At 45.3% G+C, this 106,584-nt stretch overlaps 1 protein-coding gene and 1 long non-coding RNA gene across 3 annotated transcripts; one reads left to right on the top strand and one right to left on the bottom strand.

The window, feature by feature from the left end:
* Positions 1-23,771: 23,771 nt before the first annotated feature.
* On the bottom strand, positions 23,772-80,524 carry SLC1A3 (solute carrier family 1 member 3). Of its 2 annotated transcripts, XR_013233014.1 has the most exons (11): positions 80,328-80,524; positions 77,916-78,197; positions 62,817-62,954; positions 42,396-42,600; positions 39,049-39,091; positions 37,366-37,661; positions 36,127-36,360; positions 35,012-35,206; positions 33,163-33,297; positions 25,857-31,564; positions 23,772-25,739 (listed from the first exon to the last, which is right to left on the bottom strand). XR_013233014.1 is itself a non-coding variant. In XM_077346986.1 (10 exons), the coding sequence occupies exons 2-10, from the start codon at positions 78,094-78,096 to the stop codon at positions 31,360-31,362; spliced, it is 1,632 nt and encodes a 543-aa protein (XP_077203101.1). In that variant the 5' UTR covers positions 78,097-78,197; positions 80,328-80,524; the 3' UTR covers positions 23,772-31,359. The 2 variants fall into 2 exon arrangements, 1 of the variants encoding a protein (XP_077203101.1); XM_077346986.1 differs by having other exon boundaries at positions 23,772-31,564.
* Positions 79,516-106,223, top strand: LOC143842171 (uncharacterized). Its single transcript, XR_013233015.1, has 3 exons — positions 79,516-79,653; positions 104,826-105,095; positions 105,235-106,223. It is a non-coding gene; the product is annotated as an uncharacterized LOC143842171 (long non-coding RNA).
* Positions 106,224-106,584: the final 361 nt, after the last annotated feature.

Genomic DNA, 106,584 nt, shown 5'->3' with positions numbered 1-106,584 from the left:
CAAGAAGGACGTGGGTAAAATTGAAAGGGTACAGAGGAGAGCGACAAGGATGATCTGGGGCCAAGGGACCAAGCCCTATGAAGATAGGTTGAGGGACTTGGGAATGTTCAGCCTGGAGAAAAGGAAGTTGAGAGGGGACACGATAGCCCTCTTTAAGTATTAGAAAGGTTGTCACTTGGAGGAGGGCAGGATGCTGTTTCCGTTGGCTGCAGAGGAGAGGACACGCGGTAATGGGTTTAAACTACAAGTACAACGATATAGGCTAGATATCAGGAAAAAATTTCACAGTCAGAGTAGTTCAGCAGTGGAATAGGCTGCCTAAGGAGGTGGTGAGCTCCCCCTCACTGGCAGTCTTCAAGCAAAGGCTGGATACACACTTTTCTTGGATGCTTTAGGATGCTTTGGGCTGATCCTGCGTTGAGTAGGGGGTTGGACTAGATGGCCTGTATGGCCCCTTCCAACTCTATGATTCTAGATTTCCATGGACTACAATTACCATACGCAAGGGGCTCTTAGTAATTTTAGTCCATAGACATCTGGAGAGCCACATTTTGGCCACCCTTAAAGAAAAAGAGTTAGTTTTTATACCCCACCTTTAACTACCTGAAGGAGTCTCAAAGCAGTTTACAATCGCCTTCCCTTCCTCTCTTCCTTCCTCTCCCCGCAACAGGCATCTTGTAAGGTAGGTGGGGCTGAGAGACCACTGTTGTTACTTTGAAAGCAGAACAATCAGGGCTGCGAGGAGCCCAAGGTCACCCAGCTGTCTGCATGTGGAGGAGCAGGGAACCACCCCAGATTAGAAATTCCACTCCTAACCACTACACCAAGCTGGCTCCCTGTCATACATTCTGCCTTCCAAAGTGGCCATTTTCTTCAGGGGAACTGACCTCTGGCACCTGGACTAATTAGTTGTAATCCTAGGAGATCCAGCACATTAGGTTAAGAACTCCAGCTGGGACACCTGCCCAAACAGACCTTGCAATGGCCTATTGGAGCTCAATTTTCTTCCAGCATCACCTGAAACCAGAGTACTGTTTTTATTCTCTCTACCCACTCCCCTTTCCTGGTTATTTTTTTAAAATAAAAATTCTTCTTCCCTGCAAACTGGGCTTCCTCTGTGTGCGTATTTCTGCCTTCTCCATTGGCCATTTTGCAGTCACATCCCCCACCCTGTGTCTAACCAATTTTATTCCTTGACGACCAACCATCTTTATTCCTGCATACGTTTTTATGGTGCAAGTCCTTGAAAACATAAGCCGGAATAATATTCGGGAGTCTAAGGTGCCTCTTATGGCGCAAGAGCCTCTTGTGGCGCAGAGTGGTAAGGCAGCAGACATGCAGCCTGAAAGCTCTGCCCATGAGGCTGGGAGTTCAATCCCAGCAGCCGGCTCAAGGTTGACTCAGCCTTCCATCCTTCCAAGGTCGGTCAAATGAGTACCCAGGTTGCTGGGTGGTAAACGGTAATGACTGGAGAAGGCACTGGCAAACCACCGCATATTGAGTGTGCCATGAAAACGCTGGAGGGCGTCACCCCAAGGGTCAGACATGACTCGGTGCTTGCACAGGGGATACCTCTACCTTTACCTAAGGTGCCAGCAGGCTCCAGTTTGTTTTTGTGCAACAAACGAACAAGACCGCCCTTCTAGAACGAGTGACTCACCGTAGGGGCGTGTGTCTGTGAACAGGAGTGAGTTCAGCCAAGCTAAATTAGCCTGCCAAACCAGTCTCCTTTTGTTGTTGTTGTTGTTCTGGAATGGTTTTGTCTACACTGAACATGCAGCCTACCCATTTTTATCACACCCTTCCTGCAAAGAGTTCAGAGCAGCACTTCTCGACCTTCAGATCTTCACAACAGCCCTGTGAGGTAGCTTAGTCCAATTGTCCTGGGGTTGCCCAGGACTAGACTTGGGTCCCGCCCCCCCTCGTCATAATCCAGGACTGTAACCAGTGCAAAATTGTCTCTTGAGTGTAAACCAAGTGGCATTTCCAGAGCTGGCCCAAGAATTTTGGGCGCCCTACATGAAAGCGCCCAAGATGTCCCCCTTTTTTAAACAGCCCCTCACCCTTCTTGTCCCCCTCCACAATAAGAATCTGTTGTCTGGTCTTCTTGTCCCTCAGTGGGGGCATCTAGCCCAGCAACAGGGTACAGCAGTGCTTGCTTTCCTCAGCCCACACAGAATGGCCACTGCCCTCCTCCTCATACCCCAGTGGGTCAGGAAATATGCAGTTCAGGGAAGGAGGAAAAGAGCCAAGCCCACCAAGTCCTCACAGTGGAGGGAAGGAACAGGAGTTGGGGGCACTTTCTGGGTGATACCCAGGATCAGCCTTTCTCAACTTCTTTATGGTTGAGAAACCCCTAAAATGATCTTCAGGCTTAGAGAAACCCCAGAAGTGGCGCAATCGTGCAGAATAGGGTTAGGAAGCAGAGCTGTGGACACGCCCACTCAGGGCCCCTCCCCTTCCCACCCCCTCCAGGCCCATCAGTGGCCATTTGTGGAAGGGGGAGCAGGTCAACATGACCATGTATGGTCATATCACGATAAATGTTTAACATATATTACAAATTAATTAACTCCCATCCATAGAATATGTTTAGTTTAGTTTATTTAAACAGTGTCAGTCCAGAACAGTAAAAACATAGGTAAATATAAGTAAAATAAAAGCAAGAGGGGAAAAGGAAAAAAAACCCATCTGTAAACTGAAACACTAAAAAATTTGCACAATCACCCTATAAGGCATGGGATTCTACAGGCGTTGGCACAAAACTTTGCTACAGCAGCCGACAACCCTGAGTTCTCGTCTTTCAATAACATTTTTACCAAAAGTGAGTCAGAACCACCAGGAAACCTTTTAAAACACGGGGCTTATGAGCTGGAGGCAGGTATCATTATAAAAGGAGCAATGGAGTAGGACATGGTCTGTGCTGAGAAAAAGGACCATTTTGGTAACTCCCACCTGTTTAGGAAACCCTTCCGGGACTGTCAAGAAGCCCCAGGGTTCCACAAACCTGAGAAAACCTGCTCTGGAATGTATCTCTCCAGCTCTGGCACCTCAGGTGATTGCCTAAAGGTAAAGGTCTCCCCTGTGCAAGCACCAGGTCATGTCTCACCCTTGGGGTGACGCCCTCCAGCGTTTTCATGGCAGACTCAATACGGGGTGGTTTGCCAGTGCCTTCCCCAGTCATTACCATTTACCCCCCAGCAGCAAGCTGGGTACTCATTTTACCAACTTCGGAAGGATGGAAGGCTGAGTCAACCTTGAGCCGGCTGCTGGGATTGAACTCCCAGCCTCATGGGCAGACAGCTTCAGACAGCATTTCTGCTGCCTTACCACCCTGCGCCACAAGAGGCTCTAGGTGATTGCCTAGTGCAGTCCTTTTCAATGTTTTGTCCTTGGAGAATCCCTTGAAACATTTTCAGGATTCAAGGAGCCACAGAGCAGGGCTGGAAGTGCTGTCGGCTGGCCATGCCTCCCTGCCACGAGAGAATGTCAATGGAAGCGGCCAATTCCCTGTTTTCCCAGCAGTGCCTGTGGCCAAGTTCATTAAGGCTGGCTACAGGACAGGGGTGGCAAACTGTGCCTCTCCGGATGCCCATGGACTACAGTTCCCATGAGCCCCTTCTATAGGGGGAAGGACGGGGAGCTCTCAGGGAGGAGCTCTAGACTTCCAGGGTTTTCTTTGTTTACTTGCCAAACTGAAACGAATGCAGGCATACTGGCTAGAGCTTTGCTCCCGAAAGATGGAACAGGAACCTGCTGTGCAGATGTGACCTTTGACTTGTCCTGAAATTCCAAAGCAATCATGCAAGTGATTCTGGCGTGACTCTGGGGCTCCTTTTGATGCCGCGGGTTTCTATTAGGGCGGCCTCCCCTCTCCCAGACCCTGGGCTTGTTCTCGTGCTTTGAGCAGCCATCTGAGCGCAAGAAGCTTTGAGCAGCCAAACACAGTGCAAGAAGCAAATGCCCAGCGGGCAGAGTTTCTTCCACCACGTTTTGGTGTCTCCGGCTGCTGTTCAACACGGGAGCACAGGAGCCATGCCAAGAGAAAGGCAGCTGTTGCAATACTGTGGTGTGCTTTTGGCAACTGTTCCGGTCTCCTGCTAATGGGACACTTCTGTGCTTGATTATAAAGATAGATTCAAGTGGGCTGCCATGGTGGTCCGAAGTAGCCTGACAAAATTTGTGTCCAATGGCACCTTTAAGGCCAACAAAGCTCACGCCTTGAATAAATCTCTGTTGGTCTTAAAGGTGCCACTGGGCTCAAATTTTGTTGACTATAAAAGAGTTATGAATTACAAAACAGTAAGGTACAGGAAAAACTTAGAACACAGAGAGAGAAACAAACACTTGTGGTTTTCATTGATTCAGGAGCCCAGGATGTTCCTGAGTGCAGCTGAGGAGGAAGTGTGCCCTATAGAGTACTCCAAGCTGTGACACTGTTCCTACCAACTTCTGGATCAAAAAAAGGAAACCGGAATATCTGGAATTGAATGTACACAATTGGGTACACTGGATTCCAGATATCCAAGGCTCATTCCACATGTGTATGATAATTCACTTCCAATGTCCTTTTGCAGCTGGATTTTCCTGTGCAGAACAGCAAAATCTGCTTCTAAAGTGCATTGAAAGTGCATTAACTAATGTGTGCGGAATGGGCCCTGGTTTCCTCGTTTGATGTAGGCTTTCTATTGTACACTCCCCTCTTTTGGTTTTTGCCTCCCAGTTTCTGGGCTGCTTGTCGCTATGGCAGAATGAGTTTTTTACAGCCTGGAGTAGAAGCAGAGGAAAGCCAATGGCCTCATTTCCTGTATGGGATTACTCTTCTGATGCTAATATCACAGCACTGTGTAAACAGACATTATATGGGGGATGGGGTACCGTAATTGCTGGGAAACGAGAGTGTTGCTTTTCATTCATTCATTTGCTCCTGGAATTTAGGAGTGATGCTTCCTTTCTGGAGAATATCTCTGTTTGTAAGGGGGGGGGGTCATAGAATCTGCTGAGGGCTGCTAGGACCCCGCTGGGGGCACAGACGCCTTCACCCCCAGCAGGTTCACCATTGCCGCTGCTCAGTTGGCTGGCAGGAGGGAATGGTGCCAAAAGGGTAGGGGTCTAGTATCCTGGCATGCTGCTGTGACTTTGGTTGAATCAGAGTTTTCCCCAAATGCCAGCATTGCGCTGACATCACTTCTGGTGGACACAGGAAGTGATGTCACTGCATCATTGATGACATCAGTGCATTGCTGCCGAGTGCCCTCCCCCATGAGTTAAGTCCTCCTGCCATCACCAGGGGGACCTACCAATCTGAATTCTGCTAACCATGAAGAAAAGCACAGCTTTTCAAGGGCCAGGAAAAGTTTCACCCACCAGATTTCTGTGATTCCACCATTAATGGCGCCCCGTGCGCCAATTTGTTAACAAAAGATGACAGAAGGTCACCGAAAGTGCCTTTTGCATCCAGAAGAACCGGCATCAAAGCAGGCTCAGCCAGAAACCCCCAGGCATCGAGGCAATGAGTCTGCCCAGTCAGCCACTAAGGGCCCGAGGCCGGCCTTGCATCAGCCGCACTGTCTCTTTCATCACGTTGTTCTGTCAATAAGAGCACCGACTAAGCTTCTACCGTGATGCAACAGCGCTCAAAAAGCTGGTAGCAGGGGATTGTGTTACCCCTCTGGGAGAGAATGGGCCAGGAGGGGAAGCTTAATAAACAAGGCATCCTTTAGGCACTGAAATAATGAGGGGGGGGGTGGGGGATGGAGAGAGAACTATGGCACAAGAGGAAGGAAGCAGGCAAAGCACAGGGGGGTCTGTAAAAATATGGATATTGCTGCCTAGGATACCTTGTGGCTTTAGGTTTGGTAAGATCTGACCGTGAGAGCAAGGAATGGGCAGCCCACGTGAGCCTCATTGTATTCTTTGGGGTGGGAAGGGGGTGAAGAAACTCAAAACCCTATTGTAGAATCATAGATCTGGAAGGAGTTATACAGGCTGTCTAGTCCAATCACCTGCTCAGTGCAGGATCTGCCCAAAATAGCAGCCATGAGAAGTATTTGCCCAGCTGCTGTTTGAAGACTGCCAGTGAGGGGGAGCTCCCCACTTCCTTAGGCAGCCCATTCCACTGCTGAAGTACTGTGAAATTTTCCCCTTGATATCTAGCTGGTGCCGTTCTTCATGTAGTTTAAACCTGTTTCCGCGGGTCCTAGCCTCTCCTGCCAACAGGAACTGCTCCCTGCCCTCCTCCAAGTGACAACCTTTCAAATACTTCAAGAGAGCCATCATGTCTCTTCTCAACTTCCTTTTCTCCAGGCTGGACATTCCCAAGTCCCCCAGCCTTTCCACATAAGCTTGGTCCCCAAGCCCTGGATCATCCTCATTGCTCTCCTCTGCCCACTTTCTGTCTTGAGTATTAGAGACAGAACTTTATGCTTGCAAATGCCTTGTGAATAGAAATTAGTGGCAATTTATTATTATTATTATTATTATTATTATTATTATTATTATTATTATTATTATTATTATTATTATTATTATTATTATTTATATCCCACCCATCACTCACAGGGTGGTGAACAAATATAGTTAAAATACAGCATAACATACATGAAGAACATTATAAAATCAAAGACTGATATAAAGCATAAACAGTTCCAAAACTAGGATGAGTAAACCTGCAATTACCGAATGGCCACAATCGTAATCAGCTCAGTACTTCTCAGAGGGATTCCCGGTGGGGAGGCCCATGACCTAATTACTTATTTAATTCATTCTGTATCTTGCCTATCACTCTCATGGGGAGCCAAAGCTACTGCTTACATCAGTCTCCTCTACTCCAATTTCTCCTCACAACAACCTTGTGAGGTAGGTTAGGTCAAGAGAATGTGACGTATCCAAGGTCATCCAGCAAACCTCCATGGCCTGGCTCCCCCAGACACTAGTCTGACACGCTTAACCACTACTCATCACTGGCTTTCTTATATACTTTAATGTACAACAGTTGTACAGGACTTTACCAAGTCAAATCTAGTGTGGTACGTATCATGTATATAGTGGGGCTCAATGCACTTATGATATTTGCTGTTGACATACTATTGCGAAAATGGAGCGATGGGCCTACATATTAATTAATTAATTAATTAACAACGTATTCTTCCTAAGCTCCATTCTGTTATGATATTCCAAACCTGTTCCAAATCTCTTGTTGTTTGTGTTGGGAACCTTTTCCAGGGCCTTTGAGGTGGCCAGTTGTCACTGTAGTCCTGAGCTGGCAGGACATCTGCCCTTTTGGTGGGGGGAAAGGGTAAGCAGTCAAACTCTTTGTTTATACACGTCCCTCCAGAGCCAGTTTGGTGTAATGGTTAGGAGTGTGGACTTCTAATCTGGCATGCCGGGTTCGATTCTGCACTCGCCCACATGCAACCAGCTGGGTGACCTTGGGCTCGCCACGGCACTGATAAAGCAGTTCTGACTGAGCAGTAATATCAGGGCTCTCTCAGCCTCACCCACCTCACAGGGTGTCTGTTGTGGGGAGAGGAATGGGAAGGCGACTGTAAGCCGCTTTGAGCCTTCTTCGGTTAGGAAAAAGCGGCATATAAGAACCAACTCTTCTTCTTCCACCAATTACAGGAAAACATTCTTACTGTCTGAGCATCTTTTTCCCAACTGTGCTTGACAGACAGTACACTGGGGCCTGGGGACATCTTGAATTAGGGGTGAAGGGGGCATGTAATGAAATCTGTAAACCCTACTCTTTCTCTGACTGACCTACCTCACAGGGTTGCTGTGAGGCTACGGTGGAGTATGGTTGATCCCTGTATGCTGCCCTGAGCATTCTGTAAGGAGGGTGGGAGGAAATCACATGACAGAAGCATCTTCTAGAAAGGAGGATACCAACTGCCTGAAACTTGGGTGTTGGAGACAACCCCTGAAAGATTTGGTCTTCTGAGGTGGTGGAAAGCAGAAAGTTAGAGATGGAAACAGATTGTCTCTTGAATGGACATGATTACCAAGCTAATGACCTGATGATGAGCTGTTACAATATTAAAGAATCCGCCCCAAAATGTAACTAACAACGTCAGCCAATATAACTAAATGCATCTAAATATGTGAAAATAAGGAAAGTGTAGAAGTTCTGTTTAATGCCACTAGAGGCCGATATATGTATGTAAATAGCATCTTACCCTTTTCGCATGGAGAACAAAGTTTGAGTTCAACGGAACCTTTATGTTTAATTTTGGGTATAAGCTTCTATTGTTTCAGATCAGACCAACATGGTTACCCACCTGAATCTACCTTTTGTAAACATTTCAGCTGTCAGCAAAATGTACCCTCCCCATGTAAAGAACTATTGTGACGGGGATGGGTGGGTGGGTAAACTTTGGCTCTCCAGATGCCCATGGACTACAATCCCCATGAGCCTCTACTAGTGTTGGCAGGGGATCATGGGAATGGTAGTCCATGGAGCCATACTTCAGATCCCACTGTTGTATGTTATGGTATATGGTACCTTTCTTGATCACATTATGATCACATTATGACAATGGTTAGCGTAAGAGGTTTGTAATCATTTTCTCCTGCTGAAGGCAGCTTTCCAGCCCTGAAATTTGTTCTCAGTTTTACAGCCTAGCTATGATATCTGAAAGCTCTCTCTATGATATCTGAAAGTTCTTTTCCCCTTTGCAATGCAGAATTTAAGCTCTTTCCACTGTAATGCAGACATTAAAAAGTATTGCTTCTCCTCTTGTCCAGGCTCATCCTACGCACATTTGATAATGCTCTTTCAATGTGCTTTTGCAGCTGAATTTTCCTGTGTGAAACAGGAAAATCTACTTGTAACGTGCATTGAAAGTGCATTATCTGGCCTGTGAGGAATAAGCACTGAAGGGGAGGGAAGAGCTTGTTCTTGAAATATCACTGTTTTGTTCAGGGGGCATGGTGGATAAGAACCACCATCTGATTCCGATCCCCCCCCCCATCAGTTGGTTTCTGTCCAACAGGTAGGCACAAAGGTATAATTTGGTAGCTGTTTAAATTGCTGAATGCAATCTGAATGTATCCCTGATTGGCTCATAGACTGAATGTCAAACAAGGTAAGCTCATGTGCAGAACAGGTTCTCTGAGAAATCTGTGGCATCCCTAATGTTGTCTTATACCAGGGGTAGTCAAACATTCAAGCATTCGCTGGCATTGGCTCATGGGAATTGTAGTTCATGGACATCTGGAGGGCCGCCGTTTGACTACCCCTGTCTTATACTTTGGTACTGCTCAAAAATCTAAAGCAGGCCATTCTTTGAACATTAAGGTAAAGGTAAAGGTATCCCCTGTGCAAGCACCGAGTCATGTCTGACCCTTGAGGTGACGCCCTCTAGCGTTTTCATGGCAGACTCAATACGGGGTGGTTTGCCAGTGCCTTCCCCAGTCATTACCATTTACCCCCCAGCAAGCTGGGTACTCATTTTACTGACCTCGGAAGGATGGAAGGCTGAGTCAACCTTGAGCCGGCTGCTGGGATTGAATTCCCAGCCTCATGGGCAGAGCTTTCAGACAACATTTCTGCTGCCTTACCACTCTGCGCCACAAGAGGCTTTTGAAGAATAAAGGCTTGTAGGAAAGCTCAGAAACCCTGCCAACTTTAAACCGAGCTGTCTGGTTCGCAGTTTCTATCACATTGGGATCACAGGTGTAAAACTGTCTTCTCTGTGGGACGTTTGTTCTCTTTATTAGAAGCTGAATTATAAAGTTGTTCTAAAAAAATAGTTGGGAATCATGATTTAAAAAAACAATAATTGGGGATTCAAACCAGCTCTGTGTTTCCATGCTGACGTAGGTCACTCTCTTTTCTGCCCTTACCTAATAATTCTTATCAGCGATGCACAACGAAGTCCTGATTTCTAGGGACTGCACAGTGACCATACCGTCACAACATAAGGAGAGTGGGACAATGCAAAGTGTTGTGTATGCAGACTGTCTGCTGGAGAACTGCAGTATGCAAATAAAGGATTCTAATGTGACCAATGAGAGACTTGTATTAGGACTCAGTTATGGACCAATCAGACGGCTCTGTTAGGGCCAATCAGGTTCCTTGGCGGGCCAGCTCAAATGCATATAAATTCCATGAGTTCCTATGTTTGCTGTTTGGTGATCTAGTTGGTGTTTGGTGTCGAATAAAGAGCTGTTGGACGGAAGAAATTGCATCTGTGTCTTGCCAAACTACAAACTGTATTAACACTAGAAGATGCTATTCCAGACATAGTAATGAGAAATCCTGTGTATCTGTGAAAAGATCACATGGCCACAAGACCAGGATAAAAGCAACTTGAATATATTTTCTTTTGAGAGGCAAAAAGCAGGCCAGAACCGCTTGGGTCATTTACAACTTTACTGGAGCACCCCCTGCCTCCAGACAAGTATTTGGAGACAGAAGTCTTCCCTAACAACATAGAAGGATATTCACCCTCCAGGTTACTATGCAGAGTCACTCCAGTCTACCTCTATTGATTTCATCCTACTGAGAGCCAACATGGTACAGTGGTTAAGAGCTGTGAGCTCTAAGAGGGAGAATCAAGTTTGATTCCCACCTCCTCCACTGCCTGAAGCCTGCTGGGTGACCTTGGAACAGTCACAATTTCTCTCTGAGCTCTCTCAGCCTCACCTACCTCACAGGGTGTCCGTTGTGGGAAGAGGAAGTGGAGGAGACTGTAAACCACTTTGAGACGCATGAGGCGACTGGGTGACTTTGGGCCACTTACAGTTTCTCTCAGAGTTCCCTCAGCCCCACCTACCTTACAAGGTGCCTGTCATGGGGAGAGGAAGGGAAGGAGACTCCTTAAAGCAGAACCATTTTGAGACCCCTTAAGATAGAGAAAAGCAAGGTATAAAAACAACTCTTCCTCTTCTAACAAAGGAAACTTTGGCTCTCATAATCTTATACCCTGAGACCCTTTAAGTTTAAGGTGCCCCTAGATTTTACTCGAATAGTTTGACTGCCGACCACCATGGCTACCTGTTGAAGCTACCTGCACAGGATGGCCTTTGGAATTATTTTGCATTGCCATTGCACATTTTGCCACATGGTGGCAGCATATGCCAACGTGCTGGGAAACGGGCCTGGGAAGAGAGGTATGGCTGGGAGCTGCTCTTTATTATAAAGCTCAATCTATATAACAAAATTGGAGGCTTGGCAGAAGCTGAATGGTTCTTCCCTTCCCTTTGCAGGAACTACAGGGGTTTGATGTCAGAAGTCTTTTTCTTCCGGAGTTCTGATTTTACATCCTGGCTTTCGCTCATAAATGGAAACGTAATGGGTGGTCTCTCTCTCTCTGCTAGGCTCCATTCATGCCTTTCACGAAACAACTACACAGCTTGGCAGGGGCAGGATTGGAAGAGACCAGAAGGCCAGAGTTGAGGATAAGTGTGAATTGGCACAGGCGGGTACAGGAATCGTGCAAAGCACCCATTCTTCCCAAGCCAGGGAGCGTCACTGTCCTCCGTAGCATCTTTTGTTCCATAGAACTTGAGTTATGTCCTCTTGGAGATGTTTCATTTTCATCTGGGTGAACTACAAGACCTCTTGATAATTCATTTATATGGTGTGTTTTGGTGCAACAGCATTTTACTATTTAAAAATTCCCTCTTATCGAATCACAGACTCATAGAGTTGGAAGGGGCCATCCATGCAATCTAGTCCAACCCCCTGTTCAATGCAGGATCAGCCCAAAGCATCCAGGATAAGTCTCTGTTCAGCTGCTGCTTGAAGACTGTCAGTGAGGGGAAGCTCACCACATCTTTAGGCAGTCGATGCCAGTTGATTCCATTGCACACCGGGGATTTTCTCAGTGGTCCCCAACCTTTTTATCACCGGGGGCCAGTCAACGCTTGACAATTTTACTAAGGCCTGGGGAGGGGGGAGTCTTTTGCCAAGGGACATCGCCGCCACCTGAGCCCGTCCTCCACTTGCTTTCCCACCGGCGCCCCTGACTTCCCGCCGCCCACTGGGGGGCACTGCCAGCAGCAGCTGCGCAGTGCCATGCTGAGGGGGAACCCCAGGCATGGCGGCTGCTAGAGAGCACCAAAGGTGAGCCAGCGGCATATGGCAGGGCAGCCCCCGAGGCAGCAGCCGGGGAGGAGGACGAGAAGGAGTCATGGCCCAGTACCGACTGATCCACGGACTGGTACGAGTCCCTGGACCGGGGGTTGGGGACCGCTGTTCTAGAACATGATCAATAGATTCCATAGAGCTTTAAGGGAGTTCATTTTTCAGGCTCACTTCAGTTCATTCATTTACTTAACAAACCATTCCCCTTTACGTAACAAACCATCCCTCGATGATATACATAACCCTAACTTTATTCTCTGTTGTTGGATTCGACCAGCTACCAGAAGCACAGCCGCATTCACCATTTTAAAGAGTCCTTGGTGTGTTTGTGTGGGTAATGAGGTCCAGGGGAAGTACTATTCATCCGCTGCTAATGAATCTCCTTGCCAGGACTATTTCAGTTTTAAAGTGGTTAGAACTCATAAAAGCTGGACCTCTGGGAACGAGGACTGAGGTTCACATCCCTGACCCTGCCTAGGTATTATGAAAGGAGCAGGTTGAAGCCAGTTTCTCTCCCCATAATGGATACTCGATTTCCTTTGCGTTCTGTGGCTTCCGGAGATGAATGAACATTCTCCGTTGGATTTCTTCTTTTTATTTGGTATCGTGGGCAGAGTCTCGTGGGAAGAAGTGGGCAGAGTCTCGTGAAAGCTCACAACCTGCCGCATTTTTTGTTAGTCTTTAAGAGCCTCTTGTGGCGCAGAGTGGTAAGGCAGCAGACATGCAGTCTGAAAACTCTGACCATGAGGCTGGGAGTTCAATCCCAGCAGCCGGCTCAAGGTTGACTCAGCCTTCCATTCTTCCGAGGTCAGTAAAATGAGTACCCAGCTTGCTGCTGGGGGGTAAACGGTAATGACTGGGGAAGGCACTGGCAAACCACCCCATATTGAGTCTGCCATGAAAACGCTAGAGAGCATCACCCCAAGGGTCAGACATGACTCGGTGCTTGCACAGGGGATACCTTTACTTTTACCTTTAAGGTGCTCCTGGACTCTTGCTCTTTCCTTTTCATTGGTCTGTCTAGGTATTTATTTATTGTACAGCTTGTATGCCATGTAGCCAGGAGATCCTAAGAGATGTTCAGAGGTGGTTGGCCAGTGCCTGCCCCTGCATTGCAACCCTGGTATTCCTTGGAGGTTACCTTCCAAGTGCTAGCTAGGTTGGGTCCTATCCGGGTCTAGCTTCTTGGAGAAAACAGGGGTGGTTTGAGTGATTCTAGGGCCCTGGGCGAAAATCCAGGATGGTGTCCCAGAATAACTGCCCTCAGCCCATCCTGTGCCTCCCCCTGTCGTGATAGAATTATAATTTCAAGACATTCCCTTATATTAGTCTAGTGTGTGAATTTGAAGACCTCCCCTAAGGTCACATGTTCAAGTAGCTGGTTCAGCTACCAGGGGAGAGTGCTTGCATCAACCTGTTGGGATCGCTCTGTAGAGTCAAACCGTTTGAACTATTCCGCGTTCTTCTGGTTTCTATACCGGAATCCAGAAGTATTACAACCCCCTGCCAAGGATAGGGTGGCCCTCAGCCCATGGAAGGTGTGCAGGAGCCACTGCTGCTACCGAATCTGGCTACCTGAGACTCGGATGGAGGTTGGCGTGAACAATTGGATATCCAAGTTGGATATCCCTCTTCATCATGGATGGGGAGATTGCTGGACTATGTCAGATCTGTAGTGTGCATGATTCAAAAGGATATGAAGAATACCCTGCAGGGGGCATTGGAGGAGATGTATATTCAGCATAGCTAGATTGGGACATTCCTGATATTCTTCAAATTGTCTTCTCCTATATCCTTATTGGCTCTTTGGAGACTTCCTGCTCCTTAGAGCAGGGGTAGTCAACCTGTGGTCCTCCAGATGTCCATGGACTACAATTCCATGAGCCCCTGCCAGCATACTTCTTCCCAACTGGCTTCCACAACAGAGTGATTGATGAAGAACAACAGTTAGACAGCTAGCCAGGTCTCTCTTTCTCCTCTTTCTATACAAAGTTTATTTCTCTGATTAATAAAAATATTTTATTATTTTACGCAGCCTGGTGCTTTGCCACTACCTTGTAAATTTAGACTCTGCCAATAAAGATGGGGCAGTACGGTAATCCTGGGATGGGGACCAGGACAGTTGCCCCTGTAGCCTGTTGGCTAAGACTGTCTTGGGAGGAAAAAACGTTTTCTTGTCCCTGTAGCAGAGGCTGTTATTTACTAGGTGATGGGATCTATATATATGTCATGTAAACTCTGTTGCCCTTTCTAAGGAAGCGACAGGATATTTTTCTCTGGTCCAGCTGGCAACTCAATATCTTGATGTAGCGTTTAACAGCAGCAGCTTCTAACCTCGCTCCTTCACATGCAGCCAGCTGAGCGACCTTGGGCTAATCACAGCCCTGATAGTGCTGTTCTCACAGAGCAGTTTCTCTCAGAGCTCTCTTAGCCCCACTTACCTCAAACAGTGTCTGTTGTGGGGAGAGGAAGGGAAGGTGAATGTAAGCTGCTTTGAGACTCCTTCTGGTAGCGAGAAGTGGGGTAAAAAAGAACAACTCTTCTTATTTTATCTCATTTTACTCTGCAGTTTCTCAGAAGTTACTCTGCAGTTTCTCAGTTTCTCTTTCGTTTTATCGTCACAATAACCTCCTCCACAGGCAGCCAGCTGGGTGACCCTGGGCTGGTCATAGTTCTCTTAGAACTGTTCTTGCAGAGCAGTTCTTTTAGAGCTGTCTCAACCCCTACCCCATGGGGTTTCTGTTGTGGGGAAAGGAAGGGCAAGATGTCTGAAAGCTGCTTTGGGTAGTGAAAAGTGGGATATAGAAAAACAGCTGTGAAGGTTAAAACAACTTTGTTCCAGTAGCTGCAGTCTTTTATCTCTTTTATCTCTCTCACCATGGTTTTCCTGCGTATTTTCTAATTACCCTCCTTCTGCCCTGCCCTTGGACTTCCTCTGTGTGGGCTCCTCCATCTCCTCTGGCAGCCATTTAGTGGTTGGCTCTGAATTCCTGCAGCGGCTGTTTTGCGGTTGTGCCTGCCAGAGAGGCAGCTTGGTGCGGTGGTTAAGAGCGGTGTCTTCTAATCTGGTGAGCTGGACTTGATTCCCTGCTCCTCCCCATGCAGCCAGCTAGGTGACCTTTGGCTAGTCACAGCCCTGCCAGGGCTCTCAGCCTCACCTACCTCTCAGGGGGTCTGGTGTAAGGAGAGGAAGGGAGGGTGATTGTAAGTCACTTTGAGACTCCTTCTGGCAGAGGAAAGCATGGTAAAAAAACCAACTTTCTTCTTCTTCTTCTTCTTCTTCTTCTTCTTCTTCTTCTTCTTCTTCTTCTTCTTCTTCTTCTTCTTCTTCTTCTTCTTCTTCTTCTTCTTCTTCTTCTGTCCTGTGTCAGATAAGTATGCAAGGTCCATCTCTTCGCCACGGACTTTTAGTGACCCCAGCCTGGGGCATTCGAGACAAGTGACACGTGGAGATGGTTTGCCCGTGAGGACTCATCTCTGGTGGCCTCTCTTCCCAGTGTCAGTGACTCTGCTTTGCCTCCAAGACCTGACAAGACCAGGTTGAGACCAGGCTACACCATGGCGTCTTCCCTCTTGTAGGTCTCTTCACACTGACTTAAAAAAGAAGAAGAAGTCGCACAGCAAAAGTTCTGTAAACATCCCCATTTCTCCTCTTTTGCTCTCCCATCAGTCCAAAGAGTTCTTTAGGGGGCCTTGCTGAATAGTTTAGAAACAGGACAGCTGGCCCAGCCTGCTTGTTCACATGAAAAGTAAAGGGTTTGCTGAATAAATGCTTGGCAGAAGCCAACTGTACTTCCCTGTGGCGTTGAGACGTGTGGTGCAAGAAGAATAAAAACGGGATTTCTCAGCTAGGGCAGAGCCCAAACTTTACTCTGGAAGATTTTTGGGGGAGGGCAGCCCAACAAGCCGAGGAACAGAAGCACTTTGCAGGGCCCATAATTGATTTTTCCACATGAATGGGCCCTCTCCTTTATCCTGCCCCCATGCTGTTACACAGACACAAACTCTTGTTTCTGAATAGGGCGCTCATTAAGTGCCCCGTTCCCCTGTATAAAAGCGCTATTGAAACACTGCAGAATTGCTCAGCCTTTTTCTTCCATGAAGGGGACACTGTTTATGAATTTAACTGTTTATCAGGTAGCGGGACTATATCAGAAAGCCTTGTAAAACTCCTGCGTGGTAACCTCCCGTTTGCTTAGCTGGCCCAGTCACAGGGTTACCAATCCTCAGGTGGAAATTCTTGGGAATCCCCTGGAATTACAGCTCATCTCCAGACTAAAAAGACCATTTCCCCAGGAGAAACTAGCTGCTTTGGACAGGGGACTCCATAGCATTGTACTCCACTGAGGTCCTGCCCCAGTCCAAATCCCACCCACTCCTGGCTCCACCCCCAAAATCTCCAGGTATTTCCCAACCCTTAGGCTGCAGTCCCACAAAACTGAGTGCCCCCTAGCCTAAGGCTTTTAGAAGTGGGTTAGCATCTTGCCTGGGCCACCAGAGCAGCTGGATAAATGGCAGCACATTTCAGAAGAGCCTGGGAAGGGAGCCCTGCAGAAATGTCAGGCTTTTTGTGGGGCTGCTGCTGCTGCTGAGTCCCTGCTTGTGCCTCTCTTCTGAAGTCTGCACACATGCCCTTCCGAGGCTTGCTTGTGTGTGCTTTGTCACCTGTGTTCCCAGCTGCACGGGGATGCCAGCCTCCTAGACTTGCCAGCTCTGGGTTGGGAAATACCTGGAGACTTTGGGGCTGGGAGGAATCTGGGGCAAGGAAGGACCTCAGTGGAATATAATGCTGTGAAGTCCCCCCTCCAAAACTGCCATTTCCTCCAGGGGAATTGATTTCTGTCACCTGGAGATACTGTGATTCCAGGGGATCAGGTCCCATGTGGCATCACTACAGCCTCCAGGGTCGAGTCTGCACTTTGCTTTTTATCCACTCCCAGTTCAAATAAATCCCTCCCATCTGCACTGACAGCTTGACCCCCAGAATGACAGCTCCTCTCCAGGTTACAGAGCTCAGTTCCCCTGGAGAAAATGGATGCTTTGGAGGGTGGACTCTCTGGCATCATCCCTCCCTGAAGTCCCTGTCCTCCCCAGGCTCCACCCTCAAATCTCCCAGAGTTCCCCTACCTGGAACTGGCAACCCTACAGATGCCTCTGCTGCCAAGAGCTGTGGGTGGTGCACAAGACATCATTATCCCTGGTAGCCATAGCTACGGCAGTCCTGACTGCACCCACTGGGGAAGGGTGTGTAGGCATGTGGGCAGCAGTGACTAAAGATGGCTGCACTGCTGGCCAGAGGACAGAGAGGGGATGCCTAGAGGGCACTTGGGTGGACAAGAAGGGGTATTAGGCTGGGGAGGGGAACTGGGCTCTCATACAGAAAGGATCTGGATTTAATAACTGAACATTGTCAGTAGCAACATGGATAGCTATGTCTGTGGTTCAGAGATGGAGCATCTGCTTTGCATGCGGAAGGTCCCAGGTTCAATCCCCGGCAACTCCTGTGAGTGACGTGAAAGACCTGAGAGGCTGGAGAGCCAATGCCAGTCAGAGTAGACAATCTTAATCTTGAGATACCAATATGGTGAGGTGTAGTATAAGGTGTGTGTGTTGGAAGGAGTCATGGTTCAATGGCAGAACAGCTGAGATCCCAGGTCCATTACCTGATATCTCCAGTTATTCCGCACACATAGGATAATGCACTTTCAATGCACTTTAGCAGATTTTCCTGTTCTATACAGGAAAATCCAGCTGCCAAAGCACATTGAAAGTGTATTATCCTATGTGTGTGGAATGGGCCCTGGTGACATGAAAGAATTAGACCTGAAACCCTGGAAAGCTGCTGCCACCCCAATGGACCTTGCTAGACCACCAGTCTAACTGATCAGAAGGCAGCTTCATGTGTGACTTACCTTTTTGTCTTCCCTCTAGATCCTGCAAACTCGCAGAGCAACTAAAGCTGGATCCGATCCAATGCACGTCAACTGTCTTTCAAAGCTTCATCTAATTTCTGTGTACATTTGCACGGATGCTCATTTCAGGAGGAATGCTCTTTTTCATGAGTAGACACTGGGATGTTTCTACTTCAAACACCCCCAGGAAATTAAACTGGGGCTGTCTTCATAGGCCCCCTGCAGAAAGTTTTTGAAGAACTTTGAATGACAGAATGGATTAGACTCTTGCTGGCGTTCCCTGAACGATGCTACTGATTTTATAGTGGTTTCCCATATATATTTTGAGTTATAGTATGGATACCGAACAAGGAAGAAAGGTGATGTATATATTAGCAGATTAAATAAGTTTACCGCTTCCCAAGTGGTAGGAATGTAACAGCACAAACCAACAAACCTGTCTGAGGCTGTACATAGGATCAGTAGCAGATCAAAACTGGTATATTTAAATGCCAGATTTTCTCTTGTTGTATTCAGATGCCTGATTTTTCTCCTTTACTGTTTCATGGCAGTGTACAGTTGCCAAATGTGGGTGATTCAATCTGTGCGGAACTAGACAGCTTGAAACCGTAGAATATGTTTTATTGCATTGTTCTTTTTACAATGATATCCGTTTTAAATTGATAACTCTTGTGTTAAAAAGGTTTCCTGGCCGCCCGTGCTGGTAAAAATGTTATTGAAGGACGAGAACCCTGAGTTGTCAGCTGTTACAGCAAAGTTTTGTGCTGCTGCCTGTAAACTTTGTTGCCTTATGGTAGGGTGGCTTTTCTGTACCTACAGTACTGGGATTGTCCTATTTTATTCTAGTTTTAAGGATAAGAGATTGTCTCCCCCCCTCCCCCTGTTTTATTTTGTTTGTTTCTATATTTGTATTTTATTTGTATATGTACAGAGGAGAGCGACGAAGATGATCTGGGGCCAAGGGACCAAGCCCTATGAAGATAGGTTGAGGGACTTGGGAATGTTCAGCCTGGGGAAAAGGAGGTTGAGAGGGGACATGATAGCCCTCTTTAAGTATTTGAAAGGTTGTCACTTGGAGGAGGGCAGGATGCTGTTTCTGTTGGCTGCAGAGGAGAGGACACGCAGTAATGGGTTTAAACTTCAAGTACAACGATATAGGCTAGATATCAGGAAAAAAATTTTTCACAGTGAAAGGAATTCAGCAGTGGAATAGACTGCCTAAGGAGGTGGTGAGCTCCCCCTCACTGGCAGTCTTCAAGCAAAGGTTGGATACACACTTTTCTTGGATGCTTTAGGATGCTTAGGGCTGATCCTGCGTTGAGCAGGGGGTTGGACTAGATGGCCTGTATGGCCCCTTCCAACTCTATGATTCTATGGTTCTATGATTCTATTTTACTATTGCTGTGGCCTCGTCAGTTTAAATACAATAAGATAAAAATAAAAACCTGGCGTGGGAAATTCTTGGCGATTTGGGTGCTGAGCCTTTAGCGGTGTGTTGTAGCATTCTAGGACGTCTGTTTCTCCTAGCCTCTATGATTTATACCATAGAGTCCATCCTCTGCAGCTTACAGGGAAACTGATCTCTGAAGCCTGGAGATGAGTTGTCACTCTAGGAGATCTCCAGGCCCCACCTGTAGGATGGCAACCCTTTGAGCAGTGGCACAGTTGGGAATGCTGGTTTCAAGTTTGTGTCTTGAAGGAGGGGAAAGGCCAACTTCATGGTCTCAAGCAAGAGGAAGGCAATAACTTTTTGAAAGGGAAAGGAATGATGTTCAACCGCCTGTCTTTCATAGACATGCGGAAGAGGGAACGCCCTCCTGTCTTTCAGAACTGCCTTGCAGGATGGGTGTGACTTCCGAACGTGCTCAGTGCTTTTTCATGTTCACTTTTTAGGTTGTTATTAAATAGCCCCCAGCATTAACGATGCTGTGCGTGTGCCCTGAGAATAAATACTCTACCTATGATGTCACTTTTTTCCTTTTAACAGTCGAAGTGTGCCCCAATTGGCATTCATGCCAGGGCACTCTTAGGGCCTCTTTCTTACAGTGACCATCTGGATACCTCTGGGGAGCCCACAAAGTTGGGGAGCCCCCATTTGACACTGGTTGCTGCTCCATATCGCAGAGGAGAGTTCGGTAAGCATTTTCCCCAAATTGTCCAGCTTGCCTGTTAAGATCTGCCTCTAAAGGTCTGTTCTCTGTGCACCCCCCCTCCCAAACACACACCTGTGGAGGAGAAGCACAAGGTAACTAGTTGCAGGGCATTTTCTGTGGTTTGGAATGCTCGTCTGTTGATGTTACCTTATTATCTTATAGATGCCAGGCCAAAGTGTTTATTTTGACATTGGCTTTTAACTACAGTTTGTCAAGTGTTTAATATTCTGTTTCCAGCCTGGACTTCTTAATAGATTTGTTGAGTCTGCCCGGTGTTTGTTTTATGTTTGTTTTAAGCCCTGATTTGTTTATAATATTGATAATGCATGTTGCTGTTTGATGATTTGATTTATTTATTTGATTTATTACTTGCCAATCCTGGACTAGCCGGATAAAGTGCTTCAGGGTAAGGTACTTATTTTATTTGCAAGTTTTTTTGAGCAGGTCTCTGGAGAGGTAGCATATGCATTCTCTAAGTAAACAAAAAGGTCTCTCTAATTTTACAAACTTCTTCATGTTCTCCTTATTCATCTAAGAAAGAATAGAGCCCTGCTGGATCAGACCAGTAGTCCATCTAGACCAGTATCCTGTCTAACACAGTGGCCAACCAGTTCTTCTGGAGGGCCAACAACAGGGCAAAGAGGCTGAGGTCTCACAAGAACATTAGGAGAGCTATGCTGGATCAGATCAGTGGTCCATTTATTCCAGCATCCTGTCTCTCACAGGGGCCAATCAGTTCCTCTGGAGGGCCAACAATAAGGCATACAGAGGCCTTCTCCTGATATTGCCTCCTGGTTCTAGGACTCAAGAGGTTTAGTGCCTTTGAATGTGGAAGTTCTCCTCAGTCACCATGGCTAATAGCCATTGATAGACTTGTCCTCCATGCATATCTATAAGGTGACTGATGGGAACTATAAATCTGATCTTTAAATGCTTGCCAGCCGCTTCAGGCCAGTTTGGTGTAGTGGTTAGGAGTGTGCCTTCTAATCTGGCATGCCAGGTTCGATTCTGCGCCCCCCCACATGCAGCCAGCTGGGTGACCTTGGGCTCGCCACAGCACTGATAAAACTGTTCTGACCAGGCAGTGATATCAGGGCTCTCTCAGCCTCACCCACCCCACAGGGTGTCTGTTGTGGGGAGAGGAATGGGAAGGCGACTGTAAGCCGCTTTGAGCCTCCTTTGGGTAGGGAAAAGCGGCATATAAGAACCAACTCTTCTTCTTCTTCTATTTGTTATAGCTTATGACATTATAATAATGGATAACATTGCTAGTGGAAAACACAAATATCTGCAGCACAGCATTTCTGTGAATGCAAGAATGTCCACCTGGTTAAATATACAGTTGTGGCTCAGTTTTAATGTGTGTGTGTGTGAATATGTTGTCACTTGTTTGTTGCCTCAGTTAGCATTCCAGCACCTGAGTTTGAGATCCTTTCTTGAAACCTCTCCAATATCCTTAGAAGGCAGCCAGGGGATTTCCATCTGCCACAAAATGATTTAAACGTTATACAGTTTAATGGTGCTCACCCTTCCATGCGGTGCAGAGGAACCAGTTAACAAAATAATTTAACGACAGCAAATACAATTTCATACAACAGGTTTAGAGGATAATTTAGACCAGCCAATCTCAATGGGGGGGGGGCATATGTCCCCTTGGAGGGGCCCTGGTACATTTGAAGGCAGCCACAGATTAAAAATGGGAGAAGAGGAGCCCAAAGGGCTTATGAGGGCCCTGGTGATTGAACTGATGAGATACTGTTTTCGTCACATATTATGTCATTCCTAGAAAGTTCAACTTTCATCAAGGGTAAGAAAAAGAAATAATGTAATCCGTACCTTTGTGTATGCTTGAATCAATGTGTTAAAGGGAGAAAAATGAGCATGCATGTTTTTCTTGGTGGAATGTTCTAGAAATCTTGTCTTAAATATAAGACAAGGTATGTCGAGCATAGCTATTTCACCCTTACCTTAGGCCTTTTTAAGCCTAGCTCACTACACAAGCAGCCAGCCTCCTGCAGGGGTCCTGAGAAGAGCTCTAGTACTGCTGTGATTCATTTAAAGAACTGTTAACATAACGGAACAGCTAGATCTGAGTGCAGGAGCATCTTAGATCCCAACAAAAGTTTTGGGGTAAAGCCTTTTGAGAGTCTAAGCTCCCATTGCCAGACGCCCTGAAAATCTTGCTGGTGCTACCAGATTTGAACCTAGTTCTTTGGTGTCAGGGCAACACTGACACTGTTCAGACACTTTGAACCTGTTTGGGCCATTTGAAACTGTAACATGGTTGTATTTTTAATGGTCATGGGTGTAAGGCAGCTGAGTGAGCTGGAAGCGCACCTGAAAACAAAAATGGAGTACATGGTTCCTTTGTCAGAAGAGCCGACATCTACGCCTACCAAACTCCACCAATGAGAGATGGCTTTGAGGCTTGAAGGCGAACCGTAGTGAGAAAAATATGAAAGTTGAAATGCTGGCGTGACATGTGCTCCTTGGCTTCCAATTTGATATGGGAATCCATTGATCTCCATCTTATCTGCCTAGCCCCACCTGCTAAAAAAGTGGCACCATATTTGGGTAGCAATGGCTATGGTGATTGGCAGTCTGAACAGTCCCGTTTGGCTCATACTTTTGGGGGCTTGGAAGCTATGAAGGGTTGGCCATAGTTAGCATTTGAGTGAGAGATCCCCCAAGGAAGAATGGAGTTGCTACATGGGGGAAGGCAATGACCAGCCAACTCTCTCATCGCTTACCTCCAAAGCTCCATGTAGCATGGCTGGGGTTGGGTTCATCATGGTTGGGGGTGCCATGAGTTGGTTGCAGCTTGACAGCACTTCCTTGTTTTTCAGCTATGGTTTTTGGCGATGTCCACTGTCAACGTGATGGTACAAGGGCACAGTCGTGTACTATTGATGGTACGGCTACTTATTTGGCAATTGCTACAAATCATCAATAACACTGACTCCTGAGTAAATACACTTGGGATTAAGTCTCTCAAACACATTTTCATCCTGCGCTTTCTAAAAGGACTTCAGAGAGGTATACGTGACTCTCCCTCCCTCACGTTCTACTTACAAGAATCCTGCAAGGTGGGGTAGGCTGAGGGAGAATGGCTGGCCCAAGGTCGTCCAGTGAACCTCATGGCAGAGTAAAGAATGATAAAACCCAGATCTCCTCAGTCACAGAGCCAGTTTGGTGTAGTGGTTAAGAGTGGCAGCTCTAATCTAGAGCAGGGGTAGTCAACCTGTGGTCCTCCAGATGTCCATGGGCTACAATTCTCATGGGAATTGTAGTCCATGAACATCTGGAGGACCACAGGTTGACTACCCCTGATCTAGAGAACCGGATTTGATTCCCCGCTCTTCCACATGAGGCCTGCTGGGTGTCGTTGGATCAATCTCAGTTTCCTCAGAGCTCTCTTAGGCTTACCTACATCACAAGGTGTCTGTTATGAAAAGAGAAAAGGAAGGCTCTGAGATTCCTTCAGACAATGAAAGGCAGTGTACAGCCCTCAGTACTCTAACAATTACCGCACACTATTTCCCTTGGGTGTTGAGGTATGAGCTAGTGTGCCGTTCCATTATCTTCTGAGGGAAAAACACACAGTTAAAAAAATAATAATGTAAAACTAATTTTTATTGGAAAATACATCTACAAAGTAATGCTTCTTGAGCCACACTGGGTGTACCCAGCCGCCACCCCGAAGTGGGCAGGGAAAAGAGATAGTTCTATGGTACCTGTTTCCCCATACAAAACAGAGTTAGTGTCAAAATAATGATAATACGTTGATAGACTTGGTAATGCAGTTCTTCCCCTCCTCCCAGTTGATGTCAGAGAAGATCAGTCATTGACACGAAGGCTTTGCAGCTTATTTCCAAACACAGTCCCCAATCAAAAGCGAAACACAATTAAAAAGTTACTCTGTATAACCTAGAATTAACATTTGTACCAACATACTGAATACAGCATCTATATAAAAATATCTCTAGTTACATATCAGGAGGTGCCTGTCTGTAAACCAGGGTTCCTGTCTGTTAGCAAAAATAAGAGACAAACAAAGGGTGGGTGGGAAAGATTGCCTATTACTGAATTCAGTCAGTAATAACTCAATAGCTCTGCATTGGTTAAGGCACTCAAATCCTGGACCGTTTCTGCACTGGAGGCTTTGTGCCAGGCTACAGGCTGGAACTGAGCCGGGGCTGGTTGCCCCGCCTCTTCCTGCTCCTGCATAGGGGAGCATTTGCCCTGATACACCTCATCTGCTCGGGATTTTTCCTCCTGCATGGCAGCCGGGGCACCGAAGTTCCCAGTGCGGAAACGGTCCTGAATGTGCAGGGTTAAGTCCTATTCAGTTTCTAGATGAGGTACTCTAGAGAAGGCTAAGTGAGTGGGATATGCTACTCCGGGAATAAGGAGCCTGCCTCATTGCTCCAAAGAAGAGATCTGCCTATGACCAGCATTCTGACGCTTCCAAAATATCTTTTGCAGTTCACAGTTTGCAGTGTCTGTGTCTCCGGGGGTAACTCATAGGTCATACTTTGGAACAGGTGTTTCAGAAAACTCATGTGGGTGAAGACAGAGGTTCAGGTCCTCTTTTTACCACTCTGAAAAGGTAGCCACAGAGATCTTGGCCCACTGAAGAAGAATCGACCATGTGGGTCCTCCTGAGACCAGTGTCACTCCTCCTTGGGAAAGTGGGCATTGGCAGTATGAATGGGAGCCACATCTTGAGTCCCTTTCTCATTCTCTGGCTTCCCATGCAGTGAAGGTGATGTGGCAGAGGAAGCCCTCAGTGATGTAAGAGGTAGGTAGAGAGATGTTACAGAGCAAGACGTCACACAGATTCTGTTGGCTTCCATCAGGGCAGGATAGAAAAGAGAGATTAACCAAGACTTGCACAGCAAGGAGAAGACTCCTCTCCTCCTAGTCATGAGACACGGATGCCCAAAAGCTGGAATGGGGGGGGGAACCATTTCATCCCCCAAACAAGGCAATATACATACACCGGATCATTTGTGCAGGAGGGCTGTTGGGGAGGGGCCATGGCTCCATGCATGAGGCCCACCAATGTCTTTTGGAATGTCTTCTGTTTGAACAAGGGAGTGCCACTGGAAGATTAAAGGATGCTTTTCCTACTGGAGCAAAGAATACCTCCAAGGTGTTTACATTGGGGAGAGAGGGGAGGGGAGTTATCTTGATACCCACCCAACACCAGGACCCTGCACCTGCTTTTTAAAAAAATTTGGATCTCCTGGCAACTTTAATCGCGACTCTCTTGCCTAGTCTACCCAACCTCGGCCACACCAAACTTTTAGTGATGGGAAGTGACATTCCCAGAAATCTAATTCTACTGTGTGTCAAGAATGAGCAGAGATAAAACACCCCAGTTCTGGCATCTTTCAGGATTCTCCAGATTCCAAATCTGTGATCAAATGAAGGAACTCCCAGAGACAACAGTCAACAAGCGTTAACCTTGAAATGTTTGCCCGGCAGTTTTGATAGAAGGGGGGGTATATCGTGCCTGTCTCCGAAATACAACTTTGCAAACACGTAAATGTCCGGTGGTCTACGCCACGGGTAGTCAACCTGTGGTCCTCCAGATGTCCATGGACTACAATTCCCATGAGCCCCTGCCAGCATTTGCTGGCAGGGGCTCATGGGAACTGTAGTCCATGAACATCTGGAGGACCGCAGGTTGACCACCTCTGGTCTACGCCACCGATTGTGTGTGTTCCTGTGAGCTGATCTCTAGCTGTTCTGGTTTCATAAACCTTTCCTGACTCTCATGACAATACATGTACATATATATATATAAAGCATTCTTTCTCTCTCTTTTTAAAAATAAATGGGCATCCTCAAGGAGTAAGCTTGGCATTTGCAAACTTTTAAAAAAGAAATCCACCATGTTTGAATGGTAGCTCAGCTTTTAAAAAATGCTTTTGCCCATACTCCCTGACGAAAGCCAACCATATTGCTCTCTTTAAATCCTCCTTTAAATTTTCAATAGTTATTTCAATATTTATTAAAAAGCCTTTTATCCCCCTATTCTGCTGCTTACATATTTTTTTCCTAGTCCAAAATAAATAATAATTATAAAAGAATGGAGCAGAGTGTTGATTTTCCTTGCAGCCGATTTACTTCCTAGGTTGGAGCCGCCGACAATATGAAGACCTCAGCAACAGACTGGGGGAAACTTCCTTGCCCTGAAACATACACCTGCCAGGCAGTTTCCATTCATTATCAGAGGCAATAAACGCAGAACAAATTCACTGGAAGATCTGCCTTTTTGGAAGGACTCTCCTGTCCTTTGCAGTTTCGATACGATGAGGGAACGGTTGCTGACTCCTGCTCGATGTCTCCAGCGTTCTTGTGACAACAGTTTTGTCTGTGAGCTCTTCTTTATATTATGGCAGGATTTTTCAAGGATGCCTCTTGGTTGATGTTTAAGAGGAAGGAAGACAGCTCCTGCTTTGAGATGTGGCAGGCTGGGACATTAAAAGAAGCCCGGAGCCAGCTTAGCTAAGTGGTCCCAGTTGTGTTTGGGGCCAGGTTTTGCGATGGCACCAACACAAGCCCACATAATTGCCATTGCCTGATGCCAAGCCTCACAATCTATGAAATCCCTTGAGCATCGAAGGGCCGCTTGCCCCAGGTTGCTTCAAGCTGCTAGTGGCCTTCCAGGGCACGGGCCCATCAGAAATGTTCCCCAGAAGTTCTAGGGCCAGTCCGACGGTGCATGCAAGCATTGCAATAAATCAGGATTAGTGCAACAAACTCTGGTCACGGCACCAGTGGGAAGTACCAAATCCAAGTCCATGCAAAAAACAAAACAAAAAAACCCTTCAGTTTGTCTGTTCCATGCCTCTCCCTAGTCTCACAGAAAGGGAGGAGTGTTTCCTAGATGGCTGACATTGAGTACCGGCAGCTGAGAAGGGCAGCTCTGCTCAACAAACTGGTTTGTGAATCACGGCCGCTATGATTAGTTCAAAAGGTGGTTCAACGAACGGTGCGTAGAGATCCCAGTTGGGTGACAGCCAACAGATTGCCGTGGGTAGAATTGTCACCATTCAGCTGCCATCACTAACCAGGGTTTGATCAAACCATGCTTTATACTCTACAGCAGTGGTCCCCAACTTTTTTATCACCAGGGACCGGTCAACGCTCGACAATCTTACTGAGGCCCGAGGGGGGGGTAGTCTTTTGCTGAGGGACGTCGCCACCACCGCCTGAGCCCCTGCTCCGCTTGCTTTCCCTGACTTCCCGCCACCCGCTGGGGGGCGCTGCTAGCAGCGGCTGCACAGTGCCACGCCGAGGGGGAGCCCCAGCCATGGCGGCCACCAGAGAGCACCAAAGGTGAGCCGGCGGCAGAGTGGCAGGGCAGCCCCCGAGGAGGAGCCACGGCCCAGTAGCAACTGATCTACGGACCGATCCCGGTCTCCGGACCCAGGGTTGGGACAGCTGCTCTACAGTATTGAATCTAGTACTTATGCCAATGTAGGTATATTGATCACTGAAGTCTCTTGTGACGTCTGAATGGAGGCATACGGTGGAAATGGTTTGAACACATTTTCCAGAAACGAAAGGCTCAGAATGCAGCAAATGTATGTGCAAGCCATTTCCTCTGCTTTTGAGACTGTCTGCATTCAACCAACTTCCAAAAAATTATACTGCCGTTAGAGAAGAAATATTGAATACTTAAGGTGTATTTGTGCCACAAATTTAAACTCATTTGTTACTCTCTCTCCCCCTACACTACAGTTCCCGGGATTCACCTGGAAGCCCATGGCAATTCAACTGATAGGAAGTGGCTATGTTTTTAGTGGAGCTAACAGGTCAGCTACGTTCCCAATTCTGATGGGAAAAGATCTGTCAAATTCACTCCGTAAGTGGCAAACGATCGTGTTTTTGCGGTGGGTCAGGTTGGGATTCCCCAGGCAAAAGGCAACTGCAAGGAAAGACATTTTAAAATTCCCCAAGGGACCGATTCTGTTCAGAATTGTAGTGTGGGAAGAGGAGAGTATCCTGCTTTCCCCTCCACAATGTTTTCCCGAATCGAAACAACCCCCTGCAGGCTTATTTGCATAATTCTGCAGTTGCGGTGCAGACCATTCTAAGCAGGCTCCACTCCGAAGTTATACAAATCACTTCCTGCTGGGAGGGTTTCAACCTCAAGAAGCAGCCTGGAGAAAGCACCTCCCCCTTGGCAGACTTAGGGCTGATCCTGCGTTGAGCAGGGGGTTGGACTAGATGGCCTGTATGGGCCCTTCCAACTCTATGATTCTAAAAGCAGAATTGGACTCCTGGGGACTTCAAAATGGTCTTTCCCTGTGGCTGCTGTGTAATTGCATGGAATATGAGCCGGGCCTGGGGAACCCCATCCCAACTGGCCAAACAATGTAATGTGTAGTTTGTCCCTAGTTCTCGTCTATGCAACTGGTGACCTATGGAGCCAAGCCAAATGTATTGCTTCGTCTATGAGTAGTGTAACTAGCCTGATATTTGACATGGCTCCCTGATTTTGCCATGTTGGCCAGACAGTGAAGGCAGGAAGCTTCTCAGTGTCTTGCTTAGCCCCCCCCCCCCCCCAGTGGCCAGTTGGGCTCCATTTATGTCGGTGAGTCATGGCTTGAGCAGAGCAGTGGAACATTAATTTCATGGTTCGATAAGGATGTCCAAAGGAAGCCTAGCAGCCATTTCAAAACTCTCAAGTGCTTCTGACGGTGTAAAATTTCCGACAGTAACGACAGGGTGAAGACACAGTTCCTCTTCCAAAGTGCATGTGTGTGTGTGTAGGTATGTATGTATATATACATATATAGGAGATCACTGATCCTGAAAAGTCAGTGTGCACAGGTAGTATTACTTACGGTAAGTAGTATCACTGTAGCTCAAAGAAGAGCAGCTACGTTACTCAATAGACAGAGATATTTACAGGTTCATGATCTAGGAAGTCAATGGGACGCCAAGGTGCACAGTACCAGGAAGCCATCGGCTTCTTCCTGATCCAAAAATATCCCACTGATTAGAAAGGACAACATGATATGTACTTTTCCCTTAGCTGGTGTGACAGCAAAAGTGAAACGTGGGGGATATTAATCCATACCTTTCTTCCGCTAAGAAAACCTCAGCCTCCCTACTTGCATTGTTCCGACAGAAATACAATAAAGGAGATAATACAAAGAGAAACTCCAAACCCTGATACTTACTTCTCTGGGGGTGTGGGGAGGGGGGAAGCATCACGTGTAAAAAGCAGCTTACTGGCATTACGAATGTTGTAACAGTTGTTTTACAAAATAAAACCCCTTCTCGGGATTTCTTGTCTACTTTGACTTTTCAGCTTATATAAAGCGAGATCACATTAACAGGACAGAGCAACATGTACACTTAGATACTCTTGGCAATTTGATTACAATTCCCCGACCCCATTGCACGTTGCATCCCAGAGTTGTTATCCAAGCTTTTTTTCTTTCTTTTTTTTTTAAAGGAATGCAACCATATACCATAAGGCTCTATAGAACTGAAATTTTATTTCACTAAGAGTTTAACTCAGGGGTCCCCAACCTTTTTTGAACCCGGGGGCACCTTTGGAATTCTGACACAAGGTGGTGGGTGCAATCCCAGCATGGCAGAGAGCCAAACAGAGGAAGCCCAAGTGCAGTGGGGGGAAGCGATGATTTTAAACATAGAAAGTGGAGACAGAATAAAACAAAGGCTGTGGATGCAACAGCCTCCGAAAATCTCCATAGCCCAATCTTCTGTGACCAGCCAGAAGCCCCACCTGGCCCTCCCCACCTTCAAAAAACGCCTGGTGGGTGCTGAGAAATGTGTTGATGGGTGCCATGTTGGGGACCCCTGGTTTAATTAGACATTGCAAGAGACATGAGCTGCTATCAGATTCCCTTCCCCTCCTTCTTCCCTGTAATGTCTAGGTCAGCCTTTCTTGACTTTTTTACCATTGAGAAACCCCTGAAACGTTCTTCAGGCTTTGAGAAACCCCAGAAGTGGCACGATTTTGCAGGATCTGGTTGGGAAGCATAGCCGTGTACATACCCTCTCTCTCCAGGCCCATCATTGGCCATTTTTTTTTTGGGGGGGGGTTTCGACATGACCATATATGATCATATCACCCAATAAATGTTTAACATTTTAAATATATATATATATATATATATATATATATATATATACAAATAAAATCCCACCCATTTGGGAAATCCTTCCAGGGCCATCAAGAAACCCCAGGGTTTCACGAAACTCTAGGTAAACACAATGTGTATATCACCGTGCTGTTTGTTTTCCTCATCCTGCTTTACAATACTGACCATGTGAGTGGGAAAATACACACTGCATTAGGCTGGGTTGTGACTCAGCAGAAGAGTCACAATTTGTATAATGTTAAAGATTGTTATAATGTTCCATGTAAATTTATACAATGTTCCATGTAAACTGCTCCGAGCCGTAAAGAATGGGTGGTATAACCCCCCCCCCAAAAAAGCTTCTGCTTTGCATGCAGAATGTTCTACATTCATTCCCTGGAGTATTTTTTTTAAAGGATCATCAAGTAGATGATGTAAAAAGCCTTTGTCTGAGAGCTTCTGCCAGTCGCAGTATTGACCAGAAGAGATGAAGAGTCTGAGTCAATAAAAGGCAGCTGTATGTGTTCATATATGAAGCCATGTCACTCTTTTAATGAACCTGTTGAGCAACTCCTGAAACATTCTTCAGGCTTCAAGAAACCCCAGAAGTGGCATGATTGTGCAGAATATGGTTGGGAAGCATAGATTTGTACCCGGCCACCTGGAGCCCATCCCCTTCCCACCTCTCCAGCCCCATCACTGGCCATTGGGGGGGGGTGGTCCATATATGATCAAATCACCCGATAAATGTTTAACAAATTAAAAATGTATATACAAATTAATTAATTCCCCCCTCCCTTTGGGAAATCCTTCCAGGGCTGTCAAGAAACCCTGGGGTTGCACAAAACCCTGGCTGAGAAAGCTTGACCTAGACAATGCAAGGAAGAGGGGGGGAAAGATAAATTTGGTGATGGCAGCTCGGTATTTCTCATAGCATCCAATTAACTCCTAAGTATTACCCCAACCCCGCAGTGCTCTGTTTGAACAGAGATGATCATAGGATATGGAAAGGACGGGAGATAGTGTACACTTCCCACATATCTAGTGCTTTGTATCGAACTGTCTATACCTCACATCTTGGTTTCACTGTCTAAGGGCTTTTCATTCTCATTCTCTTGGGAAATCAGCTGGTACGGCTTCTTCATTTCATTCTCCTCGATCACAGAATTGCCCATCTCAGCATCCTTGTTCCTCAACTCGAACCGTGATAAGTGTTCTACAATCCCTGCGCCGATGGAATCTCCCAGAACATTAGTCGTGGTACGTAGGCGATCCCTGTGGAATAGGTTGCAATTTTAATAAATCAGCTCACTATTTCAAAAGCAGTTGTTGAAAATTGTGTTCTAGAAGGGTGATATACGTATCGCTTAACTGGAATTAGGAAGGGCAATTAAAGCTGTTTTTGTGGATAACCCAATAACAAGGAATGTATAGGAAAAGATAAAACTGTGAATCCTACTAAGGGGCAAACTATATAGTGCAGAGGTGATATGAAATTGGCTCTCATGTCATTTGCTTTAGCCTGTGAAGCAGCCATGAGGGGCTCTGAGTTTTTTCACAACATCATCATCATTTTGTAACTATAAGGGCCAATTCACACATTACAAAGTCACCATGAACACTACAAAGGGCTTGGGTCACATGTGTCCTAGAAATTTCATGTTGAACAACATGGAGGATTAGTAGATACAGGATGAATACCTCCTGCAGTTGCTCAAGAATTGAGATACAAGCCACTGTGGGCCAGGTTACACTGAGAGCTTATGTCCTGACATCTTGCTAATGCTGCTGAAGAATGTAATACAATTAATAGAATCATAGAGTTTGAAGGAACCGAGTCACCTAGTCCAACCCTCTGCAGAATGCAAGAAAAGCACAATTGGGCATTGTTAGCCAGGAGAAGAAAAGACAGAATCGTATCTGAAGGACTGGCATACAGAAGCTGAAGCAGACCAAATATGTCTTCTCTTGCTCCAGAATTTACTTGGGTGAGTGAAGATATCATCTAAATATTTGGAGGAACTTCTAAACTGTAAGAGCTAGTAAAAGTAGAATAGACTGCTATAAGAGGTGGTGGAATCTCCTCAACTGGTGGTCTTTAAGTAAATGCTGGAGGGCCATCTGCCAGGGATACTGTACTTGAAGGTACAGTACACTGAGAAGAGGGCTGGACTAGGTGGTCTCCAAGATTTCTTCCAATTCTAACAGTCTATGACTCTCTAATCACTACATTGCACTGAGGTCTTCTGATGGTTGAACATCAACAATCCAAAATTCTATGGAACACGGCTACATATTGGTGATGGGAAGTACCCTTGTGTCACAGCCAACTTTTAGTTAGAGGCTTTTCTAACTATTTGTTTTTTGTTTACCAATAAGAAACCCCTGAAACATTCTTCAGGCTTCAAGAAACCCCAGACGTGGCATGATCATGCGGAATATTGTTGGGAAGCATAGCTGTGCACATGCCCATCTGGGGCCCCTCCCCTCTCTAACCCCTCCAGGTCCATCATTGGCCATTTTGGGAAGGGGGGGGCAGGTTGAAATGACCATACATGGTCATATCACCCATTTAATATATATATAAACAATTGACTCCTACCCATTCAGAAAACCCTACAAGGGTCGTCATGAAACCAGAGGGTTTCATGAAACCCTGGTTGAGAAAGCCTGATATAGGGTTTTTCAGGAAAGAGATAAACAAAAGGGTTTTTGGCTATAACTATTATTTTAAAAGAAAGCAACACACGTGGTTTTTCCACTGAGGACTGAAACAAAATAACTGGCAAGTTCAATTTTTTTTCAACAAGGATAAAATCTACCCTGTGACGCTTTATAGTCCACCTTACACTACCCTGATGGGAAATACTCACAAAAACCAATCCACTGCGATGATCAGGGTAATATCGTCTGTTGGCAAGCCGACAGATGTCAATACAATCACCATGGTGACCAGGCCAGCCTGAGGAATTCCTGCTGCACCGATGCTGGCAGCTGTAGCAGTGATGCTGTGCAGAGAGAGGAAACGTGCTTTGTTGGTTTTTACAATGGAAATGACCCCAAGAATCACTTTTTGAGCAAATTCAGCAATTTGGATCAGAATGTTGTGGCTTGAATCCATGGCTTGTTTTCAGGGCCAGAAATGCTGTTTGGCGCCTAAGCTTGATCAGGCATCAACACTGCCAGACTCCTCCGTCAATCAGACGACTCAGTATTAATAAACGAGATAAAACACTCATCAACCCTATTCATGTGCATATACAGTATGAATATAGTATTCATCAGCAAACCAAACCACCCACGGAGCAATTCATTCACGTCCACACAGCAAATGTATCCCTCAATGCATGTGAACCTGAAATTTCGCATTGCATTGAATGAAGTGCAGTTGACATATACAATCCTATTGTGTTGACCGAATGTCAACCAATTAAAGAATTTTTTAGTTGATGAGTCACCTGGCTTTTAACCAACTAAGCAATTACATTTGTGTGGGTTACCATTATTTGAGCATACAGGGTTTGGTTTTGTTTTTTTTGAAGACTTGACAGTCACATGATCACATGACCTGGTTCCCTGGATCTACACCATAGTAACTGAGAACAGACTATGGTGGAATCATAGAATCATAGAGTTGGAAGGGACCTCCAGGGTCATCTACTCCAAGCCTGCATAATGCAGAATGCAGGAAATTCACAAATTGGCAAAATCAACAGCTGCCTGTACATGAGTTTTCTCTGTTGTGGTTCCTGGCCTGCCCAAGGAGGTCAAGAAAGCTCCCACTCTCCTGGGACAAAGTGGGGCAATAAATACACAAAGCTAAAGAAGTTGATGAAATGTTGTCATAAAGAGAAATCCACAGAGATGGAAAGAAGTAGTCAAAGTTCCCCAAGGGCACACCTTTGAACTGACTTTCTTGAACCATGTGGTGGGCATTTCCCCTCTTCTTTTTTATATTATAATCTGTCTTCTTCATGATCCATTATTATTATTGTTATCACTATCATTATTATTGCTAATTAGGTTTATTGGTCATCCCACCCTGACAACAGGCTCGGATAGCTAACAACTGTAAAAACAAGTACAGAGTAAATACAAAAATGTTTACATACAATTATTTTTTTTTAAACTAAGAAGCCTATTGAGTGCTTTGACTCTGGCCACATGGGTCAGAGTAAGTTCTGGCATTGATTTTATGTTCAGATTTCAGATGGAGGGGAAAGTAGGGAAAGGGGGGGGAGGGTTTCTAATTTGATGCCATGCTTATATTGGCCTCAACCATATGCCTGGTGGAAGGCTGCCATCTTGCAGGCCCTTATAGTACCTATCTCTATTTAATAATCCACTACTAGGATATTCCATGAGCCAATGAGAACATCATTAAGGAGTTACTTGTCTTTTCATGCTCCTTGTTTTTTTGGGGAAATATGTAAACCGTGTAAGCTTGCAATGATCTTCAATCCAACACTTGCCAATCCCTATCCATTAAACTTTCCTTTAAATTTGTCCTGATTCTGTCTATATTAGCTATTTATTGTAGACAACAAATGAGTTTCTTCGTTAATTTGGAAGGTGGACTCCATAACATTATACTCCACTGAGGTCCCGCTTCAAATCCCGCCCACTCCTGACTCCATCCCCAAATCCTGCAGGTATTTCCTAGCCTAGCAGCAAGTAAAATAAAAAAGACGGTTCAAACAAGTACCTCGCAGTTTCCCATACCTGATGGTGATAATCTGTCCGAAGTTTAGCTCCATGTTATTAACTTGGGCAATGAATATCGCAGCCAGTGCCTCATAGAGAGCTGTGCCGTCCATGTTAATCGTCGCACCCACAGGGAGCACAAATCTTGTAATACGTTTGTCCACTCCGTTATTTTCTTCCAAACACTTAAACGTGATGGGTAAGGTGGCGGAACTAAGGCCCAAGTGGGGGGGGGGGAAGCAGAGAGATAGCACTACCACACTGCAAAAGCCAGGAAATTGTGATGCAACTGGATACCATAAAAAAACAATAATTTTCAGATTGAAGAAGAGTTGGTTCTTATATGTCACTTTTCTCCACCTGAAGGAGTCTCAAAGCGGTTTACAGTCGCCTTCCCATTACTCTCCCCACAACAGACACCCTGTGAGGTGGGTGAGGCTGAGAGAGCCCAGATATTCCTGCTTGGTCAGAACAGCTTTATCAGTGCTGTGGCGAGCCCAAGGTCACCCAGCTGGTTGCTTGTGGGGGAGGAGTGGGGAATCAAACCCGCTTTCCAGATTAGATGTCCACACACTACACCAAACTGGCAAAGACTGCATGCATGAAATAGCAAAGCTGAACAAATACTACAGGGACAGATACCCCATCACCACAGAAGTGCTCCTTGAATGCAACATTTTATTTATTTATTAGATTTTTATTTTAATTTTCAGGGAAATTATTTATTAATATAGTCAATTGGGAGTCAGCACTCTTGGCATAGTTCAGGACACTGGTGCACCTCAGTATGCTTTTGGGCATATATCAAATTGCTGGACCAAAGAGCACAGGCATATAATGTTGCCTACTGTTGACAATACTGATAGCCATTGGACTAGTTGCACTAATTTGCACATTTGAATAGAACCCCATGGATACTTTGCTACCAATTCATGGATAAACTTGTCAAAGCATGACTAGAGCTGGATAACACACACAAACACAAACACATACAAACATCCTTCTAAGCCCACTAAATTCTATTGATTTAGAATGGTGCAACTCTGTCTAGGATTCAGTGATTACACTGTCAACTCATCTCAAGTAAAATTCCATGTGAAGCCAAACTAGGCTTGGGTCATGAATGTACCCACCTTGATGACGTTCCCAAGGCTGTGATGAGAGCTTGCAGCAGCCCCCCAATGAAGACCCACGGGTTCTTTCGAGTGATTAGGAAGTAGAGCAGCGGGAGAACAACAATAGCGTGGATGAGCAAGCCAATGATGACGGTGATGGTATACATGGCAAGCTGCCCTCCAATCACACCCATGTCTTCCATCTCAACAATTTTCCCAGCGATCAAGAACATGATACCAAGAGGGGCATACCTACAAAGAAGACAGAAGCATAGTACTATGCTACGCAGCAACAAGTCCACAGATGAACTCAATGTGCCTTACTATCTACCTCTCACTTGGAACTTCTCTGCCCCATTCTAAAAACATGCAATGCCCAATCTATGCATTTCCACCCCCCAATTCAGTATGTCCATTCCCAAGAAGGACTGCTCAGGGGAATGAATGTAGAACATTGGCACATTGCATATCATTAGCATTCTTGTGAGCTCCATTTATCCTTATACTGGTTGTCATGCCTTCCTTTTGGGGTATGGAGTAATCAATGTTTATTCTTAATTAGCCTTCACCTGGATGGCCCAGGCTAGCCCGACCTTGTCAAGTTTTGGAAGCTAAGCAGGGTCAGTCCTGGTCTGTATTTGGATGGGAGACCACCAAGGAAGTCCAGGGTCACAACCCAGAGACAGGCAATGACAAATTATCTCTGAATGTCTCTTACCTTGAAATCCATAACAGAGGTTGTCATAAATCAGCTGTGACTAAATGGCAAAAAACCCAAACTCCCTCCTCCCTCCAAACCTTTATTGATGTTGATGTCTTCTTTGCCAATTTGTTTAGAAAAATAACTCTGCCACCTATCCAGAGAACCTGCTTGAAGCAACTCTCCAAGAAAACCCCCACAAATTAATAAATCAGCATAAAAATCATTACAATCAATGTGTTATAAAAATCCACAGAGTATAACAAATATAGCACTAAACGTTTAGCAGCATAAAAACAACCTTATAAAACTGTCCTCAACCTCAAAACAGACTATTAAATTGCATTTAAAAGATCGGGCCCCTTCATTAATCAATTTGGGTTGATTAAAACAATCAAATAGGTTTGAGGAGGATCTCAGTACCCAGTTATAAACTCTTATACTCGTCCTTGGAGTGGCCCATTTGGAAGAGTGTTTGCACTTAAAGGTGCTACTGGACGCAGATTTTATTGTACCACTTTTTAACTGTGCCTGTTAATGTCCCGTTTAACACTTACCACATGATTAGCGCTACCAGTCTCATGATAGCCTCATTAAGACTATCAAAAAAGTCTCTTAATGCCCGTCCTTGTTCCTTCATATTCCCAATCACCAGTCCAAAGCTGAGTGAGAACACCACCAGTCCAAGGGCGTTTACACCATTTACAGCTCCTGGCACAGGGATCACCTCCTTTTTCAACTGGGTGAGATTCTCCACGGCTTCTGTCACGTTGTTTATAATAGCAGCAAGGACCGATGATTCGTTCAGTACAACTGGTGCTTTGAATGTTCTTTCCTCATAGTTTGTTTTAAACTGTGAGTGGTGAAATGAAAGAGTAGACGTTTTACATCTATGTCTGGTTCCTGAACCCAAGAGAGATTCCTTCTCTTCTCCTCCATTTCATCCTTGCTACTTAAAAAAAGTATTCCTTCCTTCCTTCCTTCCTTCCTTCCTTCCTTCCTTCCTTCCTTCCTTCCTTCCTTCCTTCCTTCCTTCCTTCCTTCCTTCCTTCCTGTCCAGCTGGCTTATGGTGGCTTACAACATTTGATAAAACACAATAATAAAAACACAATTAAAATTCCCCTCCCCCCAGTTCTGATACCCCCATCCAAGCTCCAACTAACATCTGCCAGTGGCTGGTTGATGTCCATACTAGGGAGAAGGGAAGGAGGGGACTGATCTTCCTCTAATCTATTTAAAATACAGAATATGACATGTTTTCTCTGTAGTGTAAGATACCAGTTCAATGTTTTGATTTGTTTCTTTAAAAAAACAATAGTTCTTTATTATGTAGTGCACAAGATGTAATTGGACCATAAAAATGTATATGTATTATTCAAGTCTTTCATAGTCTTGGCCTACCTAGGGTTGCCAGGCAACCAGAGGGAGATGGGGAAGGGAAGGACATGGAGGGCAGATGTCAGTGAAGGCATGGCATCAGTTTTGGAAGACAGGAGTGACATTAAGCCCCTCTAGGAATAACTGGAAATACTATGGCAAAATATAGAGTTTGCAAGTTATTTCTAGAGAGGACTGATGAGGTGAGCTTTCACTCTTGAAAGCTGATACTCCGAAAATCTTGTTGGTTTCTAAAGATCTACTGGACTCAAATCTAGCTGGTCTGCTGCAGAGGAAGAGTGCATGCACTCATAGAATCATAGAATCATGGAGTTGGAAGGGACCTCCATGGTCATCTAGTCCAATCCTCTGCACAATGCAGGACACTCACAACTATCTGCCCACCCACAGTGACCCCAATTTCATGCCCAAGTGCTCCCACCACCAAAAATATCTAGAATCCAGCCTGTCCCGGAGGAAATTCACCTACCAACCCACGATGGCAATCAGCAATTCCCTGGGTCTGCAAGGAAGGGGCACAAGAGACAAACACTGGCACATCCCTTCCTGCCCATCCACTCACAATCTGCCTAAGTTCATAAAATCAGCATTTTTGTCAGATTACTATCTGGTCGCTGCTTAAAAACTTCCAAAGAAGGAGCTTGAAAGCTCACACTTTCAATAAATCTTTGTTGGTCTTAAAGGTGCTATTGGCCTCATATTTTGTTGTGTTGCTTCAGACCAACATGGTTATCCACTGGAACTAAGTTATTAAACTCTGTAGTATCAGGTAGGAAAACTGTGCACTTCCAAAGAAGGTCTACCAAATTTCTTTATGAAAATAAAAAAAAACCAATGTTACCTGTTTAAAGCAGGCTTCAACGAGATTTGGAGGAAACATGTTTCTGCAGGGAGGAAAAGAAATCTATTTGAGACATACCAGCCATCTTGTCAAGTAGAAACTTAGGAGGAAACAACTTTTATGGAGTTGTAAAATAAAACTGGCACACATTTTGTGTAGTTTATAGAGCAGAGATACAGAAACAGTTTATCACCTTTCAGAGACAGGCTTCAATCCTATGCACACTTACTAGGGAGTAAGCCCACTCAATAGGACATGCATGCAAGGAGACATGCATAGGATTAGGCTCCACAGTCACATTCTGAGTCCACTCATAGAATCATAGAGTTGGTCGTACAGGCCATCTAGTCCAACCCCCCGCTCAGCGCAGGATCAGCCCAAAGCTCAGTTAAATTAAAAGTTTTATCAAGTATGGCAATGCTCCAAGATATGCAAGTGAGAATGGTGGATTCCCTGAGACTCCTGCCCTGAGACTGCTGCTAGAGAGGGGCAGCCTAAAAGTATAAACAAACGAATGAATGAACAAATGAATGAATATGTCTTTGGTAGTCACAATATTATCTCAGTGTCTATGCCATATACATATGTCACATCCACATATACTAAGAAGTTAGCAACAGTGTACAGATCCTTCTGATAGAAGCATGTTCCATGTTTGAATGCGATCCAAGCATGTATTTTCAGCTTCAGTAAATATTATACCAAATCTGGATTTTTCAGATTTCAGGCTCAGAATACTGAAGATGTATTTGTATGCAAATTATTGGTGTTGGCCCTCTTCAATGAACATTGCAACCACACATATGATAAAGTGACCAGATTTGGAGGGAGGGAAGGCAGGACGCGCCACTGCCACAGTGGTGGCGCTGCCCCCCCTCCCCGGCTCACCATCGTCTCTCGACGCCTTCTCCTGTGCTGGAGAAGAAGCGTTGTGGAGCAGAAACTCGCAGCGGTGGTGCTCTTTGGAGGGGCAGGCAGCTGTGCCGGTGCTCAGACTCGCAGTCCACTGGAGGGGAGGGGAGGGTGGCTGAGGAAGCTGCCACAAGGACTGCCAGGCTTTGGGTGGGCTGGGACCCAGACCTAAGATGGCGACGGAGCTGGTGGGGGGGAGGATGTGGCGAAGGTGGCAGAGGGGGTAGCGGCTCCTGTGGCTGTTGCGAAGCTCTGGCTGTGGAGGTGGCAGGCGGCTGTGATGGCACTCAGGTTCGCAGGGGGGATAGAGGGAGTGGGGCAGGGAGTAGTCGGCTGTGGAGGACCTGGTTCGGGCCAGGCCACCGTGGGACACCGTGGGACATTCTGCCAATGGCCCAGGGTTGCGGGACATTGGGAGAAAACCAGAGACTGTCCCGCTGTTTTCAGGACATATGGTCACATTAACATATGATGAACCTTGTGCGTCACATGTGCTTCCAACGTGGGGTTGCAGCAAAATTGGGCCAGCCATAAACAAGGCTAAAATCTCTACATATGTAGAGGCCTTCTCAGGTCCCCTCCCCCATATTATTTTGTAAATTGATCAAAAGAAGTCACAGCAAAATGATCTGATGAGGACTGAACATGAAACTCTTCCACATTTTCTTCATTTATATCACTTGTGTGTCCCTCTTGCAATATTCCCCCACCTCTTTTCAGCATGTGTTTTACTTCCCCTAGTGGTCAATTCATTATGACATATCTCCCTGCAGAACTAAAGAGCAGGAAAATATGACAGACATACATTGATGTAATATTGAACCGGCCAGTAGAGGGAGCAAAGCACAAGTGGAAAGGGGGGAAATGAAGCAACCGGGACACACAAGTGATTAACAGAACAGCCCAAGATCCAGGAGAATCTCTGAGAGTTAGAGTGGAAAAGTGTGTGCAAAGGGAAATTGGTCTGCTGAAGTCCCAGGGAGTTTACAGAATCTTAGTTGGGGAAACTTGGGCAGGGACGTTTACAAAGTCCCCTCCTGATACGTGTTCCTGGCTTGTAGGGATTAATTTTTCAGGTCAAGGGGAGGTTTCTCAGATGATGCAATAGACAGAGAGGCATCCCTTGACGAAAAATTATCATAGTTTCTTCATATATAATTATTCATATTCTCATCCAGTGACAATCCCATACTTATCCAATTATTCCATGCTCTTGATTGACTGTCAGGATGATATTCCTTAGTTCTTTGGAGCAGATTATTATTTTACTTTTTGCCCTTGTGAACTAGGGTTGTCAGGTTGGGAAATCCCTGGAGATTTGGAGAAGGAACTGGGGGAAGCAGGAGTTTAGGAAAGGGAGAGATCTCAGCAGATATAGGATCCTACGTAGTCCACCTTCTGAAGCTGCCATTTTTTCCAGGCAAACTGATGTCAGGAGATCAGCTATAAATCCAGGAGAACTTGAGGGTGCCCTAATGAGAATGCATATGACATGCCCAACATATATCCATCCTTGATCAAGTAGGAAAGGCATGATCAAGAATGATCTCTACATATACCCCCTGAAGAATACTCCATTCTTAGAATACCAATCGGTTGGTGGTCCCTGGCCCCAAGGAGGTATGTCTGGCCTCAACCAGGGCCTGAATATTTTCTAACCTGACCCCTACCTGGTGGAATGAGCTCCCGGAGCACATCAGGGTTCTGCAAGACATAGAGCACAATTCTGCAGGGCCTGTAAAATGAAGCTCTTCCACCAGGTTTTTGGTTGGGGCCAAAGTTAACGCCTACCTATTTATGGCCCCACCCACCCATAGATGCTCTGTGGATTTATCACTGCTGTTTTAAACTGCTGTTACTTTAAAACTTCATTTCATCTGTTTTAACTTCGTATTTTACATAATCTTGTACACTGCCTGAGCTGGCTTGATGGGAGGGCAATCTAAAAAACTAATAATATAAATAAATAAATATAATAAATAAATTGATGTAAGACCAACAAAGGTGCTATTGGACTCAATTTTTGTTGTGCTGTTTCAAACCAACACAGCTACCCACTTGTATGAATAAATGTTAGAATTAGTCCTTCCTTGTCTCTTTCAACATCTTTAACCACTGAGGAAGAAAGCAACTTTGAATACGAGCTATTGAATTTTTTATTTATTTATCTGGAACACATTTTGATTCATGTTTGCATATTACAGACATGAAGATAGTATCTACTGAGTATTAATTATTGGAGTTATTCATTTCTTTCAGTAAATGGGAACAATTACAAACAAAAATAGATTACATCTTTTTGATAGCCAACCGGTCGAATTTTTCTAGCTTGGATAATTCCATTCGACCAGCCTTCTTTTGCGCACACAGTCACCTGTGGCAGGTGTGAAAGAACACCATTGTCTTTACCAACAGTGTAGAAAAGGCTGCCTTACCTGATTAAGTCCAAAAAGGCATCTGCGGCCGTCACCCGTACAATTTTGCCTTCTCGGTGCATCTTTTCCTTTGACCCTTTCCCAGGATGGATGATGACCACCATGATTATTCCAATCAGGACGGCAATGATGGTGGTACTCATGTAGTAGACAACTGCTCTGAGCCCCATTTTCCCTGATGCTTTGCTGTCCAGGGCAGCCACTCCTAAAAAATGCAAGCACTACAGTTAGGCCGGAGTCTTCATATTTCTAGAAAATGGATTCAACATGCCTAGCAAATACAGCTCTTTTTGGAGAAAAAGTTTATTGTGATCATCATCATCATCATCATGGTGGGTTACAAAGTAACACAATGCAATCCCCTAAAACAAAGGTGTTTTTTTTTGGGTGGGGGGGAATCAATTTGAAGTCTCTAGAAGCCTAACATTAAAATGGCAGCTGAGGCACATGAACCTTCTGCAAACTGTCAAACATAAGAACCACTCAATCCATTTGGAGGACAGAATGAAATCTCCACAGCACAGGCTCTAAAATACTGCCACGATCACAAACAGAGTGCAGGATCAAATTAGAGAACCACAAAGAGAAAACGACAAAATTTGCAAGGAAAGGCAGGAAATTAGTATTACTATGCAGATAGTCTAGGACATCAGCAAAAATGCCCTCCCCTTTCACTTTTATGGCAAAAGACCCAAAAAAGCTGCCCATAGCTTTTGCCAGAGGACTCCTCCCCCCGTATAAATTGTGACCTTGTGCAAAGCATGGAGGAGTTATAGCTGACTTTGCCCAGGCAAACGCACACACACACCTTGCCAACCATCACAGTTTGCAATGCCAGTGCTGGTGGGTTCTCCTATAAATTCTGTACACTCAGCGTCCTCCTATATTATGAGATCATGTGACTCTTACATTTTTCACAGCGGCCAATAACACAGCAGAGAATTGTCCAGTGCAGGGGTAGTCAAATGGTGGCCCTCCAGATGTCCTACAATTCCCATGAGCCCCTGCCAGCATTCGCTGGCAGAGGCTCATGGGAATTGTAGGACATCTGGAGGGCCGCCATTTGACTACCCCTGGTCTAGTGCGCAGTGATATGGAATATGGCTTCTCAGTTGCTTGCCAGTTTCAAAAACGTCTTGTTCATCTCAGTATTGTCTTTCCTCCATTGTCTGCCTTCCCTTCTGTTCCCTTTCCTTCAGTAAACTAATGCTAAAATGCCTGTGCAAGACTTGAACTAGGTGGATTTAAATGGAAGAGATTTGCTGGATGCTAGTGCAACTGCATTATTTTCTTTTTTTTTTAACTTTGGATGCTCCCCTGTATGTCACAAGTGACAACCCATTCCAATGTATAAAAGTGTGATTTTGCTGAAGCTGCAGAATAAATACACTGGAGGGGAAAGAATGGTGTGTAAGGCAGGCACAGAATCTGAAGTCTGAGCTGAACATCTGCAGTAGGACGAGTGTGCATAATGGACTATATTTATAAAATATGCCTCAAATTGTATTGATTTGCATGCACTGAATTTATTCCATGCTGTAAATTATTTTTTCTACAATATGTAGAAAATTCAAAAAATAGTTATTGATGCCAGTATCCTAAATGCTCATCGATCTAGGTAGATTTCTCTGTTATTTCTATTCAAGCAGAGACCTTCTGTTCTCCACCATCTACCCCATCTATCAACACAGTGTGCTAAAATTAGCATTTAATGATTTTCAAACTGGCGATGGCAAATAACAGTTTAAGGTAAAGGTAAAGGTATCCCCTGTGCAAGCACCGGGTCAGGGGTGACACCCTCTAGCGTTTTCATGTCAGACTCAATACGGGGTTGTTTGCCATTCCCTTCCCCAGTCATTACTGTTTACCCCCCAGCAAGCAAGCTGGGTACTCATTTTACGAACCTTGGAAGGATGGAAGGCTGAAACAACCTTGAGCCGGCTGCTGGGATTGAACTCCCAGCCTCATGGGCAGAGCTTCAGACAGCATGTCTACTGCCTTAACACTCTGGGGCACAAGAGGCTCAATAACAGTTTATTCCACTGTAAAACAATTTCTTAGACTTTCAAATCATCAAAACTAACTCGTAGGTATTTTTTCGTTTTTCGTATCCTCGTAATTGATATAAGAAAGTCTTTAATATAAGAAAGTCCTCTTTAAATGAGTTCTTATCAATGATGAACATATATCAGAAGAATATAAACTTAATCCTACGGTGATATGTATATGGTTCACTCTCCAAATAGTTCTATAGAATCCAATATACAGAGGTCTACAAGTGTTAGCATTGCACAGTATAAATGCTCTTTAGTAGGGACCCAACAAAATTAGCATTAAAATTAGCATTAAGAAAAATTAAGAAAAGCATTAAGTAACAACTGGGCCAGAACCCTTGAATTCCATGGCAAATCTCTAAAAACTTTGCCTAAATGCTCTATTAGGAAACTGAAGATGTCCTCCATAAAAGCTTAAAGATGCAAGCAATAAATGCATGTTCTAGCTTGTGTAATATGTGCATCCTCTGTACAGATGGGGGCTGGGATTTAGTGGGAGGGAATTCCATGCATGGAAGTAGCAGATATAAGAAAGGGAAAGGACTGTGCCACATTTATGCCAAATTTGCCCTTAAACTAACACTGCTTGACAGACTGAAGGAGCAAGCAAAAGCACTCTTGAGTTGCAATCAAAATCAGCTGACTAATTATGACAACAATTATGGCATAGATTCCAGTCCATCCATCCATCCATCCATCCATCCATCCATCCATCCATCATTTATAACTCGCCACTCCCATGAACCTAACAATAATGGTGGCCAACAATAATATCAACCAACAACCCAGACCTTTTTGTTCCTTTAGTTAAAACTTTGGAGGTTTTCACCTGTTTCCTCCCTGGCTCTTTGGAACTCCGTCCTAGGAGTGAGCTGCCATTTCTTTAAGACCGTTGTCAAAGCAAAGCAAACATAAAAGGATGATAGCGTTGTAACGCCTGGTAGCTTTTGACCAAACCTTGGCTATTTCCAGTGGGTTGCTTTGATGATCAAAACAAATTCCCTTATAGTTCAGGATGCAAGTGAAAATAACTGTGTGCACGTGCTGAAGATCATTGCTTCTTACAATTGCACCCCATCCCATCCTCAGACTAGCCAACAACACCAGTTCCTCCAGCCCATTTACACAACAACCATATGTGGTAAGGTAGGCCGTGAGATGGTGGCTGCTTCCACATGGTGAGGATTCTCTGTGTAGCGTTCATTGCTTCTGCAAATACAGAGACGTTTGCAGTCACAATGGAACGTCCACACAGTAGTTTCGCAAGCATTTCTCTTTCCTCTGCCCTGATACAGCTCCCATTCTTCCCCTGCACTAGAATCATAGAGTTGGAAGGGATCTCCAGGGTCATCTAGTCCAACCCCCTGCACTATGCAGGAAACTCACAACTTCCCACCCAGAGTGACCCCAAATCCATGCCCAGATTAGTCCCCCCCCCCCCCAAAAAAAATCCCTGGCCAGTCTGGCCTGGAGGAAATTCATCTCCCGACCACAAAGTGGTGATCGGCATTTTATTTATTTATTTATTTAGGATTTTTATACCGCCCATTTTTTGCAGCCCTGGGCAGTTCCCTGGGCATGCAAGAAAGGGCCACAAGAGCCAAGCACCGACACAATCCCTTCTGCCCACCCACTCACAATCTGCCTAAATTCACAGAATCAGCATTTCTTCTGGATGTTTAGCTGAAAATTCTTTTGAATTCGTTTCATCCCATTGGTTCTGGTGAGCAAATAACAACCAATGTGCCTGTGAGAGGAAATTATGAATTAACAGACCTGGGATTTCTAAATCCCATAGCACTTTGCAAAAAAACCACCATCTGCCCTTTGAGATTCCCTCAGCCTTCAAAGACTAAAGACGGAATCATTAAGTGCGTGTCTTTCCAGGCTCCTGCGTAGGGTTGCCAGCTCAGGGTTGGGAAATATCTGGAGACTTTGGATGCAAAGCTGGGAGTGGGTGGGATTTGGACCAGGGAGGGACTTAATGGCATACAATGCTATGGAGTCCAAACTCTAAAGCAGCTATTTTCTCCAGGGGAACTGATCTCTGTTGCCTGGAGATGAGCAGTGAAACCGGAGGATCTCCAGGTCCTACCTGGAGACTGGCATCCCTACTCCTACCTTTTACCAGTCTGCTTACACTGAAATGAGAATCTGAGAGACATTGTCTCCTGAGACCACGGTTTCCCTAGCCTGCCTCATTGGTAGCTAAAAATTACATGAAGAGAAAAACAGCATTTTAATTGCTTTTTGTCTTCAATCCTCTATCCCAGGTTTTCTCAACCAGGGTTTCATGAAACCCTGGGGTTTCTTGATGGCCCTGGAAGGGTTGCCCCAATTGGGGGAGTTAATTTTTAATATATTTATTGCATGGTATGTACATATATGGTCATGTCAACCCATCCATCCCTTTTTCGAATGGCCAATGAGGGGCCTGGAGGGGGTGGGAAGGGGAGGGGCCCCAGGTGGGCGTGTCCACAGCTCTGCTTTTCAACCATATTCTGCACAATTGCACCACTTCTGGGGTTTCTGAAAGCCTGAAGAATATTTCAGGCATATCTCAGCGGTGAAAAAGTTGAAAAAGGCTGCTCTATCCCATCTACTCTGTCAAGGGGCTTTTCTACATGGTCCCCCTTTCACACATTGGTTCTGCCCCATACTGCCCCATACTGCTCTAGTTTATATCCTGATTTCAGCACACATTTTTGTTCCTTTAGTTAAAACTTTGGAGGTTTTCACCTGTTTCCCCCCTGGCTCTTTGGAACTCCATCCATCCATCCATCCATCCATCCATCCATCCATCCATCCATCCATCCATCCATCCATCCATCCATCCATCCATCCATCCATCATTTATAACTCGCCACTCCCATGAACCTAACAATAATGGTGGCCAACAATAATATCAACCCACAATAAAACTCCCGTAAAACATAAAAACATATATAATCCCATACAGCATATTGGTGGCAAACTAAAAACCCCATCCCCTCCCTGTTCAGAGAGGAGACATAACACTTTGAGGGGTTAATAGGAAATAGCATAGATCTCATTCACTCAAGGGGGAGCCATTTGGAGTCAGCTTTTCTCTTGTGTGGAATGTTTCTATTGGTTTTCTTTGTCCTGACTACTCCCACCCACCTCCAGACCACTTTCCAACGACTGGACTGTCATCATCGTCAAACCTTAATGCAGGCTGGGAATTCATGGGACCTGCTTAAACTATTCATACAAGACTACAGCATTATGACGATATTCAAGAACCACTGTGGTGCCACTGATAACCACACCAACTACGACGGTGCTCTCGCTTGAAAATCCCAATTATTTGTGACTTGTGGAAGTAAATAAACAGACTCCAAAACTATAAAAATGCACAGGGAGGGCAGATGTCTGGAAAAACCAAGCCCAAACCGATTCCAATGCTTGTGGATTTACTCCCAAGAAAATCAGGAGTAACCTTAGTGTGAAAGGACAAAGTCCCAAGGTCCTGATTATCTGTTACTGAATCAGTAAACACTCCAACTAGATTTAAAGAGGATGGGTAACTTTCAAGAAAAAGGTGGGTCTTTAACCCATCTGCTACCGTGGTCCATTAGAACAGGGGTAGTCAACCTGTGGTCCTCCAGATGTCCATGGACTACAATTCCCAGGAGCCCCTGCCAGCGAATGCTGGCAGGGGCTCCTGGAAATTGTAGTCCATGGACATCTGGAGGACCACAGGTTGACTACCCCTGCATTAGAAGATGATGTAATATGGTTGTACCAGATTGTGTGGATGCTAAACATGAGCAAAACTTCTATATGGAGGCATCCAGTGACTGACCCAAAGCTACTGAATGCCCTTCAAGGCTGAAGGGAGTTTGCGCTTGCTTCTCTGTGGTTCATGCTCAATATAAAGGAATATTCTGTTTAGTGGCCATTCAGTGTTTGGAAACATGTAGGGAAGGAGGAGGAAACTCTTATCAAATTGCTCTTGAACGAAATGAGAGCCGCACTTTGGAGAATGGAATTGACAGCTCCATTGTGCATAAATGGGCTAGGAGAGGACAAAAGTCTCATTCGGCAGTAAGTGGAAACCTCTTGACTGAAGCTAGTTGATTTGTATACTGGAGTTCCTTTGCATTATGGCTAACGTAGATACAAATCAACAGGTTTATAACAGAAGCCAGCTCATCTATTGTGGGGGAAAGCTGTAACAGGAACAGATAGATTCCCGTCAAGTAGCACCTTAGAGAGCAACAAAATTTGGGAGGTAAACACTTTTGAGAGTCAACACTCTCTTTATCAGGGGAGTTTGAGTCTCAAAAGCTTATATCCATAAAGAGGGCTTTTCTTTGCAGGCAATAGACTTTGACTGTACTATATGATTCACAAAGTTACTTAGGAAAACTATGAGGGACTGTGGTCTATATCAGTGGTCCCCAACCTTTTTATCACCGGGGACCGGTCAACGCTTGACAATTTTACTGAGGCCTGGGGGGGGGGGAATAATCTTTTGCTGAGGGACGTCGCTGCCGCCTTAGCACCTGCTCTGCTTGCTTTCCCGCCGGTACCCCTGATGCCCGCTGGGGGCGCTGCCAGCAGCAGCTGTGCATTGCCATGCCAAGGGGGAGCCCCAGCCATGGCGGCCGCTGGAAAGCACCAAAGGTGAGCCGGTGGCAGAGTGGCAGGGCAGCTCCCAAGGCAGCAGCCAGGGAGGAGGAGGAGCCATGGCCCAGTACTGACTGTTCAACGGACCAGTCCCTGGGGGTTGGGGACCACTGGTCTATATTATTGTGTATAGCTTGTTCAAATGAAGATCCAGTTGTGTAATTTTGCATCATTTCAGTGCTGTTTTTAGACTTCTGGTTGGTTATTAGAGATGGGCACAAATTGGCCGACAAACTAAAGTACATGATGAATTTTGGTCAGATTGTGGCTCAAAAACTGAAGTTTGCGGCAGGTCAACCACCATGAACTTTCCATGAACTTTCAAGCAATTTATGGCAGCTCATGAATGGATAAATTTCCAGATGGTCTTCATTGAACCTAGATGTTTGCAAAACTTCAAAGCAAAAGAAAGGCATAACTTGGAGGACATGTAGAGGAACAAATGTAGAAGGAGGTCCCCTGTGACTTTGATGTCTCTGACTTGCACAGGATCCATTCAGTACATTCCTGAACTGCCTGAATCTCTGCCCGGGGACACCTTTTTCAGTGGCCTGTAATCCAAACCCCGTAAATCCAATCCTCACTAAACCTGGAGGGCAGGAAGAGGAGTCAGCTGGAGATCTTAGAGAAAAAGATGGACACAAGCAAACCTCAAATGGGAGGGCAGTCTGAAATCTCTCCGAAAACATACAGATTGTTGATCTCCAACAAAATGGATAAAGAAATACATTGATTTGGGACACATTCCAGTGCTTCCTAGAATGATGATAAAAAGCACAAGTCAAGACCCCAAAGACCCCTTTGACCCTAAGATCCTTTCCTCAACCCCAGATTCTGAGAGCGAATCATGTTTGTTTGACAGTCTACGTAACATGCTTTCTTCTTTATTTGACTTCTGCGACCTCTGGTACGGAGACCAAATCCTGCAGCTAAGCCCTGGTGAGTCTTGACTTGGAGTCAACTCTAGACTCCTTGTCCTTCAGACTACAACTGATCTGTAGTCTCAGATTTGGCAAGTGCAAATCAACAAAGGCTTTCTGGATGCCCGGCACAGCGGTCCATTTCCTGTTCCTTGCATCTGCCAGGGCAGGATCCCGCGGCGGAGACTGTTTAGATACCAATTTTAACTCTTCACGTGATTCCATCTTTTGCTCAGAGTATTGGAATGTGCCAGACAATCTGCTTTTTTTTTTCCTTTTTGAAGGGAAACTAAGGGAGTAATTTATCTTCTTTATGTGTGCTAACCAGAGCAGGAGGTAGGGAGTTGCAGAGATTCACAGCAAGCCATAGAACAGTGATTAGTAACAGCTGACGGCCCCAGACCAAGGCTCTTTCTCTTGGGTTGCCTCATTGTGATGCCGGAGCACAAAGGCCTTACTGTCCCAGCGCCAAGAATCAGAAACACAGGAGCACAGAGAATAGCAGCGCAAAAGTGGTCTGTAACAAAACACAGCTGATACCTGCTTCAACAGAGACATAAAAAGGCCATCCTTTTATGTCTGAGATATTTAAATTAGCATCCTCTTTTATGAGAGCCACCCCCCTTCCCTTCTCGGTTTAAAGTTGCCCATTCACAAAAATTGGTGTCTGGGAGGGGCGGGTGGGAAGCACCCATGATCAGAGGCCCCGGCTTCCCCCAAAAAGGACAGTGCAGCTGATGGCTCTCCTAACATTAAAGAAAGCTATGTCACACGGTTAATGACTCCCATTTCATATGAAGCAAGTTCATCGTAGTGACTTCTCAAGTCACCTGTGCCACCCAGTTGTTCCGGAAAAAGGTAAAGGTAAAGGTATCCCCCGTGCAAGCACCGGGTCATGTCTGACCCTTGGGGTGATGCCCTCCAGCGTTTTCATGGCAGACTCAATACGGGGTGGTTTGCCAGTGCCTTCCCCAGTCGTTACCGTTTTACCCCCCAGCAGCAAGCTGGGTACTCATTTTACCGACCTCGGAAGGATGGAAGGCTGAGTCAACCTTGAGCCGGCTGCTGGGATTGAACTCCCAGCCTCATGGGCAGGGCTTTCAGACTGCATGTCAGCTGCCTTACCACTCTGCACCACAAAAGGCTCTTAGTTGTTCCGGATCCAGGGCTGCAAATATACCCTAGTAAATATCTGAATAAAACTAACACAAGTAGAGGAATAAAACCAGAGTCCAGTGGCACCTTTAAGACCAACAAAGATTTATTCAAGGCGTGAGCTTTCTAGTGCAAGCACTCTTAGTCAGACTAAGAACTGACCATCATGACAGTGGGAATACAATATATTGGCCTCCGAGAGAGTTAGGATCACTTCTCCAGGTTTATTATCCTCCCCCTCAACAAGAAGGAAAAATTAGTTAACATCTCTTTTAGCATCAGATTGCCCTTCCTCCTCTACCGCCATCCTGCACCCAAGGTTTTGGCTTACAGTTCTGGGTGAAATTCTAGAATTCTTTTAGAATGGTTTCATTGAGGCTAGATTGTATCATTGTGACCATGTTGTCCTCTGCTCCGGCGGAGGGGGCAGTTTACAAATTTAAATAAAGAAATACACAATCCCTGCCCTGCCCTGGGTGGCCCAAGACTAGCCTAGTCTTGTTAGATTTGGGAAGCTAAATAGGGTTGACCCTCATTAGCACCACCACACTACCACCGAAATACCTAGCCAGAATGCACAAGGCCTGAGCATGCATTTGTATCCTGACATTTAAAAAAACAATGTTGGTATACTAATGTCTCATTCTAGCTCTTTGTGTGGCATGAGCCACACGCGATCTCACTAATCTTTACAACAATCCTGAAAGGTAGGACATTTTTTGTTGGTGCCTGATGCTGAATGGATTGGTGAAGGCCACCTGAGACGTTCTAGGCTGAGACAAGGTATAAACCTGTCACTCTCAGCTATGCATTGGTAGCTCATTAATCCTGCAGCCATGTCCCCAAGGACAGTTACTGCTCCCCAAAACTAGGACCGAATCATTGGTGGCTGATTATATTTGTAGATGGAAACCCGTGAGGCTGCATTCTTTTGAAAATACACTGTCGCTTAGGGCAGAGGTCACCCCATAGTGTTGTAAGCCAGGTTTCCAGCAATCAGCCCTTGCATTCTGACCCCTGGAAAGGTGGGTCAGAGTTCATGGTTTTGTTGAAAGCACTGTCACGGGTAGCTGCCGCATTCTTCACATTCAACCCCAGAATACAGTCAGTGATTATATCAAGAAGTTTATCGATGGGGAAATCCTTCAGGCAGAGAGAGTAAGGCCATACTGAATCTGGGTTTTTTTTAAGTCACTGTTAGGATACTAATCGCATGCTCTCAGACATGGATCATGAGACTGGAGGATGGGACACTTCATGAAGAGTGCCATGAACTGAGCACCAGAAATGATACTTGGTCTGCCTTTCCCAGGAAGGAGAAGAAGTGTTGGTTCTCATATGCCACTTTTCTCTACCTGAAGGAATCATAGAATCACAGAATCATAGAGTTGGAAGGGGCCATACAGGCCATCTAGTCCAACCCCCTGCTCTACGCAGGATTAGCCCTAAGCATCCTAAAGCATCCAAGAAAAGTGTGTATCCAACCTTTGCTTGAAGACTTCCAGTGAGGGGGAGCTCACCACCTCCTTAGGCAGCCTATTCCACTGCTGAACTACTCTGACTGTGAAAAACTTTTTCCTGATATCTAGCCTATATCGTTGTACTTGAAGTTTAAACCCATTACTGCGTGTCCTCTCCTCTGCAGCCAGCAGAAACAGCATCCTGCCCTCCTCCAAGTGACAACCTTTCAAATACTTAAAGAGGGCTATCATGTCCCCTCTCAACCTCCTTTTCTCCAGGCTGAACATTCCCAAGTCCCTCAACCTATCTTCATAGGGCTTGGTCCGTTGGCCCCAGATCATCTTTGTCGCTCTCCTCTGTACCCTTTCAATTTTATCGACGTCCTTCTTGAAGTGAGGCCTCCAAAACTGCACACAATACTCCAGGTGTGGTCTGACCAGTGCCGTATACAATGGGACTATGACATCTTGTGATTTTGATGTGATGCCTCTGTTGATACAGCCCAAAATGGCATTTGCCTTTTTTTACCGCTGCATCACACTGCCTGCTCATGTTTAGTTTACAATCCACAAGTATCCCAAGGTCTCGTTCACACACAGTGCTACCTAGAAGCGTATCCCCCATCCAGTAGGAATGCTTTTCATTTTTCTGACCCAGATGCAGAACTTTACACTTATCTTTATTAAATTGCATCTTGTTCTCATTTGCCCATTTTTCCATTGTGTTCAGATCTCGTTGAACTCTGTCTCAAAGCGGTTTACATTCTCCTTCCCTTTCCTCTCCCCACAACAGACACCCTGTGAGGTGGGTGAGGCTGACCCTGATATTACTGAAGAAGAATAGTTGGTATTTATATGCTGCTTTTCTCTACCTGAAGGAGTCTCAAAGTGGCTTACAGTTGCCTTCCCTTCCTCTCCCCACAACAGACCCCCTGTCAGGGAGGTGAGGTTGAGAGAGCCCGGTTATTACTGCTCAGTCAAAACAGCTTTATTAGTGCTGTGACAAACCCAGGGTCACCCAACTGGCTGCTTGTGGGGGAACAGGGAATCAAACCTGGCTCGCCAGATTAGAAGTCTGCACTCCTAACCACTACACCAAGCTGGCTCTCTTGCAATATTCAGAGCCCCTGAACATTCTGGATTGGAAAGAGGTAGTCCACGGTAGGCTTGTGCGATTCGGCCGCCGAAGTGGCTGTTCCCTCCGGGCACAGCCAGCGCCGCACCACAGGGGGGGAGGCGGTGCCGGCAGCAGTGTGACAGCGGGCGCAACCACGCAGGCAGCCGAATCGCACAACCCTAGTCCATGGTGATCATCTGTCTGCCCAAACAAGGGCCAACATTGGTCAGACCATACCTGGAGTACTATGTGCAGTTCTGGAGGCCTCACTTCAAAAGAAAAAGAAAAATTGGTTTTTATACCCCGCGTTTCACTAATGTCTCTAAGTGGCTTACAATTGCCTTCCCTTCCTCTCCCCAGTGAGTGTCCACATGAGCACCATTTTCTGTGCCTCGGTCTCCCGTGGCTCGCGTTACCCCCTCAGCACACCACTGGAGGCGTTTGGCATATTTCCACTAAACTATCGGGATGTATCCACTACCAGTTTTAAGAACCAGGGATATATCAATCACCAGTTTTGATTCTAAACTCTGAGGGCTCTGATGGAACTATCTAGATTCCGCAGGGCCTGCAAAATGGAGCTCTTCCACCAGGCATTTAGTTGAGGCCGGGGGGAAGTGACCGGAGTTACAAGCTGTGGGTCCCGCCCTGTGCTAAGCACTTCCTGCTAAGCGTATACTATCAAAGCCCTTGAGTTATACCATCGGGCCAGAACACCTGAGTTGGGTTAGATGTATTAGGCAAGTTTTTTTCCGCCATCTTTTCGATACTGTTTTTGAAACTGTTTTGATATTGTTGATAATGTTTTAATGGGAGTTTTATGGTGTATATTGTGTACTAGGGGCCAAGCCCGTTTCATTCAGGAATAGAAGGGGCGCTAGATTATAGGGATGGAGTAGAAGAACTTTGTGGATGGCCCCTCCCTCCTCCCAGAACCTGGAAAGGTTGCAGGCCGTTGTTAGGGAACTCACTGGCAGGGGCAGCTCTCAAAGATTGAGATTAAAAGCCTGTGGACCTGCTGGGTTTTTTAGTGGGGTTGTAATCTACCCAAATCTGGTCACTCTTATCTCATTAAATAATAACATGCATGATACACTAGAGTTTAAATTGCACAGACAGAGTCTAACATCTAGGGCAGAGTTACTTTAGAGCGTATACTGCAAAGAATTGGCCTCTAAGTAAAGGGACGTCCTGCTGCAGTTCTGAAAATCCATAGGGTGATTAAGACCTAGTTCTCACAAAAAAGCAGACCAAGTGATAAACCATATATCAAATGGGTAAAATACTTATGTAGGGCATTCAACTGCAATGCAGGTATGACCTAAGGTAATAGTGTGCTTCTAAAACTTGAAAAACAGATTTGGCATTGTAGATTCTGAGCTATTCTTCCTTTTTATAGTCTATTTGCAAAACTCTACATCAGATATCTTGCAACTGTTATGTAGTAAAATGTATTTTAAGTAACACAGAAGATCTGTAAACACTATCATGGTATAGATGTTCTCCAACCTGCATTAAGGGTCAAGGTTTGCAAATTCCACTTTCAAAAGCACTTGGTATTTAATTTTGTAATACAGCTCTGGTATTACTTTATTTATTTATTTATAGCCTGCATTTCCATCTTTGAACAAGACCCTGTTGCAACTGTCTTCACATTCCATAAAGTTTAAAACAAGTCAGTTCCTAAAATAGTTTGCAAAGTGATTTATGAAGTACTAACTAGTAGGGATGTGTGATTCAAGTTGAATCAGCCAAAAGGCACCCAAATAACTCAAAAGGTATCCGAAACACTATTCTCGAATAAGTTTCAATGGCCAAATCAACCTTGTTTGAATTGCCAAATCACGATTCGTTGCAATTCGTCAATTCAGGCCATCAGCCGTTTAAACTTTAAAGGGAAAGAGAAAGGGGAGGTGGAGGTTTGAGGTAGAGGCACCAAACTTGCAGTGTGGCTGCAGGAGGCTCTCCTCAAAAGAACCCCAAGTTGCAAAAAGATTGGACCAGGGGGTGTCTTCATTTGACCTCCATTATTTCCCATGATGAGAATTTATGAACAGACCAGAGAATCTTTCATAGGAAATAATGTAGGATGGATGGGGCATCCTCTTGGGGTGTCCCTCCAATTGGACCCCCTGGTCCAATTTGCCTGGTCCAATCTGACTGCAAATTGGGAGCTCCTTTGAGGAGAGGTTCCTGCAGCCACACTGCAACTTTGGTGCTTCTACCTCAAACCCCCCACTGCCCCAGAATCCAGAAAAGAGCAAAAGGACAAATTCTCTAATACTTCAATGGAACCATTGGTTTCAATGGCACCAAATCAATTCAGATTCAGTCAAATCGATTCAACTGAATCGGAACAAACTACGGGTGATTCAGATGAATCAGATTCAGTCCAAATCACTTTGAACCAAATACAAAATTGTCCAGCTTTTTCCCCTTGCACTTCCTAGCTTGCAAAAACCTGAGATAGGCTCTTGAAGACACAAAAGGTGGTAATTTGGCCTTGATTCATTTGGCATGAATTGGACCAGGGGTCTAATTCTACAGGCACCGTTTGGCATGAATCAAGATTAAAGGAAGAAAAACTGTTTAAATGTACTGCTGCAAGAAAATAGGTGTCTCAGTGAATAGGTGTCTAAGTGTGTATTGGCACCTATACGACCAACACAGTTTTATTGAAGGTGTGAGCTTTTATGTGCAGGCACACAAAAGTTCACATCTTGAATAAAACTTTATTATTCTTAAAAGTGCCATTGGACTCAAATTTATGCATGTAGTCAGTCAAAATGTTGAGGTCCCTAGTCAGTATTTCATCAGACCTATCAATTGATATGTGCCTTACTGCAATCACCGTGCCATCAACATAAACAAATTTCCTGAATATTGTCATGGGAACATCAGAGATGTCTAGATTGGAAAGGACTGGAATGAGGACTGTGCCCGGGGGTAGATCATTATTCAGTTTCTTCTTCTTGCTGATTGACTGACTGACCCTTAATTATTTGGAAAGTTCTATTGCTCAGCATGTTACTTAGAAGTCAAAATAATGTTCTGCAGGGGCAAACTTGTAACAACTTGTATAACAGACCATCCCTCCAGACAAAAACTGCTGATGTCATCAGACACTTCTGATACCCTGCCTCAGTTGGAAGTTGTTAGGCTGAGAACCTGGTCTTCATGCCTATGATGGGCTCGTGAGACTAGTATTGGCAAGATGCATTTTGAGTTGGTGATGTCTATGTAGGATGGTACATTGGACTGGATTTAGTGCAGGAGAAGGAGAAGGAGAAGGAGAAGAAGAGTTGGTTCTTATATGCCGCTTTTCCCTACCCGAAGGAGGCTCAAAGTGGCTTACAATCACCTTCCCATTCCTCTCCCCACAACAGACACCCTGTGGGGTGGGTGAGGCTGAGAGAGCCCAGATATCACTGCTCGGTCAGAACAGCTTTATCAGAGCCGTGGCGAGCCCAAGGTCACCCAGCTGGTTGCATGTGGGGGAGCGCATGCCAGATTAGAAGTCCGCACTCCTAACCACTACACCAAACTGGCAAGAGAGAAAATCTTTGGGACTTGTATTAAAGCCAGGGAAGGATCCTTCAGTTTTAGTTTTTAGAACTGGCTGAGGGCAGGAGATAGGTTTGCCAAACTCTTGTTGGTGGTTGGGGGACTCCTGGGATTAGAACTGATCTCAAGCAGCAGAGTTCTGTTCTGCGGGAGGAAATGGCTGCTTTGGAAGGTGAACCCTGTGGCAATGTGGGGGATGGTTCATCTTCCCTATACCATAAGGATGTCACTATGTTTTTGAGGCCTAGGTTGGGAAATACCTGGAGATTCTGGGGGTAGAGTTTTCATACCCCGCTTTTCTCTCCCTGAAGGAGTCTCAAAGCAGCTTACAATTGCCTTCCTTTCCTCTCCCCACAACAGACACCCTGTGAGGTAGGTGAGGCTGAGAGAGCCCTGATATTATTGAAGAAGAAGAGTTGGTTCTTATATGCTGCTTTTCTCTACCAGAAGGAGTCTCAAAGTGGCTTAAAATCACCATCCCTTTCATCTCCCCACAACAGACACCCTGTGAGGTGGGTGAGGCTGAGAGAGCCCTGAGATTACTGCTCACTCAGAACAGCTCTAACAGGGCTGTGACTAGCCCAAGGTCACCCAGCTGGCTGCATGTAGAGGAGCGGGGAATCAAACTCGGCTTGCCAGATTAGAAGCTGCCATTCTTAACCACTACACCAAGCTGGCTTTCTGTTGTGGAGGGTTTGGGGGGAGGGACCTCAGATTCCTAAAAGAGAGAGCTCCAGCTGCCTCTTGGAGGCTGGTCACCCTAGACATCACGGGATATGCTAGATTTTTTTTAAACTATGATTTTGAAAATTCTAGCACAGCCCTAGTGTCACTTCTGGGTTTTATCAGTAGTAACAGCAGTGTACTATAGGGCTGCCAACCTCCAGGCAGCACCTGGAGATTGCTTGCTATTACAGCTGATCTCCAGACAACCAAGATCAGTTCCCTGGAGAAACTGGCTGCTTTGGAGGGGGGACTCTATGGCATCGGACCCCATTAAAGTCCCTCCCCTCTTCAAACCCCGCCCTCCCCAGGCTCCGCCCCCAAAATCTCCAGGTATTTCCTAACCCACAACTGACAACCCTTTGTGCTCCAGCACAATTACACACCTCCATTTTCTCCCACTGGCATTCCAGATGCCAAACAGCCTAACCTTAATGATAAACATCTAGAAAAGATGTTGGGAAATTTATGAATTGATCATATTGACTACTGGATTCAAGAGGGCATGGAGTTGCTCATGTGTCAAAACATCAGTTTTGCACCAACTGAACTAGCTCAACAGCCCCCGCCCCCGACCGTATATACAGTGTAGGGTTCCTGCCAGAATCTGTGATTGGCCCAGTGGAGTTCTCCACACTCAAACCACTCGAACCATGTAAACAATGCAGTAGCAGGACAGATCTTGCATGCTGGCCAAGACCGCTAGGAGTCCCTGACGTTTGAACCACGGCTCTGGTAATCCGCATACACAACAGATCTCATATTTTTGTAATAATAACCATGGACACCTTCAATTTAGGTTGGGGCTGTGCTGCAGGAAAAGTTTTTAGCCCGTTTCCTGCTTTGTAGCCTTTGCTGGAGCAAAGGCCTGCTAAAAGAGTCGTAAGCGATACATTTCACCTCACTTCAGAACCAAAGCAACCAGAAATAAACATGGCAGAAGTAACGCCTAGCCGTTGTAAGTAAAGCGATTCGATTTTTTTATGGCTCTGAACTACGCATTATATTCCCAAATGTTCTACACCCTGACATTTTAATTCAGCAACATCTTTTACAGGGGTTGGTAAGATCTGTACTGCCTGCTTCTGTTTCCCGTTATTCTTGCCCTAATGAATCTCCAAGCTGCTGAAAGAGTTAGAAGGCTGAAAACATCAATGTCCCTTTCGTCATTTTTCATGCATGTTGGTACGGTCAGCAAAGCCCTTGCTACATTCTTATTTTTCTATATTCAGTCATTAAAAAAGAAAAACATCACTGACAATGAAGGAGAACTACTAGAATGAGCACCTCACTCTCTTGGTGCAAAAGGATGTGCCTTGAGATTCTGGAGCCATGTGGTTGGAAGCAGTTTTTTGTATGTGTGTGTATGTTACAAGGGGGTGGAATGAAGGTCAGGAGGTTTAGACAGGAATGTAGAAGACCATGCCAAGAAAACAGTGACATTAAAGGTGTGTGTGGGGGGAGGATCCATAGGAAAGGGGAAATGTTTCTTAAAAAAGAACATCGTAGAATTTCAAGTTGTGCAGAGCAGATGAGAAGATACTAAACGTATTTTAATCCATGGGACATCGGCTCATTATAAACCTGACCATTCAAACCTCTTCCAAAACTGCAAAGACTTTTATTCTTACAAGAATGTGCAAAGTCTATAACTCCTAATTTACTTGTTGCTGTCCAAGGGGAAAAAAACCATCTCCATTTCTGCCTTCTAGGAATGCTTGGTTGAAATTCTGAGTGTGAGTTTCTTGAGACATCAAGTTTGGCTCTCTCCCAAGAACGTCTAGCAATTCTGAGATCTTTTGGAAGCTCTGCGGCAAGGAAACCTAGTTGAACATTGGGCCATCCTGGTCTCCCCTGATGCTGTTAAGGCCAGCCCCTGGATTATGGAGGCAGGCAGGGGAGGAGAATATTCATGAAATCCACCAGCCCTGACCCCTGACTCATCCCCTCTCACTGGTTCCCATAAACCACAGCCCAGCAGTTATTACAAGGTGTTTTACAGCTATACATATAATGCCAGGGTCATTGTAAACCAGGTTTATGGGGATATAGGCACAACAATCAGAAAAGCGCTTGGGAATCCTGCATTCATACCACACTCTGGGAGAACACCAATGAATTGCTACTGCTCATTCAGTACATAGAAATGACAGAACTCTCTACGTTCTTATAAACGTTATATTCTTGGCTCCCAGTTAATCCTCATTCAACTAGACTCCAATACCAAATCTAAAGCAATAATCCTCAAGTAGTTTACCCACACTGTGTTTATGGGAAGCTAGGGATGCCAGCCTCCAGGTGGGACCTGGGGATCCCCTGGAATTACAGCTCATCTTCAGGCTTCAGGCTTCCCTGGAGGAAATGGCTGATCAGGAGGGTCTTGTTGTACCCCAGTTGTACCCCACTGAGTTCCCTTTTCCATCTCCAGGCTCAATCCCCAAATCTCCATGAGTTTCCTAATCCGGGAACCCTACCCCCACATTCCCTGCTGATACCCGGTGGGGACTAGGGAATCCTCTGGGAATTTTCCTACAAATTCTCTGACCTTTACCATAGAGATTAGAGGGAATTCATATAAATTACGGTAAATTCCAAAAATTCATGAAGCCACATCAAATCTATTCCCCCCAGAAACCACCCTCAAAATTCCCCAGCATTGGTGCAGTGTAGAGAGCCAGCCTGGTGTAGTGGTTAAGAGAGGTGGCCTCTAATCTGGAGAGCAAGGTCTGATTCCCTGCTCCTCCCCATGCAGCCAGCTGGGTGACCTTGGATTAGTCACAGGTGTGCTAGAGCTCTTCTCACAGAGCGGTCCTATCAGGGCTCTCTCAACCCTACCTGAGGAGAGGAAGGGCAAGCAACTGTAAGCCACTTGGAGACTCCTTCACACAGTGAAAAAACAGGGTATAAAAACCCAACTCCTCTTCATTCGCTGAAGCAGTGCTAGTTGAATTCACAGATCTCTAGAGGGACATGATAGCCCTCTTTAAGTATTTGAAAGGTTGTCATTTGGAGGAGGGCAGGATGCTGTTCCCATTGGCTGCAGAGGAAAGGACGCGCAGTAATGGATTTAAACTACAAGTACAGCGATATAGGCTAGATATCAGGAAAAAAATATTTCACAGTCAGAGTAGTTCAGCAGTGGAATAGGCTGCCTCAGGAGGTGGTGAGCTCCCCCTCACTGGCAGTCTTCAAGCAAAGGTTGGATACACACTTTTCTTGGATGCTTTAGGATGCTTAGGGCTGATCCTGCGTTGAGCAGGGGGTTGGACTAGATGGCCTGTATGGCCCCTTCCAACTCTATGATTCTATGATTCTACAGCTAATCCTGCTTCTAGGGTTCAAGAATCTGCTCTTGGAGCCAGCCAGAGTCGTTCTTCAGATACAAAGGCAGTACTGCTCCTGCTTTCATATCAGTATTGTTGTTGGGATGATGTTGATCATCATCATCTCCATCACCATCTAGGTAGCTCCACCCTAAGAACCATTTCATAAAGTTCACGATGGAGATCCAGTGTTTACTGTTGCGTTGCTACTCCTTGCTTCCTCATTTGCAATGCAAGCTCAGTTTCATGGCAATAAGCCCCGCGGAGTAGACTTTCAGAGGATTTTGAGGAGACCTGCTGAGGATTGGTAAACATCTCCAAGGCATTTTCCTACTTTTAAAAGCCTTCAAAGCAGTACACAAAAGTAAAGCAAAAACATGGGGAGGTGGGGAACAAAAGGGAAGGAAAGCAGAACATGAAGAGAACTGGATACACAAATCAGCCCAAATGCAGCTGCAGAAACATCAATCTATGCTGAGGAGACTGGGGAACAAACAGATATTGACCTGGCACCAAAATTAAAACAGTGAAGGTGCCTCACATCTGTCTGGGGGTCTGGCAATCTGAGACGGCGTCTGGAAATGCCTTTGTGCCTGGGAACACACAAGCCGCCAATGTAGACAGGGTTTTTTTTACACATGGGAAATATGCTCAAACTGGCAAATGCCAATTAATCATTTATATTATTCAGACCAACAATAACTTATAAGATAATATACATGGCATGCTTTGAACCCAGAAAGCATTATATTCGCTCATCCATCCATCCATCCATCCATCCATCTCCAGACAGTTTTCAAGAGACCCACAAGAGTCCATGTTTGTAAAAGCCTCTTTATATCACAATGCCACCTGGGCACAGGACCAACCCACCCACTAGGTACAACTAGATGATCACCTAGGGTGCCAGGGGTGGAGGCGCACCAGGACCTGTCTGTCTGCCACCTACCTGTGGCCTCAGGATCTGCTGTAGCAAGTGGCACACCTGGGAGGTACCCTTGTGATCGGTGAGTGGCAAGCATGGAGCCTGCTACTTGCTGCTTTCTCAGAGTCAAGGTGGGGAGAAAAGATGGCTAACTCCATCTTCCATTTCCCTGCAGTGTGGTAGTGAGGATGGGGGGGTAGCTAGGGCACTGAGGCCTAGGATTTCCGGAAGCCTTGGGCCAGCCTAGCCTGGGAACCTAAAGTCAGGGGCATGTCTAACAGCATTCCCAAGTAGGTATGGCTATTATGGCTACATTCAGTTGGATCTTCTGCATTCCTTCCTAAAATGACTTCCCCTAGAAGTTAAATTGTCTTCGTCAAGACACGAGAGGTCTTTATGAGAAGTCTTTCTGCAGCAAATGATGACTTAATGGAGCATTTATCCTGGTGCGTTCTTTGCCATAATCTCTTTCTAAATCAGTACAGCAGCACCAACAAAATCCAGAAATGAGAAGTTGAAACCTGTACCTGTCACTAAGCTGGACACAATGAGAGGCAAGACCAACATCTGTAGCATCCTCATTAAGAGTTCCCCGGGGAAGGAAAAATATTTCACCTCTCGGTAGCTCAGGTGGTACGACCGGAGAGCAAATCCAAGGATGACTCCTAAAAAGAAAGAAGAGCAATGAGCAAATTCAGGCAATAAATAAAATAACACAATTCATAGAATGGACCTGGGACAGTTGCAGTGGAGTAGGTGTCTAAGTTAGGCCCTGACAGGAGTGTCTCCAGCTCTGGGTTGGGAAATACCTTGAGATTTTGGGGATGGAGCCTGAAGAGGGAGGCGTTTGGGGAGGGAAGGGATCTCAACAGGATAAAATAACAGCTATTTTCTCAAGACGAATGGATCTCTCTTGCCTGGAGATCACTTGTAATCCCAGGAGATCTCCAGTTATCACCTAGAGATTGATAGCCCTATCTGAGAGTACAGCAGGACTTCAGCCACTGTGGCTCAGTTGCAGAGTACATGTTTTGGACATTCAAGGTCCTAGATTTTATTCTGGCCATCTCCTGTTAGATGTTATCAACAGGGCTGGTTAAGATTTCTGCCTGAGTCCCTGGAGTATTTTAGTCAGTCCGGACTGAGGGTTGTGGTGGAAAATGCCATCAAGGTTCAATTGACTTCTGGTGACCTTGTAGGGTTTCAAGGAAAGAGGTGAACAGAGGTGGCTTTGCCTACCACCTTCCTTTGCATAGCAACCATGGACTTCCTTGGTGTTCTCCCATCCAAGCACTAACCAGGGCAGGTTAGAAATCTCATCTCAAAAGTAAATTAAAATGTTATGAAAAACTTGTAATGAAATAATGACTATTGAGCATAATGTTGTTCTAATGGCTTGATAGTAACTAAAAAGAAGAACAGAATTAAAAGGGGGAAACAAAGCTACTCCCTTTTGTCCTCAATTCTCCCCTGCCCCTTGTTAAGTATCATTCTCATCTACCCTGCTCTTCTGATCTTATAAAAGCTTCTGAGACCTTGAGATCATTCCGCATGTGTAGGATAATGCACTTTCAGTGTACTTTTGCAGCTGGACTTTCTTGTGCAGAACAGGAAAATCTGCTTCTAAAGTGCATTGAAAGTGTGTTAACTAATGTGTGCGGAATGGGCCCAGGTTAGCCTGGACCATCTGAGTGGAGGCAAGATAGTCCTGAGCAGAGAGCACTGAACAAAAGGAGCAATCGTCAGCTTTAGGGCAAGGCAGAATTATACCCACGTTCGAAACAAATCCGCGATCCCTGGCATTTTCTGTGCCAGACGGAAACATTTGGTTAGAAATCCCGTTTCCCACTCCACCCGCAGGAAAAGTAATAGGGATGTCTGGAAAGAGGAAACAAACGGCTTTCATCTGAAACAGATACACTCTAAGTTAATTCGGACAGAGTTTCTTGTTCCTGAGAGACTTCCACACAAGCCTTCCTTTGCTTGTGGCTCCTTGTGTTTCCCCTTGAATACCCAGTCGACAAAGGTCACTGCACTTCTGACCTGCCCTGCTGCATAGCAGGGATGTTTCCCTTTGTCTGTCTGTAGCAGTTCCCTTCTCCTGGGGAGTGAGTCGTTGGACTTGTAAGCAGAACTTGACATTTTGTACACCAGCCTGGCTGCCCAAGCTGGGTGGCTGCGTACACCAACTTGGAATGCCCTCGCGGATCTGTCTATGTTGCATTCAGTCGTGTTTTCCTCCAAGCAGGGACCACTGTAGAGCAGGGGTAGTCAACCTGTGGTCCTCCAGAAGTTCATGGACTACAATTCCCATGAGCCCCCTGCCAGCAAATGCTGGCAGGGGCTCATTGGAATTGTAGCCCATGAACATCTGGAGGACCACAGGTTGACTACCCCTGCCGTAGAGTATAACAACCAGGCATGGAAGAAACTTACATTTCTCACCAGTATTGCCCCTCATAAGGGGAATGCATCGAAGGATTAGAGCAGGGGTAGTCAAACTGCGGCCCTCCAGATGTCCATGGCCTACAATTCCCAGGAGCCCCTGCCAGCGAATGCTGGCAGGGGCTCCTGGGAATTGTAGTCCATGGACATCTGGAGGGCCGCAGTTTGACTACCCCTGGATTAGAGGAACAACTGCAGTTGTTTTCTTACAAGTAGCTCATTGATGATTTGGGCGACTGAGGATTTATTTATATTTATTTATTCTTTCAATTTTTACCCTGCTATTCCCAGCATCGCCAGCCTATGGCAGCTTACAACAGTTTAAAATAGTACACAGGCATCAAAACCACCATAAGAATTAAAACAGCCCCATAACAAGCAATATAACAGTAATTTATTTATTACATTTCTATCCCACCGCTCCCACAAGGGCTTGCGGCGGCTCACAATATAAAACCCCAATACATAAATCCAAAATTTTGGCGATTTCCCTCATCCAGAGGCAAATCTGGCCAAAACTGAAGCCCAAACTCTGGCCAAGACACACGGTGCAACTGGCTCGGCTATATTTCATGGGGAATCCAGGGGGCTTGATAGAAACACAAGAAGTACCCTCTGCAGCATCAGATGTGGAGTGGCTGCATCTGGGGCAAGCTCTCCTCAGCAAGGGTTTCACATTTCCAAATCATTTATGAGCTCTTAAACCAAACAAAGCCTCAAAAGAAATCCCCCCAAGCTGTTATACAGGTTTTCCCTTGACCTTTCACATGGGTAGAAGAGGGGGGGGGGAGAGGAGACAATCAAGCATGTGTGAAAAGGATGGGGGAAAGCACATGTTTTCAAATTATAAATTAATTCCACAGGCCTATTTCTTTTCCTGAAGTGCTATTCACTCAAGGGAAACGGCAGTTTTTAAATGAAACAGACCCATTTCATACGTTTTTATGTTTGGGCGCATGTACACAATGCGTCAACAGAGAATTTTAATCGTGTTTAGTGCTTTAATGATTCTCCCCTTCCATCCTCAAATATTCCTCCTTAACTTCTTTGAAGTTGTGGTGCAGAGTTGTAAGGCAGCATACATGCTGTCTGAAAGCTCTGCCCACGAGGCTGGGAGTTCGATCCCAGCAGCTGGCTCAAGGTTGACTCAGCCTTTCATCCTTCCGAGGTCGATAAAATGAGTACCCAGCTTGCTGGGGAGGTAAACGGTAATGACTGGGGAAGGCACTGGCAAACCACCCCGTATTGAGTCTGCCATGAAAACACATTGGAGGGTGTCACCCCAAAGGTCAGACATGACTCGGTGCTTGCACAGGGGATACCTTTACCTTTAACTTCTTTGAAGTATTTTGGCTGCACCAGAAATGGACCGACATTCTTAGTTTTGTTCAAGAAACACATTCAAGAAACAGAATAATCCAAAACAGTGTACAACTCAAGAGCCAATTTCATGATTTGTTTCTTTTGGTGGTTAGTTATACAAGTTGGTGTCTGTCTGGGTTTTGACTTCTATTTAGTACGTATCGTTGTAAAAAGTATGCCATGTTAACTTCACATGATGCTTAAGTATCTCTACTCAAGTGCAGTGAAACAAGATCCAGATCAGCAAAAATGGCTATGAGATGGCAAGCCAGCTGCCAGGATGCGGAATTTCAAGGAGTTGCTTCAAAAGAAGTCTGCAAAGGACCACTTTTCTAAAAGGCAAGATTATCCCAACCATGGACTTGAGCAATGGCTTGAAGATGGAGATGATCATAGCAAGGGAGGTGCCTGTTTTAGGGCATCCCAGGCAGATCGTATTCAGGGACTCCCTATGCCCATGACTAGCCCCTCCTTCTTGCCTGCCCACCCACCCACGTGCCCCAACCTGAGAGTGTCCAGGGCCCTGCTATGTCCACTAGTGGGACCCCCTACTTGCCCACCTATCCATGTGTCCCCGCCTGCCTGGGAATTGGATTGAGATTCAAGGGAAGGTAAGACAAACAGAGAAACAGAGGTCCTACTAACTGGAGAACTTCTAATGCTCATCACTTCAGCTCTTCTCAGAACAGATCCAAGAGGAACACAACCAGCAGCCCATGGGCCAAGTGTGGATATATGAACCTCTGCCACTAATTCTATTGACAATTGCTGATTCCTTCACTTGTCCACATTCATCCCTTTCTCCTTGTTTTCCTCTCTCTTTTGAGAAAAGAAGATATTGGTGGGATGCATGGATAACTGTGAAGGAACCCAAAGTTCTCAGTAATCTTTCCAATGATGTCTGGAGATTACAAGCCTTGAAGGGATGTATGTTTCTCAATGGGTACTGTGGGAGTTCAGGCCAATCTCAAAATGTTGCCTTCCTACGACAAAGGCATCTGTTTTTGAATGGGTAGTTCCAGAATCTTGGCATCTTTCCCTTAGCCCAACTGGAGGCGTAAGCCCAGAAGCTAAGTCTGGAGCTCTTTTGTATTTTATCTGCATACCAAAGATAATTGCCAGTATTAATTTTCATCCATAGGCTTCTAAAGCAGGGTGTGTGAATAAGCTGATTATCAAAGTTTCTGTTTGAAAAACCATCACAAATGTTTAATCCCACAATTGATATGGTTGCATTATTACAGGGTGGTCATAACTCAAGTCAAGCATCTTCAGCACCATTGACTGCCCACGTGGCTGGTGATTTGTGCTCACATGCCTGCAACGCCATGCGAATGCAAGTTACCTCCACCCACCAGAAATGCAGTTGCCACCCTAAGAAGAGTTTATCCTTCTAAGCCCGTTGACTTCAGTGGATTTTGAAAGGTGTAAATTTGTTCTGAACGGTACCAATAATATAGGCAAGAGTGCTGATTTCTAGCACATCAGTGCTCATTAATAACATTTTAAAATAATTACATAAATAGGAATGATATACCGTTAGTGATCTAGAAGAAGAAGAGTTGGTTCTTATATGCCGCTTTTCCCTACCCGAAGGAGTCTCAGCGCGGCTTACAGTCGCCTTCCCATTCCTCTCCCCATAACAGACACCCTGTGGGGTGGGTGAGGCTGAGAGAGCCCTGATATCATTGCCCGGTCAGAACAGTTTTCTCAGTGCTGTGGGGAGCCCAAGGTCACCAAGCTGGCTGCATGTGGGGGAGCGCAGAATCGAACTCGGCATGCCAGATTAGAAGTCCGCACTCCTAACCACTACACCAAACTGGCTCTACCAGGGACATCTAATTTAAGGAATAAATAAATAATGGAAAACCAGGCTTGTCCCTGGCAAACTGAATCAATTGTAAGAAGAGATGCTAAAGCTACCTTCAAATGCTTCCTCCCCTATCTTTCCCTAGCCACATCCATTAAAAAGTATCTGAAGATCCATTTCCTCCCGTATTTGAGTCCAGTTATATGGATGCCAGTTCCTAGGTGGGACTTGAGGATCTTCTGGAATTATAGCTCATCTCCAGACTAAAGAAAATGGCTGCTTTGGAGGGTGGCCTCCATAGCATTACACTCCACTGAGGTCCGTTCCTGCCCCATATTCCGCCCACTTCTGGCTCCGCCCCCAAAGTCTACAGGGATTTTCCAACCCAGATCTGGCAACTCTAATCCAGTAGCACTTTAGAGATTGACAGATTTGGGGGTGGGGGGAATAGCTGGCTCATGAAAGTTCTACTGAAATAACAGATTTTGATTTTGCCTGGGCTATAGGCAACATTTTAGAAGTATACTACTACTTTTCAATTTATTTAAAATGTTTAAATACGCAAAGGAGGAACAAAGCACTGGCTGCTTAAAGAATAAAAAAAATTATTGAAAAGACAAATAGTTTTGTAAAGAAGAGAGAGCCTCAGCAGCCTAATTGTCTAGCTGTTGTTCTGCATTCATTCTGTCTGTTCTGGAGGCAAAAAAAGGAGGAAGTACAGTCAAAGGAGCAGGAAGTCTCCAAATGAACCAATCAGGACATAGGAGAAATAGCAGGATGTTCCTAATCTAACTATGCTAAATACTCATCTCCGATGTCCCCTGTAGGGTATTCTTCATAATTATGCACACTACAGATCTTGCATATTTCAACAAAAAGCTGCCTATCGGATCGTCCTACATATAAATTTCTTTTATGAGTTACTGAGGGATGTGCAGATAATTTTCAACATGGAAAGGCTATTTTAAATATTTCCTTTTTTCATATTACATAACATACCAGGCTCCAAATACCTTTAAAAAGTAATATGTATACCCTTAACTCCCATTTAATGTTTTAATGAACTGCATTTTTAAACCAATTAAAGATTAATCTTTAATCTTGATTCAACTTATTAAAGCTCACACAGTTTATACTAGACACGACACGGTTAGACAATGGTCTCTCTATTTTAGTCATTAACCTTCTTGATTTCCTGAATTTTTATTGAATCCAGAGTATAAAGAGGTGACGGGGGAAAGGAAAAAGAATTCAAGAGGTTTTCCAGAAAACATTGCAGACTTAATGTGAGAATCCAGTTTTATACGTCATCCGAAATGATGACCTCTGTGCAAAGAAGGGTCAGTGAAATGTTTTCCTAAGTAAAAACTAACAGTGCTTCCAATCCAAGTTAAACGGGAACAGAAACATGGAACAAAAACTCAAACAGGATTCCGTGATCAGCTGAAGATCACCTATTAAGAAGTGGAGAACTGAGGCCCCAACAGTTGAATAAAATATCTCTCCCATCCACTTAGATTATTAAATTTCTATTCCACCCGTAAGGAACACAAATGCTAACACAGTTTAAGCCTGTAATCTGTAACATTCAATTGACTATGAGAAATCTATTGCATGCTCTTGGTTATGTCATTCTGCCACATATTCAGAAATCCCTTGTTTGAAAAGGGGGGGGGTTATTACCAGAAAAATGTTTTTAAGACTACAGCCATAAACAGATCGCAATCCTAAACAAAATGACACTCCTCTACACCTATTGAGTCAGAAGGGTATAATTCTGCTTGGAGCTGTGCTAATAATGCATCAAGAAGTCAGAACCGGATCTTTATAAGAACCACCCGTAATGACAGTGATTCTACGTCAGGGGTAGTCAAACTGCGGCCCTCCAGATGTCCATGGACTACAATTCCCACGAGCCCCTGCCAGCATTCGCTGGCAGGGGCTCCTGGGAATTGTAGTCCATGGACATCTGGAGAGCTAAAGTTTGACTACCCCTGTTCTACGTCATCCTAATTAGGGCATTCAGAAGTTTTTTCATGGCTCAACAGAAAGTTAATGGAGTGTATAAGAATGTAAGAATTGCTCAACCCAGCAAGCTGCCTCTAAGAATGGCCTCCCAGGAAAAATGACATGCAGAGGATTACGATAACTTCGTGCTATTGTTCGTTTCCAACTTCTAGGGGCCAGAGATGCAGTACATATAAGTTACACTGATCATGGATATAAAAGACCCTGAAAGACTTGTTTGACATGAATTTGTTTAATCCAGGCTTTCTCGGCTGTTTTACTGTTGAGAAACCCCTGAAACATTCTTCTGGATTTGAGAAACCCCAGAAGTGGTGCAATCATGCAGAATGTGGTTGGGATGCATAGCTGTGTACACACCCACCTGAGGCCCCTCCCCTTCCTATCCCCTCCATGCCCATCGTCAGTCATTGGAGAGGTGGGGGGGGGGCGCCCAGGTCAACATGACCATATATGGTCATATTACCCAATAAACATTTGTTGTTGTTAGGTGCGAAGTCGTGTCCAACCCATCGCGACCTCATGGACAATGATCCTCCAGGCCTTCCTGTCCTCTACCATTCCCAATAGACATTTAACAACTCTTAAATATGTATATAAAATTAACTCCCACACATTTGAGAACCCCTTCCAGGGCTGTCAAGAAACTCCAGGGTTTTATGAAACCCTGGTCTAACCCACAGTCTGTTTTAGAAAGCAGCATGACATCCTTTTACAAGTCATTACTCTGTTTGAAGAAATACTTCCTTTCCTTTGTCATGCAGGTCATTTTCATTGAGACGACCCTGACTTCTTGGTTCGGAGGTACTGCTAAGCAGACCATTTGCATGGCAAACCTGGGTGCAAACTGCACGGAGCTTTTATTCCAATCCCAGGTCGATTCAGTCCCTGCCCTCTACACAGAATGCGATTTTACGTTTATTGTGCGATATCTTAGAGTGCTTTTAATCCTCAATATTTTTCAAATCCGGATTGGGAAAGCAAGCTCCGTGGTAGAGAACCTCTGATAGGCCACACCTGCTCATGTGACAAGCTTGCCTTAAAGTAGAACCCCCTAATTTCTCTCAAATTCTGTCGTCCTGGATTTTTTCTCCCTTCTCTGCCTTTTTCGATCCTTTCCCCCTCCTTCCAAGTAAAGAAAGAGGCTCCCTGCTTGGCTCCTGTCCCCCCCCCCCTTCAAGAAAAGAAAGAAAGAGGCTTGGCTCCCCCACCCCTTCTGAACTACCCTAACCACATGCAGAACACTTTCCTGTTTCAATGGGGGGGGGAGGAAGACCCGAGTTCAAAGCGATCTGGATTCAACAGGATTGACAATGGAATAAACAAAGTAAGTGCAGACTCTGCCCAGGACTGTGAACTGGAGATAAAGGTCTGCAATTTTACACTGCAGGGCAAACACAAAACATACATTACTGGTTCAATTACAATGGCTTCTGAGACAAGGCTGAATACACTCAGTAGATCTGAATACCCTGAATACACTCAGTAGATCTCAGAAACTAAGCAGGGTTGGTGTTTGGATGGGAGGCTGCCCAAGGAATACCAGGTGCTGTTGACTTGGCCTATCGCCTATGGTTTGCCACAAAGTGTATGTAACTAATTTGTCGATGGTTATTGAAGGAACGGCGGGAGGGAAAAGGAGAGTCATATAGCAGGGAGAGAAGCTGTAGGAAAGGTAGCAGGATTTAAACCATGTGTAAATCCAAGCATATGAATCAACCAAAGCACAGTGTAGCTTAGCTCCAAATTCAGGTCTTCTCTATTCTGAACAAGCAAAAAGAAACTCTGCAATGCCTCCCTCGGTTATGTAAAATGCGGAGGTTGGCTAGCATGGCTAATATTTCTAGGAATGGTGAGCAAGGTAGAACAAGCCAATAATTCGTAGCCAGTTAGTCTCTGTAAATCTCGAGGAGATTGCTAATATGGTTATCTGAATAAAGCAAAGTATCAAAAGCATGAAAACCTAAAGAACATCCAAACCAGCAAGTCTGCTATTTTTCTGTTGGTAAAATATTACTACCCTGACCTGGATAGCCCAGGCCAGCCTGATCCTGTCAGATCTCAGAAGCTAAGCAGGGTCAGCCATGGTTAGTGTTTAGATGGGAGACCAGTAAGGAATTCCAGGGTCTCTACAAAGAGACCAGCAATGACAAATCACCTCTGTCTCTTGCCTTGAAAACCACACCCAGGGCTTGCTATTAGCCAGCTGCAACTTGATGGCAAGAAAACCCCAAACAATTATCCCTGAAAGAGCAAACAGTTAAAATATAGCACATGGTTAAAATTTTGTATACAATCGCTGATGTTTCAGTTAAAAGAGATGATGAGGAACCGGGTTCAAAGGAAAAGCTGCTTCTAGTTAGAATAGAAAATACAGGGCTAGCTGGCATGAGTTAATATAAGGTGTGTATCGTGATCTGCTCTACCCAAGTGTTATGTTAGCCAAAATAAATGTCAGTCTTGCAAATAAATCCACAAAAACTTCTAGCTCAGTCATATCAATGAAAGCCGTTTCTAGCATGATCCTGAAAGAGGATGGATGGATGGATGGATGGATGGATGGATGGATGGATGGATGGACGGACGGACGGACGGATGGGGAAGAAAGACAGGCAGACAGGCAGGCAGAGAGAGAGAGAGAGCGAGAGAGAGAATACCTTAACCATATTGCAGAAACATCCTTGCATGGTCATTTTGAAGATATCATCTTAGTTATCTCTAATGAACATGCAAAAGATTTTTTTCCCCATGCCTTTTTAAAGGCCCCTGATTATACCACAGAAATAGGATGGAAACTTTCACCCAGCATGGTTGAAAAAGGGCCTGCAGTAATGGGTTTGAACTACGTGTAGAGCAGTACGGTCTAGACATCAAGGGGGGGGGGGAATTCACAGTCTGAATGGTTCAGCAGTGGAATCAGGTGCCTAAGGAGCTGGTGTTTAAAGCAGGAGTAGACATGCAGGCTCCACCCCCTCCCAGGTACAGATACCGCGAGAGAACTCATGCTCAGAAGGAGGGGAGGGGGAGCAATGGAGGTGGCTGGTTTCCTAGCTTGCAGCCAACTCCATTAAGGCAGGAGGGAAAAGGCCATGGGCCCCGTCCAGAGGAGGAGAAAGCAGTGGTTGAAACAGGACAGAGAAGCACTCTTAACCACTATACCACAATTTACCACCACTTGTAGCAGTAGTCATCACTGTTTAAAATGCATGCAATATCCTAATTCCAAAATAGCACATAGCATGTATACAGTTAGAAGTGTTTTCAGATACTTAATAGCTTTCAGATAATTGTTTCAAGACCTGGTGTACCTGAATGGACTATAATTTATATCATCCCCCTCCCCCACTGGACAGTGGTAGATATGCAACAAGTGTACAAATGGTGAAGCTAACAGCATCTTTACTGAAGGTTTGAGGAGAGAAGTCGTGCATTTGAGCTGCAGGAGACTCTACACCTTGCTCCAATCAGCAAATGTGAAAAAAGGCATTTTAAAGCAGCACTTTCTTTGGCAAGGAATGAGCCTTGGAGGAGAAGCGTGTCTCATGGTTTAAGTGCCACACAGCGGTTAACACCCACTGTCCCGTCCCTGAGTGCCTCTTCCTCCAACTGGCTTGCCTGTCTGTCCAGCGACTAGCCAATCGCCTTCTGTCCCCCACCCCTGACCACCTCCTCCTCATTCCATTCCCTTCCAAGGCTCAGAGGCTGCAGATCCCTGCTGCGTGAGAACTCCCCCCCCCCCCGCTGGTGAGTTCCCTCAGGGGCCTCCAACCTGCAGCCTTTCCAGGTCCTGGGGGGAGGGGGAGGCCATCCACAGAGTTCTTCCACTCCCCCTCCCCCCATCTAGCACCCATTGTATTCCCAAATGCAACAGGCTTGGCCCCTAGTACTGACATAATTTCATTTCTGGAAGCTCTGGAAGGTAGGTGCTACATGAACTCAGCTTCCCAAATTTCATCCTTTGTAATAGACACATTTTATAGAATTCACTGCTTCACTGGAACTGGATTTTGCATGCTAGGTTTCATATTTACAATGGCCAAACACTATGGAGGGAAGAGAAGCAATCTCTATGACACCTTCTCCAACAAACACAGAAGTGGAAGCCATGATGGGGAAACACTTCCACAAGAAACAGCTTATGCTGTGGCTCTGCTCTCGGGAATGGTGTAATTTGGCAGCAGAAAAGTTAAGCGAGATTCCCCATTCCCTTTCAGGAGCTGTGAAAGGTCAAACTGTGGGTCCCTCCCTCCAAGTTCACTGAATCAAAGCTGCAATCTCATGTCCATCTTTGGCTCTAACCTTCCCCAGCTCATTCAAGCAGAGTGCTCACATGAATAATATTTTTGCAGACACAAGCAGCTGGAAGACTGTCAGAAATCATCCCAATGACCATTATGGAAAAAAGTGGGGAAGCATTTTCTTTCAATGATATTTATTGTTGTAATATCCCAGGAAGATACCTCCACCAGTCCTTCTAGTCTGCTGTTGAATGAGCAAGCGCTTCAACTGACATTACATCTCATCCTTCCTACAAGAACTTGTAGATTTCTGATGCATGAGTTTCACAAAGCAATCAATCTTTTGACTGAATAGTTTCATAAACTCTATTCTAAGATTATTTCTTGCTTGTATCTAGATATCATCTATTTGAAGAAGAAGAGTTGGTTCTTATATGCTGCTTTTCCCTACTTGAAGGAGGCTCAAAGCGGCTTACAGTCGCCTTCCCTTTCCTCTCCCCACAACAGACACCCTGTGGGGTGGGTGAGGCTGAGAGAGCCCTGATATCACTGCTCGGTCAGAACAGTTTTATCAGTGCCGTGGCAAGCCCAAGGTCACCCAGCTGGTTGCATGTGGGGGAGCACAGAATCGAACCTGGCATGCCAGATTAGAAGTCCGCATTCCTAACTACTACACCAATCTGGCTCTCTAATGAATCATTATGACTAATCCAAGTGGATCTTGGCAGCTCAGCACTGTGGCGATATGCAACCTGAAAACCCACTCTGAGGTTTTCAAGGGAATCAAGAGATTAAATGTTTGTTCAGATTGTTCAACTTCTTAAAAAGCAATAAACGGTCGCTCTGCCAAAGAGTATAGTTGTATTTTGGGAGTTATGTCTTAGATACTGACACTTCTAAAAGATCACATTGGCATGTCCACACTTCTCTCCAAAGATGAGAGCATGTCCCAGAGAGTCAAATCTGCTCCTGGAAATCAATAAAAGCATGGAAATCAGAAATTTAGGAGCCCTGTTGAAATGAACAGGACCTGCACACAGACATGGGCTCTCTCGTGTCCCACAATTTATTTATTCATTTTTAAAATTAAATTTATATACCACTGTTCCCGATTGGGCACATGGCGGTTCACATAACAAAAGAATAAAAACACAAACCCCATAAAAAACCATAATTACAATTACTAAAGGTGACAAGACAGCCAGCGAAAAAAACTAAAGTCACCAACCAACCAGGGCCAGCTTTCTGACTGTCTTACTGGTGAGAGTGGGGAGACAGATCTGTTTATTGTCAGATGGAGAGAAGGACATGGGGGATCTCAGATTGAATGGTGGGCCCCGCCCTAGCCTCAACCATTCCACGGGGCCTGCAAAAGTCTGCTCTTCCGCCAAGCTTTCAGCTGAGGCCAATGAGCCAATGCCATCGACTGGGGACCCCTGGAACCCACCCCCAATAGATATGCCATCTGATACAACACAAGGACTACAACCCATGGACTGCAATTCCCACAAGCCCCTGCCAGTGGACGCCAGCATCTGCTGGCAAGGGTTCATGGGAATTGTAGTCCACGGACATCTGGAGGGCCGCAGTTTGACTACCCCTGCTTTATACGGTTATATGTTAACAGTTGAAGGACTAAAAATGTTACAAGTTGCAAGTTTCATACCTTGTATTTTAATTTTATTTAGATTTAGACTTGTTGACCGCCACTCCCGGACCCAGCTGGCTTGTGGGGGTTTACAATAAAATTCCACAAAACCCAGACAAAACCCTATCTAATCCACCACCCACCCATGCCCGATAACAACACACCCACTGCCCTTGGGAGAGGTACCCCTGCCTAGATATCCAGTGCCTCACAACGAAGGACCCGATTTTTCTCAGCCCGGCCTCAACCCAATGCCCGGCGGAAGAGCTTCGTCTTGCAGCCCTTGCGGAACTGTGAAAACTCCGTCAGGGGCCTCAGCTCTTCATGGAGTTTATATTGTAAACTGCCCCTGAGCCACAAGGGAGGGCGGTATAGAGATTTAATAGAATAAAAATAGAAAGAAAAAATAAATCAAATAAATGAGTGTCAGTAGTGTACGTATGAGTATTTCACATCACGTTGTGTCCACGAAAGTGGTTGGAATATATTTTGGGCCAGACGTCTGAATTCGCTCCTCATCTCACTGAAACAGGCACCCTTCCTTCAAAATTCCATCACAAAAATAACTTTGACCTGTGTGTGTGATTCCTATAGAGATTTTGTGAGCAAACCGCATCTGTCCCTTTGGTCCTCGTGAGCCAAACTACTTTTAATAATCCCCCCAAAACTCCAAACACTTCAAAATAAGAGTATGGGTCTGTTTGCGGGAAGCCTAGTTCTAGGTCACCCCCCCCCCCCAGCCACTTGGATTAAAACTTTTCTTCTTCTCAAAATATTTTCTTTGAAACCAGAGAAAGTTGGCGAGATAATCTGGTAGTCTACTGTTTAGGATCAAAGAGGATCTGGTAGACGAGATAATCTGGTAGTCTACTGTTTAGGATCAAAGAGGATCTGGTAGACGAGATAATCTGGTAGTCTACTGTTTAGGATCAAAGAGTTTATATTCCTAGTGGTCCTGCCCTGCAGGACCACTAGGAATATAAACTCTTTGATCCTAAACAGTAGACTACCAGATTATCTCGTCAACTTTCTCTGGTTTCAAAGAAAATGAAGCAAATTCAAAAGATACTTGGTGTGTGCATCTACCTGGACAGTTTTTCAGATCTACCACTACTTATTTAGAGTTAATAAGAAGAAGAGTTCTTAAGTATTCTCTTTGGGTTATCATAAGTACAGCACGAAAAAAAAAAATCCTTAGACCCGTTTAATTTCTTTCTAAAACGTCTGCAAACATTGGCCTAATCTGCTTTGCAAACAATACTTCATCGGGCTGCTTTCTGTGTTCCTGGAACAGGTAGAGTTCCCATCGGCTACTGACTTTCATGATCAGCACAAGTGCTAGAGAGACCTTGGATGTACATGGGTTGCACTTCTTTGACAATGGGAAGAAGACCACTGTTTAGGATGTGCGTGTTCATTTCTTTGGAACAATCACTGGGCATCTAGATCCTTCTAGAATTTGTAGGTTGCTTAAAATGGAATGGACCCTCTTGGGGAACTCAGTGGATCTGTATTGAGATTGCAGCTGATTTTCTTCCAGAGTCTCAATTGTTTTGAAGAAGAAAAAGAATTGTTTTTTATACCCTGCTTTTCACTACCCAAAGGAGTCTCAAAGCAGCTTGCAATCACTTTCCCTTCCTCTCCCCTCATCAGACACCCTGTGAGGTAGGAGGGGCCGAGGGAGCTCTGGAAAAACTGCTCTGTGAGAACAGCTCTAACAAGACTATGATTGGCTCAAGGTCATCAAGCTGGTAGCATGTGGAGGAGTGAGGAATCAAACCTGGCTCTCCAGATTAGAGGCCAGTACACCACGTGATCTGACAAAACGGGCATCTGATTTAAGATTTTTTTAAAGGTGTCTATAAAATGATGTTTCAAGTTTCCTTCTGATTCACTTCTTTTGAATGCTCCTGACTTACATTCAATGGGTTTTAGCAAGAATGAAAACCATACTATGAATAATAATAATAATAATAAACTTTCTCCCAGCCTGGAGTAGTCAGAAAAACAACTTGAAGCCAACAAGTTCTTCTCAACGGGGAGGAACAGTGAATGATCTCATGATGTTTGTCGAGATTGTCTCGATTGAATTACTCACCCACAATGACCGCAATGACAGTGAAGATGACGAAAAAATTCTTCATCAGGTAACTTTTAACATCATCCTTGGTGATACTTTGGACCCTCTTTTTTGCCATGACGGTACGTTTCCGAACTCCTTGCTGGAAGCGTTCCATCTTATTGCTAGCCCTTGGGTCTTCTCCGTTACTCTTCGTCATCTGTATCTTGGGAATAGGCCTTTATAAATTTGCAATGTTACAATTTCCACAGGATAAAAAAAGGAAAGTTCTTTTTCCTAGAGCAAGGATAACAAAAAAACCTAAAAGGAGAGAAAGAGAGAGAGAGAGAGAGAGAGAGAGAGAATATGGATCAGACTACAAACTTCAAAACCATGAGCGATGGATGACATTTTATTTGACTGGAAAACAGAATTATGTATTTGCAAGAAAAATATAGCATGTTTCTGCAGGTTTTAGATGGAGCTACAATGCAACCCTAAGAACGTATTCCAGAGAGTAAGCGCCATTGAATAGATGTGAGTAGGACTCTAATTAAACATACTAAGAATCACTCGTCTTGTGCTAATCTACCTACTTCTAAATCTATTGACTTCATTGAACACAGATGTAGAGATGTAGAGCTGCTTTGGATCGCTCTGTTAATTTTTGATATAATATTGGATTAGGTTGCTACTAAAACTGTAGAACATGGGTTGGATTTTGCGCTCATTTGTTTGAGCGTAAAACGTCAGGGCGTTGTAGCTGTTGTAATGAAATAATTTTAGAACATAATGCGATGAAAGGAGAAAAGAGCTGTTTGCATCAAGGGAGAAGAAACAGAAGCCCAATCCCACCCATATTTTAAAGCATATTTTAATTTTAAAGGATGAAATCCAAGTACGCACTCAACGCTCCCACTGAAGTCAACAAGTTCGATCTTTCACTGGATCACACATTATCATCTGAATACAACCTTTTCTAGGAATCTGAAACATACAGATTTTTTTTTTGAAAAAAGAAATGGCGCTATCCAGCCTTCTCTGCACTTAAGATGAATTCCAGATGAATTCCAGCCATGTACTTTCCCCCCAGCGGGTCCTAAATGATCCAAATGCCTTGCGCTAGACTCATGGGCTAGAAACTAGAATCATCAAATTGTAATAATGGGTATTTATGGGGTTTTGTATGATTTTACAGCGATTTTATATTTTATTGTGAGCCGCCGTGAGACCTCTGGAAAACGGTGGTATATAAATCCAACCATTAAATAAATAAATAATTAAATAAAACAAGGGCATCTAAAGTTTTCATCTATTTCTGCAAGAGGAGCCGTTATTTTATTACTATTACTATTATTTACATTCACTACTCCTCTGCCTTGAGACGTCCTGTTCTCAGCGTAGCAACGCAGAGATTGCCAGTTAAATCTTAAATCACCGATGAGGTTAACACCGCTTCCTTCTTATACATTCAGTTCCAAAGTCATGTTTACTTTGAAGCCAAACCAAAGCCCAGAGCCGGTGCTTTAACCACGTGATTCCAACCATTTTATTACTGTTTTTAAAAATCTCAATTGAAATCCATCCTGCTTTCATTTAAGCTCAATTGCTTCCTATTCTTACTCTGGCCAATTGGACGGTGCCATTCAACGTCGCTTGTGCTTCTAGCCTCCTGCTGAGAAAGCCCAGCGGACGCTCCGCAAAAATCAGACCTCATATCAGAACAGCATAATTACATTCCCCGCAGTATCTTCCGACCCGTTTCGAGACGGCAAAGGTAAGGTTTCAATCTCTTTACAACTAAGCAGTTCACCAATTATTGAACATCTCGCTGTCATTTGTAGAACACAGAAAAAAAAATTGCACAGTTCATAGAACTTAACTATCTGGGTGGATTTGGAGAAGGTGAATTGGTTTTTATGCCCTGCTTTTCACTACCTGAAAAGTCTCAAAGCATCTTACAATCACCTCCCCTTCCTTTCCAACTTTTTTTTTTTTTACTTTTTGCTACTGGACTCTGGTTTTATTTCCCCACAACAGACGTTCTTGCAAGGTAGGTGGGGGCTGAGAGAGCTCTAATTGAACTGCTCTGCAAGAATTGCTGTAACAGGACTGTGACTAGCCCAAGGTCACCCAGCTGGCAGCATGGGGAGGAGTGGGGAATCAAACCCAGCTCTCCAGATTCGAGGATGCTGCGCTTCACCACTCTGCCAAGCTGTGAATGTGCTCCGCTTAAGCCCAGTTAGAGACCGATTCTGTTTGCTTGTCCTGCTGGAAAGAGTATTCAAGGCGACTCCCCACCTACCTGCCATAACCATTTAAGATTAAAAGGCGGGGAGGGAGGACAACGGAGGGAACATCCAGCTGTGCCTGCGACCCCCTGAGCTGCGGGGGGAAACCCACGGTGGAGAGGAAACCAGAGGCGCGATTGCAAATCCAGAAGGGACTCACCTTTTCAAACTGGGACGCTCCGAGCCAAGGCGAGCCGCGAAGTCTCCAGCGGCGAGATGCCCAGCAGATACCCAGGCGAGAAGAGAAGCAGTGGTAGGGGGGGGGGGTGACCCTAGAAAAACCCAGCTGGGCAGAGAAAGGGAAAGCTGAGCAGGGGCACGAGTTTTGCAGACTGCAACTTACAAACCGGAGCAACTTAAGAAAAGGGGAGGAGCCTGGACTTCAGGAGAGGAGGGGAAAAAAAATCAAAACAGAAGAGAGCGGTGGGGGAGAAAGTGTGTGTGTGTTGTGTGTATGTGTGTGGCGGGCAGCGCTGGAAGCGGCGGCGCTTCAGGCATATTGATGAGTCTTGGCACCCTGGAAGCGGAATTGCCGCCTTTTGTTTTCCCCTTTAGACCGCTTTCACGCTTTGTCAGTTCAGCTTCATTATAAATGCAAAATCTGGACCTCGGAAGGGCCGAAAAGGCGCTCGCGCTTTCTCCCCCTCCCTCCCTCCCTCCTTCCCTCCTTCCCTCCTTCCTTTTGATCCCTCCGCCTGAGAATTCTGTCCCCCAAACGTCATGATAAGAGAACGACACTCTCACTTTAGGGGATTTTTCCTTCATTCGAACTTGCTTGCTCGCTTTATGGGTTTTTTTTCTTTGGAAAGCTGTGATTGGGGTGGGAAAGGGGGGGGGGATCTTCCAACACAGCCCTTTTGGGGAGGGGGGATCTTTCGGAGGGCGGCCGGCTTGCCTGCCGCGCCTGCAGAGGGGAACTGGCGCCTCCTCCAGAAGCCAGCAAACGTGATCAGGGAGGATTCCGTAGCCCCGCCGGATGCAAGACGGGGCTTGTTCCCAGGGCTGGGGTTTACAAGTCCTCCTGCCGAGGAAATTCGGCTCCAGCTTGAACTTCCAGCGCAGCAGAAGTTAGGGGCGGGTTTGGAGGGGCGGGGCCCAAGCGCCCCCCCTCTCTTTTTTTGGTTGTCGTTTGTAAATCCGCATCCCTTGAGAACCGCAACGCTTGTGTTTCTCTCCCCGGAGGCTGCGTTTGGATGCTGAACACGTTCGAAGCGATTGAACGAGGCCTTGGGAGGCCGCTTCGTGGTGACCAAAGAAAAGCATGTTCCCCCCCCCCAAAAAATCAAATCAAATACAAATTATCCCCTTCCCCAGCAAGCATGGAGCATCAGTATGTCAATGCTTTTTCTACCACTGGTTTCTCCAAGGTACTATTGGCCAGTGCTTGTTACATCACTGTTACTCATCCCCCCAGCCTCCATGATTTCAAAAAGGTCAAGGTGGTCTTGGCAATTTTCTTTGTCTCCAACGCAAAGACGCCTGCCTTGAATTGCACAGAAGGATTCAGAGCAGTTAAAATTCAACAGCATTAGGGATGCTAATATTTTTTCAATTTTTTCCCTTTCTTCCACTTGTTTTTATGGAATGACCTGATTTCTGCTTTCTCCCTGGCCTGAAATAAGAAATATCTTTACACACATCTGTAAAGACAAGGACGGGGGAAAAACGGCACGCCCTGCGTTGAAATGTTTGCTCAGGGCCCTTCCAGGTGCGGTGGTTTCCGGACAAGGGCTAAGGAGGGCTTGCTGGACTTCTCAGACGATGCGACTCACCAAGCACTTCCCTTCTGGGGGAAAGCGGCCATCCAAGTCAACTGCTGGTGAATGGTGAAGTCTTCTCACACAAAGGCAAGCAAGGTTTCTTCCTTAATGTTTTCCCAAGCCAGCCTGATCTCATCAGTTCTCAGAAACCAAGAAGGATCAGCCCTGGTTAGCACTTGGATGGATGGGAGGCCATGAAGAGAGTCCAAGGTCTTTCTGCAGAAGCAGGCAATGTCAAGTCACCTTTGCTCCTCTCTTGTCTTGAAAACCTATTGGGTCACCATACATCAGATGCATAATGCGTAATCACCATAAGCGACTGAGGGCAAAAGAAGAAGGGGACGACAGAGAATGAGGTGGCTGGATGGAGTCACTGAAGCAGTCGGTGCAAACCTAAATGGAATCCGGGGAATGGTAGAGAACAGGAAGGCCTGGAGGATCATTGTCCATAGGGTTGCGATCGGTCGGACACGACCTCGCAACTAACAACAACAACAACGTCAGATGCAGCTGGTTGGCTCTTTCCACCACTGGTTTCTCCAAGGTACTATTGGCTGGTGCTTGTGACATCACTGTTACTCATTTCCCCCCACCCCTGCCTCCATGATTTTGAGAGGTTAACTAGCAGAGGAAGATGAATTTTACTCTTGCAACTGCACCTCTGAAAACCAGCAGTCTGGGGCCCAGCAGTGAAGAGTGAGACATACATGCTGTCATTTCTGTGCTCAGAATGGCCCCTTCCATGCAAGATACAGCAATCCGCCCCAGAGGGTAGTTATGCAGGTCAACAGATAGGTCTGAGTCCAGTAGCAACTTGGAGACCAGCAAGAGTTTCGGGCCAAGATGGATAGCCGTGTTGGTCTGTCTGTACTGGGAGGACACAGCAAAAGTCCACTAGCACCTTAAAGACTGGCAAAATTTGTGGCAGGGTAGGATTGTACACTTCCTCAGCTTTCTTGTCGGTCTTTCATCAGGCCCAAGTTGAAATCAGAACTCCGTTAGACCAGCCTTTCTCAACATTCTTCAGGCTTGGAGAAACCCCAGAAGTGGTGCGATCATGCAGAATATGATTCGTAAGCATAGCTGGGCACATGCCCACCCAGGGCCCCTCCCTTCCCCACCCACCCCAGGCCCATCATTGGCTATTTTTTTGGGGGGGGGGCAACATGACCATATGAAGAAGAGTTGGTTCTTATCTGCCACTTTTCCCTACCCAAAGGAGTCGCAAAGTGGCTTCCATTCGCCTTCCCATTCCTCTCCCCACAACAGACACCCTGTGAGGTGGGTGAGGCTGAGAGAGCCCTGATATCACTGCTCGGTCAGAACAGCTCTATCAGGGCTGTGGTGAGCCCAAGGTCACCCAGCTGGCTGCATGTGGAGGAGCGGGGAATAAAACCCAGTTTGCCAGATTAGAACTTGGCGCTCCTAACCACTACACCAAACGGGCTCCTGGTCTTATCACCTGATAAATGTTTAACAATTTAAAAAAAAACTATATAAAAATTAACTCCCACCCTGGGGTTTCACGAAATCCTGGTTGAAAAAGCCAACTTTAGACACACAAAGGCCCCAGTGTCATACCACATGGAGCTATACAAAATTGGAGCTCAGATGCACTTTTAAGTTCAACAACATTTGATTCTAGGTATAAACTTTCATGTGCATGCCCACATCTTCAGATACATCAAAAGCCAACATTCGCAGAGCTCTGCATCACTTTCCTCAATGTGTGTGTGTGTTTGTGTGTGTGTATTCAGGGGTTAACTGAAAAGCATCCTCAGACACTACAACTGCAGATGGAAGGCTGATAAGGGCTGCCCTCCTCTTCCCTCCCATGAATGTACAAATAGCTGAAGGGGTGATTTGAGGTGGAAAATTATCAAAGGGAGAAGGTTAAGCAGCATTCTCTCCCGGGTTGCACTTCCTCCCATTCAGATGAAGGAGCCTATTGAGGCTTCTTCGGGTTTAACAAAAATGTCAGACATTAACACTGAACTGCATGCAATATATTCAGGCACAGACGTTAACATTTATTTGCCTTCGAGTCACAGCTGACTTATGGTGATCCTGAAGGGTTTTCGAGGCAAGAGAGATTTACAGGGTGTTTGTTGTTGCCTGCCGATGCATGGTGATCCTGGTATTTCTGGAGGTTTCCCATCCAAATATAGACCAAGGCCAACCCTGCTTAGCTTGCAAGATGGGCGATCCTGGGCTATCCAGGTCGGGATATCAATATAGTCCACAAATTGATTTGTCCAGAACCTGGTTTATTTTCTTCTTCACATTCCTAATGAAAACCTACTTTTCCCCCCAAGTATCTTTTGATTAACAGGCTTTTGGCTAAATTCGTCTGCCGTATCTGTTGTACTCTTGCAAGGTAATTGCCTTCAGTTTTCTAAAATCGTCTTGCAATACAGTTGCAAATTGGTGTTATAAGGTGTCTTGAAGACTATATTATGTGAAAGACAACCTAGATTTTTTAAAAAGACAGAGTAAACAAATAATGTTTATGATATGTGATTGAGTCAGAGTACTTTTACTGGCCTGATCCTAAGCACACGTTAACATTAAATAAGTTCACAAGGCTGGTAAAAGGTAAAGGTAAGGTAAAGGTATCCCCTATGCAAGCACCAGGTCATGTCTGAGCCTTGGGGTGACGCCCTCTAGCGTTTTCATGGCAGACTCAATACGGGGTGGTTTGCCAGTGCCTTCCCCGGTCATTACTGTTTACCCCCCAGCAAGCTGAGTTTTTACCGACCTCGGGAGGATGGAAGGCTGAGTCAAGGCTGGATAGTCCCCTAAATTTCACACTGATGGGGTGTAGCTAAAGAAAAGACTAACAGCTCCAATCCGAGACTCTTAAAGCAAGTGTGTCTCCATCAGGCTTTGAGAAACCGACAGAAATTCCTACCATCAGAAAGATTCAGCCAGAAGATATAATTGTGATTTCCAGAGGGTTTTGCCTAATTCTTGTGTTTACGAAAAAATAAAAAAGAGGGTGCACATTTAAAAAAAGTTACAGTGGCAATTAGAAGCATATTATCATGGGGGGGAAATGGTAATGTAGGTAGCCACCTGAAATTTTTATCCCTGATGTTATATTCATCCAGGTGTTAGCTATAAGCAGAGAGATTTTAAATGTTGAGGCATTCCAGCTGTTCCTCACAAACAGGTGTTTCTTTTCTGAATGCTGAACCAATATGTAAGTTTTAAGTAATACATGCTGCGACAGGATGGGCCTGCTCAGGCTTGCGGGAATCAAGCCTGGCTCACCAGATTAGAAGCTCTTAACCACTACACCATGCTGGGGTACATATGGATGATATTGTTGGCAGAGCTTGAACATGCAGGGAAAGTAAAGCACCAGGCTGCTTAACAGGGGTAGTCAAACTGAGGCCCTCCAGATGTCCATGGACTACAATTCCCACGAGCCCCTGTGAATGCTGGCAGGGGCTCATGGGAATTGTAGTCAATGGACACTTGTCACTTGGAGGAGGGCAGGATGCTGTTTCTGTTGGCTGCAGAGGAAAGGACGAGCAGTAATGGGTTTAAACTACAAGTACAACGATATAGGCTAGATATCAGGAAAAAAAATTTCACAGTCAGAGTAGTTCAGCAGTGGAATAGGCTGCCTAAGGAGGTGGTGAGCTCCCCCTCACTGGCAGTCTTCAAGCAAAGGTTGGATACACACTTTTCTTGGATGCTTTAGGATGCTTTGGGCTGATCCTGCGTTGAGCAGGGGGTTGGACTAGATGGCCTGTATGGCCCCTTCCAACTCTATGATTCTATGATTCTATGACATCTGGAGGGTCGCAGTTTGACTACCCCTGGCTTAAAGCATGTTTAGGTCTGTCTGTGGGCAACAGGTGATTCCATACTCCGTCCTCCTAAAAAAGGATTTTCATAGCTAGGAGCACTGACTACCTTTTGCACTATGAAGGAAATCTTCAGTGCATGGACTCTGCCGAGTTTCTGGATTGGGTCCCACAACAGTGTGGTGTGATGATTAAGAGCAACAGACTCTAATCTGGAGACCTGGATTTGCTTCCTCACTCCTCCTCCACATGAAGTCGGCTGGGCATCTTTGGGCCAGTTCCTGTTCTTCCAGAACCCTCTCAGCTCCATCCCCTCACAAGGTGCCCATTGTGGGGAGAGGAAGGGAAGGTGATTGCAAGACACTTTGAGGCTCCTTAAGGTAGAGAAAAGTGGAGCATAAAAAGCAGTTCTTTTCTTTCACAGCTGGAATGTCTCTTAATACAGGGTTATAGGCCTTTCGATTAAAAAAAAAACAAGCTGAAGACTGGTTCCTTTTTTTAAAAAACAGTTCTTTTCAGAGGAAGCTGTAATCATATAGGGTCTCTTGGGGTTTATGCCACCAAAAGCTACTTGGCAATATCTTCACAACTCCTACTATGCTCACAAGAAACTCTGATTTCCACTTGCTTATTTTGGCTGCCGAACTCATTATCACAATCTTAAATGACTTTTCCCAGAAAAGCCTTTGGCCACCGGAAGACGCCATCAAGGAGAGGATTGTAAAAAGGATTCTGGCACCAAAATCATTTACTGGTTAAGCCTTAATCTGTGACTGAAGAAGGGTGAAGCAGGTTGCTGATATCCTTTTGCAATTGTGCCACTGTGCAAAGGTTACAGGCCGTGCTTTAACTGATGCTCAGTTATACCATCTGAAGGCTAGTCAAAAGAAATGAAGCAAAAAAGAACGCCAATCTGAAGTTTGGCTTTAGTGGTGACTTCAGAGGCAGGGAACTGATTGGGAATTCCCCTTGTTTGTTTCTTTGTTTGACAAAAATAGTTAATTTTCACTGACCAATGAGGCGACTGAGGTAATTTTTGTGTCTGCATGAAATAGCTAAACTCAGCATGACTTTATTAGGGCATTTATGACTGGAAAAAGTATCATGTGATCCTTTGCCCTTTTCTTCTCCCGCCTATTTCTGTCAATTTTGGGGAGAGACTTGTTTGAGGTGAGAAAGGTTAATATTTTATAACTGCTTACTACAAGGCCTGGTGAAATATAAACCCAACTGAAGGGTGGAAGAAAGCCTCACCTCAGGTGAATAATGGATAACTTTGACTTCTCACACCTTTTTAAAAAAAAAATGAAGGAGTAGACTCATTAACTCAATGCAATAATAGTTCAAAGGTCAGTTTGGATGTTGACGAAGGGTCTTTGAAAGTACTCGCTGATGTATTTCCATGTGTAAGGAAATCTTGAGGAGGTTCCGTTGTAATCCCCATTCCCAACTGAATATCCTCTCCATGTAGGTTTGATCTTGCCTCTCCTACCTGAAAGGGAGGCCAACTGTCTTCACCACCACATGTTTTACAAAGAAATGAGTTTTGAACACCTGGCTATTATAAAATCCATTTTTTGCCTTAAACCTCTGGACTGGTATCCCTGTTCTGCTTCATTTTTGAGTTACCCTCTGCTAACTCATCAGTCAACACAAGATGACCACTAAGTCTGAAATAATGAAAAGTAATGGTTTGGGACCACCTAACCTCAGAAATGTTGTGCCAAGGAAAGATCATTTGCTACTGGCCCATAAACCGCCCTGAGCCTCCGGGGAGGGCGGTATAGAAGTATGATAAATAAATAAATAAATAAATAAATAAATAAATAAATACAGATGAGATTACCTGCTACATATGAAAGACAACTGCTCATTTACAGGGTAACCCCCTTCCCAGTCTTCCAAAAAGGCAATTTTGGGGAAAGGACAGATGACCATTCTGACAACCTACTGGCCCATAAACCAAATGGATGCTGGGCAACACAATATTTTATATGACATCAACAAAACAATTGTTTATAGCATGACCAGTTGACTTTCAATATTCATTGCTTCTGGCTCTTTGTATGGAAAGGATAAATGAGGAAAGATTGTCCCAATATCATTCATTGGCAGTTAGGTGATATTAATGACCTCTGCTTGAGACCCTAGGGAGCTGCTACTGGTCTAAGTAGACAATACTCACTCACTTTGATAAACCAAGAATCTGATTCAGTAGAAGGCAACTTCAAATGAGGCCAAATTTAAAAATCAGGATAACAGATCACACCCAAAGGTGCTAGGGAAATGTTTTAAATAATGACAGGAGAAAGAATAGGATATTGACCAAAACAATGGGCAGCTACAGTTAACAAAAGCATCTCTGGACTATTCCTTAACTTGGAAGGCATATGCTAATCCACAGAAGAGGGCCAATTTAAATGTTCATTGTATTGTACATTATAATGTCAACTGCCCTGAGCCGAAAGAGACAGAGGTATATAAATATAATAAATAAATACTGTAAGAGAAATAGGTGATAGACAAAAGAGTTCCTATATAAGGGAGAAGTGAGTTCTGGAGCCAGTCAGGGAATGTCCAGGGAGCAGGAGAAATTTCATGTGAGCCACAAGACAAGAATATGAGGGACCGCCTTTTGCCCTATATCCCCCGCAGGGCTTTACGCTCTGCGGGGGCTAACCTACTGGTCGTTCCCGGCCCCAAGGAAGCCCGCCTGGCCTCGACCAGGGCCAGGGCCTTTTTGGTCCTGGCCCCAACCTGGTGGAATGAGCTCCCAGAAGAGCTGAGGGCCCTGCGGGAATTACCAGCATTCCGCAGGGCCTGTAAGACGGAGCTCTTCCGCCAGGCTTATAACTGAGGCTGGGCGGAAAGAAGATCAGCCCCCCCCCCTCACAAACTGGCGGTAGAGAGTGTCACCCCCCTCCTGTAGTTGAGGATGCGGAGAGCAAATGAGTAGATTACGCCATTGCTGTTGCCATTACTGTAAATTATCGGACTTTATTGTCATTTTATGGTTTTAGGGGACGGGGTTATGTAAGCCGCCTCGAGCCTTCGGGGGGAGGCGGGGTATAAATATAAATATAAATATAAATATAATAATAATAATAATAATAATAATAATCTTTAGATTGCCCCAAAGAAGCATAAAGGACTCAGAAGAATTGGGAGATACCAAGAAGACCTATGATGAAGAATATCTTATGCATAGGAGTCAGGATTTGGAAGCCTGGAGGGATGGCCAGGAGGAGCTTGAGGGGTGGCAAGCCTCTAACCCAGTGGTCCTCAACCCCCGGTCCGGGGACCGGTACCGGTCCGCGGCTCCTCGTCCTCCTCCCCAGCTGCTGCCTCAGGGGCTGCCCTGTCACTCTGCCGCCCGGCTCCCCTTTGGTGCTCTCCGGCGGCCGCCATGGCTGGGGCTCCCCCTCAGCGTGTCACTGCACAGCTGCTGCTGACAGCGCCCCCCCCAGTGGGCGGCGGGAAGTCAGGGGCGCCGGCAGGAAAGCAAATGGAGCAGGGGCTCAGGCGGTGGCGACATCCTTCGGCAAAAGACTACCCCCCCCCAGGCCTCAGTAAAATTGTCAAGCATTGACTGGTCCCTGGTGATAAAAAGGTTGGGGACCACTGTTCTAACCTATGGAGCCTGAGAAAGTAGGAGCAGTGACACTACCATGCCATGAAAAGAGCATACAAAATGATAACAGCTTCTGAACTATAAAGTCATATTGCCAGATCACCAAGCTAGACAATTCTGTTTTCTCAGCTACAGACCCAGTTGACGGCTAAAGAGTTTGGCCTGAGTCCTCGATTGCCCCCATGATGCTGGCCTTGTTTTCCCACCCCACCACTCCCAACTGTCTTATTTTATCTTCACCAATCTAGGTAAATGGTGTGAATGTTTATAAAGCCAGATGCTTAATGAATTCCAGTTGGCTGTTTCAGGAGCAAATGGAAAGCACGAGCCATGAATATTAAACATCATTCACAATGTTTGTTCATGCTGAGCCTGTGAACATAACTTTTTTTTCAAAAAATTGTATATTTATGGTTATAGGATCATTGATCACAGCAATGGAGATACGTACACATCTTTTGTAGTAATGATGCTAAAATAAAAAATGCTTGCAACTCAAAGTGGCTTTTGTAATAACGCCTGTTATAGCTACCGCTTTTTAGCTTTCGGACATTTCTTTGGCAGGAAGGTTGGATATTGTCTATTGTGAGAAAGAAATGGGCTCTGAGAAAATATGCAAATGTTTAGCAAGGGAAAACACAGCTTCAGGTTTAGGAAACAGAAGAGCAGAAAGCCGCCTTCATGACATACATGAACTATGCATACGCATATGACCCAGCTAGAGAGACTGAGACTATTTGAGCCATTATGATTCGGTGGTTCTTTCCTGTAAAGTACCACTCTCTGCCTTGATGACATCTGTAGCAAACAGGCAAACAGCGTTTGCATAGAGAGAATTTACAAGATTTTCTCCTCATTCAATTTTCCACTCTGCACCTTCCCCCTGGGACCCGGTGTATTACAGGTTAGATCCTCCCAGCTTTTCTAATGGGAGAACGATGGGTCCCCTTTTGACCACAGAAAAGGTTATGCTGGGGGTTGTGAAACACACATGGACAGAATCCAGGACAAGAACTGCTGTCAGGAGGGGAGTTGGGGGGGGGGTGAGAGATCAAGGGGGGAAAGTTTGTAGGATCCATCCCATATTTTTATATAGCTAGTTCTTTAATGGCAGAACAATTACAAAACAACATACAATATTAGTGCTGTCATTTGACTGTAAATATGATGGATGGGAAGGTCATATTGTACAGAGGAAAGGGTCTACCCTAGGTGTTATGTATGTGGTTCTGTTAACGATTTTATGGAGGACCAGCCTTAGAGGACCAAGGTGGGATCAGAGCAGACCATGTAATTGACCAATGCACTGCTAGATCCCCATCTTGAGATGCAGTCAATTTAAACCAAAACTGACCAATAACGCACACTGGTAAGGAAGATCTATTGTTCACAATTGTATAGAAGTTGGGGGTTTTGCGTGGTTTCTCAGTTCAGTTTTGCCTCTTGTACCACCATGCTGAGATCAACTGAAAGAGTTGATTGAACTCCCAGTGGTCCTGGCTTCCTTGAACCCACAAATGTAACACTAAGTTTCTGGCTTAAGTCTAAGGACAGACTGATCCTGGTAGAGGCTCAAACATTTTTATTCATGAATAACAAATGCAACCTACAATACTCGTGCAGGAAGGGGGATTGGAAAGTCTCTCTCTCCACTGTTGCCAGTACCCTGCTTTTTCCTCTGTACAGCTGGGGGAGAGATGGGGAAGTGGCCACCGTTGTTAAGTATGAGGGTTCAGCAAGACACAGATGCAATTTCCTCAGAAACAATCAGCTCTTTATTCAACCCCAATTCCAACTAGAACACCAAACAACTAACACAGCAGCCCAACTTATATACACATTGAGTTGGCCGACCAAGAGTTCTGATTAACGGGGCCATCTGATTGGTCTATAAGAATGTCCCTATAGCCTCCTGATACAGGTTACTCATTGGCTGGATTTGGATCCTTTGTTTACATGCTGTAGATCTTGAGCATGCTGTCTACATACCCAACAATCTCAAGTATCGAACTCAATGTTCTCTACCATGGCTGGGCTCAGCAGGGCTGATGGCCTCCTCCTTCAAGAAGAAGAAGATGAAGAAGAAGAAGAAGATGAAGAGTTGGTTCTTATATGCCACTTTTCCCTACCCGAAGGAGGCTCAAAGCGGCCTACAGTCGCCTTCCCATTCCTCTCCCCACAACAGACACCCTGTGGGGTGGGTGAGGCTGAGAGAGCCCTGATATCACTGCCCGGTCAGAACAGTTTTATCAGTGCTGTGGCGAGCCCAAGGGTCACCGAGCTGGCTGCATGTGGGGGAGTGCAGAATCGAACACGGCATGCCAGATTAGAAGTCCGCACTCCAAACCACTACACCAGACTGGTTCTCACCAGTGCTGGACCTGTGTGTGTGTGTGTGTGTGAGTGGGGGGGGGGGTGCTGCCTTTGGGGAGGGGGGAGATTGGACTGTCCCAAGTATTTTTCAAAAACAAATCAGATTTTTCTGTACTCCTGTGCACAAAAAAAATTTTCTTTAACATCCACGTGGGACAGACCCACGGATTTAGCTATCTGCAGATTGCTGCTGCATGTGGCTAATAATATATAGACAAAGGGGAACTTGAAATATTCATGGGAGGAATCTGCAAATCATTTCCCCCATCACTGCTGATTCCCTGCTTTGGGGTTGGTGGAGGGACTGGGAGACTTGTGGAGGGGGACTACTCTCCTACCCCCAACACTGAGCCTAGCAGAGTGTCAGGCCCCACCACTTACCAAAATCCTCTTCTGCTATGCCCGGGCCTGCTGCAACCTCCAGTGTCCACTGCCATGCACAGGTATGTAGGGGTTGGTGACATCTGCAGGTACTACTCTGGGGGCTAAATGGTGCCTTGCCCTGACTGCATGGGATGCCAGCATCTACTGATGCTGAGCCTGGACCTGGAGCAATGGCCAGTATCCTTCTGCAGATGCTGGCATTCTCCTTTGTCTCACTCTGACCTGCAGTGACTGCTGGCTTTCACTGCCTCCTGGCCTGCAGCAGTCGTGGCCTGAAGCTATGGCTAGAAGCAGCCACTGCTGAAGTGCAGGAACTGCCTAAGCACATTCTATGCGCATGTGCAGAGATGCAACTCTATTTGGGGGTGATTTAAACCCCCCTTTAAAATTTGATTTTGGATTTTTGTGCACACTTGGTGAGTCCCCCCCCCCCAAGTGTGCAGAAAGATCTATCTAGCCTTCATATGGTCCCAGTTTGCAGGTTTATCTATCCACAAATTGCAGCGACAGGTGGCTAATAGTATATAGATAGCAGTACATAGAGACAGCCAATATAGATGCATCTCAGTGAATGGGAGTCCCAGATATGTCTCTAGTCCAATCCCCTGCTGTTGGTGTTAGGTGCGATGTCGTGTCTGTCCCATTGCGGCCCCATGGACAATGATCCTCCAGGCCTTCCTGTCCTCTACCATTCCCCGGAGTCCATTTAAGCTCACATTGACTGCTTCAGTGACTCCATCCAGCCACCTCATTCTCTGTCATCCCCTTCTTCTTTTACCCTCAGTCGCTCCCAGCATTAGGCTCTTCTCCAGGGAGTCCTTCCTTCTCATGAGGTGGCCAAAGTATTTGAGTTTCAGTCCAGTCCCCTAGTAATCCTAAATTCTAGGCTGGGAAGACCTAGATTTGCCAAATCTTCCTGACACAGTTCTTTCCTTCCTTTCTACGTAACTTAACCCTCCCCTATTTGCTGTCTCTGATCCTTTTGGAATTTCTCTGAACTTTGTATTCTTAGCAAATTCCAGGCTGCTTATCAATCCTTCTGGTATATGGAAATACTGGAGGACTCCTCAGCATCCTTCTACTGAGGTCAACCATTGTATCTAGCTTGTTTCCTTCTTGTCTCTAATTCAAAACTGCTTCCTTTAAAGAGCAAACTCATCATCAGTGTGTTGAACTCCCAGATAGGTATGGACCAAAATGAAGGGCAAGCAGCTCACCTGATGGCTATCTCCCCACGAATCTTGGCCATTGCTATATAACATTTAATCTGTGTGTATTCTATAACATGGTTATAACAAGATTATAGATGTAGATGTTCCCCTTGCCGACAAGTGAACTGACAATTCCAGAATCTCTCCTATGTGTCATTGGTTTGATGTATTATGCTTAATGCAAATGTTTTAAACGAGAGAAACGTGTTCTCATCCTGAGGTGTATCAAAGACCGGCATGAGGTGGCTCACAAAAGAAGAAGAAGAAGAAGAAGAAGAAGAAGAAGAAGAAGAGTTGGTTCTTATATGCCGCTTTTCTCTACCCGAAAGAGGCTCAAAGCAGTTTAGATTCACCTTCCCAATCCTCTCGTGATTGTAAGCCACTTTGAGACTCCTTCGAGTAGAGAAAAGCAACATATAAGAACCAACTCTTCTTCTTCTTCTTCTTCTTCTTCTTCTTCTTCTTCTTCTTCTTCCTTCTTCTTCTTCTTCTTCTTCTTCTTCTTCTTCTTCTTCTTCTTCTTCTTTTTCTCCTCTTCCTCCACCTCTTCTGTTTTTAGGAAATGTTTGTATTTCTGTATTGCACATCGCCAAATATCTCACCTAGCCGCAGTACAGTATGAAAATAGGAAATAAACATACATCTAGTCCCATATTTTGTTTCCCTCAGTGATCTTGATAGTGCCGCCCTGTTATTTGCCCCCAGACATTAAACATGAAGGGTTCATTGAAGTATTTATGGTCGTCACCTCTTGATGGACCTGTCCTAATACATCTAATAGGATCCGCATTTGTCCACCCACTTTACAAACTGTCCTATTTCGACCTCTCTAATTAATTCCATCTGCATCTACACACCCCATTCCAGCATTTCTTTTCTTTTTCTCTTAGGCTAAGGACAACTGTCATAATATTCTCCTGCTTTGATTTTATCAGCAAGCTACAAAGGACGAATGCTCAATTCAACCTGAACCTCTGCAGAATTTGCTCGATTAAGCTGGTGGACTTTGGGGAGGAGTAGAAACCCTGACGACATTTTGTATGGAAAAGGGAACAAGACCTTGTTGGCAGTGAAGAGGTGCCAAATCTTCTTGACATGGCGACATCCAGTCCTTTGGAAGTAACTGTGAAATAGCCCCTCGTTTGCTTAATGGACTAAGAACTGAAAAGAGCCAATGAGAGATGAGACAGGCACCTTAGAAAACAGCTTTTAAAAGCCAGTGTAATGGGAAAACGAGAGACATGCCTCATTATAAGTCTTCTATGAAAGTCTGGCTCCAGAAAATGCCCGGGTTTCATTCAGTTCTTTCTACCACCCAGTTTTAGCTGGAAACTTGCAATCTGTTGGCAAGGGATGTACAGGCTGGATCCAACCAGCTTTTCCCCTGATGAAAAAAGGGGTGGATGGGATTCTCTTTGACTACCAAAAATGCTTTGCTGGGGATCATAGGACCTGCATAGACCAAAGTCACATGGGTCAGGGACAGTAATAAACAGGGGGAACTTATCAAGATGGAGTAAGAAAGCTGGCTGGATCCAACCCTATGATTTCAGTACATCCCGGATGCACTCCGTTCCAGATATTGGCAAATCCCCATACTGAAAGCAATTGGTCGTTTGTCTTTAGAACCGGACTTCACATTCTTAGTTAATGAAATGGCCCTGAGTAGGGAAGAACAAGCACTGCTGAAGGACATCAGATGGCTCCCCACCACACACACTCCCAAGAGCTATTCTTGAATGTATGAATCCACAAACAGAGTCAGGCCTTCCTACACCCTCCATATTCTAACCAAGTGGTTGGCTTTCAAGTCCTGCCTTGTTTTCATTATTCCACCTGATCTCATGCCTGGGGGTTACAGTTAAAATTCCCTTTGCCAAATGTGATGGAAATGTTATCTGAATTTATTGTAGGTGTGTAACAGATCCAGTGACAGACATGGCAGCTTCCAGGTGGGAATTACAGCTCATCTCCAGGAATCAGATTTGGTTTTGGGAGGGAATTATAAAGGAAGGGAACATGTTTCCATGAGAATGATATTAGGGAATCTTGTGGAGTTTTCATTAATGGTTTACCAGTCTTATTCCAGTTCTCCATCTGCTAATCCCCTTCCCTTTTCGTCATGTGTAGCCCCTCAGTAAACCAAGTAGCTACCTGGTCTCTAACACCTATGAGTGAGGTCACCTGGGAGTGATGACATCAACTATCTGGGTCCTTTCTTCAGTCCAGAGGTCAAATAGGGCATCGCCATGAGCACAAACAATATTGATAGCAAAATCCACTAAGCACCCTACAGACTGAAGCTCCTTTAGAAAAAAAAACTGTGGGCTTCCTTTTTGATATGTGCTTATTTCTCCATTCTTTGTTTAGTGGTTAAGAGTGGCAGCCTTTAACCTGGAGAACCGGGTTTGATTCCCCACTCCTCCACATACAGCCAACAGGGTGACCTTGGGCCAGTTACAGTTCTGTTGGAGCTGTTCTCACAGAGCAGTTCTGTCAGGGCTCTTTCACTCCCACCTACCTCACAGGGTGTCTGTTATAGGAAGAGGAAGGGAAGGTGATTGTAAGCCACTTTGTGTAGTAAAGAGTGGGGTATAAAAAAAACAGCTCTTCTCTTTTCTTCTTCGTCTTTTCCCGTCTTACTGGGTTTTCCAAGTTTCTTAAGAACAGTCTCTTTCTATCATTCTGCTCAATATAAGTATTTCAGAGAAGGCAACATTTACTGGTCACAGTGGGATATCGGTACACTCTTATGATTCTCTTCCAGTGCCATGGTCTTCAAAACTATGTGCTCCAGACCGACACTTTTAACACAAGAGGGCTCTTCAAAATCCCCTTGAATTACTTCCCACTGACAGCCCCTATGCTCAGAACACAGCAGGGCTCAAAAGAAACAAGAAGAATTCTGTTATAATTCTTATTTTCTAACTCAATCCCCATTCTCATTCAGCTGCAGAACAGCTGTGTAAACAGCAAAAGGGTTTTCAGAGCACCCTTCATATTTGTCCAGAGTGTTTTCTTGTGTGCACTCTAGGTATCTTGTATATGAATACATCTCAGGAAGATTTAAGAAATGAATTTAACATATTTGTATGTTTGTGCTTGCCTAGGGAACAAATACAGGCAAGCTCCCAGGGGTGGACAAACTTTGGCCCTCCAGATGTCCATAGACTACAATTCCCATGAGCCCCTGCCAGCGAACGCTGGGGAATTGTAGCCCATGGACATCTGGAGGGCCACAGTTTGCCCACCCTTGGTTTAGGTAGACTCCCAGTGGTTTAGGGTCTGCTGCATACACATATAGCAGAATATATATGTATATCTGTGAATTTAGGCAGATTGTAGGTGGGTGAGCAGGGGGGATTATGTCAATGCTTGGCTTTTATGGACTTTTCCTGCATTCTGCAGGGAGTTGGATTAGATGACCATGGAGATCCCTTATGATTCTATGATTCTGTCTTCACACAGATGTCACAATTATGTATCAGGCCAGTAAACAACTATCAGGAAATTCTTGGATTTGTCAGTCACCTCTGTGGAAGGCCAGGAAGGACCAACTTAATGTAGTGGTTAGGAGTGTGGACTTCTACTTTGGCGAGCCGGGTTTGATTCCGTGCTCCCCAATATGCAACCAGCTGGGTGACCTTGGGCTCGCCACAGCCCTGATAAAGCTGTTCTGACCGAGCAGTGATATCAGGGCTCTCCCAGCCTCACCTCCCTCACAGGGTGTCTGTTGTGGGGAGAGGAAGGGAAAGCGAATATAAGTTGCTTTGAGAGTCTCTGCTGATAGGCTGAGGGGTCAGGAAGGCAGCAGTGCAGTCAAAGAAACTGTCGTTAGGATTGGTCAGCTGGGGCCAGTGACTTTCCTTGCCATGTTCCGGCATCTTCTCTATAGGAGGTATGTTCATTTAGCATCGATCACTGATTCCACTGTCTCATTGTTACAAGATAATCCCCAACCCAGTTCTCTGAGAGCAGAGATAATGATAAGTCGAGAAGAGCATCCAAACCCCTGCATTGTGGTATGTTCACCCTTCACTAATTTTTACAGAGATGCAATTATGCCAGACCACTCTGTCGAAGCCAATCTTTTTCCGCCCTCATACAACTGTCTTCTCTCTTCCTCTTTGTTTGCAGTCATGGAAATGAGTCAAGTGTCCCTGAAATGAATGTGCAGTGGCTTTGGATGGTCGAAGACATTTGGTGCCCAATTCTTTATTGTTTCCTAGCTAAAGCAACACTTTGATGAGGAATTTGCCGTCCTTCCGGTCCAGGACTGGGTTCCGGTGAAGCTCTCAGATTAGCTGGGAATAAGAAGGAGACTGTCGATGATTAAAAGCTTTGGAAATCTGTAGCCAGATCCTTTAATGTCTAATTTTTTTTGGTTAAAGCTTAGCGGTGAGGTGTGAGACAGGAAATCTGTTCAAATCACACCACAGGCATTTCTCTACTTACTAGTCTGGCCTTTGGCAAAGTACGGTTTTCTCAGTCTCCCAGGAACATAGAGACTGGTCTACCTTGTCAAGCTGTTGTATAAATATTGATTTAATATGTATTAAATATTTTGAAAGCTGCATTATACTGCAGAAGACCATTGTCCATTTAGCTTAGTACTATCTGCTTTCATAGAATGATTGAGTTGGAAGGGGCCTCCAGGGTCATCTAGTCGAAGCCCCTGCACAATGCAGGAAATTCACAATTACCTGCGCATCCACAGTGACCCCAATTCCATGCCCAAATGATGCCTGCCCCCCCAAAACCAGAATTCTTGGCCCATGTGGTCTGGAGGAAATTTGCCTTCTGACCCCAATGTGGCAATCAGCATTTCCCTAGGCATGCAAGATAGGGCCACAAGAGCCAAGCTCAGACATATAAACCACTGGTGTAGTGGTTAGGAGTGTGGACTTCTGACGAGCTGGGTTCAATTCCGTGTTCCCCTACATGCAGCCAGCTGGGTGACCTTGGGCTTGCCACAGCACTGATAAAGCTGTTCCGACTGAGCAGTAATATCAGGGCTCTCTCAGCCTCACCCACCCCACAGGGTGTCTGTTGTGGGGAGAGGAAAGGGAAGGTGACTGTAAGCCGCTTTGAGACTCCTTCGGGTAGAGAAAAGCAGCATATTAGAACCAACTCTTCTTCTCCTTCCTTCTGCCCACCCACTCACAATCTGCCTAAATTCACAGAATCAGCCTTTCTGTGTGGTGGCTGTTCAGCCTCTGCTTAAAAACTCCCAAAGAAGGAGAACCCACCACCTCTCGAGGAAGCCTGCTTCGAATGGAAGTGACTTAGCAAGTGAGGCAGACAAATGTCATTCCCAATAACCATAACCTGAGGTTCGAGAACTTGGGAACTTCTTTATGCACAGTGCATACAATGACCCTCAATTTGTCTCCAGTGTTTAATGCTTGAGCAAAGTTGACTGAACACATGGTTGCTGGTCAACCTCAACCTTTTCTGAACGAGACAGGATGTTCAGGTCAAGCTCTGCATGAAGCAGGATGTGTAGGTGCTGGCAAAGACTCGTGGTAATTTTTGTCCATGGGTATCTGGAGAAACACAGCTTGGTCACCCCTGGTTTAGATCCTTTGCATTCTGGTTTTAGGCCTGGCTATGGGGCTGCGAGAGTTGGACCATAAGGAAGGCCGAGCGTCAAGGAATTGAGGCTTTTGAACTCTGGTGCTGGAGAAGACTATTGCGAGTCCCTTGGACTGCAAGGCGAACAAACCGGTCAGTCCTAGAGGAGAATCAACCCTGACTGCTCTTTAGAAGGCCAGATCCTGAAGATGAAACTCAAATACTTTGGCCACCTCATGAGAAGGAAGGACTCCCTGGAGAAGAGCCTAATGCTGGGAGCGATCGAGGGCAAAAGAAGAAGGGGACGACAGAGAATGAGGTGGCTGGATGGAGTCACTGAAGCAGTAGGTGCAAACTTAAATGGACTCCGGGGAATGGTAGAGGACAGGAAGGCCTGGAGGATCATTGTCCATGGGGTCGCGATGGGTCGGACACGACTTCGCACATAACAACAACAAATATTTATGTCACCTCATGAGAAGGAAGGACTCCCTGGAGAAGAGCCTAATGCTGGGAGCGATTGAGGACAAAAGAAGAAGGGGACGACAGAGAATGAGGTGGCTGGATGGAGTCACTGAAGCAGTCGGTGCAAACTTAAATGGACTCCGGGGAATGGTAGAGGACAGGAAGGCCTGGGGGATCATTGTCCATGGGGTCGCGATGGGTCGGATACGACTTCGCACATAACAACAACATGGGACTGAAACAGCCTTAGTTTAGAGCACCCTTTCTCAACATTTTACTGTTGAGAAATCCTGGAAACATTCTTCAGGCTTCGAGAGACCCCAGAAGTGGTATAATTGTGCAGAATATGGTTGGGAAGCTCAGCTGTGAACATGCCCACCCGGGGCCCCTTCCCTTCCCACCCCCTCCAGGCCCAGCATTAGCCATCATCTTCAGCTGGTTAATCAGATGAGTGGAATTTATCTGGCCACTGTGGTGCCTATCCTGGGCAGAGTCTGCACTTACTTTGTTTATTCCATTGTCAATCCTGTTGAATTCAGATGGATTTGAACTCGGGTCTTCCTCTCCCCCCCCCCATTGAAACAGGAAAGTCTTCTGTACGTGGTTAAGGTAGTTCAGAAGGGGGGAAGCAAAGACTCTTTCTTTCTTTTCTTGAAGGGGGGGAGGAGCCAAGCAGGGAGCCTCTTTCTTTTCTTGGAGGGGGGGGGGAAGAGCGGGGAAATCTATTTTATTTGTTAGATTCTCAGGTATTCTAATTCAATAGGGAACTTACCCGTGCAGAAATACAGAGATGGAAACATTTCCCCATTTTTTAAATTGAGCTGTGGTTTATATTCCTCGATAAGATCAATTTCCCATAACCTTTTGCAAACCCTATAATTTTCCCCAATAGTCATAACAAACCAGACCTTGTGGATCCACTGCGCTAGGTAATATAGTTTGTTTCCATATTGTGCTAACAGTATTCTAGTCAGAAATCGTTACTGTTTCGAAGAACTCTTCCCTACTAATCTTCTAAAGTTTACACACACCTTTCTCGTTTTTATAATATTGTATCCAGCCTTTCCTCCAAGGTGTTGCGAGAAGCATTTTAAGATAGGTGAATGCATGTTTGATTCCCCACTCTTTCACATGAACCCTTGGGCAAGTCACAATTCTCTTGGAACTCAGAATTCCTTACAGCAGCCATCTAGTGGTAGAAAAAGGAAGGTGGAAAATAACAGCTCATGCAAAGTTACCTAGTAGTCCTGATTCCACCAAATATACAGAAAATTTTATTGTGTGTGTTTCAGGGCAATGCTGCTTTCAAATTTTCAAATTTTCTTACTAAGCTAAATTTTGGGATTTTTTCCTGTAGCCCACATTTCCCAAGATGTCAGATATGACTCTTGTGATATTTAAAATTCATATAGGTTGTTCACCTTGGTGTCAAAATATATGTTTTTGAGGTCAATAAAGCCAAATACACTATTATATTAGTTGTAGCAACAACCATTGTTCCTGTAGCTGCCATTTAGCAAGATGGCAGATCATTTTCATATTCCTGTAGGATGCTCTCTTTCTCTCATGCTGGCGTCCAACCATAGATTGAGGAGGGTCTAGAAAACCAAATGTATTATTCCTTTTGTTGAAAAGGCAAAATAAAGTATTATTCTTTAAGGTTTTTAATATTTGTGGGGAAGGATAAATCTAAAGAAGCTGTTATTTTCCAATGTTTGTAATATTGGGACATAATGTAGCAGGAGAACTGTTAAGGTAACGACTTCTAAAAGTACACCAAATTATTTATTCTGCTCCTGTAAATAACAGCAAACAAAATAATAGCATGCTTATCTGATATTTATCATGTTTATATGTTTCTTCCATGTCATCATTTATATGAACTTCTCATTTATATTTCCTTGCTGTTAGCTCTTGCACATCTTTAAGTAGATGGAAAGAAAGAAAGAAAGAAAGAAAGAAAGAAAGAAAGAAAGAAAGAAAGAAAGAAAGAAAGAAAGAAAGAAAGGAAGAGAGAGAGAGGGAGGGAGGGAGGGAGGGAGGGAGGGAGGGGGCAGCCATGTTAGTCTGGAGCAGCAAAATCTAGGGCCATTCTGCACCGGGATCCATGTAGCAAATTGTTTGCTGAACGAAAAATCGCCATTTTAAATAGTGGAATTCGTCGTTATGCATACCTGCCTTTGTAGTGGAATCCAGTTGTGTTTCTATCGTTTCCCACAGGCTTCCGGTCTCGGCAGAAATCGCTAGAAAGGAAGCGCTATTGCCAAGCTCGTCCCGCCCCTGGCCCTCAAGCAGCCAATGGGCGGTCGTTAGCATGTTCCCAAACAGCCCCTTTCCCTTTAAGAAAGGTTAAAAAAAAAAAACACCAGCTGCAACGAATCTGCGTTGATTCGTTGCAACAGAGAGACCCATCCAGCTGGCAGGTGGTGTTTGAGCTGCCGTTTCTGTTGCAGATTGTAGGAGTAGGAGTGTAGCGCTTTCCGGAGGGTGAATCCACTTTTTGGGATTTCCGTGAAAGAGCTACAACGAAGCGCTTTTTGCAGATCGGTTTCAGGAGTGTTGCAGATTGTCAACGACGTTGTGCATAACGGCAAATCAGTAGCGATTTCAATTGGCAACCAATGTGCAATTTTGAAGGAGTGCGGAAAGCCCCCAAGAATCCTATGGTTCTTATGAGTCACCAAAACTAATGCAGAAAGAAATTTTGATTAGTCCTTAAGGTGTCATTGGGAGGGAAAGTGGGAAGGTCTAGCTCAATCTTGTCAGCTCTCAGAGGCTAAACAGACTTGGAACTTGGAAGGGAGACCACCAAAGAAGACTGTGCAAAGGAAGGCAATGCCAAAAGCTTTGAAAGCTCTTGCTGGGGTCACCACAAGTCTAAGCTAAGTACTTGGGAGGGAGACCACCAAGGAAGGCTCTGTAGCGGAAGGCAAGAAGAAGAAGAGTTGGTTCTTATATGCCCCTTTTCTCTACCTGAAGGAGGCTCAAAGTCGCTTACGGTCGCCTGTGAGGGAGGGGAGGCTGAGAGAGCCCTGATATTACTGCTTGGTCAGAAGAGCTTTATCAGTGCTGTGGCGAGCCCAAGGTCACCCAGCTGGTTGCATGTGGGGGAGTGTGGAATCAAACCCAGCATGATTCCGCACTCCAGTCTGCACTCCTAGCCACTACGCCAAACTGGCACGGGCAAGCCACCTCTGCTTCTCACTTGCCTTGAGAGCCCCTTGCTGGGGGTCACCATAAGTCTAAATTAAGCAGGAAGAGAGCTCACCAAGGAAGTCTCTGCAGAGGAACATGAAAGCATACCACTTCTGTTTCCCACTTGCTTTGAAAGCTTTGAGTCACTATTAGCCAGCTTCAACTTGACTGCTCTTTACGCACACAGACACAAGTTGCCAATGGACTCTGATTAAAATGTGGAATCCGCTGCTAGAGGGTGTAGTGGTGGCCACCGGAACCAACAGCTTTAAAAGGGGATTACACAGATTCATGGAGGATCGGACTTTTCCGTGTCTAACTAACCATGGTGGCTGAGAGAAACCTTGACGTTCAGAAACACAAAACCTCTGCATTCCAGAGACAGGAGGTAACATCACCCTCTATGCCCTGACATTGGCTTTCTGGAGGGAATGATTCGTTGCTATGTGAGGCAGGGTACTGGATTAGATGGACCCCTGATCCGATCCAGTAGGACCCCTTGAGGTTCTTAGGAGTTTTGAGATGTAGATTTATGAGGGGTGATTATATAATGCAGGGGTAGTCAACCTGTGGTCCTCCAGATGTTCATGGACTACAATTCCCATGAGTCCCTGCCAGCAGTTGCTGGCAGGGGCTCATGGGAATTGTAGTCCATGAACATCTGGAGGACCACAGGTTGACTACCCCTGATATAGTGCATAGCAGAATGTCAAGCAGCATCCCCAGATCAAAACAATTCAGTTCCTTTTGATCAGGTATAAGATTTCCTTGGCATGTGTTGGTGCAAAAGTGTGGGGATGGGGGAGAGAAAGAAGGGACAGGGGGAAAGAAAACCAGAGTGAGATTGTGTGTGTGTGTGTGTGTGAGTATATTAATAGTTGCCATGACACACATTGTTACCATAGCAATAGTAAACAAATTAGTTATGTGACTGGTAGGAGAATCGCCCTTTGGGCAATTCCTGTCATTAGCGAAGAGTAAAAGAAGCTTTCAAAAAACCAAGCCGGCTCTCCCATCCAAAACAAGACACATAAAAGGGTGTACAGCCTTTGAGAGGGCTATTCAGGCTGTCGGGACTGCTGGAATCCAACCAAGTGCAACAGGAGGGCCCAAGTTCTCATGAAAATAGTAGACATTCCAGGTGGTTCAAAGCCAAGGCAGCCTGATCTGCTGCATTTTATTTTTGGAAGCGAGTGATTATCCGAAAAGATTGCCTATGCATGAGACCTGGTTGGGGAGAGGTGCAGTTCGGAATGGGAATGCCCTCTCTGCTTGTCAGTCAATTAAACTACCTGGGAGGTTAGTCAGGCAAAGAAAGGGTGTTCTCACCCACCCTTAGCCTAACCAATCTCACAAGGTTGTTGTGGAAATACAGCGGGGACATTCCTGTGTATATTGCCCTGAGTTCCTTGAACAGGACAATCCAAAATAACTCCAGCCCTCCACATGGAGTTTGGCAGCTATTAAATATCAGGAAAAGGTTTTTCACAGTCAGAGTAGTTCAGCAGTGGAATAGGCTGCCTAAGGAGGTGGTGAGCTCCCCCTCACTGGAAGTCTTCAAGCAAAGGTTGGATACACACTTTTCTTGGATGCTTTAGGATGCTTTGGGCTGATCCTGCGTTGAGCAGGGGGTTGGACTAGATGGCCTGTATGGCCCCTTCCAACTCTATGATTCTATGATTCTAATGGTCAATAGCGGGCTCTGTATTGGGGCGGGGATCAAAGTGGGAGCCACTGCAGATGGAACAAGACTGGAACAATGTGGTCCCTGCAACCCGCTCCAGGCCACATTCTGGCTGCAGCATTCTGTACTAATTGTATGCTTTGGACAGTATGCAAGGGCAGCCCTATGTAGACCACATTGCAGTAATCTAATCTAGATAGTACCTGGGCAGGCACCCATGAAAAGCTGCACCAGTTGAAAGTGGTAAAAGACACTCCTGGTCACTGTTACCACCTGTTTATCTAACAAGAGGCCGAGATCCCAGTACCTCGAAGGTACAAATCTGTTTCCTTGGGAGACTGTATCCCCATCATTACTCCATTTCCTACTGCAATCCAAAGGTGCTGTTCCCGAGGAATTGTCCCTCCAAAAGGGAATCAGAGATCTGCTGCTGGGTGGGTATTGTTCCTTACTTCCATTGGTAGAAATCTAGGAAAAGAAAAGTTGGTTTTTATACCCTGTTCTTCACTACCTGAATGAATCTCAAAGCAGTTCACAATCACCTTCCCTTCCTCTCACCGTAACAGACATCCTGTGAGGCAGGTGATGCTGAGAGAGCTCTGAGAGAGACTGCTCTGTGAGAACAGCTCTAACAGGACTGTGACGAGCCCAGGATTAACCATCTGGCTGCATACGGAGGCATGGGGAATCAAACCTGGCTCTCCAGATTAGAAACCTGCTGCTCTTAGCCACTGCACCAGGAATACAAGCATGAAGTGCAGAATTGGATCTGCTGGAGGCAGTACCACTAGTACATAGAAAAGGCATGTTCTTTCCTGGAACAAACATTTGGTAATGTACGTATCTCTTCTTTTTGGGGGGTGGGAGGAGAAAGCCATTATGCCCTTTGCCTCTGCCTGTTGCAACAGAAATTGGAACACGGTCATGAATTTATCGTGTCAAATTTTCTGTTCTTTTTCATTCTTCCTTTTGTAGCTGCTTCATCCGTATCTCCAGGCAATCTGATTTACTGGCTCAGTGCCTACAGGGGTTTCATGACTGAACACATCTTGATTTGCCACGAGGAAATTCCATAGTAAGCACAGAGCCCCATCATACAGCTGTTCGCTCTACGTAGCTCTGGATGATTGCCAAAGGCGCTGCAAATCCCTGGAAGCTCCGGAACCTGGGAGAAAACGACAGAACACCACTAAGCATTTACATGAAGCAATGACATCTGAAACATCTATCCCCGAGGGCAGGGCCAGACTTTGCTGGGCTGTATGTATACTCTGCTTTTTTGTTGTTACATTTATATGCCCCCTCCCCTGAGGCTCAGGGTGGTTTACATGGAACGTAAAGAATTATGCATTGAATTCAGTTTTGCCAATAAACTAGAATATTACAATGGTAACAATAATAACAATAACAATAGTAACTAAAGCTAACAGTTTAACCGAATAGTAATCAAGCAGGTCCATGGAATAGATTCAGATACATGGATTCCAGGGCGGGAGGTTCAGGGGCCATCCTCAGCCAAATGCCTGGCAGAGGTGCCCCCTTTTGCAGGCCCTACTCTGCAAGGTAGGTAAGGCTGAGGAAAAGAGAGTAACTTGTGGACACCCAACTAACTTCCATGGCAGATCTGTGAAGGCTCACGGGGGTGGCAGGTTTCAGTGGATGAGCGATAGGGATGTGAGTGTCCTGCATAGTGCAGGGGGTTGGACTAGATGTCCCAGGAGGTCCCTTCCAACTCTATGAATGTATGATTCTAAGTGAATCTGGGTCTCCTAGATCCTGTTCGGTTCCTTTAAATGCCTTAGAGATGAAAAATTCAGCTTTCCCCAATCAAGCCGAACCCAAATCCCAGTTCGCTATATTATCTCCAAAGTGGTTAGCCAAATCCATTTAATAAGGAGGTGAAATTTGAATTTAGGACCTTTGAAATCACAGGTTGTCTGTCTCACCAGCTCCTACATCTTCTAAATCAGGGGTAGTCAAACTGCGGCCCTCCAGATGTCCATGGACTACAATTCCCAGAAGCCCCTGCCAGCAAATGCTGGCAGGGGCTTCTGGGAATTGTAGTCCATGGACATCTGGAGGGCCGCAGTTTGACTACCCCTGTTCTAAATCTTTTAGAGCAGCATCATTATGCAGTGGTTACACGATCAGTCTAGAATCCAGCAGACTCAGGTTCAAATCCCCAGTCTGCTACAGAAGCTTGCTGGGTGATGTTAGGTGAGTCACCACCCCTCTTCTCTGACTTATCTACCTTACAGGACTGTTGCTTTGATAATTAAACATAATATGACATTGTAACCTGCTTTAGGTCTCTACTGGAGAGAT

The sequence above is a fragment of the Paroedura picta genome, chromosome 7 (assembly GCF_049243985.1).
Source record: "Paroedura picta isolate Pp20150507F chromosome 7, Ppicta_v3.0, whole genome shotgun sequence".
Taxonomy (NCBI): Eukaryota; Metazoa; Chordata; class Lepidosauria; order Squamata; family Gekkonidae; genus Paroedura; species Paroedura picta.
Note: the sequence above shows the minus strand (reverse complement) of the source record. Positions and strands in the feature narration are given on the sequence as shown.

Coding starts and splice junctions, on each gene's coding strand:
- SLC1A3 (XM_077346986.1), bottom strand. CDS start 78,096: ATGACGAAGAGTAACGGAGAAGACCCAAGGGCTAGCAATAAGATGGAA. Junction 36,361..37,365: donor CTGGTAGCGCTAATCATGTG/GTAAGTGTTAAA, acceptor TCTTCTTTGTAG/GTATGCCCCTCTTGGTATCA. Junction 33,298..35,011: donor GGACAGATTATCACCATCAG/GTATGGGAAACT, acceptor CTCTCTGCACAG/CATCACTGCTACAGCTGCCA.